Genomic DNA, 125,782 nt, shown 5'->3' with positions numbered 1-125,782 from the left:
TCCCAATGGTTCCTCTTATAGGAAATTTAAGATCCCTGAAGTTTGAGAATATCGCTGCCAATTTCTCAGGGCAACTAAGATCCATTTTCACCTTTGATGACAGCAGAATTGTTCATAAAAAAAGAGAATAAGGTGTTGGTTTTAGATGGACGAAGAGCATAAAAAAGTACTGGAATTCTCTTTAGTGCTTTCATGAATGCCTTTCCAGGATTTTCTGGTAGTTGCTTGACCATTTTCATGGTCAAGTGATTCAAGTTATGTACAGAATCAACCAAAGATCTACTCTGAGGTAGAAAATTTGGGGCATATAATACAATTTTATTGCATTGCATCTGTGGGATGCGCAAGAGTTCTGGCACTCAGTTTCCACAAATTTGGGGAGGTAGCATGTTGTGGGAAAAAAACCCTCAACACTTTGGCTTTTATGGTTCCAGGTACTAAAGAATTTCAGACATTTGAAAAAGTTACTTGAATAAGATATGTTATACAAATGAATTAACTTAAAATTCATTGTATTAATAATTTCATCACATTTTGAAATACTCTGTATATTAATAATGAAGAAACATTGGTTTTACATTATGCCAGAATAAAAAATAAGAGAAAGAAGTTTCTTTGCTTAGACAGGAGGAGTAATATTAGCAGATGCTGTAATGTAGCTAAACAGTTTACCTTCCATTTTATTTTCTTAATGAAAGGGAACAATTGCCAAAGTGAAAATAACAAACATAAATAGGAATGATTTTAAGCTTGAGACAAATGAGAAGATAATAAAATAACAGTTATTTATATGGGTTCAGGCTCATAAAACCACAGGAGTTACATTTCAGAATAAGAGAACAGGCAGTGGGAAATGAGGTGGCACCTTCTGGATACTTGAGAAGCTGTTTTATCTGGTAAAAAATCATTACTTTCTTTTTATGTAATTTTTTCTTTACAGAAGCTTTAACACACACTGCATGTTAGAAAGTCAGAAATACTGGTAGAGCTACAGAAATTCCTTAGAAAACTTAATATATATTTGAAAAACAAAAATAAAACCTATAATGACTTTAACATAATTTAAAGAAAAAAATGCCCATTTTGTTATACTTTTTTGAAACTAGGTATTGGAAAACCTGCAGTAGACCATAATGGGGAAGCAAAGCTTTTAACAGGGACACGGACATAGACTTAGCAATTTTAAGTTAATTAGTGAGACATATCCCAACAACAAAGGGCCTCCAAAAATGAAAACCTAAATTTGAAAGTTGAAAATCATAACACAGAAAACTAGGTTCGTAAAGCCCTATCCTCTCTAGTTCTCATGATTTTCCAGGGAGCGCCTGTCTTCAGCGCTTTTGTGTTATGATGTGTAAATACATCCTTTCACTTGTCTTTTTATGTAGCCTGGGCTTAGCGTGCAGCATTGTAAGAAGCCTGTTAATGACTCATTCCCCTCAGTTTGAAGCATGGAATCTCGCAATTACCCTCCATGTGTCAGGGAGCCTCTGCCCTGTGAAATCTGTGACATAGAGCAGAAACATAGACCAAAATTACAAAGCCGATGTGACATCCCTTTATTTCCCACTGTCCTCTTTCTTATCTCACCCATACTGGTTCTCATACGGAGAGTCGCCCATCAAAGTCCAGCCCACAGAGAGTTGTGACAGTTTTCTGGCCAGCGCCCTCTAGTTGAAGTTGGCCTTCTCTCTTCACTCGGTGAAGTCAGGGGCCAAGTAATGGATACAAAGCCAACACATGCTCTTGTCAGACTACCTCCCTCTGCCAACGACATACCAACCTTTGGTGTCTCAGTAGAGCAAGTGGCCCATCCAGAACTTCAACCTTGAGAAATTTATGCAATCTCTTTTCATCCTGCAATTACTTATGTGAAACTTACTGGTCATTTTCCTATCTATCCCTTCAGTAAAATCCAGGAATCTTGTTTTTAAAAAGGGGAATAATTTCTTAAGCAATAAGATCTTGTAATTCTTATTTTTTTAAAGGTTGGATAGATAGGTATGTAATGTGGAGAGAAAGCTTTTAAATCTTTTAAAAGATCTACTATTTAAGAAGTTTCACACAGAAGAGGATATGATTTCAGGCTTAAATTGGAAAATCCTTCTCTCAAATAACTCCAGTAACCAAAACAAAAACTCTTTGTTGATTAATTAAATATAAACTTTCTAGTGTTGAGATGAGTGAGAGAGACCTGTGCCTACTGAGGACAAAGCCAGAAGAAATGCACTACCTACAGATGTCCTCGCTCTCATTTTTAGGTTTAAGTGGGCTCCGATGTGCCCAATTACAGTAAACATATAAACATGTGCGCCTCTCAGTGCGACCAGACAGTTCACTCTCCATATTTACTTATTTTTGAAATATGGTATATATATGGTTTTATACAGTAAAAGATCTCACCTTCATTAATGAAAAGTCTGCTTTGATAAAAATATTATCTAGAAAATAAAGGGAAGATGAGTCAAACTCCTGTTTGTGGATTTTAAACTTGTAATGACATGAAAAGTTTTCATGGAATCTGTGGGTATCTTTTGCCTCATCTGAGTCCTGAAAAAACAAGGTATTACAGACGCATACAGGACCATGATAATCACCCTGCCACCCCAAGATGCTTTCGGAGAAACTTTTCTGCTCGCAGCCCAGCTGAAAGGGCAGGGGCGGCCCTGGAAAGATCAGCGGCATCACCTTCCAGATTCAATGTGGTTGGTTCAGACTTGGACCCTGAACCTGGGATAGTAATACCTTGTCTTAGTATTGACCCTGGTAGATGGGCTGATGATAACAACAAAGCATAATCACATTTACTCTAGGATAACGTGAATTGAGACTAATACAGCAAATCACAGATACTAAGACGAATTAAAGCATAATGGATAGCTAGAGAGAAGTGGTGAGCTCAAATCAAGGCCCAGAGCACATTGCTTATATAATAAAGCAGTGATTATGTATTAGCAGGAGCACTAAGGAGAAAAATATGATAGAGGAAATACATAGAAGGCAAGAACGCGTGTCTATAGTGAGGGGAGGGAGGTAGATGTGCAGAGAACGCTTGACTCACAGTGTCGGATGAGGTCTAGAGAAGGCTCTAAAAATGACGCCGGTTGAGCTCAAAAGAGTTGCCTTTGACTCAGCGAGTCTCAGCTTCAGTTTTTGGGTTTCCATGACTGGGTTTCTTCTTACTCACTTCATGTGTCTCCTGTTATATGAGGTGAGCAAAATGTGAATCAGTTCCTTTCAACAACAACAAAAAGAGTACAAATAAAAGAGTGAGTTATAACTTTAATCTTTTAAATGCTTTTAGAAGTTTCTCCTCACAAAGACTTTATACTGACACGAATATATTTTTAGGCTCCTTTTAGTGGCATTAACATGCTGTAGTGTGGTAGTACACAAACTCTGGTCCATAAACTTGCTGTACCAGAATTGCCGGTGGTTTGTGACACAGACTCTTGGGTTCCATCAGCAGAGCCTACACACATCACGTCTAGGATGAGCCTGGGAATCTACAACTCAAAAATATTTCCCAGGTGAAGTGGATGCACAATTACATTTAGAAAAAAATAAGAATTTAGATTTAGAAGGTAAGATTCAGGCCTAGAGAAGTAAATCATTATTTTGTCTTTCCAAGTTTAGATTTTCTCATCTTGAATATAGATAATAACATCCTCTGCCATGGTTTTGAAGGTCAGTGAGATAATATACATGAAAAGTCCAACAACTGTGGAATAGAAAATTAATTGCCTGATTACTGAAGTTCCTTAAGGCACTGGTGCTCCTTCGCGCAGACCGACGCAGCTGTAGATGGCCCTGCCAGTCCACAGCCCCTCCAGGAATTCGGGGGCCACAGCATTGTCACAGAAGGCCCCCAAGCCGACAGGACCAGTCTAAGTATCCCCACGCCCAAATCTTTCAAGAATTAGGACCAATTTGGTTAGTCATGTACAAATAGTAGTAACAATAAAAGAGTCTCTTTTTTCTTTATTTGAGACTTCTATTTTATTTTCGGGGGTTTACTTTGTTTTCTTTGGGTACATTTCTTTTTTCTTCAATAAAACAAACACTTTTTAACTCTATAGTTCTTTTTATTAATGGAGATACAGAAGTTAATAACTGAGAAATAATTAAGAACCAACTTACATCTATAAAAAGAAACATTACAAAGCCATTACAAATGAAAATTTCTCTTGTGTAATCTATATAAAAAGGCAGGATAAGGTGTACATACACAGCGTGATCCCCATACGTAATACATTGCACCCCCCGTACACGTACTGACACATACAGGCATGGTATTTCAGATCCTGAAAGAGTGCATATGAAAAATTTACCAGTGATTATATTAGGCTCACTTCCTGTATTTTTGTATTTTCCAAAATTTCTGTATCAACTATGTATTATTTCACAATTTAACAATAACTATTAAAATTATTTTTCAGTTAAAAAATAAATGACTATATCAGAGGATGTAAGTGGCCCAATGACATCAGACCTCAGTATGAAATGTCTTCCGTGACCACCTGTGTGATTCAGAAACTAGCATGGAAAGGACCCTCAGCTTGGACCTGGGACCCCACGAGTCATGGGGCTCTCCCAGAGTGATGCAAAAGCTTATAGGTTTGTTCTGCAGTCGAAGGAGTAAGTCCCACTTGCACAATCACCCAGGTCTCAGGGTGGAAAAGAGTGAGTACCAGTTTTTCCCAGTGGAGAGTTTTGTCCTGACCTCCCCCCCTCCGCCCGCTGCCTTCGATCTATAACAAGTGAGTCTGGCATAGTAATTTCTCAACTACGTGAGTCAAGTTACACTGAAATGTAAGTTGGGGCACCTGTGTTTAAATCTCTTCAGACTGTTAGTAGGCTAAATATGAAATGAAATAAAATAGAGAATAAATAATTTGACCAAACAAATAGTTCAAGGATTTGTGAAATATTTCTCAATTGACTTCCTAGGGACATACACAGAAAATGTTACAGGATATCACAGGTCATGGGAGAAATGTCATTTCTTGCTACGGCTTTTGGAGTCCAAAGTTACTATAAAGATAATAAAAAAGAAAGCTGAACAGAGAGGGTACCGGTACTAGAGACAGAAGTCAGGTTTGAGTTCTCATTATACCACGAGGTGTAGGTGAGTGACCTTATGCAAACCAGATTTTTTCAAGTGTAAAAGTGAGATAATCCCACTGCCTCCTTTAGAGTGTTCTGAGAATGAAGTAAACAATCGTATGTGGAAACATTTTGTAAAGAAAAAAAATCACACGTACGTGTACATACACACATGCACATACCTCATTTGCTTTTTCATCCTGGCAACTTCTTATCTACTTTTATTACAATTTATTTACAATGAAAATAATTACACATCTGTTTTCTTAAGAGCCAGTGAGATGTCCCAGATTCAAACAGATATCCTGAGATGTAAGATGTTGCAAAAATTTTTCCTTCCCCAAAGCAAGACTATTCAAGGTCCTTCAAGAGGAGAATGCATTCAAATTTATCAACAGATTTCAAAATCCTCCCTTAGATCTTGAAGTCATTTGCTGCTGCCATACTGTAGAGACATTCTCAGCTGGAGGGAATTCAGACACCGGCTGAAGGTTTTTGGGCTGAGACTTCACCATCAGCAACCTCCCTCAGTTCCCTCTGGGCATGAGTTTATCTCTGCGGAGGGTTGAAAAGTACTTCTCCATCTCATAAAAACGGGAGACACTGAATTATGTGTGTAGGTGTAATGGTGCAGCAAGGGGTTCGCCTGCCTGTCACCCTTAATTCACATGACCCGAGGATTTGTGTTGAAGGAAACAGGTTTTTATGAACAGGGTTCCAACTCTGGGGGCTGAGAGCACTCCTGCTCTGAGCCCTCCTCTCCCACAAGGCCCAGAACTTCTCTTGCTCCCCAAAAAGCTACAAGCCAAAAAACACCACACTCTGAAGCCCCCCATTTCCTCATCCGCCCTTAAGCCAGCGATGCAAACCGATCTTCATCCTCTCTGGGACGTGCACTTGTGGGTTTCAGAGTCGCCATCTTCCTGCAGCAAGCAGCTCTCTTTCGGGATCTGGGGTGCGCTGTTCTCAGTCCCCACGTAGCGGTCCAGGACCTGTGTGCCTCACTGCACTGGGTCATAGTACCCCAGAGGCACGTGTCTCAGCATGGGACCCTGCCCCCAGGAGTGGGCTTCCAACAGTGCAGGCCTAAGCCCCTGTTGAGCGTGGCATCTGCCCCCAGGTCCGGTCTGACGAGCACTCCCATCCACGTGGGGAGCAAGGGCTAGAGACCCAGCACCTCAACTAAAAGTCTCAATCCCAAGTTCCTGGAGGCAACAGTCAAGAGGGAGCCTGCACCGAGCTGTACAAAGCAAGAAAGCGCCAAACCAATGGAGCAGCTTCTCCGCAACTTTGTTTTAAAAACGGCCTTCCCAAAACACCACATGCACAGGAAGCTGGTGGGAATGTCCAGCTTTTTAACCCATGACCACGTTTGTCTCTGCTCCTGTTTCCAGTCCTGGGCAGGAGTCTCCACTCACCCTGGGTGGGGTGTCTAGTCCTCACAGTTCACAGGCATTGTCACAGGCCTGTGTCACCAGCTAGTAGCTCAAGGCTGTGTGCTATTAAGCTCCAGCTCTAGTGGCAGCCTTCCAGGCCCCCTGACTTTTTGCTGGATTTAGGCTGAGGAGGCGGGGCAGGAGTGGGGGGAGGGTGCTGGTTTCCCTGGACCTGGGGTCTCTTTTTCTCCAGTAATCTCTAGTCTGACCTGCCCCATTACATATACCAGCATATACACAGTTCCACTTGCACTTGAGCATTTACCAACCGAAACTAGTGACAAATCAAAAGCAAAATAAGATATTAACCTGTATATCTGAGTACATTACTATGACATACCTTTTCAACATACAATTTTCATTTTAACAATAATTACATTCAGGACTCCCTTTGAAAAATTGCTACGTGTAACCAATTGCTACATGTAAGTCAAATCATCATATTGTTCCAAGTCTTAGATTAAAACAATGTGATTTTCCTCATCTACAACAAAAGATTCTCAATAACCTGGGAAGACATAACAGAACTATGCTGGGCAGCCAAACGAAGCCTTAGTATTTTACTCCAACTTCTGGCACTCCAACACAAGCACTAGTTATTTAGAAATGTGCTACCATCATAATATTTTTAAGTACATGAGCCCTAGAAAAAGAGATATCCTATCCATCAGCATGTCCTGCGGGCGGGAGATGGACAGGGGATTGCCAGAGAGAGCACACAAAATCCATCTAAAGTAACCAAAGCAAAATACAAGCCCATTGACTCCATGCCGTGAAAATAACAAAATGTTTACACTGGTCCTCATTTTCGTTAATTCTTTTTGAGGCAGAGAAGTCTCCTGAATTGTTGTTGGAATTTAGAATTACTCAAGATGATTACAACTGAATGGCCAGAGGGATATGCTCCCATTATGTCCTTTACCACAAAGTGCTGCATTTTGTAAGGAAAGCTGAAGGTCAGGTTTGCCATGAAGGCGCCAAAATAAGAAATAAAGAAGAGGAAGAATGTTAGCATCATTCTTAAGGCATTGATGTGGACTTGCATGCTCACACCTCCCAAACCACGAGATCTGTCTTGCATCCGGCGAGCATGCTTGCAGAGGGAAAGGAGTAGCATACAAGTGCACACCACGAATACAGCTAGAGGGAATATGAGTGCCAAGTTCACAAGAAGCACTTCGTCTGTGTGCTTTAACTTGAGTTTACCCCCAGTTCGCGTGACATTCCTGAGGACACCACCCTCTGTGTTTCCAGGGTAATCCATCTTGACACACAGAGCTGCAGTGCCCAGGGAGGCCAGCAGGCTTCCCAAGAGCAGCCACGGCATTAACTTAGGGATCCTGAATTTCAGCCAGAGAAAACAGGACTGAGTGAAGCCTATTAACTTGAAGCAGTAAAACAAAGAGAGGCAGGTGGCAAACCAGAAACTGGCGGAGTTAAAAAACATCCAAAGGAACATCAGCGTTGCGCCATGAATTTTTTCCTGATAAAGGAGCGGAAAGAACACAGAGAAAAAACCCTGTACCATTAACACCGTCTGCAGACCAAATCTAGACCCCCCTATGCATATTAAAAGGAGTTGCATTGGTGTTAGCTTTCTGATCTTGATTAGTTCATTACAGCTGATGATGATAAGAAATCCATTCACTGTAATCCCTGTAAAAAATTCTGCCCACATGATAATAACGTGAGGAATAGCTGATGAGAAGGGCATGTCTCCTACCACAAATCTCAGCTCTTCCTTGTGGATGGTGTTAAATACCTTCTCCAGCTGACCTTGCAGACAGGAACATATACTGAAAAGTCAGATTCTCTGCCCACTCTTGGGTCATAAGTAGAGTCTTACACTAGACATTTCCCGTGAAGAAGAAAATCAGAGAGACTACTTTTTGAATCTGATGCCCTTAATGATCTGGTGGGCATGCAAATTCAAAGATTTGAATGATGGTTTGGTCTTCCAATTATATCCTAGAAAAAACTGCCATACTGATATCATTCAATTCTCACTTTTACTCAGTTTTGACAAAAATATGATTATAGAGGTTTTACTTAGGGCTACTATTATTTCTTTTTTGTCTTTTTTTTCCTAATGGCAAATGCCACATCTGTGGGCCAGACCACTATTTCCTACTATTTACCCAAGTATCCAAGCTCAGTATACTTTTTTCTGATAATAATTCCAAGATATTTTAATATATTTCCCTCCCACCCCAAGCCCCACCAAAGACAATTTTTTCTCCACACGTGATAATCATTTCCTGGGCACTAATTCTGTATATGAATCCTGCATTCATTCCCCTAAGTGACATTTTATATTTCTAAATCCTTCTTGGTAGAATTCTATTCTGAGGGCCATCAAACTAGTGATAAAACTAGTGCATAATTAATCCATTCCTGATATCATCCTATGTTCATGCTGAAGAGCAACCATCCATCATGTGAAAGGTAGATGGTAGAGAAACTTCCAACCACCAGCAGAGGGCGTAATTACCTATGTGTTAAAACCAGCTTAGGTTCTTCATTTCCAAGAAATATTCCCCTAACCTTGTTGAACTTAAGCCACATCACAGGTAAAATGTAAATAAATCATTACTACTTCATAAAGAAGGTATAGTGCTCAAAGTGCTTAGCTCAGTGGTTGGGTCATGCTAAGCACTTAACAAATGTTTACTATTATTATTACTGTACGTCTGCCTTCATACTGTGTGTACCCCAGCAAGAAAATAATGACTCTATTTAGAAATATTTTCAACAGTTTAAATATTTTCTATAAGAATTAAGATTGTAAGAGCATTGAAAATAGAAAAGAGGCAATGAACTAGACTTGCCACCCACTGCCAACATCATTCATGGTATGTAATGCCTTCCAGAGTCATCCACAGAATGTTTATTCACTAGCCCATGAAAGCCAATGTCAGGCCAACCTGTGTGACATTCCCTGGACAGTTTTATCACTCTCCCACTCCTCTTCTTAACATCACAGCTATCCAAAATGCAGCAAGGTTTATCCTCTCTCCAGCTCTTCAAACATGCTGGTTCTCAGAGCTACACATCAATTTTGCCTTTGGTTTTTGGACTTGCAGTCTTCCTAGTCCAGAACATGTGACTTTGCCCACTGAGTGGACCTCGCCTCATGGCCTGCAGGAAGCTACTCCCATTCTATGTGTAGGTGAAGAAGCTTTGTCTCAATTGCAAACTCTGTAGGCCAATGTCATATTCCTGAGGTGAAGGGGAAGAAAATGGGATTTGGGCAGTTTATAGCTTAGTATTTCAAGTTACCTCTCTGGGATGGGCTGGTATCTAAAATGAATGATAGCATGTAAAAGGAAATGATAAATGAGTTTTCAAGTACTGTGGACCACTACAGCTTCTGGTTCTTAGTCAAAATAAAATTTCAATTAATTATAGTGTGTTATTTTCCAAAAATTCCGTTGTAATTAATATTTTGTTATGAATATGTTTCTATGAATGAGCTTGTTGAATTAAAGATGCTTGAATAAATGATGAATAATTGGCATACACACAACCAGCCAGTTTATATTTGGATGGCATGTTATTAGTTGTGTGATGTTAGACTAAAATCTGAGGATCTATGTTGACTATTAGGGTCATTGCCTTTATTATGATAGATGTTCAGTGCTTATGTCTATACTGTTATGAAGAATATATGAGTATGTCCAAAATATGTATATCTTATTCTAGTATAACAATATGAATTTTTAAAAATCCCAAATATTTACCATATAACCAGTATTTGGGAAGACAATCATCATATTATTTGTTCATTCCCCATTAATTCCTTTTTTATGGTCCTTTCTCTTAATTTTCCGTGGTAAACTAGGGCAACAAAAGATGGATCAATGTACAGATACTCTTGATAGCCAAAAAAAGAGATAAAGAAATTAACAAGTTGATTGTAATCAAGATGAATTTTCTATGAAAATTATATTTTGTACAAAGCAATTTTTAAAAAAATTGAATATTTTAACAGCTACCTCAGAATGTACATATATTATGATATACAATTCCTTAAAAATATAAAATCATACAAAACTTTTTATAAACAGCTTGAATCTCATTTCTTAGGTTAAAAATTAATTTGTAATGGGGAAACTATACTCACTGAGTGTCCAAGTGCTTTAAAATTTGTCACTGAGTCAGTTTAAATCAACCTTGCATTTGGTACATTCAAACGGCTGCAGCTGGCAGCATGGCCCAGGAGTGTACCATTCTGCTGAGATTTGAATCTATCCAGAACTGATTTTATTCTGAAATCCTGCATTTCAACTTTCATTTGCCTCCCTAAACACATCAGTTAATTAAAAAAGAAAGCTTGAATTTTCCATGAGCTATTCTAAACATGTAATTGATGGTCAGCCACAATTTAGCTGGTTTGTATTTGCATTTGCGATTTTCCTGTCTTATGTGGACTATTTTGCATTTGCCATTTTTGAATCTCATTTTGGAAAGAGCATTTTAGTTGAGAGCTCTTTCTCAGATCTGGGGAAAAGTTAACTGAGAGTAAGACAGTCTTGAAGTTAATAATCTATAGGCTTCTTTTTAGATCTGGAAGGCACCAGCCAGAGAGATTTTTTTCAAGTTAAACAATTTCTAAACGTTTTACAAAAAAATAAATACTTTTCAAAAAGAAATAACAACATCCACCATGAGACATTGGATATTTATGATCTGTTAAGTGAATTTCAGTTTAGACATCAACATAGTTTCTTCTAAATGCTCACACAAACCCTGAAAACAGGCATTCTTTCAATGAAGATTTTTGTTCATTTGTTTTGAACAACATGGTAAGAGTCACCTAATTTGAAGATGATGTTCGTGAATTGCTCCAAAAAATAGGATGGACTTTAAACACTGATATTATGTCTGGGTACATCCTATGCACAGCCATCAGCTTATTTAGTTCTCTTATTTAGTTCTCTAATTGCACAAACGTCCAAATTTTTAAAACAGGCACATTGAATTGTTACTACTTTCCAGTACTTTGGTGCTTTATGAATTACTAAGAAGACTGAAGCTTCTTTTCATACTATAGTTGAAAATATTTTTGTTTTCAATTTTTCCACTGCCCTGGCTTTGGTTCTGAAGAGAGAATTGACTCAAAAGAGTGAATCCATCTGGGGACAAAATTAATCCATTGAATTAGCGTATTTCTATGAAAAGCACTCAAAATGCTTTTTCATTTTTTGGTCTTCTGTAAAGATCTGACTCAAAATTTCACTTGCAGTCTGTCTTGTCATTATATGGTCATTGGAGATATAAAGAGTCTATGTGGCTTTAAAAAATCTCTTGGCACATTGGCAAGAGACTTGGCCCTCATACATTGGCAGCATGAGGGCCATTCTCTCCTTGACCAGGCTCCAGTCGCTGGAGAAACAGTGTTTTAAAGTCCATGCAATCTGTCCTCATGTCTTTTCATGTTCGATGCATTCTTCTTTTATGTTGGATTGATTTTAGTGTTTGAATAAGTTGTCTGTGTGGATTTTGAGCTCGAAGAGAAACTTTTTAACTTAGTTTCTGAGTTTCCTCCCTAAGTTTCTAGAATATTAAGAGGTAAGTGATGGAGACTCCAAATAGAGTGGGCAGCAGGCTTATAATCCTAGAGGCCAAAACTATTCCCACATGTGTTATATTTCATTCTTGAATTATTTTCTGAAAACAAAGTAGACATCAAATTCAAATAATAGAAATTAAGGAAATTTGCTAAGCATATTAATATTTGACAATGATATATCAGGTAACTTGCTATAATATTAGCAAACATTTATTTTGTTTTAAAATACATTTTAAGCACTGTTCTACATACAGTCATTTAATACTTAATAAAACACTATGAAATTATCTCATTTGATGAACATAATGAAGTTCAGAGACTAACGCTTCAGAATAGTATAAAGATTTGAATGCAGTCTGACTCTGTCTGGAGTCCACATTTTTGAACAAAACACTACAGTATATTCAGATTATAATACTTTGCTTCATCACAACTGTTAGAAAGCACCTGTAAAATCAATTGAAGAATCACATTTTAACAACCATAATACTTTCCTTCCCTGTGGACATCAGTAGGAAAAAATTAAATATGGTCCATTTGTTAAGGAGCATGTCGGTGAAGTGGGGGAGCGTGGAGACCCTGTGTTATTAGCATGTCTGTCTGCATTGGGATGCCTGGGAACCAAGGCAGCAAATAAACCTAATAGTAAGTATTCAGCTATTGAATTTTCTGTGGAAAATGAGACATAACTCAGTCCATAGGATTCATAAAAACCATATTGGTAGAGGAAAGGTATTAGATTCTATTTCAATCATCCCATTTTTAAAAGGTATTTTATAATCTTAAAGATCAAGTGACCTATTCAAGGTTTAAAGGAGTAAAAATAGGTAGAACTCATGCAGATCATTTCACTTTTCTGGGCTTATACATCTTCCTAGGCAAAATAAGTATATAGGGGAAAATATGAATGTTTATGATTTTGATTTTGTCAACATTTTCACACTCATTTTCTGCCAAAACCTTGGAGTGGTTGAGCTGCCTTTGTGTGAGCTATGCCCCATCATTACATTATCCATTAATTAACATACTGGCTTAATGTCCTGCTTATGGACCTCTCAACTCCCTTCACCCCAGCTGATATCACAATGGTTATTGTAACTCTACTTAGAAGGCCTTCCTATGGGCAAATTTTAATTTGTTTTCCAGACAATTAGTGAATGAGGGAGTGGAAAAGAGCTCAATTTAAAGTCTCAGAGACTTTAATTAGGGGCTTCATTATCTCCTTACCACATCACTAAAATTCAACTTTCATTATTCCATGGGACAGTTTAAACAAATAGGAAATTAAGGATGTAATACTTTTGAAAGTTGCAGGCATGCAAAATGTAAATGAGTTGCTATGGACTGGCTAAAAATCTGACAGCCAGCTATCTAAGATAATACAAGAGAAGAACATTTGGAGGAAGAATATTTTTTTTCATAAAATTGACTAAGTATGAAACAAGAGAAGCAGACAAAAGAATAAAGGCTTTGTTGAGAAGTCAGAGAAAAGTATTTAGAATGGTGTAGTAACAAAAGTAAAGTATACATTCTGTGTATTATACCGCTATATTGAAATGGACTGCAGCCGCCTTCACATGTCCAGCACTCCTTAGTAGGTGTGCACCAACAGGAAAAGCAGCTGACAGCAGAAAACAAGGTAGGAGCGTGCATTTCGTCCCCCAACTAAGACTTTATAAAATAACTCATAAGATAATAAGTGAGGTATAATTAAAGTATACACTCTTTACCAAAATACTGAGTGCAAAAAACTCATTTAACTTTTAAATTTTTTCTAGTATTTGTATGAGTTATCTCTACTGATCAAGATGGAAAACTGTATGTAGTCTTGAGATGTTGGATAACTTACTTAAATTTAACCAGAAAGTCCTTGACAAAAGTAGAAATAGGCTTAGAAATCCATATATATAAATTGATAAATTACAAGTACATTAAGTCACAGTTTCTCCATCATTGATCCATTTACTATGCTGAAATAGAAAACAAAGTGAACTCAAAATCATAGTTCAAAACACTCGTAATTAGAAAGTCAGTTGAAAAATAACTAAGTAAAATTAATTAAAAAAAAAAAGAAAGTCAGGAAAGGCTGCTATTATTTGGCTCATTTGGAAGACCAAAGTGTTCCCATAAATTTGAATAAACACATGATGTTTAGATATTTTGCTAGTGATCTGTCCCTTCTTCAGTGTGTTTTTTATTCATTTTTTCAATATGTATTCTATATGTGAAGTGACCAAATTCCAGTGTAAGACCCTTAATATATTTCTAGCAGTGCTCTGAGCTCAAAACGAAAAGAGAGCAATTTGATATAGAATGATGCATTCACACTATTTTTGTGATCTGCTCAAAGACAAAATTTTTAAAAGGAAAGATCTGTAGCAGCTAGAAACCAATCAGCAAGCATTTAAAACTCCAGCATCATTGTTTATCTTCTTTAGCTTTAGTGTGGTAGTTTGGGCTGCCTGTAATTCAAGATCAGTTTCCGTCCTTTGGTTTTCTCCCCTGCGTCCTTTGTTTTGGAGAGATTTCAAAAGTTTAATTAAATGGTATTTCTCCCTTGTCTGAGATTTAGCTACGGTTACTTTGAGACAATATTTGTAGAAAGTAAAAAGCTCTCTGCCCAATTTCGGTGATACTGACATTTCATAAGAAATCCTGTTGAACGGAATGGATTGCCATTCAGAAGAATGACTTTTCAGAAGGTCATATGAAGCAATTCTTCTATAAGTGGAGACACAGTAGTACAACCTTCTTTGATTTACGTATGTACATGGTCAGGTGGGCCTTCTGTGTTAACTCGGAGGAAAAAAGATTATGTTCACAGAAGGGTGTGTAAATTAAGCTTCCTTCAAAAGTATCCACATATCAAAATGCCAGCACTTCTAGGAAACATATTTCTTCTGAACCTGAAATATCAAGCTAGAATATTTATGACTATGACATCTAAAATCTAGGGAATAAAGTAAAGACTTTTCCTCTTCCATACCTATGACTGTTGCATTGAATTGCTCAGTAGTCATCGGTCAAACAAACATGACTAAAATTAAGAAGTGACCCTGCTTTTTCTAAGAAGTTTAAGAATATATATATACATATATATATATGTATATATATATATATATATATGATTTTATTTGTTCATTTTCAGAGAGAAGGAAGGGAGGGAGAAAGAGAGGGAGAGAAACATTAATGAGTGGTTGCCTCTCACGTGGCCCCCACTGGGGACCTGGCCCACATCCCAGGCCTGTGCCCTGACTGGGAATGGAACCGGTGACCCCTTGGTTCACAGCCTGTGTTCAATCCACTGAGTCATGCCAGCCAGGGCTATACTATATATATTTTTTAATTGAAATGATATAGTTCTTAACTTTTTTTTATTTTTGAGCTTTTCCTTCTTTTTTTCATCTTTTTTGCTCAATCCCTCTCCCCCATAGCCTAACAAGCACCCCCTCCCCAAAGCTGTCAGTCTGCTCTCTATGAGTCTGGTCTCTCATCTTCTATTAACATGGTACATTTACCATAATTAATGAACCAATATTATACATTGTCATTAACTAAAATCTGTACTTTATTCTGAAGAAATAAAAAGAATGTGTTAAAAAGTAACTCAGTATAACCATGGCCTCTATTATATAGATTCCTCTACAAAAGTGAAAGCAAAGTTTATAGCCAGCGTCTCTTTCTCCGTCATTTCCATTCATGTTATGGTATTTGGTTTTTTAAATTTCATCCCTGTTATCACATTGTAGTTTTGCAAAGGTCTGCATCCAATCATGACATTTTGAATTAAAATTAGCACCACATTAGCTTGGAAAATAAGCCTCTGAACCTGGTTATAACCTTTATGGAGGTCAGCAGGTATCGGCATGTGAACTGGTATGAGATGTTCCACTACTTTCTGAGTACAAATTACATTCCTTTCTGCCCTGCTGTGTCTCCTCAGTGATCACTGCCATCGACAAATTATTTATAAATAAATCTTCATATTTTGGTTAAGAAAATGTTTTCTACTTTTCTAGCTTACAGTATCCCAAACGAAAACTCAGTTTTTTAGTCAAAGTTAGTCAGTTCTAAGAATGTAAGCTCAAATTGTATTAGTAACTGAATCATGAATCTGTGATATAATGCAAGAGATTAGTAAATGTTACATCTCAAAATAATACTTGAGGCCCTGGCTGGTGTAGCTCAGTGGATTGAGTGCGGGCCTGCAAACAAGAGGATCGCGGTTTGATTCCCAGTCAGGGCACATGCTTGGGTTCCAGGCCAGTTCCCAGCAGGGGACGCATGAGAGGCAACCACACACTAATGTTTCTCTCCCTTTCTCCTTCTCTTCCCCTCTATAAAAATGAATAAATAAATCTAAACAAAGACCAAAACACAAACCAAAAACATGTAATGATATTAAAAAAAATAATAGTGATACCTGAAATTGCTGAAATGGCATATTTATAAAGATAAAATTAAGTAGTATGGTTTTTCAATTTGTTTTTCTAAACTTCACTTTGCTATAGAAGTACTTTGGGTGTACAAGATGACACATATTTACATGAGGAAGGCTGAAGCTCCTGCTGTGTCTACTCACACATTAAATCACCCTACTGTAGGTAAATGCAGGCTTTCTTCTATGTAAATAAGTGAGATTATTGGTCTTTTTACTAATCCACATTTACATGTATTATCTGAATTTTTACTGGCGGCAGTGAATCCAGTTAATAGCTAGAGTGCTCTATGGAAATGTACATTGAAAAGTTAAAAATACCATATAAAAAGAGGGAATTACTATGGTAGGTGAATTATTCCTTTCCTCATATGATCATAATTTAAATGCATTATTAAACTTACTAGTCCAATACCCTGGGACACTGAAATAACCTCTGGTATGGAAGAGACCTATGCAGTGGAGCAGATATGTATGGACGCTTGTACCACATAGCTCTGTCCGTGTCTGTGAGGACCTACCCACTTTGGGTGAGGGAGAAATTCCAGGAAACTAGCTTTTGCCAAAACAAAATAAAACTGAGGTGAACTTACCAGGAAGCTAATCAAGCACAAGTTTCAGAGACTCTTACTACCCATGGACACTTACTTCCAAGGCCTTGGAAGGGGCCCTAGCAATGCCTGTGAGCACATACTTTTGTGACATTTATAAAAGTTAAATATTTTATCAGAAATTAGCTAAGATTTTTCTCTCTTCACTTTGCCTTCTTTATTCTTTTCTCATGGTAAGTGGGATTGAAAGGCCTGTGGGGGGTTTTGAGATCTGTGTGACGGAGGTTGAGGGGGAGACACATTGAGATGGAGTTTAATATGATGTGGTGATGTGGTCCATAGTCTCTTGCATTAATAGCTACATCATTGCTAGCTGTCTGCATGTAGGAATGGCTTTCTATCCACCCATTATGCCAATTCAGATGGTGTCAAGTCACAAGGATGTTAAGCACCTGAGTAAAAGGCATATTACTCTATGGACAACTCCAATAACCATCTGACACTAGACATGGAGAAATGGAGAAAAAAATTGGTCTTGAGATATGTATGGTCTAAAGTCATGGAAATTTACCCTAATCTTATAGCTTATAAATGAAGAAAACAACAACCCTAAAACTTTACAAAATATCCCTAGTAGTGTGCTATAAATGTAAAAGAAATTTTGAATTTTCTTTGAAAATGAGAAAGATGAAGAAGGAAGAGTTGAAGAACACAAAGAGGAGGAGAATACCTTTGATACATATTGACTGTAATGTGAATGACTATATCACCCAAACCTTGGCATTTTTGAGAATGAAATGGAGAATCCATAATAATCACATCAGAATAAGAGAACAAAAGGATAGGCAAAAAAGGATGTCACTCTAATGGAAATAAATTTGTTGTTTGGCAAGATAAAAAGAAATGTTAATGCAAAAATAACAATCAGTCGTGAAATATTTGCTTCTCTGCTCTAGCCTCATCATTGTCATGGGTATAGAGAACAGGCCCTCCTGCCCTCCTCCATATTGCAGGGAGTACAGAAGTGCAAGGGTGCCATTCTGTCCACAGAGCACAGATATTTTCTTCTATGTAATAATCCACTGAATTCTCCTATGAGTTTGCATAATTAAAGCAAAAGCTGGAAGGTTCTCAATATATTCCAGCTTTCTGTCTCTTCTTGAGGCAATGAACACAGAGAAGACTACACTAAAAGTCAAAGCAGATCAAAGACAAAATAGTGAAGAAAGAGAAAAAAGATAGAATCATATTTCAAAATATTATTCTGCCAAAGTGCAAAGCCTTTTACAACTGGGTTCATTCTGGCCTGCTCAGTGTCTTCCCCTGCCCAGCAACACTTCCCTCCCAAAACAACGAGCGTGGCCAGCTTTATTACTCCCTAAGCTTTTCCTCCTCCATGTCTTTGCATGAGTAGTCTCCTCTGCCTGTGGGCTCCTTCACCGTGCTTCTGTCCAGAGAACTCCTGAAAGCACAGTGTAACCTTTCCCAACCCTATGGGCAGGGTCTGGCATCTCTCCCTTCAAGTTCCCACAGTATGCATTACTCTGGTTCGAAAGGCTTGCATGTCTTTCCAATTAGACTCCTGGCTTCGTTTACATTTCTTATTCTCAATTTTCCTTTGACCCAACTCTTTCCCTTAAAAATATTATGACCTTAATTTGTTTTATTACTACACAAACAATGTATGTGTGCTCTACCAGTACGAGGTCTATAAAAAATTAAACTGTCATTCTCTATTCCAATGCTAACACCTTAAGATATCAATTATAACAATTTGATAAGTATCTTGACAGGTATTTTTAAGCTAATGCACACAAAACATTTTCATTTGCAACAATTGAGATATATCTATATCCACATATATAACTGTGAAGGTCATCTCTAATATCAACATATTAGATCCAAGTCATTCCATTACAGAATATTTCATAGTATGGCTTTCCAATAACATTCTCAAATATCCTATGAAACTTACATGAGATAAGACATATAGTTGTACTTGCAATTACTTACCTGGAACAAAGCAAGCTCTCAGTAATTTCAGCTGTTATTCAGAATAGCACAAGGAGCAACATTTCAAAATTTTACCTCTAACATGTCTCTAATTCTATTTCCTCTTCAGCATTCCTACTATGACACTCAATTTAATTGGGAAAGCAGGTAGACTTCTTAGGTAGTGTCTAGCCAGTATTCCAAGAGAAACAGGTAGAAGCCACACGACCATTTCTGACCTAATACAGATATGTAAAAATCATAAAAGTTTCTAAAGCTCCTCATGTATTAAATGGAAAGAAGTATCATATGACTCTTTCAGTGGAATGTGTTGAGAAACAGCTCAGACATTTCCAGGGTAGAAATGTCCACAGGTTCTTTTATTAAAGTAATGCCAATTATGACTTGGAACTTTAGTTTTGCCTTAACTGTACAGTGGTGTTAACACTTAGACAAAAGTTCTTTGACTCTCTTCCCACTGAGATTTGGGGGTCTGTGCCCCTCTCTTGAATCTGGACAAGTGAATGATCGATTCCAATAACACAATACAGCAAAAGTAATGCTATGTGTAATAAACCAATGGAACAAGGAGAAAATAAATAATAGTATTTGGTTATAAATAGAATATAAGTATAAAATAATAGTATTTGGGTATAATGATAAACAAATCATAGTATCTGGAATTTTTTAAATGAAAGAGGGGTTGCTGATCTACAAGTAATATAATAAACAAAGGAGACTTACAGCATGTCAGAATTGAAAGCATGGTAAAATAAGCTTCTGGAGTAAAATAAATCAGAGTAGGTCCTAGAAGGGTCAGGTACCAGGTCTGTAGGTTAACATGCTTCACCTTCTGGCAAAGTACTTACAGGTGTAAATTGACATCTGTGCACACACAAATGTAAACCTATTTTCTTCTTACTCTCTTCCACCTAACTGAAATGTTCTCAGACTTCATTTTATATCTTCTTCAGGAATAATTTACTTTTATGATTTAAACAATAATAATGCAATCATGCTATTAAATAATGAAATAAAATGAAGACTATTCAAATTGTATATGCAAACCAGTATAAGATTACATTACTGCATTAGGTATTTCTTAATAAAATGATTGGCAATGTTAATTCATATCAGAAACAAGAGTCTAATGCCGATTTAACCAAATCAAATAATGTCACTACTTTGTTCTTCCAAACAACACTAAAAAAAGGAAAGTCCTTGGTGACAATTACTTTGTGTATTTGCTGAGGCGTTGCTGCTGCTGATTAAGTCAGCACTGAATTATTACAGTGCTTCGTTACTGCTTCAAGTGTAAAAGGAGTTCAAGAGAACTTGCAAAATAATTTTATGGGTAACAAAATTTCCTAAATTCATGGAGAATGTTGATATTGGGAAAAAAGCCTTAGTAGTAAGAAAGCTGCCCAAATTCAGTTCATTTACTGAAGAAATTATTAAAATCGATAATTTGACCAATATAAGTATACAGGATGTGCTCACTATGAATGTAGACACTATAGCAGATACAAATCATTTCTACTTAAAACAAACAAATACTATACATGGAATTTTTAAAGCATAAGTTTTTGTCCCTCTCTCTTCCGTTAGAAGAAAATGCTTATTGCCATCTGATTATGGGTGTCCTCAAACTTCATCATTATGTCTGACCTTTGTCTTAATAAACTATTTTTCCACCTAGGTTTTTCACTCCCTAGTTTGTGTAGATTGTTTCTTATGGGAACTTTTTTATGTTTGTGATTTTTTTCGGGTCTTATGAAAAAGGATAAGCATCAAGTTCCTTTCTAGACTGTACTTAGAGTGGAAATATATCAAAAGTAACAAACAATAGGGCTGCTTGTATAACCTTATTAAACAAAAATTTAATTCCACAAATTACTAACAAGGACCTTGGCAAACAACAATGTTATTGAATTAATTATCTGACTTTTGGTATAACAATTCTGTGGACTATGCCTCAATGAAGAGTAGCTCCCTGCTTTAGGTGGTGGGGACAGATCTTGGTAGCATGTAGAAAAGAATAATCCTCAGGAATCGAATGAGACAGTTGCACTAAACATGACATTTATTTGGGTGATGCATAAAGATCTAACTTAAAAGTTTGGCTTTCCACTGTAACTAGAAGCTAAAGCAAGGAGTCAAGGAGAGGCCAATAATACTGTTTTGGTCACCAGTCAAATCCAAAAGGCAGCCAGGACCACACAATTGCATCTACTGCCATGAAAGGGATGTAAGATTAGGGAAGTGGGCTGTTGGTACCGAAAACTCCTTCTTCCATTGCACTGAAAATATACCCATACCCATCCATTTACATATCAACTATATGATATCATCTGTCTATATTGATGTCTAACTATCTATTGGTGTCTACCTATCTATCATCTATCTAATGTTTTCTTTTTGTAAAACTAGTATTAAAAATGTTCTTAATTTCTACCTATAGCTATATGGAGTAAATATCCTTTGATATTTGAAGGCTTGTGTTTCCCAAGACAAATGAGTGAATAAGAAAAAATTGTGATATATATATAGATTATCTTGATACTCATAATAATCCAAGAGTTCTTATAAATGGGCAAGAAAACAGATATGAAAATGGGCAAAATATTAAAACTCAAAGACAAGGAAACCCGCATAGTCAGTAAAAATAAAAAATAATATTTTACCTCGCCAGTGGTTGGAGAAATGCAAATTGAAACAATATATTTATTTACCCATCAAATCGGCAAAAGTTAATAAGAATTTTCCTATCCAGTTTTGTCATGAATGTGAAGAGAGGGAAACTTGTGTGTTCTTAGTGGTAATGTATTTTTAATGCCATTTGTAAGGAAACAAGTCAGTGGGATTCATTACATTCAAAATGTTGTGCAAACATCACCACTATTTCCAAAATGTGTATCACCCCAAAGAGAAACTGCAGTCATTAAGCAAGAAACCCTATTAACCCCTTCATCTATTCCTGGTAACCTCTAACCTATTTTCTCACTCTATGAATATGCCTATACTAAATATTTCATATGAGTGAAATCATATAATTGTCCTTTTGTGAATGAACCTTAGTGTATTACACTAAGCCTACTTTCAAGGTTCATTCATGTTGTGGTATGTACCAAAAGACCATTCCTTTTTATTGCTAAATAATATTCTTTGTATGTATATGCACATTTTGTTTATCCATTCATGTGTCAGTGGACATTTGGATTGTTTACACCTTTTGGCTGTTGTGAATAATGCTGCAATGAACATTGGCTTACAAGTGTGTTTTCGAATCCCTGATTTCAGCTCTTTTGGATTTATGCCTAAAAGTAGAATTACTAGGTTATATGGTAATTCTACGTTTAACTTTTTGAGGAACCACCAAACTGGTAGGAAGTGCTTTTGTTTTGTATTTTCCTAATGGTTGATAATATTTAAATCTATTTATGTGTTTATTGGTCATTTGCATAGACTCTTTAGAACAACATCTATTCAAATCCTTTGCCTTCTCACTGAGCGGTCTTTATGCTGTCGAGTTGTAAAAAATTCTCTATATAGTTTGGATGTTAAACCCTTGTTAGATATATACAAATATTTTCTCTCATTCTTTAGGTCATTTTTTCACTTTTTTGATAATATCCATTGGAAACATTAGTGTGTGAGAGAAACATGGATTCAGTGCCTCCCTCATGCCCTTAACTGGGGCCCTGGTCTGCAACCCAGGCATGCGCCATGACCAGGAATCGAACCAGTGACCCTTTCACTTGTGGGATGACAACCAACCTATAAAGCCATACCAGTCAGGGCAAAAGTTCTTAATATTTATAAAATTCAATATACCCATTTTTAAAATTTCTGTTACTCGTGCTTTTGGTTTTATACCTAAGAATTGATCGCCAAATTCAAGTTCATAAAGATACCCTTACATTTTCTTCTAAAAGTGTCATAGTTTTAGATTTTATATTTAGTTTGTTGATTCATTTTTGAGGTGATTTTTATATATAGTACGAGGCAGGGTTCCAAGTTAATTCCTTTGTATGTGGAAATCCAGTAGTCCCAGCACCATTTCTTCTTTAAAAAAAAAGTTTTTAAAGTTGTTGTTCAAGTACAGATGTCTCCATTTCCTCGCCACCACTTCCCCAAACACTGCCTACCCTTGATCCTACCCCCCTTTGGTTTTGTCCATGCGTTTTGTATGGGTTCTTTGATGACCCTTCCCCATTTTTTCCCATTACCCTCTCCCACCTCCCCTCTGGTTACTGTCAGTTTGTTCTTAATTTCAATGTCTCTGGTTATATTTTGCTCGCTTGTTTGTTTTGTTGACTAGGTTCCACTTATACGTGAGATTATACAGCATTTGTCTTTCACTGCTTGGCTTATTTCACTTAGCATAATGCTCTTCAGATCCATCCACACTATCAGGAAGGGTAGGAGCTCCTTCTTTCTTTCTGCTGAATAGAATTCTATTGTGTAAATGAACCACATTTTGATCCACTCACTTACTGATGGGCACTTAGATTGCTTCCAGCACTTGGCTATTGTAAATTGTGCTGCTATGAATATTGGGGTGCATAGGTTCTTTTGAATTAGTGTTTCTGGATTCTTAGGGTATAATCCCAGCAGTGGAATTGCTGGATCAAAAAGCAGTTCCACTTTTAGTTTTCTGAGGAAATCCCATACTGTTTTCCACAATGGCTGCACCAGTCTGCACTCCCACCAACAGGGGACTAGGGTTCCCTTTTCTCCCCAACCTCGTCAGCACTTGCTCTTTGTTGATTTGGTTATGATGGCCATTGTCACTGGTGTGAAGTGGTATCTCATTGTGGTTTTAATTCGCAGCTCTTTTATGGCTCGTGATGCCTTCTATGAGTGTAAATATGAAAAAATACACTCACCCTGTGGTAATAATTGTTTACCCAGAAAATGAGAAGGTATAAAGCCTTTGGTAATTCCTGTTACTAAATTAAAGATTACCTTGTAGTATGGTACAAATCCTTCAGAAGATTTAACTAATATTTTATTAGAAATTAATTGAAAAACACTTCAGGAAGACCAATGTGAAATGAGTAAGAAAAACTTGTGGAACAGCTGGGGAAAGGTCTTTTGTCAAAGGAAAAAGAATGTTACCCCACACAAATTTAACCAGCTTCAGTTTTAATTAGCGACCATCAGAAAAAGGTAGAGGCCCACATGACAGTCTTTGCACAGAAGAGGCTGGAAGGAGTGAGACAAGGAGGCTTTGTAGGTGACTCTGGAGCCCCTGAGTAATCAAGGCAGAAAAGCAGTCACCTCAAGGAGCTCCCAGCTTAACAGGCTGTGTTGCATTCCCCTTAGTATTTCTAGAAAGCGAAAGCTTACACAGTCATTTTGTATGTAAAGGCCAAATAGAATTAGAATATTTCGTTTTAACCTTTGTGATTAATTATATCTTCCCACAGACCATTTTCCAGCTAATGTTAGGGCCTTGCTGCCACCTATGGGTAAGACTAGAGTGTCACAGTTTGCAGCAACACCAATCTGCTCTAGTGAGTTATTTAGTAGAGAATGTCAGCAGTAGCTAGCGTTTCAAACATTTTAGATCAGTTTGATTCAGTTCAAACAATATTCGTTATCAATATTAAACACTGAGTTAGGCACTGGGAAGTTGGAGGTAAATAAGCAAGGCTTTGATCTTCACAGAGCTTATAGTCAAGTACATGAGACAGATGTAGAAACACAATTTCAGTAGAGAATTGATTTCTGACTCTGGCTTCCAAAACTGTGAAAGCAATTTGTTGTTTAAAAAAGGAAGAAGAAAAATGGAGTAGAAACTCTATAAGGTTTATCAAAACCTCAGCCTCACACTTTGAAAGCTCGACATCCACAGCTGAAGAAAGGATGGTGAAGCACCACTTCTGTCACAGGTGGAATTTCTCCCAGGACGGAAACCTGACAGAGAGTTCCTTGGCAGCTCTGTTGACTGAGAAACCTCAACGAACTAAGGCAGAAATTTTCAACCTTTTTAACCTCATGGCACATTTAATCTCATGGCACTAAAATTCTGCAGCTTACCAAAAAAAATATTTTTTGCCCATCTGACAAAAATAGGTACAATTTTGATTCATTAACACCATATTTCTATTGTTGTGTTGGCTGTTGTCATTTTTTAAATTTGAAAATCTAAGGAATCAGAGTTCAGTGCCCCTGACTAAGCAGTCAGGTATTGAATTTTTTTTACATTTTTTTAGGAAAGTTTTTAAAAATTATTTTTTAAAAGATTTTATTTATTTATTTTTAGAGAGAGAGGAAGGGAAGGAGAAAGAGGGAGAGAAACATCAATATGTGATTGCCCCTCGCACATCCCCCACTGGGGACCTGGCCCCCAACCCAGGCACGTGCCCTGACTGGGAATCAAACCAGCGACCCTTTCGTTCACAGCCTGCACTCAATCCACTGAGCTACACCAGCCAGGGCAGGTATTGCCTGTTTTAAAAATTCTTTCAGCACACTGGTTGAAAACTGATGAACTAAGGAAAGAAAATGATCAAAACGGGCAAAGAGGGGTGCTAAATCAAAGCTTTGCCTCTGGCTCTGGCCAAGGTGCCCTTTCACAGTTGCTACTCCACCTGCAGCCCACAGAGCATCCCCGCATGCTCAGGTCCCAGGGGAGGAGGAGGGACACGTGAAGGCACAGAGATCGGGGTGATGTGCAGCTTTGATGTAGGTCTGGAGCAGCCAACTCCCAAACATCCACATGAACAGCAAGACATCTGATGCGCTTTGCTCTTTAATATAATTTTGATTGATCTCTTTCTAGGGTAACTGCTGGTCTCTAAGTGATGATGCATTTTCTCCTATCAACGTTTTGTGTATTATAACTCCTAACGCTGATCCCAGAATATAGATGGTTGAAATATAAATCTTATTAATACCTTATTTCCATTTTAGTGGCCCTCCCAGAATTAGGTTGTGTAAGTATTGTGTTTTAAATAAATAAAGTGTGGCATGATTACTTTGGCCATAATAGAAGTCTGACAGGACCAGCTGGAGATATTTGAAAAATTACAGCCTATTTCTACATGCTATCCAATGTACTAAAATCTATGAAAGCAACCTAATATTTACTTTAATAACTGATGATTGGTCTTGAAAATAATAGAAAAACACACGCAAAAAAACAAAAACTTATTAGTGTTTCACTTTTCATTTTCTTTAAGAATTTTTCTCATTTAAAAAAATATGCTTAATCTTTTATAGATGAGCTCAATATAATTTAGTTGAGTTCCCCCCTAACCTCGGTAAGATTTGTATCGATTTAGAAATAATTTTACAGACAACATTAGGAGAGTTGATTTTTTAATGTTCCTCCGTATCCACAGAAAAGCATACATGTAGCTTTAATTATGCCTTTTTAAATACAGTCAGAGTTCCCTTCATCCTAATGCTGCATATTTATTTATAGACTTGTTTTTAGGTGCTCTACTTTGTCAATAACTATGAAAATGTATTTTTGAGATGTTAATCTCTTTGTTTTCTTTCTTTTTTCCCTCCTTTCTTTCCTTTAATTAGTCTCTCAAGGTCTAAGTTGAGGACAGAGAGTATTTGGAGAGTGCATAAATAACTTTGGGAAAACAATGACAGAGGCAGTATGTACCCCCTCACCTGTCACCCCACACAAACACAAAGACACATGGGCACACCCCAACCAGAATCCTCTAGATCTGTGAAGGGGAGAGGAGAGATGGATGGGGGAGATTCTTCAGCACCGTGGCTCAGGGCAGGTCTATGCAGAAAGAATAGGGTGCCCCCTGAAGGAAGTTTGCAAACAGCTGTGAAGCAGCAGCAAGCTGAGAAAGCCTGAGCCCATGATGACCAAGGCCATGCCTGCTGCAGGGGGTAAGCAGGAGAGCAGAGCCCCCACCCTGACAAAGCCTCATCACTGTGTAGGATTCCACTGCCTGACAGCACCGAGCATTCTGCCCACCAAAATACAAGCACTCTGCTGTCTTCTGAAGAACCCCCATGTCAACCACACATGTGGACACACTCACTGATAGCCAGTTTGTCATGTGGATGGTACGTGTCTTCATTTAGCCTCCCCGCCCTCCAAGCTCCATTATTGGCTGACTTATCAGAAATCGGCCGTGGTGCCACATCTCTCACTTTGTTGTTTCAGGTAAGCTGCTCTTTATCTGTACTGAATTCTGTGAGTTATTCAAAATTTACAGTTATGTGTACTATCTTGGAATTTCCCATTTATTTGTTCCATATTGTACTAAATTTGGGATGTATTTGTCATAGGTTCATATTCAGGAGTGAGGTGATTTGTGGGTTAGATTTTTTAAATTGTGTGACTTTTTAATGTCAGTACATAATAGTAAGTAAACCAGAAGTATGCAGGGATGCATGAGTACAAAGTAATCTCTGCCACAGCACCTTCATCAAGAGAAAGAGTGCTGGCAGGGATCCTGCTCAGACTCCTCACCCCTGGCAGAGCTGGAGAGCTTTACCGCTGCTAAGATTTTGGTTTATGAATATGAATCACCCACGTGGCTGCTTCCTACTTCTTTTTGCTTTCTCCTTTTAAAATAACATAATTTCCATACACTGAATGTGCCTTCTTTGTGTACAGTTCTGAGCGTTTATAAATGTAATTAGTGTGCACCTACCTCTATAAGCAAGATATAGAACAGGTATCTCCCCCCAAATATCCATCCTTGTCCATTTGAAATCAACAACCGTCTCTACCCACAGTCCCTGGCAACTAATTCTCTGTTCTCTGACCAGAGTACTGCCTTGCAATAATGACATATAAGTGGAATGACACAGTGTGTAGCCATTTAAGTTTGTCTGCTTTCACATAGCATAGTGCAACTGAGAGTGATTCTTATAAAAATGCCCTATTTGCTTTTCAGCTCTAGTACTGCCTGTTCAGCAACATTTTGTTTTCCAGACACAGCCTGCCAATGTCACTTACTTACAAGAAATAAGTCATATTTAACACTGGGGAGAGACATATAAAGTTTATTAAGCAGCTCAACAATTACTCTGCAGGTGTAAATGAAGATTAATGGGTGCAGAAATGAAGGGGTGTGGAGAGCAATGAACGTGACCCTCTGGAGATGACTGACTTTTCTCGGCACAGGATTTATAAGTCTGTTAACATGGGATGTATTGCAGCTGAATCGTGATGAGGAGCAATTCCAGTAAGAAATAGTGGGAAAGGCAGTGCCGGCAAAGGGAACAGTGTGAACAAGGATATGGTAGTGTGAGCACGTGGGGTACATTTGGATGTCACAGTGCAATGCCATGTGGTTGCAGAAAGGGGTGTGAATCCATCTCAATTTCCTAATCCAAATACAAGAGCTGTTTTACAATGCCACCGAGCTGTGTCATGCTTAGCAAGTGCAACCAGAATGAACAGACTGTCCTGGGACTTGAAAAACAATGCTAGACAGATTCTTGAGAATATGAGTAATTAACTGAGTGTTTTGTTGATCTGATAAGCAATTGGAGCTGATTGGTAATAACTGCACATCAACTTCAGTTTTGTATTTCATTTTTTAAATAGTGAGGGGGAAAATTAGAGGACAAAGAAGTTGTTTTGAAGCAGGTTATTTGGTGCCCTCATGTCCCGAAGCCAGTTCTCTGCTGGGCTTGTGGAAGCAAGTCTGTCTCTTGCGGCCAATGACAGGCTGTATTCCTAACTCGCTCAGGAACCTACTGAAAAACTGCCCACTCAGACCTGTGCCCTACCTTTGCTTACCAGCATAAATCATACCTTTACTATATTTGATTTAATCTGGCAAGTACTTTCTGAGTGTCATCAGTGTCTCAGTCACACTTGGGGGGATAACATGTTGTTGGTCCAGACAGTATTTCCTTTCAAGGACCTCGAAGTCTGGTGGGGTGGACAGATGGGGAATGGGAACTTCACACAGTACTGGGTAGACACGGGAGCTGTGAGAAGGCTAACCACAGGGAGCTACAGGAATCCTCAGTGCACAGGCAACCTCACGCCCGTGCTGGGAACAGGGCCAGCGGGAAGTGGGCACTGGCGGGACTCCCAGACCTGAGGACCGGGTTTCAGGGAGAAGTCACGCACATTGGCCAACACCGCTGTCCATGAGAAAAGGGCTGGCTGAACCAGAGAGAGGATGCACAGCCAGAGGAAAGGATAGACCAAGAAGTGCGGAGATGGCCTGATTCTCCCCATCCCTGCAGCCTAAGCTCTGAGGTGCCTGGATTCCTCCCTGTAGCTGTAGCATGACTGCAGATGCCAGTGGCTGAGTGCAAGGCTGGGGACAAGGGGGCTGGTGAGTGAGGGACAGAGACGCCCCCTAGTGTGGAGGTGTGAAGCTCTGACTCAGATGACAGGAGTGTCACTGGGCATCTTTATATCTGGATGTGATGACTGGTCCTGATCCAAGGCCACCCCACCTGGCTCCTCCTGCCTTTACGTCACTTTGCTTCCAGTGGTTTTAGTTTTTTTCATGCTGGTGGTTGTTGCCTCCTTCCTGAAATCATGTTCTTTGCTGACCTGCTGCTCCTTAAAGTCCCTTTAATAGTCTTTAAGAAACTCCTGCTAGATCCTGCCAGGCAGCCTAACAGCAAGGAAATTCTAATTAGCAAAAAGGATAATCTAAGTGCCCATCAGTAAATGAGTGGATCAAAAAACTCTGGTGCATTTACACAATGGAATTCTATGCAGCAGAAAGAAAGAAGGAGCTACTACCCTTTGCAACAGCATGGATGGAACTGGAGAGCATTATGCTGAGTGAAATAAGCCAGGTGGTGAAAGACAAATACCACATGATCTCACCTTTAACTGGAACCTAATCAACAAAATAAACAAAAAAAGCAAAATATAATCAGAGACATTGAAATTAAGAACAAACTGACAGTAACCAGAGGGGAAAGGGGAGGGGATAAGGGAAAAAAAGAGTGAAGTGTTTACAGGAACAACTATAAAGGACACATGGACAAAAACAAGGAGGGTGGTTGAAACAGGGGAGGGAGGTGGGGATGGCTGGGGTTATGGGGAGGGGTGGGGGGGAAAGGCAGAAAACTTAACTTGAGCAACAATAAAATTCAAAAGTATTTAATAAAAATAAAATATATAAAAGAAGATAATCAATAACTGATTCTGTTATAATCCCTTTTGCTACTGTAAATTAGATACCTATTGAAGGATGACACCCCTGCCCTCAACTCCTTTAATCTAGGCAAAGAAAACATAGCTAATATACAGTGAAGTTAAAACAGAAACAAGCAAACAAAAACAAACAACGGCAGTACTCATTAGTTGTTCTTCCTTACTGTTTGGCACTCATACAGAGAGAAAATTAAAGGAAAGCTAGTTTGTTCTATTTTCCAAGTACCTAAATGTTTTACAAAAACTAAGTCTGTCTTCAATGTTTGCTATCAACCACAAATCTGCTTTTCAGCCTTCACAGAAATAGCATTGGCATCTCTCTAAGACAAATAATGTCACGTAGTTGGTTCTAAGTAAAATGGATAATGTGTTCATGTTTAATCAAGTAGATATACAAGCAGAAATGAGAGTAAATTAATGTTTATTGAATACCTTTTATACTTAGGAAGCATCATAGGAGCATAAAATATTGAATCCTCAAACTGGAAGATAGTTTCAGTTGAATTATGATAGAGCTTTTACAAGTCATTAGCACCAGAAATACAGAAGATTTACCTTTGAGATGTGGCATTGGAACATCTTATAGTGCATGCAAGTAATAACGAAGTCAATGACTTTTCGTACTCCAATAGTTAGTGATATTATCATAACGTTATAACTGATATTTTATTTTAATATCAAAATAAAATAATAAAGGTAATGGTCAATTTCCATTGAAATCCCAACTCATACCATTATAAAAACCTTTGTATGGGGGAAAGGTATTACATCTGGCTTTCCCAAAGAAGAAGCAGCACAGAAGAATTAGCTGTAAGTCAAAACAGGAGGAATTACTTAAAAATAGTTGACCTATTTCTAATTGTTTGACACATTTTGAGTACATATGGCAGGCACCTGACAACAAGAGCAAAAAAGGTAGAAATGAGAAAAAAAGTAAAGATATCATAAGGACCAAAAAGTGAAAAAATGCTAGCTTAAAGCCTATTAAGGAATGCTATAATATCTAAAATAAACATTAAAAGAACAAAAAAAGTATGTATTACCCCAAACTCATAGAGAAGGGAAATTTTGAAAAAGAACAAGTAAAACAAACAAACAAACAAAAACCCCAACAACCTAAAACAAACCAAAAAAGTGCAAAAATCAGGAAAAAATAAAAGAGGAAAAATAGCAAACAAATAGTAATTTGATAGATTTAAACAAAAATGTATCTGCAATTTCATTACATGTGAGTGGTATAAGTACAGAATAAGAAAAAGACTTTCAGACAACAACCTAAATACTCATCAATAAAAGAATGGATAATTCAAGTATGGTCAATTTGCCCAATAGAATTCTATCCTAGCATCACTATGAATAAAGTTTACCAATATAATGGTGAGAGAAGCAGTACTGAATTGTGTACATAACGAGTCACTCCATTTGGATAAAGTTCAAAATCACAAAATAACTAATGTACAGTGAGAGAAAACTGGAAGAGTCATTTAACTTTGGCAGGGTAATGACTGAGGGAGACTGCTGGGAGGTGACAATGTTTTAAATTTCAACTGGGTGGCTGTATGTTTACTTTTAAAAAGTCTTCAAGGTGTATATTCAAAATCTGTGTACTTTAGAAATACTTAATAGAAATGCTTATAAAAATAGAAATTATCAGCACAGGGCAACAAGAAATTTGTTTTGTTTTGTGTTTAAATAGTAGCAGAGTATGATGTGAAAAATGCTGAATTAGGAGCCAAAAATTCTGTGTTCTAGTGTTCATTGTGTCACTTACCAATTGTCCTTCCTTGGGTATGTCACTTAACTTCCCAGAATTTCATTATCTGTCTGTATCTGTAACATGGGTGATACAAGTACCAACTTAATGATACCTCTGGACCTGCCCTCATTTACTAGATGTGAGAATTAATAGGAACATATTTTATAAAGTACTCCTGAAGCTACAGTGCTCCTTGCAAGTATATTAATTAAAACTCTCCAAAGAAACAGAACCAGAAGAGAACAAAATTGATTTTTTTTACAGTGAAAAGCTGACATACTTTTAGGGAAAAAGAGCTAGCCAAAAGATGTTCTGCCCAAGCTGAAGGTTATGGTAAAGTCAGTGAAATACAGTAGACTTTCTTGAAAGAGAACAGAAGGCTGAGTCCTCTAAATTTTTATTTAATGGAATGACAATAGCTTATGTTCGGGGACAAATATAGTCACTCCAAAAGGCATAAAAATTCCTTCAATTGCAAGTGATTGTAGCCAAAAGTCTTAGAGGTATCTCAGGAACAGGAAATGCTCCGTCAGTCCCACTAATTCTAAGTCACTCCTTGTGCCTGGAGAGCTGTGTTATGGTAGGACCCCACCAGGAGGGAAGGCTGGAGGGCAGCTGCTCCAAAGGGTCCTGCGGCTTATCTATGAACAGAAGTAATGAGGAGCCACTGAGGACTTTGAAGCAGCATGGAGGCACGAATGGAGACCAGGAGGTGGGTTAATGTACTCTTCGACCTGGTCTTCTTTTCAGCCCTTGCGATGATTTCGCGAGCATCCAATCCCACCATTTCAACCTATGTGTCTTAGCATCATGTTTTCTGCCCTGTAACTTAACTGACAGAGCTTTCTTAGTATTTCTAAGTCACCCATTATTTACATGTTTCAGCCACAGTACTCAAAACGTTGTGGCCTCTCTGAATCCTTATTTAAATGAAAAATGCAATGAATATTACTACTAGATATTTCAATTTCTTTGGAGTGTTTAGTTTAATCTCAAAATTTTAAAATACAACTGGGCTCCCAGTGGGATACTTACTCTATTGTTTTCTAAGATTGTCAGAAATAATTCATCCTGGTTTATAAAATAAGCTGACCACAGTTTATTTTACTTTTTTTTCTATTTTTATTTATCTTTAAATTGAGCTACTTATTTATTTGTATATCTATTAATTCATTAATTAATTTTTGTTGATCACTGTTTAAATGATCAGGTTTAAAGAAGACCATAAAAAAGATCTTTCTGCCAGGGACTTCTAGAGATCTTCATGTTTTACATCCCGGTTCTATCAGTGAGCTATACACTTGATTTAAAAAAAAAACCTGAATATAGGGATTAGTTTTTTGAACCTTTTTGCATTTAATTTATATATTGTCCTCTATCATCTACAAAGTCTCTTTATTACAGTGCTTCAGTGGTACCTGCCTATTTCATTACTGCCTGAAGTTGAAACTGCCACTCATAGAAACAACTGTGGCTCTAAGAAATAACAGACAGGAAATTCAATTCCCTGAATCAAGACTGGGGATTTTCTTTGGCAGTTAAAAGGGAAGAAAGAGGTCTTTTCAAAGGCTTCTTTGAAAGTCTCTCATTAAAACCATTGTTCAAGATGACAATTTACAAGAAGGCCCATTTCCTCAACACGTTAATTTTTCAGCGTCCTTTTGTAGTGAATTATATTCATCTGTTTGCTTCTTCTTCTGTTTATTTCCCATCCAGACGAAGTGCCACAACATGGAGGGTAAAACTGAGGTACACAATGTTTCGCCGTCACCTAGCAGACAGGCTCCCGGCCAAGACTTGGCTGCACGAAGATTGTCAGTACACGTGTGGCGAGCTCCAGCCTCACCCCATCCCTCTTAGCAAACTACACACACACTCCGTTGTTTCTTCCAGATTGAAGACTAATGTAACTAAACAATTCTGATTTAGTTAATAATTTTTAAAGATGTTCATTCTATAGATTCAGAAAGACAAAAATGCATACCTGTGCATCGTCATGCTTACCAAATGAAGCTCATCGGTCCTGTATATGTTTAATACCACATATCAAAATTTTCTTTACATTCTAAAATTTAATAATAGCTCCATTTATCAAGTGACTACTATATGCCAGGAATGGGTTAAGTGCTCTCCATTTCACTACCCTGTTTAATCCTCACCACCACCCTAAGAAGATGCATTTATCTTTTTGTGCTGCAAAGGAGAACAGGGAGACATAACAGGGTCCAGGGCAGGGATTTCTAGAACAGATCTGCCTAACCACAGAATCTGCATTTTTAACTGCTGCATGATCAATCAGTCCAGCTCTCTTCCCAGATCGGGAACATTATGTCAGTGAAAAGTGCATTTCACTGGTGGGTAGGGCTCCAGGACTCCCCCCTCCTTTTTAGTCAAAGCCTTTGATACATTCTATTTTCTTTGAATACATTGTCATAAATAAGCTTATAAACCTTTGATCTAGATGACTTCTCCAGCTCCAATTAGGTCATTCAGATAGAACTAGAATTTTTTTACTATTTTTATTATTATGCAGGTAAGAAAACAGAAATTTTAATGAAATGTTTCAATCAAACAAAAAGGAAGATCATGTATTTAAACATTAAAAAAGAAAGACATTCATTATGTGCAGGGTGAGTAGGTAACACACGTAATCTTTCAACTATTTGCGAAGGGATCTGCAAACTATATCCCACAGGAGTGTGGGGGCAACTTTGCCTGCAAAGTCCCCCCGTCCGCCTCAGATGAAAGTGAAACTACCAAGACATGATCTGCTTGGGGAGGAGAGATGGCCAATCTCTCAGAGGAGAAAAGCCAAGAGCCTCTTCCTCAATGGCTTTTATTGGGTTGTAATACACAGGTATACAGGCAGCAAGGATCGAACAGTAGATAACATTTCAAAGAAATCTGAGGGCTTAGTCTGAGTCAGTGTCTGTCAGGAAAGGGGGTTGCAGAAACTTTGGGAGACATACTCATTTCCTGCTCAAACCTTATCATATGAATGAAAACACTCTTAGCAAAGCAGGCTTCACAGGACTTTAGGAACTCTTTCTTATGCCTGATCACCCCAGATCCCACTCTAGTGGTCAAGGGGCTGCACCGCCTCCCTCATCACAGGTTTTCAGGCTTAAGGGGATTAGAGCCAGGAAGTGCTTCTCCCAGAGGACATGGGGACTCGGGCTATGTCAGAATAGCTGAGGGGTGAGGATCCATCATTCCCTCTTAGTTGCAGCCCCCTGAGTCCTTCCATGATGGCCTCCCAAGTGATCATGTCTGACTTAGGTTGCCCCCACTCTTAGGGGTCTTACCCATCATCAACTAACCAGCCAAGCATTGGGGGCTGGGGATGAAGCAGAAGCAGGGCTTGCTGTCAGAGACAAGATTTATCTCCTTAGTGGCTTGCATTCCAAAGGCCGCTCACTCAGCCTTAGCCATGGGGGGCAGTTACAACTCCTGAAACCAGGCAGAGTGGTTCCCAACACAGGAGAGATCTGAGTACAGACTGTTTTGGAGACAGCTTAACTCTGACTCAGCCATCTCCAACTATGTACATAGTGTCTACACATGCTTTTATTCCACAAAGTATATGAAAGCTTTGGCTTTTTTTTCATGTTCTAAGCAACATTTGAAGTCTGAAAGGGTTGCTAACAGACAAATCATTCGTGAAGAAAAGCAGCTGAAAATTTCATAAATAGTGGCAATGTTTCCAGGTGCAATGTTTATAGGATTATGAGATCCTTTTAGAGGACAACTTCAAAACTTCTTGTCTCAGTTTCATACAAACAAATCTTTAAGAGGTTTTACTTTACTCCATCCTATAGTAAATAGCATGGCTTGTGATTTTTGAGGTAGCTTTAAAAAATTATGGCTTAAGGTATAAAATTTTTCCAATAAAGTTTCAAAATTAAGTCATGGAAATGAGACTTATTTTTTATTTTTATTTTTTTTACTTTGAGGGCACATCACTTAAAACTGGGACAGTGAAACAAAAAAGGGCCTAACACAGGAGAAGCAGCAGGAAAGCCCAGGCTGGGCTGCCTGGGAAGCTCACTGAGGCAGGTTTAGGGGGCGGGCCTTGGATGAGCTGCGGCTGCCCATTGCTCCCTCGTCTGCAAGTCTGGTGCGGATCTGAGAGTTTACAAGCTGCTTGCCTGTGGGGGAGGTGGAGTGGAGAGGGAGGGAAATGGTGTGGTCATGCTCCTGAGAGGGAGAGAGCACATCAAGATACAATTTTTTATCAAACATTTTCTCAGGGATTTTCATTTTGGAGAACAATAAATAAAAGCCAAGAACACACATATGATATACAAATTTATTTTCCTTCTTAAAGCAAGTCTGGGAAACAATATTGACTTTTTTTCAAAATGAAACAAAGACTTATCATATGACCCAGCAACTTCATTTCTAGACCTCTACGCAAAATAATGAACATATGAGGTCTGTCCAGAAAAAGTCCGACCATTGTTAATATAACGAGAATGGTTTGCAAAGAATGGTAAAGCTACAACATGAATAATTTTGAAAAATGAGAGAAGCCAGTTACAGAAGAACATATATGTTCCCATTCAGATGGACTGTCCCCAAAAGGCAAATATATAGAGACATAAAGGAAATTAGTTATTGCCTAAGATTGGAGGTTGGAGTGGAAAGAGACTGTAAGTTAGAATCAGTTTTCTCTTTAAAGTATTGAAAATGTCCTAAAATTAGATTCTGTTAATGTTTGTACAACTCTATAAATATGCTAACATTCAGTGAATTATACACTAAAAATAGGTAAATTTTATGTTATGCAAATTATACCTCAATAAAACTATTTTAGAAAATGAGTTTGCAGCTTGTAAAATTTTGACTCATTTCAAGTTGAATCAGGGTGGGTGTTTGGGACAGTTGGACAAAAACTAAATTTACTGACATCTATCAGGTTGTTTTGTAAATCTAACTATTGTCGTAAATAATAAAATTACTGCTCCAATAGTATCAAACATTCCTACTATGGTTATAGAATTTAACTAATTATATATTACAACTTATCATTGTGAGACTTAAAATGCTTTATGATTTAGAAAATGATGGTAACATAAATCATATAAACAAAACCAGAAATGCCACACAGCCTCACCACCTGCTGCAGCATTTTATCCAAGGCTTCTAGAGGAATCTAAATAACAGTCAGGGGTAAGCATGACTCTTACTAGCCAGACATTTCAATTATAAAGGTATTTTATAATATATATTTAGGATGCAAACAGTATTGCTTACGTCTATGGATGGCAGTTAAAAGGGAAAATATACACTTTTACCAACTCTATTCAAAGAAACTTTGGTACTCTATTCTCATTTTAAATCACATTATGGAAAATACTAAGTTCAAACAATCTATTAAAGTAACTATTTTTAAAACTTCCTTTTATTATGTAAAGATAATAGAAACAAAATCTTTGAAAAGTAGTTTCCCAGTTTTGGGTAAAACTTCTGGTCTGTAAGACAGGAAAGCTGCTTAGCCGGTAAAGTTATGTCGCCACGTTGCAATCTTCATGGTATTATAACAGGACTGAATGATAGGAAATCAGTTTGTCAACCTCTACTGTTATGTCCAAAAGTCAACTTAGTCAAGGACTAAGCCGAGTCTCTACTCTACTGAACTTTTCCAAAAAGTCTGTTTGGAGTCAATGACATTGAGATCTGTTCATATAGAAGGACCGCTTTTTGGCTGATGGGTAGAAGATTCATTAGATTTTTTTTCCTATTGTGGCAAAATATACATATATAAATTTACCATTTTAAAGCATTTTGAAATGTGTAGTTCACTAGTGATAAGTACATTGACGTTGTTGTGCAAGTGTCACCACTGTCTGTCTCCAGAACTTTGTCATCTCTCTGAACTGAAACCCTGTATCCATTGAACAGTAGCTCACCATCGCCCCCTCCCTCCAGCCCTTGGCAACTACCATTCTATTTTCTGTGTGAACTTGACTGCTCTAGGTACTTCATTTAAATAAAATCATACAGTATTTGTGCTTTTGTGGTTGGCTTACTTCACTTTGCATAATGTCTTCAAGGTTTATTTATGTTTGTAGCTTGTATCAGAATTTCCTTCCCTTTTAAATCTGAATTTTCTATTGTATGTACATAGCACATCTTGTTGGGTTTGTCTAATGTTTTCACAGTTGTGAATATTGCTGCTATGGACGTGGGGACAGAAAGATTGATGCCAGGCATGCAGCTCCCCTTTCCCAGGTTAGCCATGTTACTTTCTAAAGGCATGCCACTATAAACATGATAAACTTCACAGTTAATGGATGCTCTTAACAAAGTTTCTTCAACATAGCAAGTCTCTCATTGACTACTCTTCAAAAAGAGAAAAAAGAACATGCTGTTGTTGAGAACAATGGGTCTGTTTCACTTAGTATCTCTGTCTGGGAGCAATGGCTGCTGGAACGGAAACTCAGAACCAGAGCCAAGGCATTAATTTGTGGAACTCATGCATTGGGCTTGACATCCTCCTTTTTCCCCATATCATTTCCATGAATCCCCCCAGAAAGATGTATCGGGTGACAGCAAGAATCTCTGTAAAACATACAAAGACCAAGGAATTCATACGTTACATAAATGTGAGTTTTTTCCGTAAGGGTACTCCAAATTAGACTGCATACTGTACCAGGATAATGCTGGAAAAAATGTAGCTTTATATAATAGCATTATATTAAAAAGTATAGTTATATGGTATTGCACCTTTGTTTTATTAACTATTATATACATTCATGTTAGTGATTATAAACTATTATATACATTCATGTTAGTGATTCTGTGCCACACATTTATCTAAGGGCTCTTTCCAGACTCCTCCTCCCACCTCTCCCCACAGACAAACTCCTTTGTTTCTTAAACTACAGGGTGGGCATAATCACTATCCTTCCCACTGCACAGAGGCTACACAGCCAGTAAAGTGGTAGCAGATCTCGGTTTAGAACCCAGGTGTCCTGACCCCAGTGTTTATACTAATCACTGTGTCTTCCTGCACCCTGAATCTGGGGGATTTGCCCATACAAGTTCATGATCATTTGGAAATGATCCTGGTAGGAGTGCAGTTATTTTTTTCCCAAGGAAATCATCATTTGAAATTTTCTCCTAACAGGTTTGTTTTCCCAGTAGAGTTACAGTGTACTTATTAGCTCTTTTCCTCTTCCCTCAACATTCTCTACTATTTTTCTCTTGGCAATATTTACTGCATTTTACAAGTACCATCAGTATTAATAATTAGAATACCATGCATGTATTGTTTTTCTCCTTTTTCAAAAATAAAGTAAAAAATACCAATTTTTGGTGCACTTTCCTTCATATATATTAAAACAGCAGTTTTACACCTTTTTGTTTCTCATTCAGTCCTGTAACTAACTTTTATTTAGTATATTCTTGCATACCCAAAACGGTTTACATGAAATCTCCATGGAGATTTAAAAAACAATTTGTTTTCCATTTGTTTTCCATCTTCCCTCACTTATATGGAGGAAAACTGGTTTTCTGTCTATTGTAAACTCACAAACTGCTATTCATCAGTCAAACATGGAAGGGAAGTGAGACCTGTTACGATTTAAATCATATACTCAGGGTTTATTGGAAGTTAGGTAAGTGATATTGTGCCCCAAGAAAGTATAAAAGTTGACTGCATTTTTATAGATATTGCTGTATAATAAATTTACAAAAATCCTGTTATAATTTAATCCTGATTATAGCCATTTCCTTATTCCTGGTGATTTCACAAATAGATGAGAAAACTTCCATTTTTCTGTCCCAGTTTTATTAGGGCTTTTATAAGATGAAACAAAAAGACATGCACTAAAAATCTCTGTGATTTCATCCTGCTCACATTGAAGTGTCCTTCCACAGTCAGATTTCAGGGTGAAAATCATCTGCCCACCCCTACCACAGTTATATTTCACTTTTGTTCTAGAAGATTGGGTGCCTTCTCTGCATGTTAAGGGGGGCTCTGTAGAAGTTTTGTGTACCCCGAGATGGGTTAATGCTTCTTCTTTTGGAAACAGGTTTTAAACTTTTAAATGGCAACTTCTCTTTTAAATAAAACTTTCTAAGTGCTTTAAAAAATAACTTATTTATATATCTGGGTACCTCCTGTCTTTAGCACCACACGGAGTTCAAGACTCAGTTCCCCAAATCTACAGATGGAATCGTGTTCTCAGCCTCGGTGCCCACCGGGAGCCCAGGACAATCTGTGCTGACCGCTGTCTTCTTCCCCCTCAGATGCAGGCTCTGCAGGCAAAGTCCCAAGTAGTGAATAAAAGGGACACTAGAACTGAGACTGTCCAACAAAAGCTAGGAGAGTGAGGTTTTATTTAATAACATAAAAATGCACAAGCAGTTTTCTGAAATGTGTGTGTGTGGGGGGTCCCTCTACAGAGGCCACCACACATCTGAGGCCAACTTCGGATTGGAGACCATCCCCAAGGCAGCCTTGGGAGCCTCGTGACCGTGTGCTGAAGGCTCCGGAGTCACCACTGAGAGAGCTCCTGGGATTCTGACTCAGCAAATACAGGATGACTGACCATACGTGTTGGAAAATATCTAAATGTCCTCCCTTCCATTTCTGAAAACTTGTCATAGAAGTAGAGGAAAAGAACGACTTCTGTGGCAACAGTAATCTGGACTGGCTGCCCCCATCTTCATCTCAGGTGACCAGATTAAAAATCCTCTGCACGTATGATAGGGCGCTGCCCTTTTCAACAGAACCTTTTAAGACTTCTTTTATTGGAGGTCCATCTGAAGGGTTTCTGGGATTATCACGTTTTCCTAAAGCACTTGTTGGAGAGCCGGACGAGGTGCCAAGCTATGTCCTGGGGAGCTTGCCTCCTGGATGAGCGATTTCTACGGACATTCCACGTCCCACAATCAGGGACCGCCAGGGTGCACCTCAGTCTCCTGGGACAAACTGGGCGTGGCTCCGTGGCAGGCGGGCTGGGGGTGGGGGTCCGGGAGGGAGGAGTCACCACGCTAGTGCCGCTGGCCCTGGAAAAGGTTGGCAGCGTCCCAGAGAGAGAACGAGGAGAGACCCTGAAGGCCGGCTGCTGCGAACCCCTTCTCCCTGCACCCACGGCTGGGGCTCTGCGATGCGATCGTCCCTACCCATGGCAGCAGCGATGCCTGGCGGAGTTTGGATGCTGGTGCTGCCTCTGATGCTCCTGGCCCCGGGGAATGGTCAGCAAGGTAGGGCGCTGGGGGATGGGAGCGCAGGTGCGCCACTGGGACTTTTGGGAGAAGGGTGGCTTCCCGGGCGATATGCGGAGCGTCCCTGTGAATATGTATGGCTGCATCTGATATTTGTCCCTCACTGACTGACTTCTGCTGTGACCAACTGTTTTGGGATGATCACTTTTAGTTTTCATTAGTGCACCGGTGGCTGCTGCCTCCTCTTCCCCTGCCTTGAGACCCTCGGTCCTGTTTTTTGGTGGGTTTTTTTTTTTGGTTTCCTGCTGATATTCTCCTCCTTAAAGTCCCTTTAAGGTGAGACATTTTGTTTTGGATATTTGTTATTTTAGCTGCAATTGGATGCAAATTATCCAAAAAGAGTTTAGTTCCAAACTGCGTGATTTCTACTCCACTCCTACCCCAGAGCCGGGAATAATACATGAGCATTTTATTCCTACAATAAATCAGTAACTTAAGTTTTGTGATAACATTTTTGCGTAGCTGTTAGAATCCGTTTTTTTGCTACTTACCGCAACAGAGATTTCTATGGAGAGAATAGCAGCCCTCCCACTTCTTTATCCACGACAAAGAAAAGTTCAAAGTACCATGAAGTTAAAACAAAATATCCACTCAAGGCTGAAGACTGAAGTTTGCACATTTCCTTGGCTGGAGCTGAAACACCCAAAACTTCTCTGGAAGCAGCACAGAACAGATCCTCGAGGCGGAGCAGAGGGGAGTGGCCGCCCGAGGATTCGCCAAAAGCGGAGCTGGAGGAGACAGAGCAGAGCTGGGGCAGAGATGCCCAGGCTGTGAGGCTGAAGAGGGACCTGGCCCCAGGGACGCCTGGCCCTGTTTCACAGCAGCCAGGGTGTACCATTGTCTGGCTGTTCTAAAGCAGTGTAGTTTTCACAGTCCTGCTGTATTACCTTCCAGCTGTTTGCACTAAAAGAACTTTTCTTCGTCACTGCATCCCAAGTTGGGGATTCCTGTTTGTGTTTAAATTAGCACCAACGACTTTGGTTGACATTCCAGGGGGCCCAAGGTGGGGCTCTGAAGCCAGGACTACATCTCCTGACACCTTTCCAACACCTGCTCTGTGGAGCCTGAACAACCCCTGGGCTGGGGTTGTCTTCCTGGAGGCACCTGAGGAACTCCCGAGCTATGACTGTGACTCATTGAATTCAACTCGACTGAGTGAATTTTTACCACACCCTGACTAGGTATTACTAGTGCCCCAGAAGTTCAGAGGGGTTAAGTATCACTCTCAGGGTCAGGCAGCTTTTGATTAGGAAAGCCTGGGGAGAAGCCCCAGTTGTCTCATGCTGGTACCTATACTCCTTCTGGACAAGCCTGCTTCTCAGCATCATACAACCCTCACTATTTGTAGGTGCAAAGGCAAAAGGGCACTACTGGAATGACAGTTGTTTAGAAGCCTTTAATCTTGGGCAGAGGTGCAATGAGAGGATAATCTTCTAGAACGTGAGGCTCTCAAGGGCAGAATTAACAGCTCTCTTTCCTTATGGGAATACTGACTGTGTGATTCAGGACTGTGGCGAGTAGGGTACAGGGATGACAGGCGGTGGTGCACTCCCATCTCATGTGGCTGGGAAGCTTCTGGCAGCCTGTCTGTGCCAGGGAATCCCGCTGAGCACGGAGAAACTGCATCCCAGCAACATGCATCCCCCCGTTTGCCACGGGTCACACCAGCAGTTAGAAGAACAGGCCATAATGGAATCTTTTGAGGATGTGGGAAATGGCGGTAAATTCATTATATGGCCAACACCAAAACGCATCCACACAGATGCACCACTCTATGCACAGTAATAACAAAGGCAGTTACCCCTTCAAACACACAGACAAAGAACCAGACAAAGAACATTTTGAAAAGAGTGAGTATTGTAGACAAATGGGCCATTCCAAACCCACTGAAGTCTCTCTGGGCACAAATTATTGCCAACACACAGTATATAATACTTTAGACATAGTTACTTCACACACACTGGCAAGCTCAACATACTGGCAATTCGATACAAAGTGATAGCTCCAAACACACCCAACTCTCTGGGCATCTTGACTTTCTGGTCCAAATAACCCAAGCACATCCTAGGAACCACATGTCCACTTCAACTTAGGGACAGAGGATCCAGACTGGAATTTCTTTGAGGCTATATCAGACCAATTTATATATTTTTCTTATTTTTTAAGGGACATAGAAGGCATTCATTTATTTGTTTCAAGAAATGAAAGAATTGACCCACTTCAGAAAAGTTGCCATCTGCTCCCCATCTTGAATGGGTGAGTGGATGGTAACATTGGAGAGCCATTCTAGTCGATGTCCACAAGTTCCATACATAGCTACAGTGTTCCCTCCTTGACTCTGAGAGTTGCAGAATGGGGGACGGACGAGGGAACTGACCTCTGGATTATGTTCCCCCCATCCAGAACCAGCTCTGGATCATCTCCTCCCTAGTTTTTGTGATGATTTAGATCCCTTTTGGGTGATGCAGAGGCTCCTGTCTTCCTGGGGTGAGAAACCCTGTCCTGGGCCCCCTGGGCTGTTCTGGTCCTTCTCCTTTTGCTCTCCCTGAGTGATTCCGTGGGATCTGAGGATTGACTGGTCCTCCTGCTTCCTACCGGAATAGGAAGGCCTTTTGGTGGAAGTTTTCTTCTTTTCCTTTGTCTTTCTAAGGGCTCTGGCCTGGCATTGGGAGACTCTCTGGCCCCCACTCTATTCACCCATATTGTTTTTACTCGGCCAGGCTGAGATGAAGCGTCCAACTCCTGGGCCTTCCAAGGTCTCTGTAACAGGGCCGCTGGCCACCTCCCCTCCTGCATCCACACTCACACTGCCCTTGGGTGTTACTGCTGCTGCCCCCGGTTCTGGCCCCTGGTCAGGCCCTGCTAATGCTGAGGCTCAAAAGCCGCTCTGTCCCTAAGCACACAGCATTTGTTTGAAGCATATAGCTGGACTTCCTCCCCACCAGCATAAGCGAGAGAAGAGGCCCCAGACACCTCATCAACTATGGTGAGGATTCTGATGCTGACCTGGTCGTTGTCACCTTCTCCATGGAGCTCTACAACCTGTGCTGAGAGGAGGAACAAGGAAGCAGGGAAAAAGTAAGTGAGAGTAGAAAGGGCTATCACAGGTCTTCAAGAGCGTATCATTAAAAGAACCTTTGAGGTTACTGAGTCCAGTTTCCCGGTGGATGCAGAAATGCCCCAATGGCTCCCTCACTGCAGCTTTGCTCACATAGTTCCAGGGCCAGGGAGAGCACTAGTGCCATTCACTGGGGAGCATCCGCACACTTTTACTTTGTACACTTGCCTCAGCACTTCCACAAAACCGATTTGTACAGGGAGACTGCTTGTGAAAAGCTACGTCCCTTTTACATTCTGATAGCTACTAACAAATTGTGTGCCTGTGTGCAAAGCATGCTATAGGGCCACAGGTTTACACAAAAATCAGTTCATGGCTCAGATATAGAGAGGGCTTTCTCACAGTTAAAAATGTCCTGCAGCAGATCAGACTGCCTCAGTCCACGGTCGTGTGTGAGTGGGCCAGACAGAGTGGATGGTCTGGATGCTGTTGACAGGATTACACCGTTGGGTGTGGGGTTGGAGGAACTGACGCCTAAGGGACCTCTGGTATTCAGAAGCACTTGGGACCTCCTCCCCCATGTGGCAAGGCCCTCACATAACAGCTCATCTGGCCTGAGCCCTTCCACATGCAGTGTCTCCCCAGTCAGCCTAAGGGAGCAGCCGGAGAGCCTTCTGTTGCTCTCCTGGAGCAATGGGGCCCCGCTCTGAGAGTTTCTGCAAAAACTCACTGCTGGGCTCTGCTTGTCTTCTGTCTCTGACTCAGGTAAGTCCACCATTTCACAAGCTGGTATGGCGTGGGTACCGCTGTAAGCCTCTACTGGTGGTCCCGGAAGAACACCAGGTCTTCCCAGTGTGCAAACAGGTCTACTCTTGCATTTGAAGGGGGCCATAATTGTAGGTAAAAAGAACAGCCAGTAGCAAACTTCAGACAGAGCTGTTTTTTCTCATGACTGTGGATGGATAACATACAAACTTCAAAGGAAGCAGCCTGGTCAGCTCCACGCTATTCTCTGACTTGAGTCCTTTTCCCGGGGAGTGTCTGTCATGTTTGGCACTGACTGCACACCTGACGGTCGGTTCTGCCAGCAGCATGATGTCAGGTATTATGATGTCGTAGCTGGTATATGCGATGCCCACAGTGACCATCTGCACACAGTTGTGCACATCGATCAGTTCCCCTTCTTTGCTTATCTGGATGAAGTCGCTCTCAAATATGGGAATGCACTTGAACCTGGTGAACTCGCCCTTGCGCAGCTGCCACTGCAGTTTTCCCATGCAGCCCCAGAACATGGGCAGCAAGTATCTGTTCTGGGTGCTTCCCCGCCTGCCATGCCTCTCTTTCAGTAAGACTGCTGCATATCCTCTCTGGAACCTCCACCTTGGTCTGAACTGCAGCCCCTTGCTGGCCACCCTATAAGCTTTTGCTGTCCACTGTGACCTGCAGTCAGCTGTCACACACAGCACTGTGTCCTCATCCCCACAGCAGCTCCTGCAGAAAAAGACAGCATCCTCCTGCAAACAGCCACCCCACAAGGGTGGTGAGAACACCGCGTTTTTACATGTTCTGCTATGTGAACCACAAGTACACTTCATCGAAGCCATGTGGTTTCATGCAGCTACCACAGGCAATGATATGTAAATGATTAGCATTCACAGGAAAACCACCTGCTATTAATCTATAATGGTGATACTAATAGGTGACAAATACTTCAGGCTTTATAAGAATTGAATACATTTTTGAGTCTTTGGTTAATGTTTTCTTGTATAATTATCCTAGAATTTCTGTTAAATATTAACTTCAGTCACCAAGTTGGAATTTGAGAACGTGCACAGAAGTTGAGCAGGGAAAGCTTGTCTAAGACTCTCCTCTTTCTCAAGCCTGCGTTCAGCCATAGATGTCAGCAACTGCTTTCTCTGCTTTCTCCTTTTCTTTTTTCTCACTAGTTCAGTTACTGGGCTTCTTATTTTTTCTGGAAATACTGAGCTTGCTATTTGTTATCTACAAGGGGAATTAATATGTTATATAAGATAAATACTGCTTTTATTTTTCAGTAATTGTTTTTACCTCAGGAAAAAAATTACATTAGCTTTTCTTGATTGTTCTATGTTATACAGACAAGCACTTAAAATGAAAGGTGACTTGTTCTCATATTGTGTTTCCTTATATTTTTTCAGAAATAAATCTGATCTCTGTATAAATTTTTACAGTTTGAAAAAAATATGTGCTACATTTCTAACTGCTTGGGTATAATTTTGTCTGTTTATCTTTTTATCTCAATCTGTTTGACTAAGGCAATTCTGCTCTGCAAACAAAGGGAGGTAAACACTCACCCATGTAAAATTTTAAAAAGAGTGTTAAGACCCAATTTACTAAGTTATCTCATAAAATAATACACCTTAACAAGGTATCTTTAGTCTGTGCCGTTTTTGATCTGCTTACAGATGGACTAGATGCTCATGAAGAACTGTTCAAAGTACATGTAATAACATTAAATATATATTCATTAGATAAAATACTTCAAGGAAAATGGGCAATATTTATAAAGGAATTTACTTCAATGTTTACTATGAATCACATAACCCTCTATTGCCTCTCTAGAACAAATAGTCTTGTGATCCTTTATGTGATCTTGTGTATGCCAGTTTCAATTTATGCAAATCCTTGCCAACACTTGATATTATTTGAGATTTTGATTCCAGTCATCATTGTGGGTGTGAAGTGACATCTCATTGTGGTTTCATTGCACTTCCCTGGTAGCCAATGATGTAACTCATTTTTTCATGTATTTATTGGTTATTTGCATATCTTCTTTGCAGAAATACCTACTCAGACCTTTCAACAATTTTTTTAAAGATTTTATTTAGAGAGAGGGGAAGGGAAAGAAAAAGAGAGGGAAAGAGACATCAATGTGTGGTTGCCCCTCACATGTCCCCAACTGGGGACCTGTCCTGCAACTCAGGCATGTGCCCTGACTGGGAATTGAACTGGCCACCCTTCAGTTTGCAGGCCCATGCTCAACCCACTCAGCTACACCAGCCAGGGCATCCTTCAACAATTTCTAAATTGGGTTGTTGGCCTTTTTGTTATTGAGTCATATGATTTATTTGTATATTTTAGATACAATTCTCTTACCAGATGTGATTTGCAATTACTTTTTCCCATTCTGTGGGTTTCTTTTCACCTTTTTGATAATATCCTTTAAAGTAGAAGTTTTTACTTTCAATAAAGTCCAATTTTTCTCTTTCCTTGTTGGTGCTTTGTTGTCATATTATGAAATCCAAGGCCAAATCTAAAATCATGAAGATTTACCCCAACAATTTCTCTAAGTGTTTTACAGTTTTAGCTCTTTAATCCATTTTGAGTTTAAATTTTGTCAGTGTTATAATGTGAGGGTCCTCCTTTACCCTTTTGCATGCTGATAGCCAGTTTTCTCAACATCATTTGCTGAAAAGCCTGTCCATTTCCCATTGAGTGATCTTGGCCCCTATATCAAAAATCCATTGAAAACCACAGCTATACGGGCCTATTTCTGGACTCTCAATTTCATTCATCACTCTAATGTCTCTGCTTGAGCCAGCACCACACTGTCTTAATTACAGCTGCTTTGTAGCAAGTGTTGAAAAGGGAGAACCTGAGTACTCCTGTCTTGTTCTTTTTCAAGATTGGTTTAGCTATTCTGGGTCCCTTGAAATTTCACATGAATTTTAGAATTAGTTTGTCATTTTCCACAAAGGAGTCAGCTGGTATTCTGATAAAGACTGTGATGAGTTTGCATGTCAATCCAGGGAATACTGACATCTTAACACCAGGAAGTCTTCTAATCCATGAACATGGATGTATTTACTTAGATCATAAATTTCTTCTAACAAGGTGTGGTAGAAGTAACAAATCCTAAAGGTGATCAATTCGTAAAGTATATAAATGTCTAACTGCTAAGTGGCACACCTGAAACTAATATACGATATGTCAACTGCAAACAGAAAATTTTTTTAAATATTGCTTGTCCAAATTAAGTGAAAATAAAGTTCTTGAAGCTCAAGTATGTAAAAAAAAAAGCATTCTAAGTTTGAGTTAAGTCATCTTTGACTATTAAGAGACACCAACACTACAGATGGTCTGTCTTTATATGCAATTACAGGTTGATTTGACTTAGTTTCTTTTGTTTGGGGAATCTATTTTAATTGAGAACTGAACTATTTTCATGAAGAATGCACTTGCATAAAGACCCCTATCTTCCCCTCGTAGCTCAGGAGTGCTCTCCCGGGGGACACCAGTTACTTCAGAGCCCTCACAGAAGCATCCGTTTTGACTCACTGCACCTCCAGCCGTCAGCCCCTGAAGACCTGATATGTGACCATTCCCTTGCGGCTGGATGGTACCGATTCCTCATCTTTGGAAGACCTGCTGAGATGCCAACCAAATGTGTCGAGGTATTTCAGCTCTCACCAAGAACTACATGTGCTTTTTCTTATGTATTTTTTAATAGGAGGATTGAAAAAAATAGGAGGATTGAACCTTATTATAACCAATTTATTTCCCAAGCTGAATTATTATTTTAATCTTGTATCAGGATTGAATTAAAGTGAAGTATTCTTGTTTTTTATTATATTATGTAATAAAGATAGTAACAGTTTATGCTATGCTCATGCAGTCCCCTAAGTGTTTTACCTGCAGGATCTCATATAATTTTTACAGCATCTCTAGAATGCAGTCTGTCATTTCTATTTCCACTACACAGTGAGGGACATATGTTCTTTGATAGAACACTCCTAGAGTCACCAAGCCAGCAGGTCAACCAGTCAAGTTGGATCACAGGTCATCATTCCCCAGGGCTCATGTACTTAACCACAAGTAACATGCAAACCTGCTTCCATTCTTGTCAGTCTTAAACAGAAGGCTAATTTTCCTTATTGTTAACAAAAACAGGAAACAATAATTTTGCAATTATTTTGCAAAAACAGGAATTATCTTCCCTTTTAAGCATGTAATTAATGTGAAAAAAACCTCAGGAAAGATATCCAAATTTTAAGTTGTGACATTATAGCTGCCTTGTTTTCTCCTTTTGATTTATTTGCTTGTCACTTTTGTGATGTTTTGCTTTCAATAAACAAAAAAAAATGTGAGGAAAGTCACTACATCCTTTAATGTTTGAGTTGTTTTGGTTCTGTATTTTAGTTCTTTGCATAAATTAACTATAACTGATCTAGAACCTCACACAAATGTGAAGGTGAAGTGGCTCCTTTACCCCTGGCTCTTTTCCTGGAAGTCGGCTGTGCCCCAGGGGAGAGCGATCCCTGTTCCCATTCTCCATGCCCCGTTGAACAAGTCTTCGCACCATCTGGCTACAGAATTCATAGAATTTTCTTTTTGTCTACAGGATAATACAGGCCTGAGTAAATAAATTTTTACTTATAATATTTAAGTAAACTACTTAAACATTATATGTGCATTATAGAATATTTAGAAAATAAAGGAAAAGTGATAGACTAACACTCGTTTTTAATCCACCCACACACTCATTCTACCATTAACATTTTTCAATTGTTCCTTCTTATTTATATTGTTTGATAAGGTTCATGCTGTATGTTCAGTTACATAAGCGTGTTTATTTTTGAGATGTAGCTACATATTCAAATTTTCCTGTTATTAAAAGTTCTTGATACCAGTTTGAATATAATATTCTGTCATATATACATCATATAAACCATTAGCATATGTGTACTTTCAGGCTTTTGCTATAAGTAATTCTGCCATTAGCAAATGTACATATAAATCATTTTTCTATTTTAGTCTTTTTGAGGTTTTAAATACATATAATTAAATTGTTTTTTAAAATATAAGGTTATTTTTTAATTCCAGTAGCAATAGATAAAAATACCTTTTCTAATGCTAAATATTCTCATGTACTCATTAAAAATCTGTATTTATTCTTTAAATTATGTTTGTGTACTTTGTCCTCTTGTGATCTTAGAATTTAAAATGGATATCGCATGGTTAAAATAAAATAAAAATATAATGTAACCATAAATAATATAATCCACACTAAATATGTTATTGACAGGTAATTTTATCTTTCTTTAACTCTTGTCTTATTTTTTAAATTATTTTTTAATTTAACCACAATCTTTTCCTCTATGATTTCCCCTTGTTTTTAAGCATGAAAATAACAATAATACTCAAAATCATAATCTGGCTAATAATTATTGAGCTCTTGCTATGTAGAAGTTGTGTTATATGCATTACTTTATTTATACTTCACAATACTGTGAGGTGGGTACCACAATTCACCTAATCAAAAGGGAAGAATGTTAAGTGCTTAAGGTCATGCCTTTTCTAAGTGCCTCAGTTCTTCCCAAGTCATATATAGTCTTTTTTCCCCCCCGGGTTAATTTCCTATTTAATTTTATTTTTCATCTGAATCTGATTTTGCTAATTGGCTACAAATGAGGCTTTAACTTCATTTTTTCTCCAAATTGCCCTCCAGCTGTTTCCACTAGATTTTGAAAAATCCTCTCCTCTCCTGATTTTTTATGCCTCCTGAACTATACATTAACTTCTTTTTTTAATCTTTTTAATTTAATTTTTAAATATATTTTATTGATTATGCCATTACATTTGTTCTATTTCCCCCCTTCATTCCCCTCCACTCTGCACCCCCCACCCCCACCATTCCCCCCCTTTAGTTCATGACCACGTGTCTCAAGTTCTTTAGATTCTATATTTCCCATACTATTCTTGCCTTCCTCCCTATTTTCTACATACCATCTATGCTACTTAACTTCTTACATATACTATTTCCGTCTAAGATCAGTTAATCTTTGTGCTACAGGTAAAGATGACTTCAGACTGACTTATTCTGTCTTAGAATGAATCAGCTATTTTACTACATTATCTGATACTGAATTTCTCTTGTTCATAATACAAATGTAACAAATGGAGTAAAAATATTTAAATCAAGTAAGATGATCATAATTATGAAGAATCTACCTCTAAGTGCACTATTCCAGAGTTACCTTTTTTTATAGTCTAGGTACAAGTTATTAGAGTTTTCATAAGTATGATTGAGAACTGAATACTTTAAAGGTTGTTTAGATGAAAATGCAAAACTGCTTTATCTACCATGTGTGACAATGAATTGGATTTTGACTTTTTGTTTTCTCTGATGCAAAAGATGAACCATTGTGGAACACAGGCTCCCATCTGGCTGTCTCTGCGAGAGTCAGAAACACTGCCTCCTCCTGGAGAGATCAAGCAACTGACAGCTTGTGCCACGTGGCAGTTTTTGCTCAGCACTACCAAAGACTGTTGTCTTTTTCAAATCCCAGTGTCTGTAAGAAACTGTGGACAATTTTTTGTGTACTTCCTACAACCCACTCAGGGATGTATGGGATATTGTGCAGAAGGTAAGAAAACATGGATAATACAGATCAACTGCTAATCACAGAACTGTGTGTGTTGATGTGTTTGTGCCATTCTCTGGTAGGTTGCATGGAGTGAATGCAAAGCTCACGAGATTTGGTCACTACTATTGCTGGAGTGATGCTAAATTTCTGGTTTAAATTGGCCAGGTTTGTTTAGGATTCTTTGTCAAGATCTTAGTACCTTCAAAAAATAATTGTTGATGTGAAAGTACCAAAGGTTAACCTCGCTGGTAATGATGTCATTTATTTGATAACATGCAATAACTGTGATAACATGTCATTTATTTGACAAGATGCAATAATTCTGATAACATTCGATAACAACAGCACTTCTCCATTATGGTATTCTTCCTCAAAAGCCATAACCCCAGTCTAATTATGAGCAAATTCATATGTAGAAGATAAAATACTGGAAGATACTGTTATCTACCAGTGTTACTAAACTAAGCAACAATTGCTAATAATAACAATTATATGAGCAACACCTATGAATATGTTCATCCTGAGGTTGTTAGACTTTCCAAACTAGAAAACCCCAAATAACACAAGTACAGCAAAATGTGGCAAAGTATATACATACAATCACAAATCACCCTTAATGGTATGGATGAAGAGATTAAGATTTGCTGTAGGAGAGAAACTGGAGGTGAGAGGGGGATGTCATTTAGGATGGTGTGTCACCAGAGAAAGCCTCTTCTGAGAACAGGGCACCGACACCGAGGGTTTGAGGGTCAACAGCCCTTGGGCAGGTATCTGAGGGGAAGAACGGCCCAGGGAGGAACAATGCATGAGAGACTTAAGGTGGTAAGAATGTGCTGTTCTTATGAGAGTGAAGGTGACAGGGCTGAGGGAGAGCGTAATGAGACAAAGATTTGGAGGGGCAATGGGAGGGGAGGGGTGGCTGACATTTAGGGAGTTCTGCATTTTCTGTGTGTTGAGAAACCTTTGGACAATTACCCTGAGAGAGTGAGCCAGTGAATCTCCGCATTTCTCAACAGCTGCTGGCCACCTAAACCTGGCTGCAAGCAGTATGTTCAATACAGGAATCTGCCATCTGCTCGGTTAGTGGCATGTCACCGAGAAAGAGAAAATCCAGAGAGATGGGGCAGCTTCACCAGCTGGCCAATGTGACAGATTCTGAAAAATGTCTCTTGGATTTCTCTCAATACTCTTGCCATAAAAAAATTTAAAAAACAAACAGTTCATTTTTGCAAAATTCCAAATAACATCAACAAATATTTGTGTAAAGTTCTGTAGGTATTTCTACAGAAATAGGTATTCTGTGTAGGTATTACACAGAAAAAATATCTATGTAAATTTAAGAAACACTGACAACTATTAAAAATGAAAACAAACAAATAACAAGTTCAATAGAAATATTACTGTTGCATACACTAAAGTTAAAAATTCAATTTTAAAATTTGCATTTTTATGGCATGATTTTAAAACAAAAATATTTCCTGTTTTGTATTATTACTACCAACCGCTAAATTTCTCAGGTTTGAATATTCAACATTATTTCTCTCTTTTACTACCTTCAAGTCCTCCTTCTGGTTTTAGGGAGAGGGGATTTCTGGGAACTGATTTTTGTTTCTGCTCTTAATGTTTGACGTTAATGAGACATATGCATGAATTATCCTCTCTGACGTGCGAATAAAGGCTTACCTTAAAATACCATTAGGACTTGAGTTAGACTGCAAGGATGGCAAACGGAAGTGACAGCCTCACCGTGAATGTGGAGCAGGTGTTCGCTGCTGAGGGTGATATGGCCGTTTTAAAATGTCAGCGCAGGTCTCCATGAGTCTCCGGCTTTCCTTTCAGGGTGACAGGGTTGGGGTCCATGTTAGCCTTTTTATCTGCATTTAGATAGAAAATAGTACCAATTTTGCATAGTTCTTCCAGAAAAATAAAGATGAGTGACTACTTCTAAACTCTATCAGACTAGCATTATTCTGAAACTAAAATCAGATACAGACATTACAAAGAAAGAGAGGTACAGAACAATGTCCCTCAAGAATATAAATGCAACAACTTCATCATCTAGTTGGAAAATTTAATGGAATCCACAAAATAGCCGTTAGAGCTATTAAGTGAGGGTGGCAATGTTGAAAGAAAAAGGTCAACAGGCAAAATCAGTTATAGTTCTTTATGCTAGCAATGAAAAATTAGAAATTTTGTCTAAAAGACCAATAATAATACCAAATATATAAAATAGTAATAAATATGGGAAAAATGTGCATGAACTATAAAACAATTGTAAAATTTTGCTAACAGAAACGATCGAAGGCCTGAAATAATGGAATGATAAACCATGCCCATAAAATCAAAAGACTTTAAGATGTCAGTTCTCATCAAAATATATAGCTCCAAAAAAGTCCTAATCAATATTCCAGCAATCTTTTTCTGTGTGTGGAAATTGACAAGTTCATTCTAAAATTTATTTGGACACAGAAAGTACCTACAATTCCTAAACTACTTTGACAAGGAATAAAACTGGATAATTTACACCACCTGACTTTCAGACTCATTCTAAAGTTACAGCAATCTACAGCGTGCTATGTTAGCATCAAGGTAGACAAATAGATCAATGGAAAAGAAAAGAAAGTCCCAAAGTAAACCAGCATTGGCACTGGATTTATAAGTATCATCATGATAGTTGTTGACATATTTTTGTAATCCTGTGCATGACCGTGGGGAAAGCAATTTCCAAGGAATTGAAAAACTAACTGTTGTATAACTTTCTGGAGATTTTAATGTTTCATTACTTAATGCAGACAAAAATTTGGAAAACAAGATACAGAAGCTACAATAATTTCAAAATATAAACCCAAATTATCTCTATTTGATTTCATCCTGAAAGAGAAACAGTTTGTTATAAAAAAAAAGGAATGTTTTGCCCTGACTGGTGTGGCTCAATGGACTGAGCACCAGCCTGTGAACCAAAGGGTCGCTGGTTTGATTCCAAGTCAGGGCACATGCCTGGGTTGCAGGCCAGGTTCCCCTGTATGGGGCACTGGGGCATGCAAGGGGCAACCATATATTGATGTTTCTCTCCTTCTCTTTCCCCCTCTCTTTCCCTCTCTCTAAAAATAAATAAGTAAAACCTTTAAAAAAAAGGAATGTTTTAATCTGTATTAAAACATACCTCTCTGAAGAACTGTCATCTCATACAAATATTTAAATATATTTATATCTTTTTGTTCAATTAGATAAATATTAAAAAATTAACTTTTTGCAGCTGTTTCTGATGCAAAATTACACCCATGCGGTCCTGATGAAATTGAAATAGGAGGTGACTGTGTTCGTAAGTATCAGATTGTATTTTTAATAATGTATTTATAAACTAATAATTTCAACAGGCTTTTATGTTGTGACTTACTTTAGATGTTGATTATGATAACATCCAGCTTAGTGGATATCAAAAATAAAAATCACTTTATCATGCCTGTAAGAAATAGTACTGGAATCAGAAAAGGTGCAGAGTTGGGCGTGTTCATGCCCTATAGATGTGTGTTTATTGGTAGAGCCTTTTCATGAGAAAATTTAGCAATTTATCTCAACAATCTTCAAAGTCCACATGTATTTGTTCCTACAACTTGACTCCCAAAAATCTAGTTTAGAGAAATATTTAAAGATGTGTGCAGGTACAGCATTTACAATAGCATTTTCCTAATAATATGGAACAATTGTAACTACCCAATAAGTACTGGTTGACTAAATATTTTTGATGTATCCATGATAAAATATTCTGCAAATGATATTAAAATGCAGGAACACACTTTTTACATTAGTAGATACTCATGCTATTCTGAAACTGAGCAATGGGATTATGCGCCACAATCTCATTTTTGACTTCTAGGAATGATTGCATTTGTACCAAATAAGTCTTGAAAGATACACCAAAAGTGTTAATGTGGTCATAATTTTTCTTTCCTTTTCAATCTGTAATTTTCATTTTCTAACTTAGTTAAAAATTTTGTCATTTCAAATATTAAGAAATCCCCTGCTATAATATTCCTTAAGATGAATCACTCTAAGTAGGTTGTCTAATTGAATGTATGATGTGTTCCTAAAGAACTGGCAGAAATCAAAATTATTTATGGAAACATTAGCCTTTTTCTGGCAACTGTTGGCCATATGTAATATTCTAAGTGAATATGGGATTGTTGACATATAATCAATATATTTAACAAAAAAAATTATGGTGAAATAAACCATAATGTTGTAAAACAAATTAGGTTAGATTGTGTAACATTTAGATATCATGACTAAAAATTAATATAATTTGTCTTCGAATAATTTATATTATAGTCCCTGAAATAAATACTCTAAGTAGCTTTTCCATGTTCTATTCCAGTTGTAAATGAATTTTCCAGTCCCCTTTTCTAGCATTCTTTAAACAATCCAATATTTTATGGGAAAGTCTCAGTGTAATTAGACCCTGCAATTTAAGTTCTTGAGAGAATAAGATAATATTCCTAATAAAAGTAACTTTAATCACAAAGTATAATTGTTTGGCTATTCTGTATAACAGGTTTGGATTATCTTCATCATACACGTTTATTGAAGTGAAATTACTTTCCTTCCTTGAATAAGCAATAAATTTAAGCTACTTGTTATGCAATTTATAATGTTTATTCAATTAACTGGAAAAATGCTATATGAAATCATACACAATTTGCACAAGTAACACTTGCATAAAAAAAGTAAAACATTAACAAATAAAGTTTCATGATAAAAAAGACTATATTAACATATTTAGCATATGGTAAGAGCAGAGTTGACAATGCAGTAAAAATTGTACTTTTCAAGCAGAAATAATTTATATGTCATTTTTGAAAACTTTAAGTTTCTTTTAACAAATTTTCTTTGCTCTACGGTTCCAAGCAATGATCAGCTCACTCAGATAGTTGATGCTACTTAAAATATTGCAACTACTTAATTATCAAAAATTTAATTTTTATGAATTGCTTAATTTTAGTCATTTTTCATTTCTTATTCCTAATAATTATTTCTCTAGTTTCTCTCCATTTAAAAATAAATTCAACTTATTTTTTAACTTATTTAATAAGATATTTTTGCTCGGATACATTTTTAAAAATCAATTCATCCTCATTAGTAGTCTATTATTTCCTTCAAGTCTGAATATGATGATTTGGCCTAATGTTTAAAATGTTTGAGAGAATATATATTATTTAGTTTAATTTGAGATGCTAGGGTCTGTAGTCTGATATCTAACAAAATAATATTAAAATATTAAAAAATACATAAGGTGCCCCCCCACACATTTAGATTAAAGCTTCTCATAATTTTTCAAAATCTATATTACAGAACTGAAAAATTAATATTTTGATGATCATGTACATCATATAAAATTTATACATTTTAGGACATTTTAAAATCTTTTAAAATTCATCACTCAAATAATTTTCTCTTTTCTAAAACAAAATATTAAAAAACTTACTTAGAAACATTTTAGATTTCCATATTTAATCTTTCAAATACCCCAAAATAAAAACTGTTAAATCTCTCTAAATTCCTGGAGGAATCTTCATACATTTTAACCTCAGAAAAATGAAAAGAATAAGACTATTTTTTAACAGTGGTCTATCTCACTGAGACAGTATAATCACTCCCATCAGGAACAGCTCTTTCAATGCAGAGTAATAGAGAATTGTGTTGTAAGAGTAAATTATAACAGTAGACTAGTAAGTCATTTGATTTTACATTATAGTGACTATTTTTCAACAAAAATTATAATGTAGAAAACCTTAATTATTGTTTGTTTTATCTTCTAGAAAAGGTAATAGCTTAACAAAGGTAAATTATACTTTTTTGTTCAGGAGCTAGACTTTTCAAGGGTAGGCATATTCAACATACATTAATATAAGCTTGATTGGCTGATGAATTTGTCTGTTATCAATATTTATATGATTATGGGTGAAAATAAGAATGTGCTACTTTGCTGATTGCTAGAGAAAATTATTTTTTCTATAAATGTGTTTTATTTTCTCTCATTATAAATCCATGAGTTAGTCTTTGTGTGCTTTTCCCATAAGCCAATCTCCTTTCTTTGAGAAGCCCAACTACAAATTATGCATTTTTCTCCCACCAGGCCAGCTGTCTGCCTCATTGCCACCAGCACCTCCAGGAAGGCCCGAGGTTGTGGCGGAGCTGATTGAGTCCAGGGTTTTCTGCAGGTGTGCTTTTGATGTTTCCCCTGCAAACAACTCAGTGGGATTCCTCATAGCTTGGTCTAGGCTTTCTTCTCAGGAAATGAAAGAGGAGCTGAAGCAGGAGACTACAGTTCAGGCATTCTCTCTGTTAGAACTGGACGGTGTCAATCTCAGACTGGGAGACAGGGTATGTTGAAAAACAATCGGGTTTTCTTTTCTGTTTATGAATCTATTAACTTGCAAAATGGATTTCTAAGTCATATCCTAAAACTAGTTTTTGTCCCCATAATATGAAACACTGACATTTTTCTTTTTCTTTTTTCCTTGGTAATCATGCCGACTCCAGTGATAACTGGATGAGTCAGTGATCTTAGTGACTTGGGACTATTTGCTTCCAGCAAGTCACTGATTATTACTGATGAAAGCTTGTAACTTTATTATTCTTTGTGGTCATAAATGGTATACTTTTATTCTATAAATAATATTCCCTTTTTTACAATGATATCACTTATTATCCACTTTTAAATACATCTTAAGTGCAAAGTCTACAACAATTTTCATTGAGATTTGAATAATTACTACTTTATAAAGATGAATTTTTTCTCAATTTTTAAGCCAGTTTTTTAATTTTTTAGTTTATCTCCTAAATGCCACTTACCAAAAATTAAAGTTAAGTACTTAAATTATAATAATTTACACATATTTCTCCATAATGTTATTGCTAAATAATTATTTGTTAATGATATTTACAGATATTCTGCACAGCTTCCATCTTTTTCTTGGAGAACCCACAAGTAAAAAGTTTAGCCATTGAAAGCCGAGAATTCTTTGCAGGCATTAAGGTATGTAGCAGTGGAGATGGATCAGAAAGATGACTCCTCTGAAACTGTGTTTTCTGTTTTTTTTTAATCTTATTTGTTGTGTTCATAGTTGTTAAGTTTTGATAGTGTGTCACTTCAGGACTGTAATAATACTGTAAAAATAAAGATTTACAAGCAATGAAAATGCCAGGACCTCACAGAACTGAAAACCAGTATAAAGCTTGTTCCTGAATAAAGACCATTCATACACAGCAGGGACCAGGGGAAAGAGTGAGAAGAGTGAACTGCGTTGTCAGGAGAGCACAGTTACAGCGGGAGAGGAAGTAGAGCTTAGATCTTAGAAACACAGAACCAACCATTGGGTCTACTCTGGTGAGAACTCAGTAGACCATGAGGATTAGCAGACAGCCACCAGGGACTTTCTGATTAGACTAACAGTGACAGTATTCTGTACTAAGAACCATCTGTTTTGAAAGCTAGCCAAGAGCCAAGATTGCATAAAAACTTCCTGCCTCAAAAAGAAATTCATCTACCAACCAGGATAGGGACCAGTCCTAGATTTCAGCACTCAGTAACTCCAGCTGTGGAAAGCAGAAGCTGAGAAATAAGCTGAAGATTGAGACATTTCAAGTGACAATAATATTTTGATTTTGGTGTTAAAAGTAATTGGATGTCTAACTAATATTAGGGATGATATTAATCCCTAAGCATGGATAAACTCCCCCATGGTGTGCCAGTAAACATCAGCACACAAAGGGAGGAATACAGGAATCCTTCTGTCTCCTTTGTTCTGCAGTGCCCACCACAGAACCGGAATCACTATGACAGGCTCCAACCAGACTGGCCACCACGTGTCAGAGAACCAAACACCCAGACTCCGAGCATTGCGGCAACTCCACACATTCTTCTGTGTGTTGCTGCTGTTTTTGAGAGTTTGGTTTTAATTGATCTTGTGTAATTAAAAGTAAATTCCAGTGCTTAAGTCATCACTACTGGCTCATTTAACAAAACATGACCTAGTGAGAAAAAACACCCTTTCAAAATTACATCATAAATTCTATTTTTACATGACTGCTTTGTGTATTTTCTTGTACCAGTTACAACCTGAATTGAGCACTGTATCAGAAGATGGAAAAGAATACCAGCTGAGGATAGAGAGCACAATTCCTATAGTTTGTTCTGAATTCAGTGAGCTTGATCAGGAATGCAAAATCTCATTAAAACTGAAAACCGTTGATCAAGGTAATATACTAAATCCATTCTATTTTATTCTTAGATCTCGAATGATAACTAATGCTTTTTTAAACTCACTGAAGTGTTCTCATATAAGTCATTGTGTTACAGGTTTACATCAAATTACAGCTTGATCATATTAATGACACTGAACCACATTTATGATTGCCAGAGTAATCCACATTGAGTCCACATTTATCCCTCCTGGGCTCAAAGTATAGATTTAAAAGAAAATAATGAACAATATTCACCTCCTGCTCCTTCTCCCTTTTCTCCTTTTCCTCATCCTCCTGTTTATTCTTCTCTTGACTTCGTTTTCAGGGATTGACGAATAAAGTGCTCTTTAAGATTTTCCAAATCATATCAAATGAGTGAGGGGTGATGAGTTTTGCTAACAGTTCAAGCCTCTGCACCATGGATCTCATAATGCATTCTCTGTACTTCTCTCCCTAACATAAGCTTATGTTTAAGATCTTTTAAATTTTTTTCTATTTAACTTATTAATTCTATAGATTGTACTTCACATGGCCACATGCATGCCACCGTCACAGTCATATGCACCTAAGATTCTTCCACAGAAGATAATAAGGGGACAAACCATGTGTGCCAGTTATAGGACTGACGGTTCTTTTGCCTTCCTAAGTCTCTGAAGCAGAGACCAAAACACATTAAAAGATACATAATTTAAAATATAACCTTTAAGAGAGATTACAATTCTGTTAGCACACATTTTCAGCATAAGAGATAAAACTTTATTTAGTAAACACACCAAATAAAATGTATCTAGGTCTTCATGTCTATGTCATTCCTAATTGAATCAGGGAAACAAAAAGATAAAAATGCTTTGGGAGAGAGAGACCCTCATGGGAATGGTGCATCCAGGAAAAGAGTTGGTATGGAGGTCACGAGAGGAATGGAGAGGCTATTCCAAGATACTGGACAGTAAACGGGGTTAGTAGACAATACCCAGTTACTCAGATTTCAGGAGCACCATGAGCAACTCTGTATTTCGAAATACAGCCCACAAACGTGAAATTGAACCCTCTGTCTCGGGCAGCTTTACACAGCTCTACTTCAATCTGCCTCTGAAAAGCATTATGCAAATTTTACTGTTTATGAGGCAGAACAAGAATGGTTACTGATATGTTCAAAATCATACGAGGCAAAACAAAGGTTTCTTTTCATTACAAATATACTTTAAACTATATTTGCATTCTCTAAATTATTTCAACAAATCAAGTGTTGCTTATAGTGACATAAAACAGCCTGAATGTATTCCTATTATTTTAGAAGTTTACATGTTTTTATTCTTTGCCAATATAATTTTCTTTGTTTTTCCTGGATGAAAATTTCTGGATTTTATTCTAGATATTAATCATCTCATAGGAACTTCTTTTGTGTATTTTCAGTACATCTCTACTTTCATTATAAAAAACTTGGTGTCTCCTAGTCGAGTTCTGCAAAGGCTATACTGTTTTTTCACAGACTTAAAGACAATACTTGGCCCTCATACCATAAAAGGAAAATTATGGCAGGGACCATATGGAAGCTGGATATATTCCATATTTACTTTAGGGAACAGTTTTAGAGTTTGGATGTTTCTGTTATTTGTATGTGCTTGATAAACATATGTATTCCTAGAGAAAATGCACAAAGAAAAGCTTTTTTTTTCCCCAGGAAGTTTGAACTTAGTGCAATCTACCTATGTCAAAGAAATATAATTTCAAACCTGAAAAGGATGTGTGGAAAAAAAAGAGTTTTTAACAACTTTCTTCCTCTTGATTCTCAGAAGGATTTTGCAATTTTTAATTGTGTGTGTGAGCAAACCTTCTTTGTAGACAGTTGTTAGAGGATTCTATACTTTTTGTTTCAGTAGGCAAATTTTGAGAGTTCCTTTTCTTAGATTACCATTTTCTTTCCAAATTCTTTTTTCTTACTCTTGGCTCCATAGGCAAGGAAGCATCTTGGGGTTCTGACTAGACTGGGATGTTTGAGAGATAAAAAGAGGTAGAGAGTTTATTACTAGTGTGGAATTACCTTAATTTGTTTTGATTTTTCTATTTTTTAAGATGGTGAAGGCTATACCAGGAATCATAGCTGCCATTCAGTAGATGGAACATGAGTGCAAGCCCTAAGACATGCTAAGACCGCCTAGACCCAAGGCCGAATTCTCAGGAGGAAAAAAATCAATTTATGCTGCTTAGTGTTAAAATTATAACATTTTTACAGAAGCAGAGACAGATTTTATATATTGCTTTTTTAATTTTATCCAATGCATATGGATTTAAAACTTTATTGGAAATTGTAATATTCATGTACAAATATATGTATATATTAAAATCAACTATTTGTAAAGATCAGGTAGAGTTCAACAGCTCTGCTTTTATTTAGACAAAAATCACAACTGCATTATTTTAAGAAAACTTAAGAAAAATCTCTGAATTTAATGTTTCATGTTAAGCACCTGATTGCATGCTTTGGTATATTTTGTTAGGAAAATTCTCCATGTATTATTTTATAACATAGGTGAAGAACTGGGTTTCAATCTGGCACTGTCTTCCTGTCACGTGGACCTTCATCAGACATCCCCCTGTGCTAACGGGACCTGCAGCCATGCTCTTGTGCACTACGCGGCCGTAACAGATTTTCTTCAAGATGGAGACAGAGTCACAGACATTATAGTGGAACCTATAGTTAACGAGGATTTCCTGTGGAACGGCTACATTCCAGACAGCATTCAGGTTGACAAATCAAAAAAATTCCTTGATAACTAAAGCTTTAAAAATACATATATTTATCACTGTATCTTGAAAACTTTACATTTCAAATTCTAAAGTATTATTTCAATTTTTAAATGATTTTATTTTCAATAACTATGATAAAAATAATTAAAAACTTATTGAAATCACTAATTTATTGGATATTACTAAATAACAATTAATGATAATATTTACTGAAAATGTTTTTACTTTTAAGATCAGAGTAAAGGACGTCCCAACTGCCTACTGCTATTCATTCACTGATCCACATATAATTACATTTGATGGCAGGTAATTTCTTCAAATATTTTTCTTTTAATAGTTTGTGTTTCTTTTAAATTTTGTTGCTGTCTTTTTAAAAAATCATTGTATGTTAGTATCTTTTAGTCCTATCCACTGAAAGATTAAAAGGAAGGCATTTATGAACATCACTGCATTGTTTCAAAATACTAAGTGGAATATTTTTTCTTTAAAATCTAGTTTTTAGGATTGAGGCTAAATTTGTAAAAATGAAGATTCTTACAAGTACAGACACTCATTTTATCTTTACTTTTTATTTTTCATAATGATTCAATTACTTTCTCTAGATATATGTAATGTATTGCATTTCTATGTGATACTGAAATAATATTTAAGGTTTAAGGCAAGATGGTTAAACTTACACATTATAATTATATGAAGATCTAATCACTTCTAATTCATGGCAAGGATACTCAGGGGAAAACCTACTGCAGATTATGAATACCTGGATGTTTGCCTATGGAACTTAAAGTAAAATAGACAAATGATCAAAAAGAAATCTCAACTATCTTACTAATAATATCTGCATAGAAAGATTTAAATTTAGTTAGACTATTCTGGGGAACTTATGATTTTAAAAAGTCCCTAAAGAAAATGATATGAACACTTCATTCTTGAGTCAAAATTTCCTTCATGATGCAAGTTAATTTATTCTTTAAAAAATCATGATGTGATCATTGTCAGTAAAATTACTCAGTATCAGCACACAGATGCAGATGTCTTCCAATAACAAATGATACTCCCGGTTTGAACAAGTGTGAAAAGTTATAGGAACAGATTCCACATGCAAGAACCCTTTATGGTTATAATTTAAAACTCAGGTGTTTTAGAGGAAAAACCTCAGGAAAGCATAATGGTGACTAATTTAATATATTATAATCCATCTAGATTAACTGTGCAACCACTAAGTGACAAACCATGTTCTAAGTGCTGGGAGGTATGGCAGTGATAAGACAAACATACTCTACCCTCATGGAGCTCACCTTTGTAAAGATGAAGTAGATGCGCACAGTTAATTAATAAATATATAGTATATCTGAGAAAGATAGGTATTATGAAGGAAATGAGAGCAAGGTGGAAAGAAAGCTGGAAGCAGGAGTTGACAGAAGTGTTGAAAGGGTAGTGAAATAATGGAGAGACTTAGGTGGCTATCACTACATGCTTCCCTCAGTGCTCTACAAAAAAATGCTCATGATATATAAACTTATTAGAAATACAGATTTTAATTCTTGCAGCAAAGTGTATTGAATGCATATAAATAAATTTAACACACATTTTGGGTCGTAACATACTGTTGTGACATTTTATACCAGTTCTTAACAAAGTTGACTTTTGTTCATGATAGGGTATATGACAATTTCAAGACTGGGACGTTTGTGCTTTATAAGAGCATGTCACGTGATTTTGAAGTCCACGTACGTCAGTGGGACTGTGGAAGCCTTCATTATCCTGGGTCCTGTAACTGCGGATTTGTTGCCAAAGAAGAAGGTGACGTAGTTACTTTCGATATGTGTGGAGGTCAGCTACGTGAATCACAGCCATACTTATTTGTAAAGAGCCAAGATGAAACCAGCAAGGTCAAAATAAGTGAATCTTACCTAGGAAGAAAAGTCACAGTATGTACAGTTGTTATTATTATTTTTTAATGACTTTATTTATTTATGGATTTATTTTTAGAGAGTGGGTAAGGGAAGGAGAAAGAAAAGAAGAGAAACAATGTGTAGCTGCCTCTCACACCCCCGGCCAGGAACCTAGCCCGCAACCCAGGCATGTGCCCTGATCAAGAATTGAACTAGCGACACTTTCATTTGTGCTCAATCCACTGCGCCACGTCAGCCAGGGATGTATGATTATTATTAAAATAAAATTTTCATGTCTCTATAGATTTTGGATTTATCCTGAACTTCTTTTCATTTCTATTATATTAAAAATTATCATTTTCAATATTAGGATTTTTTTCCCAAGAAAATAACATTTAGATTAACAATGATCCTAGAAGGAGTAAAATACTTTTCCAGTGACCACACACAAACAGAAGAAATGGTTAAAACTTTGTCAAATCTAAGCTTTCCTATTTAAGACTTCAATATAATTGTGTGGATTATTCATAAAAATTATTTGTGACACTGCCTGAAAATGGTATATGAAAGATCAGATATATATATAATTAAAAATAAACATTCAGAAATAGCTAGTCAATTTTCAGAATATATGCAGATGGTTCTGCCTGAGGAATAGGCTGGTAGGTACATGGAAGAGATTAGAAAAACAAGAATACTGAAGATTACACAGTCATTAATATTTTAAAATAATATTTCATATCTGTGAGCTAACTATTTGTATTTTAAGGTCATTTTCCTTTCATCTTCCAGTAAAGTAAATTCCAGGTAAATAAAATTTAAATTGAACTAAAAGCAGTAGAAAATGTAGGTGAATGTTTTGTAACGTTGAGGTGAACAAGAATTTTTAGCATAACTGTATATATTTTAATTCCATCATCAAAAACCAAACTGTAAATCAAAAACTGGGAAAATATTTGCTACATATAAAAAACACCATTAATACAGAAAACACTTAAGCATCACTAATGTATAATCAGCCATCTAATTATAATGGGCAAGAAATATAAACAGGCAATTCATAAAAGAAATAAAATTGGTAAGTATATCCAAAAGTATAAATAACCAAAAATATAAAAACTTCAACTTCATTGAAGTTGAAGTAATCAAAGAAATGCAGATCATACATTTACCATACAATATTGGCAAGAGTAAGTAGTACAGCCTTTCCAGGAAAACAGTTGTATACGTATATATGAGGTGTGTCTGGAAAAAATTCCAGCCATTGTTAATATAACAGGAGTGGTTTTCATGACATTGATGTAACGTGGCAGCTAAGGAGAGTGGACTGGAATGCGCATGCATGAACAATGATGACTTCACTGCACTAGTCAGTGGGGGGCAGCAGACGCCATTGAATGAACATACGTACTGTGTGGCTGTCACATTCAAAATGACTGAGTGAGCAGAGCAATGGATCTGCATCAAATTTTGCATTAAGCTGTACATTCCCCCACGGAAACTATTCAGATTATTCAGAAGGCCGCAGCTATGGGAAGCTGGTGATTGGCAGCTTCATCACAGACAACATGCCTGCTCATACATCACATCTGGTGCATAGTTCTTGGTAAAACATTAAATCACCTTTAAAAGGGAAGAGATTTCATACTATTTCTGAGATTCAGGAAAATACAACAGGGTGATTAGAAGAATGGTGTTAGGTCCCAAGGTGCCTCCTTTGAAGAGGACAGAGGCGTCATTGTCCTGTGTACAATGTTTCTCATATCTTGTATCTTCTTCAGTAAAAGTCTCTATGTTTCATATTATATTGCTGGATACTTTCTGGACAGACCTCGTCTCATATGTGTGTGTATGTATATGTATGTGTATATATATAGGTTTGTGTATACATATATATACACACACATATATAAATTGAACCTATGCATGTCATTTTAAGGAAGCTTTACTTGTGAAAACTTATAACATAATTAAGGATGGGCAGAACCCCAATGATATGCATAACATCTCCTTTTTTAAGAAGGAAAAGTTAACAAGGGATGAATAAAAGAGTATAACCAAAATCCTAAATATAGCAGTGTCATATAATAGAACATTTTATAGCCATGAAAATTTTGGAGGAGCTGTGTATTTATTGACAGGAAAAGAAATTAATGACATACAGGAGAAGTGTTCAAAGAATCTGCACCAAGATCCTAACCTTAGCTACCTCAGATTGAGTAGTAATTTGAGATTTGATTGCTTTTAAAAGAATTTTCTGTCATGAACACCATTTTTCTAAAAAGAAGAAAATGAAATTTTTAAATCTAAAAAAATTGAAAAAGGAAGTCGAGTTGGAAGAACAGACACACATGGTTTTTTGGAGAGCGCGGTTCTCAATGCATGCACCCAAGTCCCTGATCTGGGAGCTCAACACGCCCGTGGAGAGGATCGCAGTTAGATGACATGGCCCATTAGGATGACGCAACAACTCCCCTGCTCACACTCCCAGCTCCCCGAGCAACATCCTGGTCATCATCTGGCTTGTGATTCTCTTGCATATTGGCAGCAAGAGAACGCTGATTAGGCATATGTACCCTTCTGGAATTACATTTATATGTGTAAATCAATTACTCAGCAGCCTAGGTCAATATCAAATAATTACTATCACAAACATTACATGGTGAATATTATTCTCAATATTTATAGCTGTTGTATAAAATGCCTCACTTTAGTTTGCATATTTAAAGAAAGAAGTGCAAACAAAATGTCTAAATAAAAGGATCAATGTGGAGATGAAATTTCAAGTCAGGAAAATGCAGAAAGCCATTATTTTGACATATAGCATTAGAAGAAAAAGTGTATAGTATAAGGAAAATTAACATTTCATTTTTTATATTAAAGGAATAAATTTGTTTCCTATTCTTCAATAATAGTTTTTTCTTAATCTATATTGAATATTATTTTAAACAGCTTATTTCTGTGTTTCAGATCTGGTTTTCTTCTGGAGCATTTATCCGTGCTGATATTAGTGAATGGGGCATGAGTTTAACCGTCAGAGCCCCTAGTTCAGATTACAGAAGCACCTTGGGACTCTGTGGCACCTTTGATGAAAACCCAGAAAATGACTTCCATGACAAAAGTGGAATCAAAATTGATCAAACTTTTAATAACTGTGCTGCTTTTATTAATGAATGGAGGTAAGAAAGTACATTATTTTCACTGGTTATTGTATTAATATTTGACTTAAAATGAGTGGTGACTCAGCACTCTGCTTTTTTTTGCAACATCTCACTGTTTTTGTCCAAATTACTGTTCTTTTCTGTTTTCCATCTTCAAGGATTTTGCCAGGAAAAAGCATGTTTGACACAATGCCAATGTCTCTACCATCGTCTGGAAAACGACCCAGGCGTTGCAGCTGCTCCGTGGACAGCACTTCATTGTTTCCATCTTCTAATCACCTGGTCATTGGTTCTCAGTCTGACATTGGTTCGGACTGCAGAGACTTCACACATGTCAAATTTTCTTCCTTGATACCAGAACTAGATGTCACCTCCAAATACATTAAGTCAGAAGCTATTGTCCAAGGAATAAAGCATACATCTCAAGAAGAAAATAATTGGAGTTTCTCTCAAGAAAAGAAGCACAAGAACCTAACCCAACTGGGCTTCAATTTACAACTATATCCTGAGAATGAGAATGAGAAAGAAAATGCACCGAAATCTTCGGGCAATGGGACACACACGCGAGACCAGGCTACCCACGGCCAAGAAACAGGGCGGCACCAACCTAACAGACAGGAACAGCACAATTTACATGAGTTTCTTCCTTTGTTGGCTTTCCAAAGCCTCAGCCAGAGGGACCTAGAAGAGTTTACTTATTTCTTCCCTGAGGACCATACTGAGGATGGCCAGCAAGAGTTTGTCCCCACGTGGCCCACACCCTCTGGCCTGACGGAATACAGCACCTTGGCCCTGTGTCAGCAGACTCTAGCCAACTCCACCTTAGGAAGGCATTGTCTCGCCTTTCTGGGCAAGAGACTAGACAGTGTTATAGACATGTGTGTTAAGGATGTCCTCCTAAAAGATGACCTTAGCTGGGCAGAAGCAGGTGTGGCCCTTTTAGAAAATGAATGTGAAAGGAGGATTTTGGAAGAGGGGAAACATAGCACGGAAGAATATGCCAAATCCATTGAAGACATCCTCGTGGCACTGAAGTGCCCCAATTTCTGCAGTGGCAATGGGCAGTGCACGCAGTGGGGATGCCTATGTTCCCCAGGCTTTAGTTCCTACGACTGCAGTGGCTCACACGGTAAGTGACGCTCTCCCACTGCAATGTTGGGAATATTACTTGATTATGAAAATATCTTAGTTCTTTTAGCAGAGTTGTTCAGATAATGTAGGAGGAAAACATATTATACTAAATAATACATTATTTTCCAAAACTGTCACGTCTTACTCAGAGTAAAAGCAGCAGCACTTACATGATAGCCTGTACGGCACCATGTAATCTCACACACAGCGTCTGTCGAAACTCTTCCCTACTCTTATTGCCCTCACTCATTCCACTCCCCCACTCTGGTCTCTGTGCTCTTCCTTGAAAATCTGGGGTTCCCTTGACCTCAGGGGCTTGGCACACAGCCGGGCCCTCTACTGGCAGAGAATACGTTTTTCTAGAACTCAAATTTAGTTATTTTTAAATACTGCATTTATAATGTTTTGCTAATTATACTAATTTGTTCAATTTTTTCTCTAACCCATCTACATGGAACTATTTTCTCTCAAAATATTAGAGAAAGAAATTTTTGGAATCAATTAGATTAGATTATCCAGTAAATCAATAACTCCTGATTTTCCTCCTACCCCCACCACTCTGTCCTTACCCAACTGCAGAATTGTCTATCTCACTAAATGCAAACTTTATTTCTCTAATTGCTCACATTAAAAATTGGTAGTCATTTTGACTTTTTTTCTCATACCTGATGTGTAATCCATTTGCAAATCCATTCATTAGCAAATCCATCTCTAGCTTCAAAATAATTGTATCTCTTTTCCTGCTATAAATTTAGCTCAAACCACCCTTCTCTCTCACCTGGATTATTATTATAGATTTTATCAATATTGATGCTATTCGGCCCTGGCTAGTGTAGCTCAGTGGATTGAGCATGGACCTGTGACCAAAGGATGGAGGTTCGATTCCCAGCCAGGGCACATGCCTGGGTTGCGGGCCAGTTCCCAGCAGGGGACACACAAGAGGCAACCATACATTGATATTTCTCTCCCTCTCTCTTTCCCCTCTAAAGATAAATAAATAAAATCTTTAAAAATATATATCAATGCTATTCAGCAGCTAAAGTGGTTCCTTTGAAATGTATATCAGATCATATTACTCTGCTTAAATCCCACTAATGGCTCTCCATCTCCTTCCAAGTAAAAACCATAGTCTCTACTATGGCCTAGAAGAATGTACAATAATCTGAGGCTCCTCTCTCACTGAAATCATTTACAATTCTCCGTGGAGCTCACTGCTCTCCAGTGGATGTTTGCTTACTCTCAGAGGCCAAGCCTGCTGCTGCCTCAGGACCTGTGTACTTACAGACACCTCTAATTGAACCATTCATTCTTCAACCACATGTCTTTTTGTTCAAACATCAAATGACAAGAGGATCCTTTCATTGCCATTCAGAATGAAGTACATTTTCTAACATAACCCTATAGTCTCTGTCTCTTTTAATATAGTTAACATACTTGTTCTCCATAGATATGAATGTAATATACTTTATTAATAGATTTTGTAATGGAGTAATTTATTTTTTCACTTATTTCTTATCTTCTCATATTATAAGTTACATGAAGGCAAGAACTTTATTTTGTTCATTGCTATATCCTCAATACCTAGAACAGTACCAGAAAAATAGAAGTTGCTCAGCAATCATTTGTTGAATATATGAAAGAATAAACTAATATTTAAAAATTAGGACTACAGTTAGGATTCTGAGTACACATAACATAATTTTGTATTCTATTGCTAGTGAAGTTATATTAGCTTAGATTTGGCCAGTCCTTAGACAAAAGGCTCAATTACTTTCACCTAACTGCATTTATCTATTTTTGACAACCAGATCCTGCTTATATAGATAATATGTGATCTTACCAAGAACAAAGGTATAACTATATGAAGGTCAATTAATTCTGACTACTAGAAGAAATTTTTTCTTCTATGGCTGAGAGGTATACCTAAGAGTATGGTAGCTTGTAGAATAGCAATAATATACAAAAACATCAACCATACTAGAATGGCAGCAGACATGAATTTTGGTAATTCTTCCTAAAGCATAAAATAAGCATTTCAAATTTTTAATATACTACATTATTAACTACACTATTTTATTACAAAAGTATTTTTCCTATAACACATCTCTATGTCACAAAACAAAATGGCAAAATCAAAACATAGGCCATTGTAATAGTAATTTCTCAATACTTGCCCTTTATTGAAATTAACATTAATTAAACTTGTATATTTTAGGGAATGATAGAGTCTGGAATAATATTTTTATTGGTTTGATAGTAGATAACACTTTTTTAAACTCTTAACATTTAATAGTTTAATTAATGTCCTGAGTAATTATTTGGAATAGTCTTTGAAATATTATTTTACATATTAAAAAATTTGGACTTTGAAAGTAATTAGTTTTAATCTAAAATTTAAAAAATATGTCTTATTTTTTTATTATATTTTCCAAAGACAAGGCCCCTGAGATTACAGAGCTTGAGAATGCTGGGTTCTGCAATGTCCGAAAATACAACTGTACGGTGGTGAGAGTTTTCGGTCAGGGCTTCAAAGAATCACCTTCATTTAAATGTGAAGTTGCTAAACTGCAGGTATGTTAATCACAGAGCTGAAAGACAAGTTTATGAGTTATTCAGATTAATTTTATTTTGGATTCATTTGGTGTGTCAATAATCAACACAATCCCCAAGTATGTCACTTCCACATATGAACAGGAAAATGATTAAGTTGCCTAACCTTTAAATGTTTTATATGTTAACTCTATTTAACTATTCTATGTAATTTTTATTGAGGTATTGGCTATTTCACTCATACTAAGAAACTGAAAGAACATCAGGGTTGATATGTAAGCTTCTCTATTTCTTATAGTATAATAACATGAAGAATGGTTTTAATGGTTTTAAGACTTCCTGCATTAATTATAGGATATACAGAAGGAACAACTCCATTTACAAACCACGCAACCTTTATATTTCCCTTACTGTGAATTTCATACTGGAAAAATATAAATTTTGAGGCTATACAAGATGGACACGATCACTCAGTTTGAATATTGGTATACCAAATTGTATCTTATTTTTAATGATTTTATATAGTTTTATTTTTCTTTATTCAAGTGGAATTTTAAGGAAAGCTCTTTGAATTTCTAAAATATGATTTGCTGAAAACCTAAAACAACAAATTATATTTTAACATTGTTTTTACTTTTTCTCCAAATTGATGAAGTCAAATGTGATTCTGAGACTGAAAATTTACAGGAGGAAATAAGTTTTGTATGTGCTTTTTTTCAAATATTTATACTCAAGAAGTATGATTATCTCAAGATTTTATAAGTATAATTTTTCTAAACGAGTCATAAAATATTTCAATGCCAATGAAATCACAAGGCACAATAGTAATATAATGTGTATATAAAGGTATTCACTTCAGTGAATATCACTCAGGTGAGCAGACATTTCATTTTTCTTGGTAAAATAAATCAAATGGCACCACTCCACTATTAAGTGATTTGCCAAGAGAGAGTTTTATAGGTTTATATTCTTCTGGAAAGTACACTTTGTACTTCCTCTTAGACATATTTGCTATGATGTTTTTTCTCAGACAATATCTCTCCTCCAAACATCTAATAAAGAGAGTCCACTCTGGAATTTTCTAACACACTATACAGAGCTATAGAAAGAAACATATGTTCACTAGTCAAAACCAAACAAATCAGCTATTTTCTTCTGCACCCTGTTCATCGTGTTTATGTATTTCATTTGTAAAGAAGTAGGCTTATTTTTAAACATTTGTATTCCCGTTTTACTTTTTTATTGTTCTTCAAGTACAATTGTCTTCATTTCCCCCACCCCAGCCATCCACACTTCCCACCCCTGATCCTACCCACCTTTGGTTTGTCCATGTGCCTTTCATACGTGTTCCTGAAAACCCTTCCCTCTTTTCCCCTGCATTATCCACTCCCATCTCCCCTCTGGTTACTGCCAGTTTATTGTTAATTTCAATGTCTCTGGTTACATTTTCCTTGCTTGTTTGTTTTGTTGATTAGGTTCCACTTCTCGGTGAAATCATATGGTATTTGTCTTTCACCACCTAGCTTATTTCCCTTAGTATAATGCTCTCCAGTTCCATCTTGAATTTCCCCCACTTTCTAGTTCATTTTAGTTATTTGCTTACTTGGAAGATATGAAAAATATTATCATGGTTCTAAGAGTTGGTGTCATACAAAAGGTGGACACAGAGAATGTCCCTGTCTTCTCATCCCTACCTCCCTCTTTCCATTGTTCTGTCATTCCATCCCATTCCCACCCATCCCTGGAAGGTATCCGTTCTTATTATGTTCTGGTACAGTCTTCCTGGGTTTTTTTTTTTTTTTGTATCAATACTAAGGCAAAAAAGCATCTATAAGATACATCCCTTCTCTTTTACATGAAGGGTAGCATATTATAGATGCTTTTTTCTACCTCTGCAGTAGTAATTTCAAATAACTTTGCAGCTAAAAATTAAATTGCACCATCATTTCCTTTACTCCCTCCTGGAAAAACAGCCAGGCTTCTACAGAATCTCCTTTTAATTTATTTAAGAGGTTAAATTCAAGTTGTTATCCTGGAAATGAATGCTACATCATGGTCTGGCTCTTGACTATTTCTGAAGGCTTGGACCTCCTTGCATGTGCACTAATATCCCACGTTGATCAACGCTTCCCTGGTCCTTTTGCACGCTAGTCCCTGCAGACATGCCGAGTCACACTCTCCATTTCTGCTCTCAGTGTCCGTGGAGTCTCTTTTCTTTACTTTCAGGAAGAAGAGCACTGTTTCCTTTTCGAAGTCTTCTTTGATTGTGCTGGTTAGATTTAGTATGTTCTTTCTCAGTCATTATACCTTTATTTTAAAATTTTGGTTATAGCAATAATAAAAATAGTTTGTCATTTCCTGTATTATCTCTTTTCATAAGGCCATCCCCAGCATATATAAGTATTCACAAAATATTAATAAGTAGAAAAGAAAGAAAACCATATTTATTCTCATTTTGGGTAGGCTCCTCCAAACAGAAGGGTGGAAATAATCCCTGTATTCCCAGTCATTGGCTGGAGTCTTATTTCAACACACAAAAGCTAAAGAGTGTCTTGATTCAAGTGTTGATACCCACCTATGTGTTGATATCAAGACCACCCCCAAGACATTGTTGTCAACCCCCCACTACTAAAGGGAAATGACTGATATATCTGATTGGCCAGACTCTATATCCCCCTTAATTATGGAAATTTGTACTGAGACCCACTCTCAATGATCAAATCTTTAGCAAGATAGTTTCTACTAGCCACAGTTTCCCATGTTCTTGAATTCCCTACCTTTCCCTACTGACCTACAACATTGGAGTATCAGCAAATTCTGTGAACATTCCTGAATGACTGAAATGCATTCTACAGCCATAACTTTTTTTAAAGTCTAAATCTAAAGTTTGGAATTAAAATAAATCCTTTTAGTTTTCTATGTAGTTACTAGTACCCAGAAAATTGTATGGGCTTTTCTTCTTTAGACACCAATGCATTTCCAATACTAAAAAATAATACTTAATGCGTAGGTTAAGCATGATGTGTTATTGAATTATTAAATAGGGTGAACTAGTTAGAATTTATTTAATTTCAAGCTATGTAAATTCATTTGAGCTAATCTTAGCAAAAATGATGTTTATCATGACAACAATATGTTTCTGTCAGAACCAAGGATAGACTGAATAGCTGAATTGTCAGGGAAAAACTTGAACTTGGGACTTGACCACTGTGAGATTCAGAATGAGTGCATTTGTATGTGTGTGAGGTATCTGTCTTCTCAGTTCTGCTTTTCTCTGTTTCTGAGCTTCATTTTTCCCTTTTACTAGATACTGGCTTTCTTCATGTAGTGGAAAACTTGGCTACCAACAGCTCCATAGGTTTTTATCTTGCTACTCAGAGGTGAACTGACCCAACATCCTCCAGTACAATTTAAAAATATCCTAAGTAATCTAAGCATTGGCTCAGCTTAAGCTCACCTCTGGAGCAGTCAAGTGTAGTTAGGGTGGTGGCTCATATAAGAGAATAAGAGGTCCTGTGGGAAGCAGTCAGTGGAGGATCAAATGGACAGTTTCAAGTGAAGTAGAAAGTGAGGGACTTTCAGGAGAAATGATGAAGTTTGTGGTCAGAAAATCAGTCCATTTTCTGTCCATTACACAGTCAAGAGTGCTTCCTCTTGCTAAAACAGTCATTACACAGTAATTCATTATATATGGTCAATATTGGTAACTACTTTGATTTGGGCTGAAGGAATGTGTGAGGGATTAGAAGCAGTTTACATCAAAAGAAGATGTATACATTTTTTTTCTGAAACGATCACTGTCACTTTTGTTATTCATTATATATTCCATTATACCAGGCATGTATTTTTAAATTTGTATTTTGATTAGCAAAATATCTCCAAGGAGGTTCATTACTTTCTCATTATGCCTGCAGTATAATAGCAGTAAATGGGTCCTTGGAGAAGCTGTCCCTGTGCATACCGTTTTCCGAAATAGCAGAACTGTGGATTGTCAACTGCCTGCTGAGGGTCAGCAACCTGGTACCATGGATGCCAGGGGTGAGAAACCAATTGCAAAGTGGCAGTTAAAGGTAAAAAAGAAAATATACTCATAGTTATAACTAAATATATAGTAAGATTTTATGATTTATGAAGGTACATTTAGATAAGTTACCTTATTACAGAACTATCTTACAGGTAACTAATGATGGTTACAGGTTCAGTAACCCCAAAATAATGACAATATATGATGGGACTTGTCAAGTCTGTGGTCTCTATGGAAAGGACTCATGTACTACAAAGGTATGTACCTTTTCACTTAATTTCGTACTTTTTATCATAGGTGTTTTCATTTCCCAAAATGTAGTTTTTGAACTTTCATATCAGAAATACTAATACAGAAAGTCCCTCCTCAGGCTTATATAAGATTAATTAAAATTGTTACTCTGCCCATAACTCTTGTTTTAAATGGCAAGAGGGAAGTTCCTACATTTAACATTTTAAAGTGTTGTTTATTCCTAAAAAATCAAAAGAGGTTCAGATTGAATTTTTCCTCCTTCATACCTTGTTTTTAAAGTAATAATGATTTTCCAATAACATAGTGCTTCATGGTTACCTAATGATCTTTATGGCAAGTGACATGCATTTGTGTAGAGTCTATAAAAAATATATAGGACTGGCACTTTTACAGGGAATATTTTATGGCCAGAAAGCTCAATGAACCACGAAAATACCCACCACTTGAGGGGGTAAAGAACAGCACGGCCTGCCCCCACTCCTCGCACCACACCTTCTTATCTATACCCAATCTACTGGGTTTATCAACAGGTCTCTCCCAGGTTCACTGCTGATTTAACATGCCATGGATCTAATATTTGGATCTAATATCACTTGGCTCTCAAAACTGAGGAGCAGATCAAGTACTATTTTTGTATATGGAAATTAAAAGGATTACTATTTTAACATTTATTTTTTTTCCTTGAGATTACCAATCTGATCATATCAATAAGAAGTTTCTGTTTTTTGAGAAGCTGTTTGATTTATGTTTCTCTTGAGTATTTTATTTCCACATATCCTACAAGAAGTACTTTTGAAATGTTTTTTTGGTTGTTTTACCCTCTTGGGCTATTTAGTTCTTATATTTGTGCAATGTTCCGAGGCATGTCCAAGGAGATTTTCTAAAGAGAGCTAAATTTATATATGCTGAACACAATGTGGTCTTCTTCCAAGGTTAAAAATTATTACTACATTTAATATTATTTCTGTGCATGCCAGCATCTCTTTCCACTCTTGTGTAATATCCACTGTGATGTGTGGATAATTATGCTATAGACCTTGTCTAGTTTTGCTGTGTTCCCAGAACACAGTGGGCTCCTAGAAGAAAAGAGGATAACTATAAACAAATGTGATTCTATAAGATGTTCTGAGGAAAAAAAATTTTTAAATAAATAAAGCACTTCCAGCATGCATTTAGCAGTGAAAAAGACAAAGAGGAAAACAGATCTTTGTCCATGTTATTTATAAGCTACGTTATAATTCTGCACAGAGATACAACCAGATGCATTCTCTTATTCCCTCTGCATTAATGCATTCCATAAGCGTTAACATATTAAGGAAATTAACTGTTTTCTCCCATGCATTTATGACTAGGTGGTATGAAAAAATACTTCCTGACCACAAGATTTAAAATATATCAATGGAATCATCGATATGCATGCTGCTATTCTTCTTTGTACAGTTTACTCTCCTTAATACTAACTATTGCTATATTTTGATCAGTGTTGTCTTTTTAAAAATTTTTAAAGTTTTTTTTTTATTAGGAAAATGTTTGCATTATTGATGGACTCTGCTACACTGATGGGGATAAAAATCCTACCAGACCTTGTTTGATTTGTAGGCCTAAAATTTCGAAATTTACTTGGTCATTTTTAGAAAGTAAGTTATTTTTTATTAATCTAATTATTTCCTGTACAAGATATTTTAAGTGACTTTTAAACCACAAGTTATATAAATGTGCTTAAGATGAACCTTGTATTTAACTTCTTTCTTAACTGCACAAATTACTTTGCTAGAAGAATATATAAGATTAATTGCTTTTATTTTGTGTGATCTCGATGATTCTGTTACAATAGAATATGGGCTTTTATGTTAATATTTGATGAGGAAAGCAAATGTGGAATATTAATGGAAGAAATGGGAAGAGTTAATCCAGCTGCACACAATTTGTGCATGTCAAATAACTACTAGTAAAATGACTTCTCGAGCATTAAGAACACGAAAATGTTCACCAGTAAAACTCAGTGGGTTTAGTGGAAAGAGATCATTATTTTGACACCAAAGGTTTCCATCCTATGCTTAGCCTTAACTCTTTTCAGTTTTGTGACATGGCATTTAAAATAACCATTTAAGTTCCAATGCCATGCACTCATCACCTGTTAAATAAGATTATCTGGACTTGATCATCTATAAATTGGCTTCCCAGCCTCACTATTCTGTGACTCCCTGAACATAATACTGGGCGAATAATTTCTGGATTCTTTGTTCCACCCCAAAATATCCTAAATTATAGTCATGTGCCATATAATTTCTTCACTTCCCTAAACACAGCTGTGTGATTCTACACTGTCATTCTTCACATTCTTCTTCCTTAGTCAAAAGACTAGCCACCATAAGACACAAAATATAATTACTCCCTGGCCCCATGTAATTCTATGTACAGGGGTCCTAAAACCTTATATTTATACATGCTTTGTAATATCAGTATATATGTTATTGCATGTGCGAATTTCATTACTGTATCGAACCATATGTCACATGGTTCATTGTTCAGATGCAAGGCTCATGGGGTATTATGGGAAGGCAATGAAAAGTTGTTGAAGAATTTAGAGCAAGAAATAAGGTGAAACGATATAACTTCTGAGTTGCTATCTTTGTTTTTAATGGCTTTGGTATGACTAGTTCATAATGGACTCACAGTGTTCAAAGATATGACAGGTCCATAAATATCATCTGTTTCAAACCCTTTATATTGAGGGTGAGGAAATTAAAATCAGTAAATTGTATAAGGACATATATTCAAGAGCAAAATGGGAGCCAGAACTACAATGTCTTGGCATCAGGGCTTCATTCATGCAACCAAAGTGTCTGTGCCCAGTGTAATGAAATGAGGTTATTCTATCTACTAAGTCTGTCTGAGTGATGAAAATGTATGTTACACTACATTCAAAATGTTTTCAAACTGTCATAGCAAAGCTTGAAGTTGGCACCTGTCAGTTACTTTTACATCTAAATATGGAACTGAATTTATTCAGAATGTTAAAAAAAATTAAGACAGGTAATAGACATTTCAAGAATTCAAACTTTACCAAAATGTTTGTCTCAGTGGGTTCTTTGTATCACACTTTCCCTCTTGCTTGTCTACACAGGTATAGAAATACATATTTTCTCTGTTACAGACAACCAACCCCCAGTGATTCAAATACAGCAAGACAAATTACAGACATTTTATGGGGAAAACTTTGTGTACCAGCTCATGGCCTTCGATCCGGAAGGCTCTGACATCCATTTTACCATGGACTCTGGTCCTGAAGGAGCAAATATTTCCTCTGCAGGACTCCTTAAGTGGAAAGCAGAGTCACCAACTCCCCAGCCATTTACTCTGCACCTTAGCGATGACTGCAATGCTGAAACTAACGTCACAATTGAGGTATTATTTATAATTGTATAAATGAGGCTCAATTAACAAAATTTTTAAAAATTATTATTAATTTAAAGTATAATTTATATTCTTAATTCACAAAGAGTAACTAAACTCTTAAACATTTTATGGAAAATTAAACTGCCAAAATTTTGACTATTTTTGTAAGAATTTAAAACCTTACAGAGACTTTCAAGTGTAGAGCACAGATCTAAGTTAACTGACTCCTAGAACATTTTTTTCAACACTTAACTGTGACATGGATAGAGAACTCATTCATGTCTATCTTTGAGAAAGATCTGTGATTAACCTAAGATTGATACCTGTCAACAAAAGGTCACTGCCATCAATCTAATGCCAACAGGAGTTCCAATCTGCAGTGTGGTAAAAGGAGAAACTATTCAAGTAAACCCTTTGCAAACCAGGAAGACAGCCTTGAGAAGAAACTGAAAGTGCTCTGTCAAAACAAAGGGAAGGCTCACTTTTAGAAAGAAAGTTCATGCTCTGGTGCCTGATTGGTTCATTTCAATGCCAATAAGGAATCTAAATATGCCTGGTCTGTCTGATTGGTCCAAATAGCACTGTTTTGCTTGGTGAGAATAGTGTACTCTGATTGTTCACTATGAAGCTGTTCTGAGTGGTTGGTAAAGATGCAAATGAAGATATAGCTGTGTAGTTTTGATTGAACAGGGCAGGTTACAGCCCATTGATTGAAAGATGATTCCAGAAACTCCCTTATGTGGGTTAGTACAAATGCCAGGAACACAGTGCAAGAGGCTAGCAATTCAGTCTATAAATTTTTCCCTGGAATGCAGTGTTCACAAGAGACCTCCACCCACAATGGCATCTACACTCTGACCATGAATTTGAGTCCAATTAACCACAAGGAGCCCTTCTTGGAAGGTTATTCTATCTCAGGGTCATCATACCTTCTTCTTTCAGGTGAAGAAATTTTAGATGTTGAATTATAAATCAAGAGTGTAAAGATAAGATCTGAAATAATTAATGTGAGTCATATTTCTTAGTTGATGATTGTTTTTACCATATTAGTCATAAGCTCCCAATATTTTTTTTGCACTCTGTATTCACTTGAAATGTGGGACACACTTTCTCACAGAAGTAGTGTTGTGAAGGGCAGTTTGTACTATGCCATGTTGACCATGGTAATCAAGTGATTGTTCACTCTCTAGATTGAGGACGAACTACTTTTCACCTTAAATTTTTTTTTCTTGCTTACATTACTGAAATCAATCATCCTGTAACATTTTAAAAAGTATTTTTAGTATTTATATTTTGGCTATGCCCTTGAGAATGGTCATAATTCCCTTATTAAACTATTTTTAAATACTATTGTATATTAAATATACATATATTTGCAAAAATGCCTGATCTGGTCCTACTTGTATACAAACATACCTTCCTATCATAATTTCTGGGGCATAAACTAAAGATGACTTCATTGAAAATAAAGCATTCATTTTTTTGTTTCTTTTTCAGTTGACTGTGAAGTCTTGTGATTGCTTGAATGGTGGAAAATGTGTGTCTGACATTAACTCTCCCCTAGGAAGTGCAGCATCCCTGTGTGTCTGCTTGCCTGGTTTCCAGGGCAGTCTTTGTGAAGTGGGTGTCACTCAGTGCCAATCAAACCCCTGTGGACTCGGCAGATGTGTTAGTGGTTTTCACAGTTATTCCTGTGATTGTCCACCTGAGCTCAAAGGTAAGTATGGGTTCCTCATAAACCAATTAGTATATGAACAAATAAAAAAGGAAAGCTCCTTGGGACCTTCATCTACAGGTTACTCAAGCAAATGTATGATCCACATTTTAAAATTCTAGTAAAAGTCATCACAAATACATTTGTTATCCATATCCCCTTTTATTATAAATTGCTTACACATGTATTCTTACATTTTTGCCCATTTTTATGATGGGCAAATACTCTATTTTTACATTGTGTTTTGCAGCTTTCTAAACAATACCTGGTAGGTAGAAATACATTAAAAGGTATCACTATTGAAATATAATATAGAATAAGAAAGAAAATTGCCGTGGGAAATATAAAAATTATCATTTAAGAGGTTTTATTCATTTAATTACTTAGAAAGATCACAGTATAGAGTTAAAATCTGGTGAAATGTTAACACATTTGTTAACTCATTAGTTGCCCTAAAATATCTGATTCCAGAAATCCCAAATAAGTACATAACTGATAACCTTTAGCTTCCCAAGGGTTTCTAAAAACTCATACCAATGCTTTCTTTAATTTAAATAGATGTAATATTAAATAAGTGAATACAAAGTTGTTGAGCTGATATTTTCTTGAAAAATATTTAGGTGCTTTTAAAATTTTCTTTAGCTTTTTAAAATAACAATTGTATCATTTTGGACTATTATGCTACAAACTTGCAAACTACATTTGGAAAAATTCAAATGATGATTGCTTCATGAATTTTTACAATAATAGAAGTCTCCATCCGTTAATTACTGTGAATTTATTCATTTAAAGAAGTTGCTAACATTTCAAAGAGAAACACTTCACCTCAAAAAGTTTTATTGAGGAGAGACTGACTATCCTAGTATATAGTAATATTTTCATGGATTTCACAGCCAGTACAATAACTGGACTGAATAAGTTGTCCTGAAGCTAAGCTGGCAACCATTCTAATAATTTTTTTAATCACCAAGTTTTTAAACAAAGTTCAAATTGCTACTATAACATGGTAAATTTTTGCCTTAAAATATTGACTTCTAAAGTCTCCTTATTTATAGAAAGATCTTATGGAATCGAAGGGTCTGGTTTAATGTTAAATAGAATCTAATTAATAACTTTATGTTTCACTATATAGTAAATTTTTAAAACAGTACACTTCTCTTAATATGTGACAGCTTTCTGGGGGTTAGGAGGACGTACATAAAGAGTAAAATAATTTAAATAATGAGCACTTAATTGGTCATACATTGGTTTTCAAATTAAATAATTTGAACTCTCCATTTATATTTCATTTAGGCAAAAACTGCCAGGAGGATGTGAATGAGTGTGACTCCACCCCGTGCTTCCCGGGGGTGGAGTGCTTCAACACCTTTGCTTCCTATCGCTGTGGTTCATGTCCTGAAGGATTTCATGGTGATGGAAAGATATGTCATGGTAAAGTCTCTAGTCTCCACCATACAATGTTTTATGCTGAATTTAATTAACTCAAATCACTTGGTTTCATTCTCCCTTTTAGGGCTGCATTTATTGAGTATATGTGCATTAACTGCCATGCTTTAAGTTAGACGCAGGGAATGCAAAATTACAGGGTGGGGCAAAAAGCGGTTTACAGTTGTGAGTATGCAAAAGACAGTTTATTCTCGTTATTATGTATTATTGTATTATTTCCCATACAAACAACCGTAAACCTATTTTTGCCCCTCACATATATTTCCTCTGTGTTACTGAGTCTGAGTATAATAGCAGGGAATACGACATGTAATCACACAATTCAACATGATGCTTTCTGTCTTTTCAAATTTTTAAAACATTTTTAAAGATTTTATTTATGTATTTTTAGAGAGAAGGGAAGGGAGGGAGGAAGAGAGTGACAGAAACATCGATCAGTTGATCAATGGGTTGCCTCTTGCATGCCCCCAACCGGGCACCTGGCCCTCAATCCAGGCAGTGGGCCTGACTGGAAAGGGCCTTTCAGTTTGTGGGAGGCTGAACCCACTAAGCGGCACCAGTCGTGATGGTGTTCTGTGTCTTTTGACCCAGTACCTAGAGAGATCAGTAGAAATAATACCCAGGGAAGCATGTCTACCTGGAAGGATAATGAAAAGTTTTCAAAAGACAGTATCACTACAGTTAAATCTGTTGTATCTCATCAGAAAGGGACAGGCATTCTGAGCAGAGGAAACAGCAGAAGCAAAGGTACAGAGGCTACACACCCACAAATGTCACAGCACACCTTGTGTAATGAGCAATTTGGTAAACCCCAAGTATAGGGGGAAGGGGGATTGATACAGGATTGGAAGCTAGAGAGGTAGCCGGTATCCAGACCCCCTAAGACACCATGAGAAACAGGATTAAGGTTTACATCTGAGAAAGTATTTAAGAGCAATACAGGGGATGGGCCACTTGTGGGTAAAGAACTGTTTAAGTCTGAAGTTAACACAATATTATAAATACATATAGACATAAAAGTTTTCTGATCTAGCAAATGAGACACTAAGGAAGCAAATTGATAATACTTGGTCAGTGACTGAAATCAAGAGTGGGTTTTAAATTTGATCAAATGCTTTTTCAGTATCACTTATTAACTTGCTATAATTTGTGAACATTTCCTTAGACTTTTTCAGAATGCCTTTATGTATCAAATTACATTTTGACATTTTATATTATTTTCTTTATTAATATCTTCATGTAATTAGGTAATATAATTATGTTAATAGAGATACAAGTCTATTTAATCCTAATACAATAATATATAACCACAGTAGTCATCTGATTTGATAGTATTTCATTTATATTTTATGTGTATTTATAAATATTTATTATAGGATGACGCTACTCTGATCAAATGTTTATAAAATTTTTTGTCTCTTTCTGTGCATTGCAATGGTTTTCTAAAGTATACTTTCGTTGATTATTTGGTAAAAGTTTTTTTATTCAGATCATCTGTTCTGAGATCGTTTTGGGAGGTGATTTTAGATTTTCCTTTTCTTTCATGGTAATTATTGTATCAGCTACTCTATCACTTCTTCAGTCAATTTAATCATTTATATTTTGTAAAATCATGTGTCTCATCAAGATTTCAAATTCTTAATATAAAAGCATATGGAGTATTCTTGTTTAACTTAAAATTATCCACATATATGTACCTTTCCCTCTTTTCTCAGCTCCAAAGCTGTTTAATTGTATCAGCTGTTTGTTTTTCATATAATCATTTAGACTTGCTTTTCTGTTAACTGTCTCTTCATAACTCTTGTTTGACTTTTTGTTGATTTGTAGGAGTACTTTATATTACATGTTCTGAAAATTATCTTCATCTCAGTTGCTTACCTTTATGTTGTCTTATTATACAGAAACACAGACATTTTATGGAGTCCAATAGAGGCATTTTTTTTTACTACAGCTTTGTTTATAGTGTCCATTTTCAAGTACCTTGTAACTTGTAAGTTATGCATATATTGTCTTAAATTTTCTTATATTTATTAGTTTATATTTTACACTTAATTCTTAGTATATCTGGAATTTATGTTGTGAGTTAGAGACTCAGTTTTTTTCTTCCAGAAAAGAAGTTATGTATAATCATTTATTATAATAAGCCATATTTAAAATAAGAGAAAATCAAATGTTAAACCTTCAATCTGAATTTAAATACTATATTTTTATATATTAAATTCACATATACTTTAAGATATATTTCTGAGATTTCTATTACGCTTTTATTATCTAATTGTCTCTTTCTATGCCAATAACACATTATTTTATTAGTGTGGCTTAATAACACACTTTAATACTGCTAAGATAAATACCCCCTCACAATTCTTCTATCTTGTAATTTTTCAGTATTTCTGATGCATACTTTAATGTGAACCCTAAGATATTAAATTTCAAAAGAAAAAGTATTTTACTAATGTACATTTGCTAATATAATACCTATACACCTTCATTTCTTCTGCTATATTATTTCATAATCTGGATTTAATTCCATTTCTTCTCTACTTCCTCCTCCAATCCTAACACCAAAAACTCTCCTAGGAAGATGATTCACACAGAGCAGTTTGGAGCAGGAAGGAGCAGTCCTTCAGGTACAAAGGATGGGGCGGAGGACGGACACATTTTGTCTCAGATCTTTACCCAGGTTCCCTGAGCATGGCTCTTGCTCTTTTGTTGTGATTAATTACTGCATGGGTGTTATTTTGTTTTGGCCTGTATTTGGTACACTCCTGTTTCTCTGTTAGTCTGAACTCCTGTGCTTTCTGTGTTTTATGAAGTCCTCAAAATTACTAAAAATCGTCCATTGTTCTTATTTCTGTTTGTCAACTATGTCAAGGATTTTAATTTTTTATTGTTGTTTTGGTATATTTTCTTTTCCTGCTTTTGATTTGGTTTCCCATTTTCATATTGTAAGGGATATGAGAAGCTGGGCATGAAAAAAATGCAACAATCAACCGTAAATTGATGGTAGAAAATATAAAGGGGAAACATACCTAATCTCCACTTAAAATTGTCTATACTGTAAAATTAATTAGCTTTTTCCATACCAAATAAATTTTAAAAAAAAAGAGTTACTGGCTAAGGAAAATAGAGTACTGTTGAATGCAGAAAAATATCATACCCCCCCAAAAAAGAAGACACACAAAAATGTTTCCTACTTGAGCAATCAATAAAGATGAGGATATAAAATCACATTTTGTCAAATTGGTAAAAGGATTACAGTCACAGTTCTTTTCCTTTCATACAAAATAGCATTTATACAATTTATCAATTAATTTTTATGTAAGCATTCAGTTTCTGTCCTCCCTTTCTAGTAGCCTTAACAACACTGAGTTCTCAAGGAGGGAGTTCTGCTTATTTTTTTAGAAAAAGGGGAAGGGAGGGAGAAAGAACTAGTGAAATGATGTGAAAGAGAAATGTCAATCCCCCTCCTAAGCACCCCACCCAGCTACCAAACCCACAACTCAGGCATGTGCCCTGACCGGAACACACTGGACGACCTTCAGCTTTGCAGGACACCCAACCAACTGAGCCACACCGGTCAGGGCTTTCTTTTATTTTGAAGCCTAATGTGTATTAATTGATAACATATGTTTGCTGACTATTTCTAACTCTTAATAAAATAATTAGTTGTCGTCCTTTAATTGTGACACTGTTTAACATTTGTGTTATCTCTGTATTCAAATAGATTGTTTCTTTTTAAAATACGTATTTTATTGATTATGCCATTACAGTTGTCCTATTCCCCCCCTTCATTCCCTTCCACCCTGCACACCCCTCCCCCACCATTCCCCTTTTGTTTATGTTCACGTGTCACAAGTTCTTTAGATTCTATATTTCCCCTACTATTCTTGCCCTCCCCCCTATCTATTTTCTACCCACCATCTATGCTACTTATTCTCTGTACCTTTTCCCCCTTCTCCTCTTCCCACTCCCCTGTTGCTAACCCTCCATGTGATCTTCATTTCTATGGTTCTGCTCCTGGTCTAGCTTTAATGTGCACCCTAAGATATTAAATTTCAAAAGAAAAAGTATTTTACTAATGTGCATTTGCTAATATAATACCTATACACCTTCATTCCTTCTGCTATATTATTTTGTAATCTGGATTTAATTCCATTTCATTAATTCCATTTCTTAGTTTGCTTTTGTTTTAGGTGTGGTTCTTAATAACTGTGAGTTTGTTGTCCTTCTACTGTTCATATTTTTATCTTCTTTTTCTTAGATAATTCCCTTTAACATTTCATATAATAAGGGCTTGGTGATGATGAACTCCTTGAATTTGATCTTATCTGAGAAGCACTTTATCTGTCCTTCCATGCTAAATGAAAGTTTTGCTGGATAGAGCAATCTTGGATGTAGGTCTTTGGATTTCATGACTTGGAATACTTCTTTCCAGCCCCTTCTTGCCTGGAAGGTTTCTTTTGAGAAATCCGCTGACAGTCTGATGGGAACTCCTTTGTAGGTGACTGTCCCCTTATCTCTTGCTGCTTCTAGGGTTCTCTCCTTCATTTTAATCTTGGCTAATGTAATGATGATGTGCCTTGGTGTGTTCCTTCTTGGGTCCAACTTCTTTGGGACTCTCTGAGCTTCCTGGACTTCCTGGAAGTCTATTGCCTTTGCCAGATTGGGGAAGTTCTCCTTTATTATTTGTTCAAATAAGTGTTCCACTTGTGGCTGTTCCCCTTCCCCTTCTGGTACCCCTATAATTTGGATGTTGGAATGTTTAAAGATGTCCTGGAGGTTCCTAAGTCTCTCCTCATTTTTTTGAATTCTTGTTTTTTCATTCTTTTCTGTTTGGTTGTTTCTTTCTTCCTTCTTGTCCACTCCCTTGATTTGAGTCCCAGTTTCCTTTCTATCAATATTGGTTTCCTGTGCATTTCCCTTCATTTCAATTAGTTTAGCCTTCATTTGTTCCTCTAGTTTGTGACTAAAATCAACCAGTTCTATGAGCATCCTGATCACCAGTGTTTTTTGTTTTGGGGTTTTTTTAAGGCAACTTTGTGCTTTATTGAGCCTCCCAATTTTTTTTAAAAATTTTATTGATTATGCCATTACAGTTGTTCTATTCCCCCCTTCATTCCTCTCCACCCTGAACCCCCCTCCCCCACCATTCCCCCTCCCTTTAGTTTATGACCACATGTCTCACGTTCTTTAGATGAAGATCTCATGGAGAGTTAGCAACAGGGAAGAGGGAGGAGGATAAGGGGGGAGAAGGTACTGATCACCAGTGTTTTGAAGTGTGCATCTGACAGGTTGGCTATCTCTGGGTCACTTAGAATTATTGGTTCTGGGGCTTTGAGCTATTCTTGAGCCATGCTGTTTTGGTCTGTTCACACCTGTTATGTATGAGGGGCGGAGCCTTAGGTGTTCACCAGGGCGGGGCCACCCAGGTCGCTGGGTTGTGATGCTGTATGTGGGGGCATGGTCAGAGCGGGGCAATGGCGTTTATTCAAGCCCACACATCTGGGAACCAGATTATAAGTTTCTTGAAGGCAGGAGTCACAGGACGACTCCTCATCACTGCACATCTCCTAGTATAGTGCTACACATGTAATAAATGTTAAATGAAGGAATGAATTACTTAACATTCAAAACTGTGAGGAGAGCAGACAATAAATATTATTGACTAACATTTCTCTCTCTTTCTCTCTCTTTTTGTTGTTTAGATACAAATTTTCAGTCACCATCAGAAGAGCATTTACTAACTTCTGCAAGTTCTACCCACAGTCCGGCTACTATCAAAACCAACACCACCTCTTATTTCTTGTTCAAATCAGTTACAACTCAAATAAATAATTCAAAGCCTATTTCTCATCAGACACCAGGTTTTAAACATGTGGATCATATTCTGAGTACAAATCTCAGTTTGGGAGAGTTAGTAGTTCCTGTGAACAACCATAGTGCTATAGGCATTAACACAAACCATTCCCGTGACGAAGCAAATGTTACCCAGGGCACCATCCAAACAGAAGCAGGAGGACATAATTCTCAAATTAACACGTCTGCCCAAAGTTACACACAACACAAGAATGGGTTTGCCATCGCTATTTTGCCAGAAAATCCCGAGTCAACCAAAACATCAACTTGTGCTAAATCTCCTTGCTTTCCTGGGGTTTCCTGCGTGCCAACCACGGACGGTCACTTCCGATGTGGCCGCTGTCCCTCTGGATTTTACGGAGATGGAATCAACTGCAGAGGTAGTATGAAAACTCTTCAGAAGATTCAAAGAAAACTATCTAGTTCATGTTAAAGTATTTAAAAAGATATGCTTTCCATTATTTATTAATTTCTATTTATTCCATTTAGTTCACTAATTTCTATTCATTTTATATATTTATAATTTGCCTGCATTTTTCACATTTTAGAACTTAACATGGGAGTTTCTGAGTTATTTTTAATTATATATTCAGTAGAATTATAACTACATAATATAAATATATTTGTTGAGTACCTACTGTGTTCCAGGTTCAATGGAAACATTTTTTATAAAGTTTGTCACATAATCCACAAGGACCCCACAAATTAAATAACCCCAGGGTGTTATTTTTTTCTCATTAAACAGATAAGAAAGCAGAGCCTGAGAGGGCTAACTTTCCTGAAACTAAGCAGCTAAAGAGATGAGATAAGGATGTGAATCACATTGTGGTCTGGGTTCTTTTCAGCTCACAGTGGGCATTCGCTCTTTGAATTATTAGTTCTGGCATACTTGTTTATTTGCATAAACTAGGTTTCTCTAGAATTCCTTTAAATTTTGAGAATAAAACAAACTGGGCATCACATTAACTTTGAAAAAAGCATTTACTTTTTTTATACAATTATCAGCATTGTTTTCTCTGATGCAAATCAAATGTTTGATGACACAGAAGCTATTTTTTGTCATTGTTATTTTGTTTTGATCTATTTGAGACTTACTTAAACAATAGTGTGTTGGAGTATTCCTTTGTTCTCAGTATTCCCTAGAGGAACTCTTGTTGTTTAGTTTGTTTGTTTTTTCTGTAGGAATAATAATAATAATAATAATCTTAAAGACTTACATGTTTACAATATGAAACCTTATTATTAACAAATGAAAAAAAACAACTTCATGCATTTAGAATTCATCAGGTAGCTCTAGAAGCTTAAGGAATACAAACCTATAAACTTCTGATGTGTTCCTGGCATCTTCAAAATTCTGATTATCTCTGCCATTCATCAACATTTACCTTATTAGTATCTGACACTCCACTGCCTTCTGGAAAAAACTGTAATCCTGTTTATGGTTAGCAGCCACCTCTAACATCAGGTTTTACTCTGGGAGGAATTACCCATCTGGTTCTTTTTTCTTACCCTATTAATCATTTTTCTCACTCATTCTAGTAGTAAAACAAATATAGGGAGAAAAATAATTTCATGGATAAATATAGTGGTTATTACATTTGAGTTACTAGTGCTTAGTAACTCAAATTTTTCAAATTTCAGAGAATTTTACTTTTATTATGACTAAGTTTACAGGCAACATGTATAGACCGTGCCAACAACTCAGCCCTTTGTCCTTGATTTTTGCAGCCATCTGTAAACACCCATGTGGAAAAGGGAGGGAGTGTGTGGCCCCAAACATATGCAAATGTAAACCTGGTTACACTGGCTCTAACTGCCAAACGGGTAGGTGTAACACTCATTAGTTTGCACAATTAATTTAATTGATAATTGATATCTCTAACCATGAGCTTCATTTTATACAGCTGTATGTCATCCTGATTGCAAAAACCATGGAAAATGCATTAAACCTAACATTTGTGAATGTCCTCCAGGACACAGTGGAACAACCTGTGAGGAAGGTAATACTTCAAATTGGAAATCAAATAATAGTGCTAAAATAAAACATTTTCTTTAAATATAGTCAGTTTTACTGTATATATACCCATATATATTCATTAATGTTGGTGAGTCAAAATTTTTAATGTTTAAAATAATTTATTTGAACATCAAAAAAACTTAAATTTCTAAAACAGAGATCCAAAGAGCATCAGCTTATTCATCATTGGCAAAATTATCTCCAGGAATAATTTTTTGAGGTTTAGTTACAGGTTGCCATATTCCTACACATATTCTTACCTTCAAGCAAAGGACACCTGATTATTGAATGTCTACAGCCATATAATTTTATTGTTTTGGTTCAAATCTTGAGACTTTATAAAATGTTATTCCTACAGTGGATAATATTTAAAAACAAATTCGTTATTATAAAAATAGTATTTTTAAAGAATACATGTTGGTAGACAGTAATATAATTGTTAATAAAATAGAGCCACATTAAATGCTTTCATAACAAGGTACACATTAATAAATTAAAGTAAGTCTAGAATAAATTACAGAAATAGTATCAGTAGCATATGAAAATAATTATATGTGTTCTATTTGTAGGCATAAATGCATTAAGTTCAAGTTTCACTTTACAGAAGAAAGCTAAGATTATTGATTTCCATTCAGTTAGCTGTAAGTTTTATAAACCAAGACATGCTAATGTTTTGTGGGTGTTTTCAGAGTGTGAACTCATAGTGAATCCCACAGAAACAAAGTTCATAGTAAAAGATAATTAAGCTTATTATAATTTGCTCTGAAAAGAAGTTTTTAGCGTATCTGTGCTTCATAAATGTAAACTGACGTTTTGAAAATTGAAAGCTGACTCAACAACATAATCTGTTTCTGCAGAAATCTGTAGCCCGCCTTGTCAACATGGTGGCACCTGCTTGGCTGGAAATCTCTGTACTTGTCCTTATGGTTTTGTGGGACCCAGGTGTGAAAGAAGTAAGCAAAGTGGTCTCATATAATGAAACTGCTCCTTTGAATAGTTGATGGCTTTGATGCTAACTGATATAAACTGAAACACCAAGTAAAACCCATACATTCATGATTTATTACCACAGTGAACATTCTGCATACTACTGGGAGTGCTAGGTGCCAAAATTAAGATAAAGAAGTTTCTTCTTAGAAGTAATTTTCTCTTTGATCTTATCCATAACCATTTCTCCACTTTTTTTAGATGAGAATTCAGTCTGTTGAATTGCATATAAGTTTGTCATTTAACTCATGTCTGTGAAAGCTTTCATCAGTAACTAATAATTTTTCCAAATGGCCATTTCTTATTTACCATTCAATGGTTTTCTACTTTTCCTTTCTCTATTAGCAAAAATAAAAAATGAAAATAAAAATAAATGAATATGAGAACTGGAAACCATTTAAAACCAAAGGATAAATTATTTTTATCTTTCTCTCTGATCTTATTAATTAGAACATATGATTGGCAGTTATGAGCTAGCTAGATAATAGCCAATAATACAACCAATTCCAAACCTAATTAACCTTTCTTTTATTTTTATCCTATGATCTCAGTGGTTTGTAACAGGCACTGTGAAAATGGAGGTGAATGCCTTACACCAGATGTTTGCCAGTGCAAGCCTGGCTGGTATGGACCCACCTGCAGCACAGGTAAAGTAAAAAATATTTCCAATAAATAGGTCAGTGAAAACAAATTTTAAATGCAACAATGTTCTAAAGACTCACACCCCAAACACAAAACTAATCTGACAAGATTGGTATGAAGTTTTTACTTCAGACATATTTTTAAAAACCTATCTTTCACCTTCCTTCTCTTTTCTTGTATTAAACTATAGACAGTTTTAATGCTACCCAACCTACCCAATATTATATTTTTTGCGTTCATATTTTCTTCATTCGCTTGCCTTACAGTGGAGAGAGACATATATCTGTACTGCATCTTCTAGATCTCTTTTCAGTTTCCCCCCCCCCCCACAGACTTTCTGTTTCATTAAACACTGAAGCAATTCTGGATAACTGGGCACCGTCACATGATTTCATTTATTTATCACACTGTTGGGCTTACTGCTTTGGCAGCGATGTTTGCAATTCCCTGTGTTTAATCTAATACATTGTGATCTAACAGCTTTTCTCTCACAGATTTAAGTCAGCATTTGTTGCTTGCCAACTATGTGTGAAGCATGATGCAAAGGGAAACAAAGATCAATTTGATTTTGCCCTGATTTTAAGGAGCATATCATTAGTGAAAGAGACACGGGATACAATTTTAGAAAGACAATGATACAAGTTGAGTTATAATAAGTTATGTAATTAATATATGGTTTCTTGGAAGCAGAGAAGAGGGAAATTAATTTTGGGAAGTACAGTTTAGATAAAAAATGTATTTGAGGTAGACCTCAGAGAGTAGATAAAATTTGGGTTCAAAGATGAACAAAAGTTTCACTCATATGTGGGGTATGAAACAAAAAACAATAAACGAACAAACAAACTCATAGACACAGACAACAATATGGTGGTTACCAGAAGGGAAGGGAGTGGGGGGAGAAGGATGATAGTAAAGGGGGCCACATACGTGGTGATGGAAGGAGACTGGACTTTGGGTGGTGAGCACACAAAGTAGTATATGGATGTTGTATTATGAAATTATGTACTTGAAATTTATATAATGTTATTAACCAGTGTTACTCCCATAAATTAATTTTAGAAAAGAATAATGAAATCAAGGTACCTTTCAAAATGGAGCAAAGATAAAGAAGCAAAAAGAAAGACAAGACTGTTTTTGAGTGTGCTAGGACTTGAGTGTAGACTTCCTTTTGGAATTGGGAAGGAGGGTTGAAGAGGTACACATGGCCGCATGTACTTGAGCAGATCACAGACCATCCTGCTTGAGCTTTTGAATTGACTTATAACTGCGAGTCATTCTTCCAGCTTACCCAGGGCATTGTGAGCTCTAACCACAGCCTTCACATTCTTACCTTGGTACTTATTTGTAAGCTTAATGAACAGACTTGCAAAGCTATTACACAGTTATTTTATTCTTCTTATGTTTGGAAAAGTCTAATTAATTATAGACTATTAATTAAAGTCTAGTTAATTATAGACTATATTTTACTTGCAGTAAAAATAAAATATCCCCTTATGCACTGTTTTGTACCCTCATGTAGCTTTTATTCTTTAAATAATAAAACTGTTACCGTCTCTCTCCCTCCTGCTGTTCATTAGCTTTGTGTGACCCTGTTTGCCTCAATGCTGGTTCCTGTTATAAGCCAAACACTTGCCTCTGTCCAAATGGATTCTTTGGTGCCCAGTGTCAGAATGGTAATTATTTTTCCTTTATAAATAAAAGTGCAAAGGCAAAGTTAGACGAACATAAACAAAACTCTGAGGGAATACTGAGAGACAAGTTCCAAAAGGGAAGATGCTCTTTAGTGTTTTTCTCTATTTCATATTATGTTCTAGTCTGGCCACCAAAGGCTCACTTCATAAAAACGTATCAGAGTTATTAAGAAAAATGGTTATATTTATTCAACATATATTCAGCTCACAACTGTCCCAGCTGTCTGTGCAGTTTTGCAGGACCAAAGTTTAAAACAAATAACCAAAGTTTTTTTTACAGCTTATTATAATGAAATGGTGTCATTTTTGTTGTCTTTTCAGCAAAAAAATTTGGCCTGTGCTCAATCTGTTGCCCACTATTACCTCATGATGTCTTCTGACTTTAGTTTCGTTAAACATTTATGCAGAGTCAGCTTTGCACAGCTGTGTAATGTGAACATGAAAAATGCCTGTTATTTTAATACTTTCCTTCATAATGTTGATGCTTTAGGGTTTTTCAGAATAATGAGCATGTCCTGAAGCTGTGAGAGTAGGTATGAACTAAGGTCGATAAATGAAATTTGAGATGTATTTTCTGATATTCATATTTCTGAGTTTACAGAAAATGTAGTGTAGATTTTTTAGTAAAAGCATGTCAGGACACATCATAATTTAATTCCTAAAATCTATACTTTTCTTGCCATGTTTCATTTTGATTTGATCTCATTCTTTCATTTGGAGTTTGGCTAGGAGTCTTGGGTTTCAATTGAGACAGGGAAAAAAAAACAATCATCACTCTAATACTAGATATGTGCACATAGGAGTTCTTTTAATTCAGATTTCCTCTAAGGAACCAGGCAGCAAAATGGAGGGAGTGAAGACAAAGTTAAGGCAGATCTTGAAAACCAGGAGACTAAGTTGAAACCCATGTTTATGAGTTATAAGTAGTGTTGAGCAGAGAATGTAAGATAGGAAATGAAAAGTTACATCTCTTATACTATCAGTACTTAAATGCTTAAAGTAAATGTAAGATATAAAAACATTTCTCTAAAATTTACATGCCAACTGTATAGCTGGAAAAGGAGGGAAATCTCTAAATTATCAAGTAGAACTAAAAAGGATCTACTGAACACATGTCATGTTAGCAGGTTTCAGAATTAGCTAGTCTCTACAACTTCTCAGCTGACATGGATTTTGGAAATTTACCCAAGGTTTACAGGGCTTAACAATCTTAGCTTTCAAGTTTGAACCACACAGTTGCTGTCAGGTACAAGTGAGACATACTGTCAACACATTACCAGCTACTATTTTCTTTAAGATTTTATTTATTTATTTTTAGAGAGAGGGGAAGGGAAGAAGAAAGAGAGGGAGAGAAACATCAGTGTGTGGTTGCCTCTTACATACCCACTACTGGGGACCTGCCCTGCAACCCAGGTATGTGCCCTGACTGGGAATGGAACTGGCAACCCTTTGCTACACAGGCCCTCACTCAATCCACTGAGATACACCAGCCAGGGCTGCCAGATACTATTAAATAATAGTATTATTGTTAATAAGACATGTTATAGAGATGCAGAAGAAATAAAAATATGATCTTTATTCTTATTAAATCACATGCCCTTTTGAGACATATGAGGCCAACTGGTAGGAAGGAAAGATGGTACACACACCAAAAGCCATTGAATGAAATCAGGCAGACTATGGTTAAGACTAAGCTATAATGAGTATATACTGTGGGTTCTATATATTTTCAAAGAGAAAGATAGAAAAAGAGCTAGAAATATCATGAAAGAGTTAGACTACACTATTAATAACCAAGGCTTATAATGTGTAGCTGGAGAGATGATTCAATACAACTTCCAATTTCCTTCACCCCTTGAATGCCATTAGCCTGATCCACACAGAAGCTGAGGCCAGAGTACTTGGCTCACTTTGGAGTTCAGATGAAAGATTTATCTCAAGCCTAGGAGGAATGCTGTAAATAGATATAGGAAGGTGAATTTTTTTCTAAATCTCCTTTTTCTGAAATGGGATTAGGGGGTAGACAGGACCAAGCCTAACTGTAGTGCCATCCATTTCTCTATACTTACTCTTATCACATGTACCTTTTTAAATAAATGTTATGTTATCTCTATAAATCAAGTTTTGTGGAATGGATGAGTATTGATTGTAGCAAAGTTACTCATCATAAATAGGTCTGTTTATTTACTTTTTTAAGTTCTAAATTTCTAACCACAGCTATTTCCTGTGGTGTTTTTGTAATAAAAATAATATATTTTTAATAAATAGAAATAATCTTCAATTGCATAAAGATTAAGAAGCAGAAAATAAAAGAGCATTTCTCCAAAATAAAAAGTAGCAATAAAAACACCAGAGAAAGTAGACTCAAGTATTAACCAGAAAAATAGCTCAGTAAAATATGAAAATTATCCATTTGCTAAGTGATGAAGAAAAAACAAACAAACTCATAGACACATACAACAGTACAATGATCACCAGAGGGCAAGGGGGTGGGGAGGGGTGGGGAGAGAAGAAAGTCAAGAGGCAATAAATGGTGATGGAAGGAGACTTGACTTTGGATGATGAACACAATACAATATACAGATGATGTGTTATAGAACTGTGTACATGAAACCTATGTAATTCTATTGACTAATGTCATTCCAATAAATTCAATAAGAATCAAAAGAAAATAATACGCCCTTGTTGTGGTGGTTCAGTGGATTGAGCAGTGGCCCATGAATTAAAGGGTTGCCTGTTTGATTCCCAGTCAGGGCACATGCCTGGGTTGCAGGCCAGGTCCCCAGCAGGGGACACATGAGAAGCAACCACACACTGATGTTTCTCTCCCATTCTCCTTCCCTTCTCCATCTCTAAAAGTAAATTTAAAGTATTTTAAAAAGTAAAATAATACATTTGCTAAAATAATTCAGTTACACTGTATTTTCATATAAAGTACCACACTATTTTTATTTATAAATCTATTTGAAATCAGTTGAATTTTTCTTTCAGTGTTTGGAAGAAAAGAAAGCATCTATTTAAGATGAATCTAATTTAAATGGGGAGTCAGTCTGCAACATCCCTGTTATCAAAACCAGTTCATTGGACATTCATTCTTAAAAGACAATCTAAAGTCCATTAATTTATCATTCAGGGAAAGCTAAATCTTAAATTGCCTGTGTATTTATTATTATTTTTAAAACAATTACATACAATTGTCATATCTGGAAGAAACATGAAGCAATAATAACCCTTTCATAAATGATGAGAAATATTAGCCCCTGAACTTCATGGAACAGAATCATACACAGTATATAAAAGATGCGATAGCACATTCACGATTAATCTATATTCCTGAGGACTTCTGCCAAGATGGAGGCACAGATGGAGACGCTGTGCCTTCCCACACAACAAAGTTTAAAGTCAACAAAATTTTAGCAACAGAAAACACAGCCAAAACACAGAAAATTGAACTTTTAGGAAGTCTGATAACAACGAATTCTTCAGCCAGACCGGTAAGAGGGGCGAAGCCAGCAGCTGGTGGAGCGGGGTTGCGCAGGAAAACTCGGTCAGACGGACTCAGGCACGTGGATACCAGGTGTGGGGTTGCAACGGGCGGACCCAGCGAGGGCGCAAGGCGGCAGGCTGACCTCAGTCACACATTTGCACGCAGACAGACCAGCAAAAAAGTGAGCAGTGACACAGACTGAGCAGGCCCCAGTGGTGGGAAGCAGCAGAGGGGACCGCTATTGCTCCCTCTCTGACCACACCCCCACATACAGCGTCACAACCCAGTGACGTAGGCAGCCCGCCCTTGTGAACACCTAAGGCTCCACTCCTCATACTTAATGAGCATGAACAGGCCGAAAATGGCTCAAGAAGATCTAAAAGCTCCAGAGCCCATAACTCTAAGTGACCACGAAATAGCAAAACTTTCAGATGCACAGTTTAAAACACTGGTGATCAGGATGCTCACAGAACTGGTTGATTATAGCCACAAATTAGACAAACATATGAAGGCAAAACTAATTGAAATGAATGGAATTGCACGGGAAACCAATATTGCAATGGAAAGGAAACTGGGACTCAAATCAATGGAGTGGACCAGAAGAAAGCAAATAATGGCCAAACAGAAAAGAGTCAAGAAGCAAGAATTCAAAGAAATGAGGAGAGGCTTAGGAACCTCCAGGACATCTTTAAATGCTCCAACATCTGAATTATAGGGGTACCAGAAGGGGGAAAGGCACAGCCACAAGTGGAAAACTTATTTGAACAAATAATAAAGGAGAACTTCCCCAATCTGGCAAAGGAAATAGACTTCCAAGAAATCCGGGAAGCTCAGAGAGTCCCAAAGAAGTTTGACCCAAGAAGGAACACACCAAGGCACATCATAATTACATTAGCCAAAATTAAAATGAAGGAGAGAATCCTAGAAGCAGCAAGAGATAAGGGGACAGTCACCTACAAAGGAGTTCCCATCAGACTGTCAGCTGATTTCTCAAAAGAGACCTTCCAGGCAAGAAGGGGCTGGAAAGAGGTATTCCAAGTCATGAAATCCAAAGACCTACAACCAATATTGCTCTACCAGCAAAGCTTTCATTTAGAATGGAAGGACAGATAAAGTGCTTCTCAGATAAGATCAAGTTCAAGGAGTTCATCATCACCAAGCCCTTATTATATGAAATGTTAAAGGGACTTATCTAAGAAAAAGAAGTTAAAGAAACATGAACAGTGGAAGGACAACAAACTCACAGTTATTAACAACCACACCTAAGACAAAAGCAAACTAAGAGGACAGCTAGATCAGGAGTGGAAACATAGAAATGAAGATCTCATGGAAGTTTAGCAACAGGGGAGTGGGAGGAGGAGAAATGGGGAGAAGGTACAGAAAATAAGTAGCATAGATGGTAGGTAGAAAATAGATAGGGGAAGGGCAAGAATAGTATGGGAAATATAGAATCTAAAGAACTTGAGACACATGGTCATAAACTAAAGGGGGAATGGTGGGGGCGGGGGGTTCAGGGTGGAGGGGAATGAAGGGGGGAATAGAACAACTGTAATGGCATAATCAATAAAATAAAGTAATTTTTTTAAAAAAAGGGTAATCTATATTCCTAACAAAGCCAAGAACTTATTGTTAAAAAAACTTTGACCAAACACTCATGTGACACTTCGTAGAAATGTCACATATAAAGGTTTGCATTCATTACCTCAGTAGGTATTTATAAGTTAACTTAAAAGCATTTTCTCAATATTATATGACAGATTTTTCAGATTTTTCTAATTACGACAGAAAAAAAGACATTCTTACTTTGACTTATTTTCTTGGTTTTGACCAGATCATTTCACAATTTACTCCATAGCATGGTGAAGCATAAGATAAAGTTCACAATTTATGTAGTGTAATACCAAAGATTCCATTTGTTATGAACACTTCACCAATACATTGCAAATTGTGCCAACCCACTAGCAGCTTATAGCTCTCAGCATTTCATTTTATGATTTAGAAAGGATGATTTTAATAACTTGCAGGTGTGATCTTTTTATTTAATAGCACATCTCTCTGCCTTATGGCCCCATAGATTACAAGTACCTGATACAATATGTAACGTACAATACCGAATATGTAATATTCACAGACTGCTGCTGTGTATTCTTTTAGCTATTTGTTACCCTCCCTGTAAGAACGGTGGCCACTGCATGAGAAATAATGTGTGCACCTGTCGCAAAGGATACACTGGTAGGAGATGCCAAAAAAGTAAGACACCTCTACATGTATTTGCCAACTACAGGTAAAACAAACACATTACATAGCAAAACTACTGCTATTTAAAGGCTAATATCTCATCTTTGTTACCTTAAGGTATCTGTGATCCCGTGTGCATGAATGGAGGAAAATGTGTGGGACCAAACGTTTGTTCTTGTCCTTCTGGCTGGAGGGGGAAACAATGCAACACGCGTAAGAGGAATTCTCAAAATGCTAAGGCTCACACTATCCTCTGAATATAAATTAGAATTCAAAACAAATTCACTTTCCTTGTTATGGTTTGTTTTTATTTTTGCTTATTTGTTTCATTTTAGGTGATATCTTTTTGAAATAGAAATCTGAGTAAAATGCAAAGTCCTTTCAATTGATTCCTTCAAGTTAGCAGAGGAAGAGTGTATAATGTATTTTCCAGTCAGGCTACTACAGTTGCCAGGATAAATAGCAAGTGTTTAAGTCCTGGTCTCCTAGTCTTAAGTAGTAGTTAGGTGAAGGCTTTAAAAATCACTATCTAAATCCATGGTCCCATCTTGTACCAACCAATTCAGAAGCTCCAAGGTAGAGTGCCGCTTCTTTCAAATCCACTTAGTTTTTTAAATGATGGCAGCTTCCCTCATTCAAATGTTTTTTTTTCTTTTTATAAATTATTAGTTAAAATTAGCAGCTATGATAATTTATTGGTCAAAGAGAAAAATGAGAAGCAACATAAATGTCTAAAAATTGGAGTAAAGTTAAATCACTATGCGCTTTACCAATAGAACATTATACGACCATTAAAATCATGTTTTTTAGGAATAAGTAATGATATTAGAAATATTCTGGATAAAAATGTTAAGGGAAAAGATCCTTTAATCATTAACTTTTAACTGTTTCTCTTTTTTTCCTGTAATGAACATTGTTGTGGTTTATGATAGGATTTGACTAGTAAATTATCTTTTTAACTTGTTTATATTTCTGTTTGCAGCTATCTGCTTTCAGAAATGTAGAAATGGTGGTGAGTGTATTGCTCCAAGTATATGCCATTGTCCTACTACCTGGGAAGGAACGCAGTGTCAGATACGTAAGCCTACAGCTTGGGTTTTCTACTATAGGTTCCAAACCTCAATCTGTTATAATGATTAGCCAGGGAGCAGAGAAGAGCCAAGCAGCTGTCTTGAGTTTTCCATAGCCCCTAATATTTGTTTAATTTACAACCAGTGTTTATCCGTACAATATACCTTAGAAGTTTTCATCACTTATTCAACAATGCTTCCCATGCAATTTCAAATCTTTGGAAGTACCAGAGGCCCTTCTACACATATCGAAATTTTGTTTCTACATATAACAAAATTTTAACCCATAACACCTCAATTTCTAATTCAAACTAAGTAAGAAATGAACTCCTTAACTTGGACACTTTATAACTTCTAGAAACATTATCTATAGACCTAAAAGTCAATCATTAACATAAAAGTATTTTTGCAACACCCAGGCAAAATAAAGACATGTCTGTTTTGATTAAACCAACAAACTTAAAGCTAGCTTTTATTTATTAAGAATTAATCTTAGATCACACAAACTTGAAAAGCATTAAATTAGCTTTTATATTTTTAAGAATTTTAGAATACCCAATTGTTACAAGCCATGGCCTTTAAATTAATTTTTAACACTACTATTCAGAGGTAGAAAATTATCTCACATTTACTACATACACACACAAACAGAAACCTTTTAGCCATGAGATAAACTCACTAGTTTATAAAAGAACCAGTGGATTGAAATTTCCTCTGGAAGCATTTACAATTTATATGTGTCCTTGGCAAGTCAAGTTCCGAATGACCGCCCTTTTAAAATTAGGACATACGTTTTTAATACCTCAAGAATTGGTTTGACACCTAAACGACATCATGTGTTAATGTATTTAGCTATATCCTCTTTTTGAAGTTTCAAGAGACCAATCTTTAGAGCCAGCTTTTTCAAACTGTGTGCATAAAAATTCATTTACAAGTGTCAAAGGCCCTCATTTCGGCCTCTTAGGATTACTGGGAGGCTGATTCTGGTGGACCTCGTCGTCCTCGGAGGCCTGATTTTCCAGGTTAATTTTGAGAGTTACAGCTTTGAGCAAACTTCTAGGGAAAACCAGCCCTACACCCCTCCAGGGTGCCCCACCCTTCTCCCCCGGCTGCCCGCCGGCTTCCCTGGGATTGGCAGCATCACCACACTGGACACGCTGTGGCGTCCATCTCTGCCAATTGGGATTCAGAGGCCGGTCAAGTCTGAACAACTACCGTCACCCCTTAGGCTACTCGGGCTGGGGAAGCAACTCTTTCTTTTTTGCAACTAAAGAGAGTTCAGTCATGTAAACAGCACAGCTTTTGTTCAAGACTCTTAGAAAGCAATCCGATTAAAAAGCTGAAGTTAATTAAAAGCAGCAACTTTTTTTTTTCTTTTTAACATCAATGTGTCGTTGCCTCTTGTGTGCCACCGCCTCTCCAGTGGGGACCTGGCCCACAGCCCAGGCATTGGCCCCCACTGGGAATAGAACCAGCGACCCTTTGGTTCAGAGGACAGCGCTCAATACACTGAGCCACACCACGCAACACAGTTTTTGTTTTTTTTCCTTTCCATGGGTTATCTCAACCTTTATCCACCTCCAAAATTTTCTAAGCACAGCGTAAATTAAGCCACGGCCGGCTACTTAAGAGTAAGAAGACCCAGAATTCTGAGAGAAACTCACCAAGTTCACTTGCTATTTAGCAGGAAGTTGGCGTGATCCTGGCGGAGCTTCTTTGAAGTGCGGACGCACTACGTGACGTAAGCGCTGACGCAAGAGACGTCCAGCCCTGTAGGGAATTTTTATGCGTTTATTTGAGCCACACTGATGACATATGCCAGGGAACGAGATTTTTAAAAGTTCCCTTCCTCAAAAGACTTTATTTACAGCTATCCAGAGACTGTCTAAATATTGGTGATGTTATTTGAACAAGATGTCCCACTGCCATTCTCTGGAAAATCATTTAGTAACTATTCAGATCCATGATGTGGTGTGAACAGTGCTTAGTTGTGCAGCTTTGTGCATTACACAACCCACCTGACCACATAACAGTCCCGATGAAAACATAACCTTTAAATGTTGCATTTATACCAAAGGAAATATCTCAAGTTATACTACCAATTTCCAACAGAGCTATTAAAGCAGATCCCTGTCCCATGAAAAATAAGAGTATTGTGTATAATGTTATATTATGCTTTTCACTGAATATTACTTAAACGCATTTCTACATCCTTAAAAACATAACTTTAAATGATATATTAAGTTCCACACTATTAATATAATCCACTTGACCTTTCCCCTTATGTGGAAAATTTTAGTTTAGAAGTTATCACTATTGTAAGAATTTTGTTTCTATAGGTAGGTACATAGATGATAGGTAGGTAGGCAGGTAGGTAGGTTGATTGATAGATAAATGATACTGAGATATATTGAAATAGTGGCAATTTTAAATTTCATTAGGAGAGGTTTTAAGGAAAAACTTTCTAGTACAGACAGTGTGGAAATCTTTAAAAAGTCTCCAGTAGAGTCATTTCATTTTAAATGCCTGATGGTGTATAAAATTTTCTGTGTTGTCCGTGTACTGGCCTGTGGTGAATCGTCTTTTTGAAATTTGTGCTAAATTGTTGAAAAGTAAATTATGAATGCCATCTTCTGTTACTTATTTGAATCTTCTCTGTAAAGATTAAAATATATATATTTTAAAATACTTTAACATGTAGCCAATGAAAAGGTTTTTTTTACTTTAATAATGTTTTTATATCATTGTAAAAGTGTTGTGTTGAGTCTTTGGCGTATCGTTTTTTGGTGTGTGTGTGTGCTTATGGTTTGCACTCTGGTTACAGGAAGATGGGTGAACAGTTGGTCATTCATAGATTCTTATGACTGCTTTTGTAGCTGAGTGGTTGAATAACTTAGGACTGGAATAGAATGTATCACAAACACTTGTGTCAAATGGTAATTGAAAAAATGTGTGTATTGCAGCAATTTGCAGTCAAAAGTGTCTTTACGGAGGCAGGTGTGTACTTCCTGATGCGTGTTCTTGCCGCACTGGATATTCAGGAGTCAAATGTGAAAGAAAAATACAGGTATTTAAACTTTTAAACAGAACACAAATATTAAATATTGACATATGCTACCTACTCAGATATTCTACTTAGTAACTGACACCTGTTAATATTTTATTTTCTTTTGTTTCTAAAATAAAAATATACATATAAGGATTTACTATTTGCCATTAAATCTAAAAAATATATTATTTTGTGTCATTATAGAGTTGTCTTATTATTAAAAATACTGATGTAGTTGGAAATTCTTAAGGAATTTCAGTGTGTAGATATAACCATCATATGTTGTGGAGTATTTTACAACATCAGAGCTAAAAGAGAGCGAATATTCCATCATACAAATTTAAGACACCATTAATTTATATGTTGGCCAAATATTAGATAAGAAGACCATCCTCAGGGGAAGGGAATTATGGGTCTGGGTGAAAAAAAGTGAAGGGACTAAGAAAAAACACTCATAGACACAGACAACAGCATGGGGATTGTTAGACAGGAAGCAGGGTTGGGGGAGGTAGGAGAGGGTTGGGAGACTTGACGGAAGTCAAGTGATGGAAGAAGACTTGACTTTGCATGGTAAACACACAATACAATAGACAGATGATGTATGACAGAATTGGACACCTGAAACATATATAATTTTATTAACCAATGTCACCTCTATATATTCGATAAAAATGTTTAAAGAGGGACACCCTCATCCCTCTCAAAAAATGCTACCACTTTTAAATCAGTGAATCGCTTCTTTGTTGATTTGGGGGTGGCCCTAAACATTTTCAGAGCATCATCTGCCACTAAAGGCTTGTCCATCCCCATTCATTTATTTAACAGTAGTTATTTCTCATTATTTGCTCTCTGTTACATTCCTTCTCAGGAAAAGCCATACCAAAATTCTTTACATTATTAGACTTAGGATTTATTTGAATTTCAGAAATCAAGAAAGCAAAGACAAAATAGAAGCTTTCTTAGAGTGTCTGCAATTGTCCCACACTTACTGGTAAAATATCTATTTTAAAAGTTTCTGTAATCATATCTGTACTCATAAAATTGAACTGAATATGTTTGGCCCCCAATCTTAAAATTCTAACTATTAACAGCTGAGATTGTTTTTCAGTCCCAGGTTCTATACATACCAGGGTGGCGGTCATGATCCCAAGGAAAATTGGAGCAGAATTCTCCAAAATTGCTTAAAAATTCAAATGTATAGGTTTTAATTTAAAAAGTAATTATACACTATTTAGCACTTCAAAAAGCTAAAGGGTTATGAAATATGCTGATGTACTGGGAGTTGAAGAATGAGGAATGTTCTTAGAAGCATCATACTGGACCAGTCTGGCCTAGAAGCAAAGCAGATGTGCAAACGTTTTCCCCCGGCCCTGGTGTTCAGCCCGCAAGTGTGTGGCCCTCACTTTGAAAAACACAACATCATAATGGTTTGAAAACCAGAAAACTAAAATTATTAAGTACTTCTTTGAGTACTTCAGCTATGGTTGAGAAAAATAAATATAAAGCCTTGAGTTCTTTTGAAGGCAGCCTTCAAATAACACATATGTGTCAAGTTATTTTGTTAGAGATTTTTATGGCACAGAAAACCATGTGACTTCAAATTTTTCAAGTCCACTTTGATGTACTAAACTAGGTTGCTTCTCTTTATTTTAATTTTATGTATTTCTTTACCAATTTAACCTTTTCTCATTAGGTAAATAAGGAACAGGGATCTTCATCCCCATTAATGGTGCTGATGAGACGGCAGCTGAAACCATTTTAAGACGAGGACAGAAAGTCATGGGGAAGGAAAAGGAAGATGAAAAACAAGACTAGCTCAAGGACCGTGTCCTGCTTTGCTCTGTGTAACCTGCTGTCCCAAAGCCTTTACTCCAATTTTCACTCTAGCTTTACTCTGTTGCTCATTGTTGTCATAAATATGATTTGTTTGTAATATTTCTTTGGCTCCTAAACATAGGGAAAAAAGTTAATTTCTCTATAGCAGGAAAGGAAAAAAAAGCAACCCAGCTCGGTTCTATGGTATTCAGAAACCTTCCCATCTCTTCCCCAGCTCCTCTCTTGTCCACCTCCTCAAAGAAGAGTTTAAAGCCTCTAATCTCCCCCTGTCCCTCCTCCAGCACCCCGAGGTCCTGGGTGAAAAAAAAGAAACGGGATACTGATTGGATTGTTAGAATCTTTCAATGAAAATGACAGCATTACTGGCTAGAAAAAATGACACAGAGAAAGGGGAAGTGGGCAAGAGGAAAGAGATCCTGAAGAGAGTGGGCCGACAACCAGCTTTGAGGCTCATAACCAGCTGCCTAGTTGCCCAGTGCACTTAGCATTGTCCCTGCCACTTTTCTCTTTGTAAAGAGATATTGGACCCCTCTGAGCCTCAGTCTTCTCATCTGTAATATGGTACTAATAGTAATAAAACCTAATCATGGCATCATTATAAGGGTTAACTGTTAATGCAGTATATGCGAAGTGCCTACCTAGAGCAGTGTCTGGTATGTAAAAAACACCGTGTAAGTTTGTCATTAGTTATTCCATACGTGGAGGGATAGTGAGAAGTGGAGAAAGAAGAGAATGAGAAGAGAGACTTGAGAGACACGTTGTAATGCATTGTGCATATCAATGGTTTTTCCCAGAGTATATCAAGAGATAAAATTATTCAGTCTTATCGAGCATGGAGGTTTCATGAATGTAACCTTTTGCCAAATGGGGTCATGTAGTATTCAAACCCCATGGCTCACTACTGCTTCGATCTGTGAATACAATCTGGATTACATCTGAACTTTATGAAAGCAGTGCTTGGTCTCCAGCAGCAAACACAGAACCTGCAGAGCTTCCTGGATCACGTCAGAGGAAGGAGGCAGCATATGAGTAATGGTTGAACAGCTTTCTAATATTCACTGAACTCTGATCTCCCTCTCCCTCCTACAGGTAAAAGGCCACTGAATAATATCAAGTGTATGAATTACAAGCTTATACCTTAGGAACAGAAATTTTTCCTTAGAAAATGTTGAAGATAGCTGCTTGAAGTCTATTTGAACGTCACTTAAAATACTATTTTAAGGACTAAAAAAACTAATAAAATATAGATGGTCTTAGCTGTCATTGTTAGAGAAAAACAAAGAAGAAATCCCAGCAATCTAAAATTGACTTTGCATTGTGATTTGATGTTCTCATATTGAGAGGATGTAGCCAATAGTCGAGACATTCACAATATTTAGTAAACTGATTATTGCCCCTGTCCTAACCATGACAGTGTCTTTGTCATCAGGGATCAGTCAGCAAAACAGATGCCATTCTATGTCTTCAGATAAAAAGTGTTTAATGTAGAATTATTAATTTGCAGGACTTTTGGAAAACCTGGGAGTGCGGAGGGAGGGTGTAGGTGCAAGGGGGGTTAAAGGCCAGAAAAGCAGCTGCTGAAGGTCAAAGAGGTTGATATTGAAGATGTTGGTGCTGCTCAGAAGCTTTCCTGAAGCTGCTGCAATACCTGAGAATCTTCAAATATTGTCACGGGCTGCCTTGGGTAATGAGGGTCATGATCCACGATTCGATGAAAAATCACTGTGAGTCTTCCACTCACCCAAGTATGTGGCAACACATACCTCTGATCAAAATGGCTTCCTATGCATTTCTATTGTCTAACTCTCCTGAAAGCTTTTCTCAGTGGCAAACTCTTAACCTAGAATGTCACAGAGAAGGGGATTCTGGAAAATTGAGTTCCCAGACTAGGAAGGAAGTAACAGTGATGTCAAGGGCACAACAGTGAGCTGACAAAATAGACACTAAATGTTCTGCATCCTATTGCTTTGGACCACATTCCTGAGAAAAGCCATCACTTTTCACCAATAAAAATGCCACATTTAGTGTTGTCTGTTTTTTTCCTCTAATCTTTCTACCACCCTTAACTGCACCATCTGGAAAAGGGAGAAGAAATCATGAAATTTTTTTTTAAAAGACTTGTGGGGTTGAGGTAAAGTAGATGAAGGGATTAAGCAAAACAAAAACAAAAAACCTCATAGACAACAATATGGTGGTTAGTAGAGGAAAGGGGGAGGGGGTAGGAGAGAGTAAAGTGGGATAAATGGTAACAGAAGGAGATGAGACTTGGGGTGGTGAACACACAATACAATGTACAGATGATGCATTATAGAATTGTATACCTAAAACCCATGTAATTTAATTCACAAATGTCACTGCAATAAATGCAATTAAAAGAAAAAGACTTTGTAATTGTGTTTGTGTCAAAATAATATAAATATATCTGCTTCTTCTTTTAATTCTCTTAGAATCTTGATCTATTTTGGTGTAAAAACAAGAAAAATATCACAAAATCAAATCCTAAAATATCAAAAGAAAAGTGTATGCTTAATAAAAGCAAAAATAAACTATATAAATTGTTAGGAGAGTGGGTACTAACAACAGGGAAGATATGCATAATTGAAAGATTGGTCTCAGAGATACAAATAATTACAGATTAGAGTTATAAATATTTTCATTACTACCTCACATTTGACTTCAAATTTTTCATTTGTTGTCCAAAGAAACTTTTATTTTAATTTGGACATATTTATTTTAAATCATGTGACTTTACAAAACTTATTTTGTTTTTGCAGAAAGAGTAAACATTCCTAAAAGTTACGCTGAAATTATAAGCTAAAGTAAGACATTATTAGAATAAAATTATTGCTAACTCTAATAAGAATCTTTTAATTAATGGCATGAAATGTCAGAATTAATAAGATTTTAATTTACCATTTGATATTGGCAAAAAGGTAGTTTTAAAGAATTATTTGAGATAATATGTTTCACAATGTTTTCTTTTTGTTACCAAAAATATAGAAATATAAATGCAAAATAAACATTTAACAATTAGTGTATACTTAAAATTTTAAGTTTTGTAAAAGTGCAAATGCTAGAAAGAAAAAGTACTATAGATAAAATTTTTTAAGTTAATAATTGGAACTGAAATTTCTTCTATGGAAATAGATATAATTTTTTGAAATTTATTATTTTTAGAGAGAGAAGGTAGAAAGAAAGAGAGGGAGGGAAACACTGATGTGAGAGAAACAACAATCGGTTGCCTCCCATACAGGCCCCCACCAGGGACTGAACCCACTACCTAGGTATTTGCCCTGACTGGGTATCAAACCAGTGACCTTTCGCTTTTTGGGACATTGTCCAACCAATTCACCTACACTGTCAGGGCTAGATATAAATTTCTATATCTATCTCTTTGCCACCTTTACTTGGTATGCACTATAGCAATTTTATTAGTACTCTTATTTAATTGATTTTCAACATATACTTTTTATGATTAAAAAGTTATAATCGCTTGGGGATTCATTCCACAATGTCTAAACCAGTACATAAGTCTTTCATAAATATTTTCTAGATGCACACCACAAACCCCAAGCTACAATTAAAATATTAATCAGTAGACTATCCATTTATAATAGATTTAATGGACCTTTGTGTGCTGGTAATGAAGAACTGCTATGGTTTATAGATTTTATATAAAAGTACTCCTTATGAAATTTAATGACTCATGTAAATGAAAGTAATGTTTTAGAAATATGAGTTTAGAAAAGCAAGTAATTTAATAAATTTATGCAGAAAAATTTAATTTTTTTTCTTATTTCTGGTGATAGTGTACCTCTGTTACCTTAAATAGTTTTTTTCCCAAAACTATTTGGAAAAATGCTTTGAAGATAATGAGTGTTTGAGAATTTAAGCAAAAGTACTTGAAAATATTTAACATTCAATGTTAACCTTATAAATAATTCTCCAAAAAAATTCAGGTCACGGACATTGTTTAGTATGCTTGGCTACTTTGTGTTTATTTCTATTAACATTTACATGAAATATTTGCGTTATCAAATATTCTTATTCTTTCTTTGACCCTCTATTTAAAATACAGCATTTCCCTGAACTTTTAAATATGCCTAATAGCCTTTATTCTAAGATATTAAAGTATCAGAATCTTTTTCATAGAATTATAAAAGTATTTTGTTTATCTTCACCCAAGGATATTTCTTTCACTGCTTTTAGAGAGAGAGGAAGGGAGAGAGGGAGAGAGAGAACTGTTGATGCGGGAGAGAAGCATGGACTGGCTGCCTCACGCGGGCTCCCAGACAGGTGGTGGGCACCCGGATGTGGATTGTCCGTGTGGGAGCTGGGATCGCACGTGTCTAGACTGGGGATCATCCTACAACCCAGGCATGTGCTCCAACCAGGAATTGAACCTGCAACTTTCGGTGATGGGATGAGCCACACTGACCAGGGCTAAATGCATTTTATATTTTACATTTACAAATTATAAAACTTGTCCAAATTCCAACATGCATGATAAAATTTTAAATTTTAGGTTAGAACTATTTGGGGATATTTGGAGCCCATAATGGAAACATATACATATTATACAAAATATACCCATTTTGTAAACACCATTATAACTATGTAATTGTATTTAAAGTGTTTATTGGCTAATGTTTAAGCCATATATATTTATTAATCAAATTAATGTAATATTTTGCTTTCTTTTATGCCACTTAATAATTTATTTTTTATGATATACATGCCATTTACTTCTAAAATGAGATGAAACAGCCTAAATATTAAACATGTTAATAAGTGAAAAAACACATTGAAAATGGAAAACCTAAAAGGAGAAACACTGTATTGTGTATCTACAATCTTACAAACTATAAATAAGAAGAAAAAAATAAATAATAGGTAAAGTTTTAAGATTCTTTTTTTTTGTAAAAAGAAGAGGAAGAGCCATTTGTTCACAGAAAGCAACACAGGTGATCTAAGTGGAACGTGTTAATTAAATCTTATACATAGATGTTGAAAGCATTGCTGCTGCTGTTTTCACCATCACTGTTTGCAAATGATACTGAAAGTATCTACTTACTTTCTTTTTTAATGTCTGTCTTAAAATTGCATAAAGATCTCAAAAGCATTTTCTTCATCGGATGAGTGAATGAAATGGTATGTTTGAAAAGAGCAGTAAAACACAGCTGTTCCTAGATACATTCCATGTTTTAAATAAAATTCAGCCTTTAATTCCTGAAAATGGGGTATAAAACACTGTTCTTGTGGATGAGTTCTTGTCAGATTTTTTTTTGCCCGTTTTCAGTTTGCTGCACTAAGACATCCTCCTATAATTCTTCACAGGTTTCAAAAAAATTGGACAAGATCGGTGACACTGTAATCCCCCAGTCATTACGTTCTCAGTGGCCTGGAGTGATCTGGAGGGCACCTGGACGAGTGCTACCTGCAATGCTACCTGCTGTTGGCTCTGAAGAGGGCATAACTGCTCTTCATTTTCATTCTCTAGCCTAAAACTAAGTCATATTTTGGTGGAAACTGCCTTTCTTCTCTCAGGTGGAAATCATCAAGTTGAGGTTTAACTTTGATTCAGCTCAATGAGATCACTGGTTTATTAAAAGGATGTAGAGAAAGCTCACAGAACTCAAGGGCATGGTGTGAAGCTGGGCTCAATGGGAACCGGAAAGCAATCAAGAAAGGGAACGTACTCTTTTTCTGGAGCTGTGTACATTCTCTTTTCTTTGCTTCCCTGGAAATCTCTAGTTCTCTTCATCTACTGCCATACTTTATTGATGTTCCTCAGGTTTTGATGTGGCCGCCAGATCCATATGGTCACTTTTCAGTTCTGATAGCAGCCATTCATTGTCTATTAAACATGTTGTTTAGTTCACCAGTCTTAAATGAGAACAATCTCAGAAGGTCATGACCAGTCAGTGGATTGGTTAAACTTGAGCCTGTCCTCTGGGCCATCAGGGCCAACAGAGTAAAACGGGGGGTGAAGCTGCCTATGCGTTGGGTTGTGGAGAAGTTCACGTTCCGAGTTGGGCATGTGACAAGTCTGAACCCAGGGAGTTCTCAGGATGCCATAGTTCCAGAGCTTGACTTTTGTGATGCTGAAATAACTGAGTTAAATAATAAGGCCACAATGGGCCCTGATTCTTGCAAAAGTATGGTCATTTTAGTCAGACTATGGTTACCCAGGGAGGTTTTTAGTTTTGGGGGTTCTTAAAATTTAAGGCAGATGAAGTAAAACTTGTGTGAATAAGCACATCTGTCAAAGGACTGGACTAGATATGATGCCACAGCCAGTTAACATCCACTTTATTTTCATAAATCCCTCGGTAGCATACGGTGAGAATCAGAATGTTTTTCTTCATTGGAAATAGGTCAGTTATGTGATTGTTGAATTATAAAGCTAATTGGAGAGAAAAAACCTAAAATGTATTGAGCACAATACTAGGGATTTTAACTAATATTATTTAAATCTCACAACACTGTTGAGAAATAAAAAGATTCATCTCCACTTTGCAAATGAAAATACTAGAGGCGAGAACAGTATAATTATTTAATATCCTGATGCTTACATATTGCAGTGGTTTTATTTGAATGTACATCTGTCTGACACAGGGGACTATTATTTATTTCAATGCCATAATATCACATATATTTTTTAAGAAAGCCAAGAATTTTCAGTGGCTTTCAATGGCTCTCGACCACTTGATAAGGGGATGTTATTTAGTATCTCTTGTCCCCTATCTTTTCAATCCTTGTTATGGGTTGACAGAAAAAATTACGCATGGACTTGCACATAGTTTCACCTCCCTCTGTATTTATTCCCTCATTTGTAAGAAAGAGATAAGTAACACTTATTTCATAGAATTACTGGGTAGTTTTTCACTTAAAGTGAGATTATTGTAAATTATTTTTCATGATGAATGTCATCTTACAATTGTCCAATATACGAGTTTCATTAGTCGTTCTTGCTAAAATTCAATCAGTGATGCTGCCCTAAGAAATGATGACAGATTCCCTTATTTGGGTTTTAAGTTTTCAATGATTACTGTGTATTGGTGTTTCTTGTTCCCTAATAAAAATATTTTTCAAAAGAATTGATTGAACAAGATGAAATAAGTGAACATAAGTTTTAAGTAAACTCTGGCATACTGTGCGTAAGAACCAGATTAAAAAGGCTAAAAGCAGCTGGCACAGAATGGCAAATTCTCTAGCGGCGTATGTGCCAAGCTCTGCTGTAAGTGGTTTACAAGGACTAAGTCGATCATGTCTCCTGACTCTGCCTGGGCCTTCAGCACTGAGCACTCAGCCTGCCAGGAAGACCTCTGTGGGCCCAGGCACTTCTGTCTTCCAGGCCGCTCCCTTCACTTAAATCATTCAAAAGGACATCTACAAGCTGGCTTGATATACTCTTGTAGTATATTCAAATATTTTCTTTGACCTAAAAGTCTTTTTTTCTGAATGCAAAAGAAATTAAAGTGCTTTCATGAACCTTTGAAAGTATCGTGACCCCTAGATCCTGTGCCTGCCCTCAGTGCCTGATGGGAAAGGTGGCCCTGCCTGCCAGGGCTGGGTAGCCCGGTGAACACCAGGTCATGTCCTGGTGCTCCTAAAATAGCCACTGTGGACTCTCCGAGAGAATAAAAGAAAAGGAAGACAAACTAGATAGCATTTCAATTTTTATTTTTATTGTAAGGACAGGCTTCTCCATCACATGGAATCAATATTAACCTCAGTTGTAACGCTTTTGTGACATTGTTTCCACTGCCAAATAAAATTAGCAGATTTTTGCCTGCAGATGGTGCTAGATCCTCAGCTGTCAGGCAATGGGCCAGAAATGCAAAATCATCACTGCGGCAAGAGAATATATTAAATGTTTAATGCAAACATGACATTAAAAAAAAACAAAATAATGTATTAAGACAACATGAGTATTTTCTGTGAGTCTAGAAGTCTTTGTTACACCCACTGACTGATCAATAATTATAGGGACTTGGCAGAGTGCGGTTAACAACCCCATTGCCCGAGTAAAGGATTTGTATTTGAAGATGTGGTGACTTATTCAATCTATAGGAGATTAAAATTGTTGTCAGTGGTATCAGGGTAAGCAGAAACATTTTGATTTTCATGTGTGCGTTGAACTCAGAAAATTCTAGCAATTAAAACAGCCAATTCTTTAAAACATTTCAAAATTATAACTTTTTTCTTGTCATTGACAAATAATCATAAGTGAATAGATAGTGCACCCTGAGAGGAAAAAGTATTTGTCAAGGATAATGCTGCCAATGTAGTCCCTGATTCTATGCCTCTCGTTCTGTTCTGCTCATTAGTTTGTTTTATTCATTAGATCCTCTTGTAAGTGAGATCATATGTTATTTGTCTTTCACCAACTGGCTTATTTCAATGTAGATAGCTAGATAAATAGATATAGATGATATAGATATACATAAAGATATAGATATAAATATAGATATAGAGCCCACTTATACAGAGTGAATTCTGTTATCCAGCCTCAGTCTTCTCATCAAGGAATTGATGGTTATCCTTGCTAGTGTAGCCAAGAGATACTCGTATGGTCTAGTTTGTATTCTCTCAGTCTAGGATCTCAGGATCTTCATTGCATTCCCTTCTTTGAGTCACAGCTGCTTGAGCTGAGATGCTCCTCTCAGGCTAAGGGCTCTGATTGGGAAATTCTCCATGGCCCCAGGCTGTGTTTTCAGGCACAAAGCCCTGTCCTTTATTTCTGAGGAAGGCTTTGATGGTGCCTCCTCTATTAACACAGATGGTAGCTGTTGGGTGGCTCATCCTCCTACTCTCACTGCTCTTTGCCACATCATGTTCTCTGCTGGTGGTTTCTAGTTGATGATTGACCATTTCTGAGCACTGTGGAAATGGACAACATTTTTTAACCCCTTCTTGTAATAATAGTTAATTCTTCCTTTGGAGTTGACCTGGAAGCTATCTCTGCATGTCAAAGAATCCAGGTAATAAGCATACCCTGCCAGAGCATTACAAGTGAAATAAACAAAGCATTGGAGATAATATGTGTAGTCTGATAACCTCAACTCCTACATGATGGTCTAGACAGAGAGTATAATGGTTCAATCTAGGAAAAATTACCAGGCAGGAGCAGAGCTTGGTGAAAAAGGAGGGTGCATTCAGAGAAAATTCATCAGGTCTCATATGAGTCAGACAAATGTTTTGAAAAAAAGTTTCTGTTTTCTTCTTCTCCCCTCCAAAGAAGAAATAGCTGTAGAAATTAAAATTTGCATTACCAGAACATAAAACCTGAATCACTCATGTTAAGGGTTGGCATATGGCTGTGTTCTTGGTTCTGCAGAGGGATTTTTCCAGAGCCATGTTGTTGAATCAAGAAAGGCAACGAGCTGGAGTGGACAGAAGGAAGCTCATAGTTAATGATAAAGTCCTGACGCACAATATATTTGAAAAAGCTTCCAATCTTAGATCCACATCAAAAAGGAGGAGGCTGACAAAATATAAATTGATGGTTTTTTGTCTCCTAAAATAAGAAAACAAAGATGCCAGACAAAGTACTACCTATCAGCTCTGCTTACATGACCTAACCTTCCAATGACTGTGAAACTATTAAGAGAAGATTCCTATTCTAACTGTTTAAACACCATGATAGCCTTCCCAGTGGGTAAATATTGCGTTTCTGCTAAAACAGAATCCTTTACAGACTCCTGTAAGCAGACAGATTACAGGCTCTTCCTGGCCACACACATTATTACTACGCACTGCTGAGGCAGCTTGCCACAAAGGAAGTATCACCAGGTTCCCCAATCCTCAGAGGACAGGGAATACTAAAATGACAAGCATGGTTGACACCAAAATGAATAATCAGTTTGTAACTTCTGATGGAATACTCATGTTGAAAATATTACATATGAGATTTAACTAATTAAGCCCTAAGCTCTTTGTAAAAGCCTCACTGCAATTAATTAAGATGATTGCTGCTCATTATTTTTTTAAAAAGCAAATTCTTTATTACACGTACAAAACTGTCAGAAAAACATAAACACTCTTACATTACCATATTATGGTTTTATGCTCAAATAGATAAAATATTTAAAACTAACTTTATTTTTAAGCTGTTCATTTCAGCTAAAATTGGCATACTATTATGAATACTTTAGCAAATAAGTAATAATAATTGAATTAATAAATAAAAATTAAAATCAAGATTTGTAATCTTTTATTAAGGCCCAAATTTAAAGCTTTATTCCACCCACTGTTAGGAGCAGTGCTATGAAATGGGAGCTGTCAGTGGAAATTTTGAGAGACAGCAATTTGAGAGAGGACAGTAAAATTTTAAATAATATCCTCTGATATGTTATTCTTCTAGTAATTTATTTTAATTATTAGAATAATAATTTCACTGCCAAAAGAGTTTATTGTGGCATCATTTTAACACTAAAAACTAAAAATTAATACATACATAAAATATTTAAATGACATCAACAGAAAAGTAGTTAATTACATATCCAGCTATGGAGTTTCTATACAGTAAATAAAACAGCAATTCATGTAGAATTTCCAGACCATAATTACAGTACTCTCTCATTTTAAAATATGTATGTGTTTGCATATGTAACAAAACATTTCTAAAAAGGCAGATATCAAATTTTTAAAATTAGTTACCCCAGAGGGGTGGGATTAGGAGTTGAGAGGCAATTTTGATATATTTTATTTATTACTTCATATATATTTGTACTGGTTAAAATTTTATAGTGATCTTAAATTATTTTTGTAATTTATGTTTTTGCAAAATCTCCGATTTGCCTCCAACAATGAAGCTTTTTAAACTACCAATTAAAAACTCACACAAGACAATGAGTTGAAAATCAAAGAACCACTGAATAGTTTTTCTTAACTGAAAAGGGGTAATAAAAATTAATTAAAAATTAATGCTATTTGTATAAAATTTTAGCTGTGAAACTTATACAGTTTTCAGAGTAAAAGAGTTTGCTTACTTATTACACTGCATACGTATTTAAGTTGGAAAGCATTGTACTTGAATGAGTGAGGATGGTTTAGAGTCCCGTGAGTGTTATCATCAGTTTAAAATTAATTGCTCAGAATTTTTATATGAGGCCAAACTGAATAGGTAATCAATCATAGGCTAATGTTATTAGCTTGATTCATGTTATCAAACTATATTTCTGATAATACTAGGCAAGGGGATAGACAGGAGAGAAATATTCTGCATATTAAAATGATGAAACCAAATTCTTTTGTTTGCATTAATTCCAATATTTAAGGGTCACATTTACAGCAAAGAGCTGAGTTTATTGAATAATGAAACACAAGTCTCACATTTGCTTTAATTTTGAAAGCAAATATACCACAAAATAATTTTTCTTCTTATAGGCTTGTAGAGTGCCTTTCATATGAAAATTTTGGAAACTTTAAAGAATGGAATTAATAACACTTTAAAATGAATCAATGAACACTTTAAGATAGAAGTAAAACATAGCATTCATTTTATATATCCAATCCAAGGTATGCAGGGATGACATGACCTTCCCCAAAATTCATAAATCAGATAAAATGCAATGGTTTTGAGTAGAAATTATAGTTATTGCGGGTCAGTTTTGAATGGGTAAAGATTTGTTGCAGAAGATGACCACTATCTTTTATTAAAAAAAATATGATATTTTATACAAACAAAAAATAGTACCAAGACTTTAAAGTTAAAAAGCATACCATTAACACCCACAATTCAATCATCTAACTCAGAAATATGCCAATGCCCACAGGGTTGTGCCTACTTCTAGCTCCTCTTCTAATCCTGCTTCTCCTCACCTCAAACCCCTGTCCTGTATTTTGTGTTTATTGCCTGTGCCGGGCAACCGCTAACATGGTTCCCTGTGACCACCTCTTTCTGTTACTCATACCCTCATGGAACCCCCTTGTTTGGAGAGGGGGCTGGATTTAGCGATTCACTTCTAACAAACAGAATATGATAGAGGTAATGACTATCACTTCTGAGTCTAGGTTATAAAATTACTAACTTCTCTCTCTCTCTGTTTTCACTCTCCTTTCACTCTCCTTGCTCTGAAGAAAGCCAGATGCCATCCTGTCAGATTACCCAGAAAAGGTCTATATATACAGCAAAGAATTGAGGGAGGCGTCCGGACAACTACCAGGAAGAACTGAGTCCCTCAGTCCAACAGTCCAGGAGGAACTGGATCTTGACAATGGTCGGTCTTTTTTTACTATACTTTCATTTTTTTTTCTGGCTTCTTAGGTTTCATGTGTACCTCTTAAATTTAATGTATAGCTCAATTTCTTTTTAAAAAATATAATTAATACAATTAATGTGACCAATGACACATTATTTTATTTTTTAATGTTTCAATTAAATTCTCCCTCACCATCACTATAAGCTAAAAATAAATTTTTGTTGACTATATGTGTTTCTGTGCCTTAAAAGGCAATACACACACAAACCAAAAATACTATCAAGGGAATATGATTATACAAGTCACAATATTTTTTCTTAAATTCAGAAATCTATGATTTAGATGGTTTTTAAAAAAGATTTTTTGTATTTATTTTTAGACAGAAGATAAGGGAGGGAGAAAAAGGAGAGAAACATCAATGTGTAGTTGCCTCACATGCACCCCCCACTGGCTACCTGGCCTGCAATCTAGGCATGTGCCCTGACTGGGAATTGAACTGGTGATCCTTCAGTGTGTAGGCCTGTGCTCATTCCACTGAGTCACACCAGCCAAGTATGTTCTATTCTTTTTTTTTTAGTTTAGCATTTTACAATTCAAGTACAAGATGGCTGAATATCAATTTTTTTATTTTATTTATACTGTTTGATAAATATTATGTTTCTTTTATCTATGGATTCATGTTCTACCAACTCATAAGGTTTTTAATATGGATTAAATTGGCTTAAAAAGGTCAAGTGCTGTTAACAGTACCTGGCACATAGTAAACGCTATGTATGTGCTTTCTATTATTACTGAGTAATGGTTACTTTTAATGATATCTTCTTTAATATTCCCCACCATCCCCTATTTTTGTACTTTTTGTTCTAGAGTGCTCATTAGAAATATAAAACGCTTGCCCATTCCAATCTTCATGTCAATTAATCTTTCCTATTTTTCAGATCCTTGTCTCTCTGGGCTACTAGGTAACTTATTCAGACCTAACTCTAAATCCCTAATTAACGTTGAAATTTTGTCTAATCTGCCAATTGACCCATTTGTGCTAGTGGTTGGCTGTTCCCTGCCGGATTCCATGTGCTCTGCTGGTCCTGACAGAGGGCCTGCCCAGGCTCCCTACCCCAGTTTCCCATGGGACCAGGGCAATGGGATCGGCAGCCACGGATCTCAGATCAGGAGGGGGGAGATGTCGGAGCACTGAGTCCCCCCTTTCTACCTGTATTATCATAACAATTGCATGTTTTGTACTTTATTTACTTATTTTTGTAATTCATTGTTGTTCAATTACAGTTGTCTGCATTTTGCCCCCACCACTCACCCCACCCCAGCCAAGCCCACCTCCCTTCCTTGCTTCCACCCTCCCCCTTGGTTTTGTCCATGTGTCCTTTATAGTCGTTCCTGAAAACCCTTCTCCCCATTGTCTGCTCCTCACTCCCCTCTGGCTATTGTTAGATTGTTCTTAATTTCAATGTCTCTGGTATAACACCAGCATTTTAAAGAGTTCACATTTTACTTCTTTGTGAAGTTGGCCTTTATCCTTTGGTTTATGCAAGGCACATAAACACAGAAGTATTTTTCCTCAAATAAGACTGAATCAAATTCTTTGGAGCCATGAACAATTTCCAAATAAACCAGGAAAAACAAATTATTTTGCTTCACTTGAATATTGACATGCCCATCATCACTGAGTGTTTTATGTGAAATTGCTTCAAGAATGCTAAAGATAAATAAGCAAATCTTTTTCCACTCTAAATAAAAGGGCCAGAGCAATTCTCTTTAATGAAGCACATCTGTAACAGAATAGGTATTTTTGAATAGAAATAGAAATCTCACTATAAAAAAGGAAAAAAAATGTTTAGAGATTTGGCATAATGTGATCAATCAAAAGTTTTCAGGAAAGCAAAAATAAAGACTACTGCCACGTGAATTTATAAGGTAAAAATGTTTTCTTGTGGATATAAAAGGTAAGTGTTAATCATAAACCTACTTTGCTACTTTTCTATATAGTTATATTATTTATAGGCAATTGCTATAATACTAATGACATACATAAGGGTAAAAAATGTAAGTTAACATTTAAACATAAGCAAGAAGAACAAAATAAAAAAATATTTTAAGAAACTAATTACATACCATAAAGGAAAACTGTCACAGTGGCAAAAACCTCCTTTACCCCTGTCTGTGTTTTATAAACATCCCCTGATCTCCTACATTTAATCCTTATGATAATGGACACGGTCACAGTCCAGGTTCATTTCCAGTTCCCTGGAAAGTTCGGTGGATCTGTGGCAGTCGGACACCATTTCCAGAGTTCCTTTTTTCACTTGCCACATGCCTACATTGAGTTAGTAGCAGGAAAGCTTAACCGACTCCCTGGGCCTACTCAACAGTTATGTCACCAATCTTAAACTGTCATAGTTTTTGCCACGGTCCTTGAGATTAGGAGTAACAAGGTCCATTCCTCCACTCCAGAGCGTCTCTAACCAGCCCCTCTTTCTTGGGCTTTTCTTCTGACCTGACAGTGCTTTTAACCATCCTACAATAACAGAAATGAATAGTAATAAACAAGACAACCTTTTACCTTGATATGCTTGTTTCTAGTTATTTCCAATATTTCAGCACAGAGAAAACATAGTTCAACTATGGAAATATAAAACATTTAAACTAGGAAAAATTTAATAAGATCTGGCCTACAATTCATGAGCTAAAAAATACCAATAGTTATGTTTTGAAATTGGCAAATTAAGCTAGTCTCAGAAGTTTTAGATTTTTAAAATTTGAGTGTATGAGGGCGACATTGGTTAACAAAGTCCCATGAGTTTCAACAAAACATTGTCTGCAAAGTGCATGGTGCACTCACTACCCAAAGCCAAGTCTCCTCCAGTCCCCACCGGTCCCCCACCCCCTCTGCCCACCTCCCCATTCCCTCTGGCCGTCACCACACTGTTGTCCCTGTATATGCATCATATATATATGACATTTATGTATTTTGCTTAATCCCTACACCTTTTCTCAGAAGTTTTAGATTTATTTAAGAGAAATCCCCAATTCAAAGGATTACTGAGTAAATCAGCAGTGTATTTCTTTTTTAAAAATGTTTAAATTAAGGTTTACTGCAGATCAACAAAGGCATACATTGTATGTTTTCAAAGTGCTGAGAACATGGCAAGTATGGATATTTTTGAAATCAATCCCATTGTATTCTAATTTTAAATAAATTGACCAGAGTATAACATCAGCAAGAAAATGTGAAAAAGAACTCCATGTTGCTTAATAGTTAGACAGGAAAAACTATGAACACATGTATCTTTCTTGAAAAATACATAACTGGGTTTAGCAAATTAGATAGTTTTAATAGCAATTAAGGATCATGTAATGGGAATTTTTCAGCATACTTTCCTTTTGCCCTCTGCCTATATAGTTTTAAAGGCTCCTTGTCTCTTCTGATTTATCATCCTGCTGTGTATTCCAGCCCCAGAGTCACAGTTAAGGGGACAGCTAAAATTAAGGGGCTACAGGATAGTCTGGCAATCTTTGCCCCTTGGGTAGAGAAGGCTGCTATGAAACAAATGCAAAATGAAGCATCAGGAAGAATAAATTGTAGGTTTTGAGCATGGCCCTTTATTCTCTAAATGGGTTTTCTTTTTTGAGAATCGTCTCTTTCCATTTGAATCGGCTTGTATTGGAAGCTGATTGTGGCATTCTGTTTTCATCTGAGTCTGCCCAGATGTCCCTTCCACTTACAGGAAACGTTTTGTTTCACATACAAAAATCCATATTTGTACATCCCATCTGATGACCTAGGTTTCAAAGTCCTAGGAAAGTTTTCAGAAATTTATGATTTGGGGGAATTAGTATTCCAGTTTTTAATTTGAACAAAACTTTTGTCGACTTATTTGTGTTATTAAGCTTTGAATGTTTTCTTGCATTTTACCAATCAGTTAAAGTTTACATTTCAAAGCAACGTCTTTATGTTAAATAAAATGTAACCTGAATATTCAGCTGTGAATGTGTTAATTGCTTTATTTTCACTTTTGTTTCAACAGATGTTTATCATGAATGGAAGTTTTAATATTTAGTTTCTTTGATATTTTATTGTACATATGGAAAACCATATATAAATATGAATTCATAGCACAGTGAACTGAGAAAATTATGAATACCTATTTACAGTTATGCATGAAGGGAAAGAATCTGTCAACATTATGATTAAAAGCAATTTTAATACAAATTTTCATTAAATAATTGTTAAATTAATGAAGTTATTGTACCTATTTATTAAAGCACTTGAAAGAGAATGAAACCAAAAGGAACAATTTACCTAACACACGTGATACATTTCTGACTTATTTTCATTTGTTGTTGAACAAACTCAAAAAGAGTCAGGAGGTTTTGGCTAGAAATAAGTGATAAAGATTTAGTTAAGGGTTTTAGAGTTTGAAACTGGGAACAGATAGGCAAAAACTGAGAAGTGTTCTGAAGAAAAAAGAAAAGTTAAAGTTTTTATAGTAAAAAATACACACTTGATAATTATCAGTCTTACTTCCTTAGCCCTGGGATTGGTCCGGGATGGTCATCAGTCAGATGTCTGGGAGTCAGTCTGGGTGATGGATGCCAGGTAGTCCAGAAGATTCCAAATTATTTACAGTTTGCCTTAATGTGGGTGTTGAATAGTAAGATTCAGGAGCATTTCTAGGCACAGAAAAAGGAGATTTTTGACCCATCAAATTTGGGGGGTGAAATTAATAATAACATTAATTATTTAAATATTTACTACTATTCTATAATATAATTTTACTGCAATATGATTTTCCTCTACAACCCACAGATGATCTTTAATGTAAAATCATGTAAGAAAAAAGTTAATCAGTTTTGGGAGTACATAACAACTGTTGTTAAATCTAGCACTAGGACTAGTCGGTATCCAGATACCTAAATATTACACACTAAATTGGGCTCACAACCAAAAAGTATTATTAACAAAAACCTAAGGGACATAATGCATACAACATCTATTTATCTTTATTTTTAAAAATCCAAGTAAATATAATTCATTATATTACAGAAGATATTTAATTTTAATATTCTATGTGAATTAGCAAGAAATATCCTCTGACTTGCGGAACACATATAAATTTTAGGTTCAGATTTGTAGTTGTAAATCTGTATGACCTTTATGTTAGTTGTCCATTGGGAGATGGGGCTGCACAACATTATATACCCTCTGCAGATTCCTGGGTGAAGGCTGGAGCTGTTGCTGTTGTTTTGTGTTTTGTAATCATTCCTCTATGTGCCTACAGCAGTAACCCAAACACTACATACTTTATCTCTCCCTCCTCAACTAAACCAACGATACAAGATCTGAAAGGAACAGAAATTTTGCTGAATCATTACATTACACACAATAAATAGAAAATTTCAATTGGACGTGTTTATTCCTGAACATTTTTAGAACCACCCGTACCACTAGAAGTATGACAACCCTCCATCTATTATTCATTGGCACTTCTCTTTTTGTTGTCTTATCTGACACTTTCCTTTTTTTTGTTTGCAAGAATATGAAAAAAAGTGCCCTCATTTTTTTTTAGTCATGAACATGTCATGAAATTTTAGGAGAGGATGCAGTTCAACTGGTGGCATGTGCTCCTCTTTTGGCTGGAACCTCAACTATATCAACTGATGAAATAGCGGATATTGAGGCACAATTGTTAGAGATGATTAATGAGTCATCGTAGTCACAATCCGGGTTTCGAATCTACTGATGTTGGCAACAATGCTTGTTTTTATATGATATATTTTTCAGAAGGATGTTCCTGAGGATATGTTATGTGTGCTTTTGTTTCCAACCATCACCACAGCTGCAAAGCTATTCAATTCTTTGAATGACTACATATCATTACATGACTGGGTTGTGGGTTCGATCCTCAGTCAGGGCATGTATGGAAGGTAGCCAGTCGTTGTTTTTCTCTCACATAGTTGTATCTCTCTTTCTCATTCTCTTTCCTTGAGAGACTTTCTCTATAAAGTCAAAAATTTAAATTTAAATTTAAAATAACAGAAATGTAATTCTGTGGTCAGCTGGAGAATGGTCTCAGCAAGAGTGATGAACTCACACCACAAACTATTCACTGAAAATCTGAGGGGGCAGTGGTATCTGTGTACAAATTCCCACTGGTCACTGTTTGGGTGTTATGAGGCAGGTAGTCATTACTGGGCATTCCAGTCCAGGTGGGCAAATAGGAAAATCCAGAAAAATTCCTCTGGCAAAGAAATGTATGTGTGTGTGTTTTGGGTGAGGAGGTGAATTTTCTTCTACCCTTCTAAGTTCTTCTGGCTTGTCTAATAATCAGATCAACATGAGACAGATTAGCAGGCAAAAAATAAAGCTTAACAACCTCTTTACCTCCTGTATACATGAGAGAGACCAGGGAGCACTGAGTGACTCACCAGAATGGCCAAAGCCTACACCTTAAACACCATCCTCGGCTAAAGACAAAAGACATGGGTGGGTCTGGGAGTCAGTGAAGGGATTTCAGGAAAGCACAGTAAACAAGAGGAAGGTGGTTATGCAAATTTCAGTTCTTACTTTAGTCGGGTGACAAGAATTTCTAGAAACTGAGTCATCCTTCTCTTCCCAGTACAGCGAGTGAGACCCTTTACAAACAGAGATGTCCCTTATAAAACATGAATGTCTTTTACAAAAGGTAACTTCTACTTGGTTTTCACAGCATCTCCCAGGACTGCTGTATCTTTTTCTTTCTTTTTTTTTTCCTGAGCCTCCTTCCTCCAGGTATGCCATTTCTTAAAAATAACAAGCCAAAAATAATCCTATGACAAAGAGACACATTTTGGGGGTGACAAATTCTGCTACCCTATATGCACATGCTGATGCTAAGAATTAGGTAGGACTTTTACATCATGGTAGTTCTAGGAGCAAGACTGAGGGGCAGCTAGTAAAGCAGGTGAGTAGAAGGCTGAGATTCTTCAAAGACTGATACAGGGTTGAGCTGTGACTGATATTGAGGACCCATTTTATGGTACAAAAGGTACAGCAGAGAACATATGACAATAACCCCCACTGGTCCTACTATATACCTTCCACCCCAAAGCTGCGAGGCTGATACAGGTTTGGAATGGCCTCTCAAATGCCCAGCCAAGGACCAGGAAGCAAGACCTGAAATGCTCCTGAGAGCAAGAGTTTTGAGCTTGTATTATGCATTTGGAATTAAGAAGGGAACAAAGGAAGATTACATGAGGTGGAAGAAAGTGAGGCGGTATTGCATTGCAGGATAGTTAGCTAGAGTATGTGCTCTCCTGAGGATGTTTACTTCACAGATGTGTTAACCTAGGTCAGTAATTTTCAACCTTTTTCATCTCATGGCATACATAAACTAAGTACTAAAATTCTGCAGCACGCCAAAAATATAGTTGTTGCAGATTGGACAAAAAGATATGTTTTTGAATCATTTATAAAAAATATAATAATAATAATTATCCTTTTTGCTCCAAAATGACTTTTGAAAAAATAGGTGCCTATACTTGTATGTAAGGAAATACCATATGATCTCACCTGTAAGAAGAACCTAATGAACAAAATAAACTAAGGAGCAAAATACAACCAGAAGCATGGAAACATGGAACACACTAACAGTGACCAGAGGGGAGAGGAGAGGGGGATAATGGTGGAAAGAAGGGGAAGGGACGAGACAAAGAACATGTGTGGATGACCCACAGACATGGACAACAGTGTGGGAATTAACTATGGAAGCGGGGGGGTGGGCTGGGCAGAGGAGGAAAATACTGGGACGACTATAATAAAATAAGAATAAAAAAAACTTAAAATAACTGCCTAGACTCATATATAAGGATTTCTGGTACCAAGAATTAACCTGTCAGACGCAATCTTATGTGACGTGCCCAACAGATGCAAGTCTATTATATGACCTATATATTTAGGGTACCAGACAGGTCATTCACACCAGATGGCTATTATTGTGCTGGCTATTGTTGTTTTTTATTTGACAGTCTAAGGGGAAAAAGGTCAGTGCCCCTGACTAAATAGTCAGGGATTACATGTTTTCAAAATTCTTGCAGCACACCAGTTGAAAAGTGTTGACCTAAGCACAAAACAATGGGCAAGGCTTACTTAAGGTAAAAATAAACCTTTCTTCTGTCTGATCTCATAATCAAATTTACATAAAAGAAGGTTAACAGGAAAAAAACAAAAGAAAGTTTAATAGTGTGTGTATACCTGTTGTGTACAATACATGGGAGAGACCCAGGAACACTCAATAATTCACCAAAATGGTTATGGCTACCACTTTAAACACCATCCGCAGTAAAAACAGAAGTGGGTGTTGGGCAGTGGGGGAGTCAGTTACCAGGAAAAGCACAAGAAACAAGAGTAAGGTGGGTATGCAGATTTAAGTCCTAGCCCTCTCCAGTGATAAAAGTTTCTG

General features: G+C 36.6%; 2 protein-coding genes across 2 annotated transcripts; one reads left to right on the top strand and one right to left on the bottom strand.

Annotated features, from left to right (window-relative positions):
- Positions 1 to 7,353: 7,353 nt before the first annotated feature.
- Positions 7,354 to 8,256, bottom strand: LOC119065346 (taste receptor type 2 member 7-like). The gene has a single exon (XM_037167343.2). The coding sequence runs from the start codon at positions 8,254 to 8,256 to the stop codon at positions 7,354 to 7,356; it is 903 nt and encodes a 300-aa protein (XP_037023238.2).
- Positions 8,257 to 41,128: 32,872 nt separating this feature from the next.
- VWDE (von Willebrand factor D and EGF domains) lies at positions 41,129 to 105,046 on the top strand. Its single transcript, XM_053655054.1, has 30 exons — positions 41,129 to 41,195; positions 48,523 to 48,707; positions 51,449 to 51,680; positions 54,937 to 55,002; positions 57,814 to 58,061; positions 58,627 to 58,716; positions 59,793 to 59,937; positions 62,455 to 62,669; positions 62,905 to 62,978; positions 64,333 to 64,603; positions 67,538 to 67,746; positions 67,887 to 68,857; positions 71,294 to 71,430; positions 75,324 to 75,479; positions 75,586 to 75,690; positions 77,208 to 77,322; positions 78,843 to 79,093; positions 80,582 to 80,801; positions 82,092 to 82,229; positions 87,953 to 88,483; positions 89,832 to 89,927; positions 90,008 to 90,103; positions 90,978 to 91,073; positions 91,659 to 91,754; positions 93,327 to 93,422; positions 99,082 to 99,177; positions 99,283 to 99,378; positions 100,148 to 100,243; positions 103,199 to 103,302; positions 104,978 to 105,046. The coding sequence occupies exons 1-30, from the start codon at positions 41,129 to 41,131 to the stop codon at positions 105,044 to 105,046; spliced, it is 5,367 nt and encodes a 1,788-aa protein (XP_053511029.1).
- The last annotated feature ends 20,736 nt before the right edge of the window (positions 105,047 to 125,782 follow it).

The sequence above is a fragment of the Artibeus jamaicensis genome, unplaced genomic scaffold (genome assembly GCF_021234435.1).
Source record: "Artibeus jamaicensis isolate MK-2021 breed Jamaican fruit bat unplaced genomic scaffold, CSHL_Jam_final contig_923, whole genome shotgun sequence".
NCBI classification, from domain to species: domain Eukaryota; kingdom Metazoa; phylum Chordata; class Mammalia; order Chiroptera; family Phyllostomidae; genus Artibeus; species Artibeus jamaicensis.
Note: the sequence above shows the minus strand (reverse complement) of the source record. Positions and strands in the feature narration are given on the sequence as shown.

What these genes read in the sequence shown, in the direction of transcription:
- LOC119065346 (XM_037167343.2), bottom strand. Translation starts at nt 8,256, where the DNA reads ATGCCCTTCTCATCAGCTATTCCTCACGTTATTATCATGTGGGCAGAA.
- VWDE (XM_053655054.1), top strand. Translation starts at nt 41,129, where the DNA reads ATGCCTGGCGGAGTTTGGATGCTGGTGCTGCCTCTGATGCTCCTGGCC. An exon ending in AATAGGAGGTGACTGTGTTC is followed by an intron (nt 55,003 to 57,813) that starts GTAAGTATCAGA and finishes TTCTCCCACCAG; the next exon opens with GCCAGCTGTCTGCCTCATTG. An exon ending in AGGAACGCAGTGTCAGATAC is followed by an intron (nt 100,244 to 103,198) that starts GTAAGCCTACAG and finishes TGTGTATTGCAG; the next exon opens with CAATTTGCAGTCAAAAGTGT.